The sequence below is a fragment of the Pempheris klunzingeri genome, chromosome 12, assembly GCF_042242105.1.
Source record: "Pempheris klunzingeri isolate RE-2024b chromosome 12, fPemKlu1.hap1, whole genome shotgun sequence".
NCBI lineage: Eukaryota > Metazoa > Chordata > Actinopteri > Acropomatiformes > Pempheridae > Pempheris > Pempheris klunzingeri.
Genome location: NC_092023.1, coordinates 17,845,846 through 17,987,922, shown reverse-complemented (window position 1 = coordinate 17,987,922; position 142,077 = coordinate 17,845,846). Strand labels below are relative to the sequence as shown.

Here is a 142,077-nt window from a genome sequence, read left to right as displayed (position 1 = left end):
ATATATATATATATATATATACACACACACTCAACTTCCTTCCTTATTGAACTGGTCCTTCAGTCATCATTTCAAATGTGCCAGTGAATGGCTAATGCTTTAAGTTGTACGTGCTGCACACACTTGGAACATTTTACAACACAATCAACCTTAAAACAGTTGTACCTATCGGTCAGTTTAAAATCATGATCATTCACGACTGCACTCCTTAACTGTGTTCTGTTGTTGTTTGCCCATTTGTTTTCACGTTAATTATTTTTGTATGTATTCATTCTGTTTTAAAACTTCTCGACATCATTGAAAATGATGATGACAGTGATTCCTCAAGATTTTAATACATTTTGAATGAATGAATGGAGGAATGAATGAACAAACGGCAGCCTCTCAGGAGCAGCTCCGTCGAACTGCAGGTTTTATCTGTTTATATCTGTTATCGTTTATATCTGTTAATAAAAAGTGTTTGGACATGACAACAGTTTCCAGAAGAGCAGCAGGATGTTTGTTCAACTGTTCTCCATCAGCAGGATGACTGCTGACCTACACAACCCTCTGTCACCATGGCAACAAGAGAGGAAGAGCAGCATCATAAACAACACAACGTGAGAGCAGTTTGTTTCCTACAGAGGAAAATGCAGGTCACATGGTGGAAACAAAATACTGACGTGGAAACTCATGAACTGGAACTCTTGTGCTTTTTATACAAATTTAACACTTCTTCACTTTACTTGAACACTTTGAATTCCTTGCTTTGATTCCACATATACATTGAATATATAGATACAGATACAGACACTCTAGAGGCCTGTACTACAAAGCAGGATGTGTGATGTTGGCGAGGTAAGTTTAGGTTCAACCCTGAGTTTTCTGGGCTACGATGGAGGTTTTCTTTTTACGGGGTTATAGCATCATGGTAACTTATGCTGCTCTGGAGGAAGACAAGTTCAAGATAAGAGATCAACTCTTGGCCTGCCTGATCCTGTCGGCATGTCTGGAGATTTAAAGGCATGATATGTAACTTATTTCATAAACATTTTTGTTATATTACTTGAAATTCTCCTAACAGCCCGACAGAAGCTGTTTCATTGTGTGTGTATAGATATCCTTTGAAAACAGAGACTGACTGAAGCACTGCAGCCTGGTACTTGTACAATATGGAATGACAGTAAGCTGCTGTGAATTATGTTTTTACATACATCTTTTATTTGCTCCCTGGTCCATTTGACCCCACCAGAGCTGCAGCTGAAAGAATAAGTGTCAAACCAGCCATAAGAATACCATTGAGGCCAAGAACAGCTGTGCTTACAATTGTTTTAATGCCGTTATCTGAAGATCACAATTCAATTATTTTATCTTCAAACAATAAAGCTCATTCTGTTTATGATAAAGGGTTAATTTATCTCATTATCTCATGAGAACAAAAGGCAGATTTCTTGAGATAAGAGGTAATTCATTATGAGGAAAACAACTTCAGTTTTATCAAGCTAACAAGCTTATTAGGCTCCATTTAAACACACCTGATTTCAACTGTTAAGATCGCAGTCATGAATTTTAATCTGAAATGACGAGGACTGATCTGAATCTTGTCTCCAACAGAGAGACACAGTGCAGCTTCTGCCTTTCAGACCTTGAATGAAGTACCATCTGATGTGTTGATCAATGGGTGGGTACTCTTTGATCTGACATTTTCATATTTTCATTGAATCAGGTGCTACAGTTGTCTATATGTGACATTGTTATTGTGTATTTATCTTACACTGATGCCAAATTGACTGTTTGGGGGGTAATATTCTGTTTGTCCATTGTAAATGGATCAGTGTTGGATCCTATCCAGACCAGTGGGGGGCAGTAGCAGAGCGTTTGTGCCTCGGTGAACGCTTTTACCCACAGACTGCTAGCTGCTCTTCCTTCTGCGGAACAGTAACAGTGGTCCTTCCTCATGTTAATTATTATCTGGCTGATTGTCCCTTCATCCAGGACATGCACCATACAAGTGGGTTGATTATCAAAGCTTGTTTGTTTGTTTTTTTTTATCAAAATAAAGAAATAGTTAACTTGAAATCTTGAGATAACAGCATCAAAATAATTGTATTCAAATTGCATTCCACTTAGAGGAAAATAGACCTGGAAGCAGGACAGGCCTTAGAGCGGGGCTACCTGCTGACCAACCAATCAGAGGGGGGGGGTACAGTCTCAGACTTTGAAAACCCCTAGATTATCAGTCTGTTCTCATTCCTAGGGCATCAATCAAATAGTTTTAACCACTTGTTTTTTATTGTTAAAAACGGTCTGGTATGCTTGCAGCAATATTAGGGTGAGTATTTGACAAACTAGGAATAAGAACCATTGGGAATGAAGGCCTTGTGCGTCGATATGAGATGTCATAGGACTCTACTAATGTGTTATGTTCAGTAATGATTGATGATGAGATATTTTTCTTAACTGTTGCTCCTGCTGTTACACCAGGCACATACCGCTTCTCAACTGATTGCACAGTCCCGGTGATGGTGATGAACATGGGTGTAGTGGTTTTGTACAATAGCCCTTTCTCCAGCCCGAGCTCTTGCTTCAGCCTCATGTATTTGTTTTCTCATTTTCTGTTGTAGCTCTAACAGCTCCCCATCGTATTTGGCTTTCAGATCGTCCATCTCTTTCTTCCGCTGTGCTTCAGACTCTTTCAGCAGTCGTTCTTTCTCCTTCGCAGTTTCTTCCTCTGCCTTCAGGAACATATCTGTGGTGTAGTGCGACCCACCGTTATCCTTCATCATCGTCTCTATCTTAACCAGAAGCTGACTGGTTTGTGACAGGTCATCTACCTCGTTGTTAAAGACATGGTGGCGGCCATTACATTTCTTAATGATGTCTTGCAGGTCTTCACTCTCTGAAATAAACTGCTCAATGGTTTTTTTCTTCTTCAGCTTGTCTCCATGAGTGAACAACACCATCGTGTACTTGGCTGCATCTTTACCAAAACGGTCTTGAATCATTTGTACTGTTTGTTTCTCCTCCTCTGTGAACCTGCCCACCTGAAGAACCACAAGGAAGGCATGCGGACCAGGAGATGACATGCCGATGCACATCTTGATCCTCCTCAACACCTCATCATGGTTTAAACTGGTGTCATACAGCCCAGGAGTGTCAACGACAGCCACCTTTCTCCCTCCAATCTCTCCTCTTTCTTTCTTGCATTCAGAAGTCTGAGATGTTGGAGATGCTTCGGAGTCAAAAGCTTCTCTGTTCAAGATGGTGTTTCCTGCTGAACTCTTACCTGCTCCTGTCTTCCCAATCAGGACAATCCTCCACTCACCAGAATCTGCAGACACAGCATACACAGTACTTTACACCAGACAGAGTGAGGACTGGTGCTGAAAAAACCCACAGATGTCATAATTACATGCAGCCAGGGTTAGTTTGTGCACTGAGCATGTCTGTGCCTTAAGGTTTCCGTTACCATTGAAAATAACTGGTTCGTATGACATGTTGTCTAATCTTGTTGCAATTAAAACTGTTTATAGTAGTTTTGAACATCCACGTTGGAAGTCAGACCTTATTGACAACACATAAAAACAGAAATCCAGACATTACAAACGGGAAGTCATCCAGGATTCAGACAACTGTAGATAGGTATGTATTTTGTTATGAATATGTGATTGTGCCTTTAATGTGGATGAGCTCTAAGAATCACTTTATTTCTGTGTCTGTTTATATATATATATATATAGCAACATATAGCAACAACTACAGTGTGTATTCTATCTTCTTCATGATTTATTGCAGCTATATAGTGACTGGACATAAAAGCTGGTGACAATCCTCCTCTTTAACAACTCAGATATTCATATTTTGTCTCAGTGGTTGATGCAACAAGCTCATGTTTGACCTTAAAACTGTCATACATTCACTCTCGGTTGTTCAAAACTATGTGCAAAACTACAGTGGATTTACATTATTAACATGGAGTAACAAAAAGTTCATGCAAGTTTTAAAAAAGCTTAAATAATAGTTTACAACACTAACATATTGTAAATAACCCAAGAGGAACTCTAAAATTGGGCAAAAACAACAGATCACTTTTAACGACTAACAGGGAAAGTTTTATCATTAGTATTTCATCAATCTAGAGCTGATCTGGGAGCAGATTTCAAGATGTCCTTTAAATCATTGGTTAATGTTTTGTCCTAATTATTTTCAGATGAAGGTGAAATAAAACAGATCAACATGCTTCACCTCAACTCAGGAGACATGTTAGCATGACAGGAATGTATTACCTGTGGATCCTTCTGATGCCATGTCTCTCAACTGGAACAGAGCGGAGCTGGAAAATAAAACGTAGGTTCAAAAAATGTTTCTAAAGGTTAGTGCCACTTAGACAGAAAGAGAGAGAGTAAAACAGTGTTGTAGCTTTCTAAATCAAATGAATACATTGTCACAAGAGACTATTAGATTAATAGATTAATGGCTTCAGTAACACTTCAGGACGTAAACTCCTCTGTAAAAACTTTGAGTTAAACTCAGTCTTACCTTCACAGACGGTAGCAGTCGATGGGAAGCCCAAACAGCTCCTGATGATGATGACGATGTCTCCTTAGAAAATGAAATCGTCCTTCCTTTAGATGTCTTATCTCTGTGTGGGCGTTCACTGTGGTCGACAGCATCATGTGATGGTGAAATAAAATGTTGTTCTTATCATGAGGACTGACCAGACCTGCACAACAGCAGACGTGGCTGCATGTACCTCTGTTAGACATTGATAAGATATAACTGTGTTTATCCTGAGTTGGGAAACAGGTGCAGTAATAAAATATCTATAAAGATTATACACTTTTGCTTTCTATTTTATTTTGTGAACCTGGAGCTTTTGGTTGTTCTTCTCCTTTTTGTTTATTAATGGTGATTGTTAGCGAACATTTAAGGAGCATAACCACCACTAAGTGACTGTACTTGGACCTTAATGGTTCATCCTTGACATTTTGTAGTTGTGTGCAGTTGCAGCCACCCAATAAAATCCATAAAGTTTAAGAGTCCTCCACAGATTGATCATGTGATTTCTGTAGACTCCAAATTGACAGTCTAAAACAAAAAAGGTTCGACCTTGACCTCCTGACAGTTGCCGTGCGTTTGATTTTATTTTTTTCTTCTTCATTTTCAAACATCAGCTCAAACCAATTCTGTCTCAAATGGCATGTTTTTAAAGTGTAACCAGACATTGCATATCTATTATTGCTAACTTTGCTTTGGAATGAGAACGTGCAGTTTTGATAGTTCGGCCACCACATTAAAACGAAAAGCTTAAAAAGCGTTGACGTGACGTGAAATGCCCTTCAAAGTGGACATCAACATACCATCCCAGGATATCACGGAGCCTGGAAACACAGAGGTGTAAAATCATTGGAGTTTAAATATCAAAGTGAGTATTTTAACCCTTTCCCTGCCACACACCACATACTGACAAAGAGAAGAAATCATGTATAAAATATACAAAATACAACTGCGGTCACACTTTACACTTTAATATGTATTTAATACTTCAACTACATGCGTAGTAGAGAAACCGTGTGAGGTGGATAGAACAGGTGAATACAGGTGTTGTAAAAATTTCAGGAAGTTAGTTATTATAGTAAGATAAAATATTCCTTTATTAGTCCCACAGCAGGGAAACGTACTAGTAGTAGTAGTAATAGTTTGTCAGCAGCTGGACCTGGTAAACAGACCCGATTAACTTGGAAACACACTAATGAACACACAGACATAATACAGATATTTTTAGATTCCATATCAATCACACTTTCAGAGGATACCATTATCTCCAATGCCTATTGTGAATCAATGTCCAGAATCTGCTTAGAAATCAAAGAAAAAACACAAAAAAAACTAAATGCAGATCCTGCCTGAGAATCTGACCGTTTTTAAATTTCCTTCTGTATCACAGATAGTTGTATGTACATATCCATGGGTCCACTGCAGACAAGAGCTCACTTTAATGCTATTTGACAAATACAGGCCAAAACACTACTACACACTCAAATCAAATAAACCATCAACTTTATTCTTATTACAGTCAGCTATTATTTCAGATTTTTTTCCAAATGTTGCTCTTGCTGTTAGATCAGGTGGCCACAGCTCCTCAACTGATTACACAGTCGTTATGGTAATGGTAGTGACTGGTATAGTGGTGATGTACAACATTCGCTTTTTCAGCCCGAGCTCTTGCTTCAGCCTCATGCATTTCTTTCAACATTTTTATCTGTAGCTCCAACTTCTCTCCTTCATATTTGGCCTTCAGATCGTCCATCTCTTTCTTCCGCTGTGCTTCAGACTCTTTCAGCAGTCGTTCTTTCTCCCTCTCTATTTCTTCCTCTGCCTTCAGGAACATATCTGTGGTGTAGTGCGACCCACCGTTATCCTCCATCATCGTCTCTATCTTAACCAGAAGCTGACTGGTTTGTGACAGGTCATCTACCTCGTTGTTAAAGACATGGTGGCGGCCATTACATTTCTTAATGATGTCTCGCAGGTCTTCACTCTCTGAAATAAACTGCTCAATGGTTTTTTTCTTGTTTTTCTTCTTCAGCTTGTCTCCATGAGTGAACAACACCATCGTGTACTTGGCTGCATCTTTACCAAAATGATCTTGAATCATTTGTACTGTTTGTTTCTCCTCCTCTGTGAACCTGCCCACCTGAAGAACCACAAGGAAGGCATGCGGACCAGGAGATGACATGCCGATGCACATCTTGATCCTCCTCAACACCTCATCATGGTTTAAACTGGTGTCATACAGCCCAGGAGTGTCAACGACAGCCACCTTTCTCCCTCCAATCTCTCCTCTTTCTTTCTTGCATTCAGAAGTCTGAGATGTTGGAGATGCTTCGGAGTCAAAAGCTTCTCTGTTCAAGATGGTGTTTCCTGCTGAACTCTTACCTGCTCCTGTCTTCCCAATCAGGACAATCCTCCACTCACCAGAATCTGCAGACACAGCATACACAGTACTTTACACCAGACAGAGTGAGGACTGGTGCTGAAAAAACCCACAGATGTCACAATTACATGCAGCCAGGGTTAGTTTGTGCACTGAGCATGTCTGTGCCTTAAGATTTCCGTTACCATTGAAAATAACTGGTTCGTATGACATGTTGTCTAATCTTGTTGCAATTAAAACTGTTTATAGAAGTTTTGAACATCCACGTTGGAAGTCAGACCTTATTGACAACACATAAAAACAGAAATCCAGACATTACAAACGGGAAGTCATCCAGGATTCAGACAACTGTAGATAAGTATGTATTTTGTTATGAATATGTGATTGTGCCTTTAATGTGGATGAGCTCTAACAATCAGTTTATTTCTGTGTCTGTTTATATATATATATATATAGCAACATATAGCAACAACTACAGTGTGTATTCTATCTTCTTCATGATTTATTGCAGCTATATAGTGACTGGACATAAAAGCTGGTGACAATCCTCCTCTTTAACAACTCAGATATTCATATTTTGTCTCAGTGGTTGATGCAACAAGCTCATGTTTGACCTTAAAACTGTCATACATTCACTCTCGGTTGTTCAAAACTATGTGCAAAACTACAGTGGATTTACATTATTAACACGGAGTAACAAAAAGTTCATGCAAGTTTTAAAAAAGCTTAAATAATAGTTTACAACACTAACATATTGTAAATAACCCAAGAGGAACTCTAAAATTGGGCAAAAACAACAGATCACTTTTAACGACTAACAGGGAAAGTTTTATCATTAGTATTTCATCAATCTAGAGCTGATCTGGGAGCAGATTTCAAGATGTCCTTTAAATCATTGGTTAATGTTTTGTCCTAATTATTTTCAGATGAAGGTGAAATAAAACAGATCAACATGCTTCACCTCAACTCAGGAGACATGTTAGCATGACAGGAATGTATTACCTGTGGATCCTTCTGATGCCATGTCTCTCAACTGGAACAGAGCGGAGCTGGAAAATAAAACGTAGGTTCAAAAAATGTTTCTAAAGGTTAGTGCCACTTAGACAGAAAGAGAGAGAGTAAAACAGTGTTGTAGCTTTCTAAATCAAATGAATACATTGTCACAAGAGACTATTAGATTAATAGATTAATGGCTTCAGTAACACTTCAGGACGTAAACTCCTCTGTAAAAACTTTGAGTTAAACTCAGTCTTACCTTCACAGACGGTAGCAGTCGATGGGAAGCCCAAACAGCTCCTGATGATGATGACGATGTCTCCTTAGAAAATGAAATCGTCCTTCCTTTAGATGTCTTATCTCTGTGTGGGCGTTCACTGTGGTCGACAGCATCATGTGATGGTGAAATAAAATGTTGTTCTTATCATGAGGACTGACCAGACCTGCACAACAGCAGACGTGGCTGCATGTACCGCTGTTAAACATTGATAAGATATAACTGTGTTTATCCTGAGTTGGGAAACAGGTGCAGTACAAAGAAGGAACAAGTGCAGATATAAAATATCAATAAAGATTATACACTTTTGCTTTCTATTTTATTTTGTGTACCTGGAACTTTTGGTTGTTCTTTTCCTTTATGTTCTTCATTGGTGATTGTTAGAGGGCGTTTCAGGAGCATAACCACCACGAAGTGACTCTACTCGGACTTTACTTCAATGTCTTAAGTCATCTCTTATGTGATCAGAATGAATTGTTTGCTTTTCGCATGTCATTTCCCGCCATTTAATCCATATACAAAGGAGGAAGTCAGGTGACATTGTATAAGTAAGCGTACAGTGAGCTGGTCATTATTGCAAAAAGAACCCCAACACACTGATGTAGGACAGGAATCATCCTGAAGGGGTTCGTTTTGCAACAATGAGCCACTCTCTGTACATTATTCTGCTTATTATATGGCTTCATACTAAAGAAATCAACAATTTCACATTATCGTTCTTTATACCATGGTCTGAATGAATACTCTTAACTTAACTAAAACTTAAAAAATGATAATGGGGTGGTCACGTGACCCGGAGCAAGATGACTGCTTAGGATTTTACTCCGCTCCAGGCTCAGGTTAAAATCTCAAGTTTCTCTACCTAATACTGGAACTGCCAGGTCTTTTACACCATAAAGATGCCTAACAAGCAACGCGACAAAGATTTCCCTATGTTTTTGTCTTCTGGTGCATCCATGGCACGGAAGAAAACTACTAAGGAGGATCAACATGTGGCTAGCCCCCACAGGCTAGCTAACTCAACAACTATGGAACAGATTTTAGCCGAGGTGAAATCTCGCCTGGATTCATTTGACAGAACTCTAGGTGAAATTAAAGCATCTGTCTCATCGGTTGAGGGCTCCCTATCTACTCTTTCTAACCAGGTGATCGACTTAGAGAAGCGTGTGGGGGAGGCTGAGTGCAGGAAGATGGATGCGGCAAGTTCAGTACCAACTTAGCCGCCACGGAAAAGACAGTGGAGCTGCTACAACTGAAAGTTGACGACCTAGAGAACCGCGGCAGACGTAAAAACCTGAAGGTTGTGAATCTTCCAGAGAAAGCTGAGGCTGGTGTTCCCCTCGCGACCTATCTTCAGACACTATTGCCGAAACTAGTTGGACTCCCCGCTGACTTCCCACCGCTAGAAATTGAGCGCGCCCACCGAGCACCTGCTTCCAACCCAGCCCCGGATAAACCCTGTTATGCCAGGAGGCGAACAAAACCAGAACCCACACGCACGACTCAAAAGTATCAAAATAAACTTTAATAAGAAAAGACAAAACAAACAAGCACGGTGGCAAAAGCTAATACTAAGGAAACAAAAACAACTCCATAAAAGCAGGAGCGAAAAACAAAACTAAATACAAAAAAACAGAAATACTCAGGCCAAAGGCAATCTGTACAATGTTGTGCTTTGACAAGTGGTAGTGTTCAATTTGGCTATCAGAAATAATTAATAATTATCAAATATAATTAATAAAATAAATGAACGTTGAATAAAGTCCACCTCGATTGGGGCACCACCTCGAAAAACGAGGAAAAGACAGCCGTTTTAATTGATTTAGTCTCATAAAAATACTAAACTATCAACTTTGGAATTATGTTTTATAATTAATTTAATAATTTCTACCAAAATTACCACATTGATAGCTAGCTGAAGGATTTTGGAGTTCTTGACAGTGTAGAGGTTGGCAGTGTTCACCCTTGTACAACATTAAAGGAGACAGCAAGTATTAAAACATAGCAAAATTCAGGGACATCATTTGTTACTCATTAAGGTGAAGGACTTGTACTTTGGTTGCAAGTACAGCTGAAGCAGAGTAGGTATTAAAGACATCTGCTGTTACAGAAACAAAATCAATCAAACAATCTAACTAAATCTCTATGACTAAACTAACAAATAATATGAAGAGTGTGTGTGTGTGTGTGTGTGAGATAAGGCTGAGGAATGTGAGATGGGCCCACAAAAGGTGGGGGGGGAGAGCCCAAATGGTGATGGCCAGACCCCCTGGGGTGTGGGGCAAAGGAGACAAAGGAAGCTAAGTGCTGTTAGCTTAGCTTTGTCCCTCTGTGGCCTGTTGCAGACTGTGTGTGTGAGAGAGATAAAGGTGCAGGTTAAGACAGGATGGTTAGTTTGTAGACTAACATCAACTAAACTTAATGGCTGCACAGTAATCTACAACACATCACAATAATCAAACTCAATGAACATTAAAGCAAGTCAATACATTAACAGGGGTAAACCATGTATGCAGTAATGCTATGCTAATTATGCCCAGTTAGAGTTTGTTACCAGTCCTTAAAGGGGTAGAAGAAGTGTCCTTGAGGGTGCTGCTTTCTCAGCTTGTTGCTGGAGGAAAGGTGTGGTTCTTGTCCGTTGCTGTGTGGTTGCAGGCTGGAGGAATCCGGTCGCTCCTTTGTTCCTGTTAGTTAGCAGCTCTGTGCTAACTTGCTGGTGTGCTCCTGTTGTTGGTTCTGGTTATCAGCTGGCAGACTCTGGGTCGTACCTGCTGGCGCTGATCTGCTTACTTCAGGCAGGACCTTGTGTCGCTACCATGGAGGAGGTGGCTGCTCTGGTACAGACCACACTGAGGCAGAGCTTAGCTGAATTGAGCTGGTCTCTCCTCTGCAGGAGGAGAGGGAGCAGGAAAGAGCTGGTCTCTCCACTTCAGGAGAGGCATCAGAAAAAGAGAAGTGGTCTCTCCACTTCAGGAGAGACGATGAGAAAGAGAAAAGTGGTCTCTCCACTTCAGGAGAGACGATGAGAAAGAAAAGTGGTCTCTCCACTTCAGGAGAGACGATGAGAAAGAGGGAGTTCAGTGGGGGTGAACTGGTTTTCTTGGGCTGAGGTCGTAAAATCATGTGTCCCCTCCGGCCAATGGCGACTGTGGAGCTGGGTGATTTCACACCTATCTGTGAAACTGGGGGCATTGGGGAAAGGAGCCCAATAGTTTTACAGACAAAGAAACGGTCTTCACCATGTGCTGTTCACCGTATAGTGAAGCCCAACAACAAGAATGAGAAACAAAGTGAACAAAGGAAAAATATCAGACTAATCTACGAACAAAGTAACAACGAAAAGAGCAAAGCTTGAGAAAAAGTTTCAACACAAAGACAAAACTCACAGACGAGGATTCAAGACGAGGACCAAGGGAACAAGAGAGCTGGTTGTCAAGACGAAGGTACGTGACGAACTGGCACAGGACAAGGGGAGACGGAGACTAAAATACACGAGGTAATGGGGAACAGGTGGAAACAATCAAGGTGGTGCCAGACAATCACAGAGGACAAGACACAGGAGGACAGGAAGTAAATATATCTGAAACGAGAGGAGGACAGAGAATTTCAAAATAAAACCGGAAGTGATAAGAGACGAGACAATAACTAAACTCAAGATCATAACAGAATCCCCCCCTCAAGGGACGGCTCCTGACGGCCCAGGAACTCCAGAATGGTTTCTATGAAACTCTGTAATGAGGGTCTTGTCCACAATAAATCCAGGACCTCTCCTCTGGGCCATATCCCTCCCAGTCAACCAAGTACTGACGGCCTCTACCTCTCTTACGAACCGCCAGGAGTTTCTTGACAGAGTATACAGGACCACCTTCCACCATCCGAGGCGGTGGTGGGGGAGCCGCTGCGGGGACCATGGAACTCTCCTTCACAGGTTTGATTCGGCTGACATGGAATGTAGGATGCACCCGTAGAGAGCGAGGCAGACGAAGACGAACAGCTGTTGGGTTGACAGCCTTGGCGATAGGAAAGGGACCCACGAAACGTGGCCCCAATTTCCTTGAGGGGACCTGAAGAGGTAAGTCTTTAGTTGACAGCCAGACCCTCTGGCCTGACCGGTACTCGGGAGCCGCCCTCCTGCGTCAATCAGCCACTGTCTTCATTCGAGCCTGACTGCGTAGAAGAACCTGACGGGTGGCGACCCAAACACGTCGACACCGGCGGATCAGGGCATGTGCCGACGGGACCACTACCTCCTTCTCATTGTCAGGAAAGAGAGGTGGCTGATAACCATAAACACAGTGAAAGGGTGAAATACCAGTAGATGCAGAAGGCTGAGAGTTATAAGCAAATTCCACCCAAGTCAACATTTTACTCCAGGAGGCCGGACTCTGAGCAACCAGACATCGAAGGCACGTCTCCAACACCTGATTCAGACGTTCTGTCTGTCCATTAGACTCTGGGTGGTATCCGGAGGAAAGACTGACCATGGCCCCAATGAGCTTCCTGAATTCCTTCCAAAACCTGGACACAAATTGGGGGCCACGGTCAGACACAATGTCCCTGGGGAACCCATGGATTCGAAAAACATGAGGAGACATGATTTCAGCAGTCTCTTTAGCTGATGGTAACTTAGGTAGTGCAATAAAGTGAGTCATTTTAGAGAAGCGATCCACCACCGTGAGCACGGTGGTGTTACCTTCAGACAAAGGAAGGCCAGTGACAAAGTCCATGGAAATTTCCGCCCATGGACGGCTAGGGATGGGAAGCGGTTGAAGAAGTCCAGTCTGTGGTCTGGAAGAGGACTTGCTGCGTGCGCAGACTGGACACGCCTCCACGTACTCCCTGACGTCCTTAATCATGCTGGGCCACCAGAATCTCTGTTTAATGAATTAAACAATGTTCGCTTGACACCAGGATGCCAGGTAAGTAGTGAGGTGTGAGCCCAATGAACCACCTGAGATCTTTTCTCATCTGGAACGAAGAGACGGTTTACTGGGCATCCCGCAGGTGGAGGGTTCTCACCATTAGCACTCTTTACCTCTGATTCTATTTGCCATGAAACTGCCCCAACCACACGGGTACGTGGAAGGATTGACTCAGGTTCCTTGGCTACAGGCTCGGGGTCAAACAGCTGGGAGAGGGCATCCGGCTTGGCGTTCTTGGAACCGGGCCTGTAAGAAAGGGTGAAATTGAAACGATTAAAAAACAAAGACCAGCGAGCTTGGCATGAATTCAACCTCTTAGCATTACGGATGTATTGTAGGTTTTTGTGTTCCGTCCAGACAATGAATGGCTGCTGGGCCCCCTCCAGCCAGTGGCGCCATTGCTCAAGCGCCACTTTGACTGCCAGCAGCTCACGGTTGCCTACATCATAGTTTCGTTCAGCTGAAGATAACTTCCGTGATAGGTATGCACAAGGATGAATCTTTCCATCGACTGCAGCTCGCTGGGACAGGACTGCCCCTAATCCAATATTAGACGCGTCCACCTCCACTACAAACTGGCGGGACGGATCTGGTACAGAAAGAATAGGGGCAGAAACAAACATGGTCTTGAGACGCTGAAATGCCTCTTCAGCCTGGAGAGACCACAGGAAAGGAACATGCGGTGAGGTCAGTGTATGCAGAGGCGCCGCAATGGCGCTGAAGTTCCGGATGAACCGACGGTAAAAGTTAGCGAATCCAAGAAATTGCTGAACCTTCTTGCGGTTATCCGGAACTGGCCACTCTGCCACAGCCCTTACTTTAGCCGGATCCATCTGCATCTTTCCAGGAGCTATGAGGAAGCCCAGGAACGACACTGATTTTAACGTACAAATTGTGTTTCAGTAGCTGAGAGAGAACCTGTCGGACATGGTCTTGGTGAGAGATCAGATCAGATGAATAAATAAGAATGTCATCTAAGTAGACATAGACAAATTTATCCAAGAATTCTCTGAGCACATCATTAACTAGGTTCTGGAAAACAGCAGGTGCATTAGTCAATCCGAATGGCATAACCAGATACTCATAATGGCCTGATGGAGTATTGAACCCAGTCTTCCACTCATCCCCCTCTCTGATTCGCACCAAATGGTATGCGTTTCTAAGATCCAATTTGGTGAACACCTTAGCATTTTGCAACTGCTCAAAGGCCGAGGACATGAGAGGAAGTGGATATCTGTTTTTGACCGTGATCTGGTTGAGAGGAGCATAGTCAATACAGGGTCTTAGTGAACCATCTTTCTTCCCCACGAAAAAAAATCCAGCACCCACCGGAGAGGAAGAGGGGCGAATGAGACCTGCCTTTAAGGAAGAGTCTATGTATTCTTCCATCGCTTTTTTCTCTGGACCAGATATGGAATACAGACGCCCTCTGGGTAATGAGGCACCTGGCTGCAGGTCAATGACGCAGTCATATGGCCGATGTGGGGGAAGAGAGGTGGCCTTAGTTTTACAGAAAACCTCCTTGAGGTCATGGTAGCAGGTAGGTACATTAGCTAAATCCAGATTCTGGAGTTCATCTAGACAAGACTGACCCTCAGATTCATGTCCAGCCACCCCACCCAATGTCATATCGGACCCTTCGGATAAACATGACTCCCTGCAACTCACCCCCCACCCTTTAATGAGACCCGAGTTCCAGTCAATGTGGGGATTGTGTTTGCATAGCCAAGGATAGCCTAACACCAGTGAGTGATGTTCAGAGTCGAATAAACAAAACTTCAAGGTTTCCTTATGTCCATCTATGACCAATTCAAGAGGTTCAGACATGTGGGTGACCTGAAAAAGAGTCATGCCATTAAGGGAACTAGCTTTTAGGGTTTGAGGTAACAGGTCCACCTGGAGATCAAGCTCCTTAGCTAGTCTCCAGCTAATAAAGCTCTCATCGGCTCCAGAGTCTATTAACACCTCCTTATCGAACGAAGCTCCCCAAATAACACATTTAACCTTCGTCAAAACTCTAGGTGACGAGTTGGCTTTAAGTGAGAAGTCCATTTCTCCCCACCTTGGCGTTGGGCGATTAGCCTCCTTAGCAGGACACTGGTTCCGAAGATGGCCTCTCTCTCCGCAATAGAAGCAGCGGCCCTCCTGAAGACGGCGCTGACGCTCCTCTGCCGACAATTTCGTCCGGCCCAACTGCATGGGCTCCTCTCCTGGAGATAGAGAAGAGACAGGTCTGCTGGGCTGGGGTTCCAGAGCATGAACCCTGCAGCAAGATGTCTCCTCACGAAGATGAACTGCTGCAGAAGAATTCCTTTGACGATGCCGGTCCCGAATGCGATTATCCACCTGGATGGCCAACGAAATCAGAGAGTCCAAATCCTCAGGTAAGTCCCGCGGAGCCAACTGGTCCTTAAGTGGGTCAGAAAGACCTTCGAAGAAGGCATCAAATAGAGCAGCAGCATTCCATCCGCTATCTGCAGAAATTGTCCTGAATTCAATGGCGTAATCAGATACAGTTCTGTTCCCTTAGACTAACCTTCGTAGTACCCGAGCGGCCTCCCTTCCAGGAGTCGTGTGGTCGAAAATGCTCTTAAGAGCTGCCATGAATGTCTCTGGTGATTGACATGTCGGAGAGTTACGTGACCATTCCGCCGTAGCCCATGCCGCCGCTCTTCCTGTGAGGTGAGATGTAATAAACGCCACTTGGGCGCGGGGTGAGTTGAAAGCAGAAGGATTCATCTCAAAATGTAATTTGCACTGTACCAGAAACGGGCGACATAGGTCAGAAGCTCCAGCAAATTTTTCAGGTGGGGCCAATTTCAGAGGAACGGGAGGCGGAGTCATGGGTGGATGAGTTCCACCAGCCGGGGAACCAGGAAATGCAGAAGCCGGTGGATGTCCTTTTAGCTGGGTCAGCATGTCCTGCATTTGTTCAGCTAGAAGATTAACTTGGGACACCACAGAAACCTTGAAATCATCCTGACTTGAAGCCAAGTCCCTGACTCCCTGTTCGATAGCCGACACCTTATCATGTTCTCGGATACGGACACTGTGGGAACTTAACAGTTCCTGGAACTGACTAGAGTCGGCTGGGTTCATGTTTGGCCAGTTCGTACTGTTATGCCAGGAGGCGAACAAAACCAGAACCCACACGCACGACTCAAAAGTATCAAAATAAACTTTAATAAGAAAAGACAAAACAAACAAGCACGGTAGCAAAAGCTAATACTAAGGAAACAAAAACAAAACTAAATACAAAAAAACAGAAATACTCAGGCCAAAGGCAATCTGTACAAGAATGAGAAACAAAGTGAACAAAGGAAAAATATCAGACTAATCTACGAACAAAGTAACAACGAAAAGAGCAAAGCTTGAGAAAAAGTTTCAACACAAAGACAAAACTCACAGACGAGGATTCGAGACGAGGACCAAGGGAACAAGAGAGCTGGTTGTCAAGACGAAGGTACGTGACGAACTGGCACAGGACAAGGGGAGACGGAGACTAAAATACACGAGGTAATGGGGAACAGGTGGAAACAATCAAGGTGGTGCCAGACAATCACAGAGGACAAGACACAGGAGGACAGGAAGTAAATATATCTGAAACGAGAGGAGGACAGGGAATTTCAAAATAAAACCGGAAGTGACAAGAGACGAGACAATAACTAAACTCAAGATCATAACACCCCAGAGGAGCATCCTGGTGCGGTTTTTACGATATCCACTAAGAGAGGCTGTACTCAGAGCTGCCCATAAGAAACGAGACATCCTCCATGAGGGCTCACAGCTGCGGTTCTACCCTGATTTGTCGCCGGAGGTTCTGCGGAGGCGACGGGAGTTCGACACCGTGGGTAAAGCGATGGCTCGCCGCCACATGTACCGTGGATTCGCTTACCCGGCTCGCCTGCGTTGTCTCTACTGTGGTGTAATGCATTTTCAGTAGTGTGTTTTATTGTGAAGGAGTCACAAGAGCTTCCGGAAATGCTGACAGAGAGCATTTTGGGTTTGTTGTCAATAAATTGAAATTGGCTACGCCAGAGAAATAAAGCCAGTTTGTTGCTCCACGATATGTCGCTTGATTCTTCACGTCCAATAACATCATCTACAATGACCGCATTCGTCTTTTTGACACCTGTGGGGAATTTTAATACTACTTTTAATCACTACTTATAAAAGGCTAATTATACAATACTGTGTGCCTTGTATTTGTACTAACAGCACTATATGTATAACTAATTACAGAACACTGGACTTGAATTAGCACTAATAACTGTATGACTAACATTATATTAACAATAAACTGTATAACCTATATTTGAACTAACTAAGTGACCTGTGAGTGAACTAATAATATTATATAACCAACCATTAGAGCCAATTGTTTTGCTAACACTGGAAGCTCAGTTCTTACTGACAATGTATGTACTGTGTTATATCAGCCGGGGAAAACATATTAATGCAATGCACCGCTACAGGGAAGAGCCATATCCCATAGTTGCTAAAGAGGGGAACAAGCACTGACCCCAGGTTCTGAAGGGTCAGACACATGATGTTCAGGTGGGACGTTTATGGCAAGAAAGCATAAGCACGCTTACATGCACTACATTACACACCCCATAAACTACATTTCACACCCAATACTGGGAGCTCCAAGGACGAGGCTGGTGGGAGGCTGTCACTGCAACGGGAGGGTGAGATAGCTGCAGGGAAGGATGCTCTCAGAATGACTCTATTGTAAGAAGCACGCACATGATAGGGAAAAGGTCACCGGGGAGGATACTTTGTTTACAGGTGCGGCTGCTGGATGGAAGGTCGTGATGCCAAGAGGCTGGGACCAGCCTGTGCACCAACGAAGGGAGGGCCAAGTCTAAACCGCGGTTACTCCCCAACTAGCCGACCAATCAAAAATAATTGTATTCTTGCTGGAATGTATATACTGTTACTGCATACGTGTTTCGGGGCTCACTCTGGGACCTGTTGGCTACAGACTAACAGCTTGCTGACTGTGGTTTTCAGAGCTCAGACTGTGTCCTTGGCCAAGATCAATACTTATTCACACAGAAAATAAAACACCTTAAATGAGAGAAGTTGCCTGTCCTTCATCGAAAAAAACGAACACGCGACACACCCCCGAGTCGGCTGCCACCTTTTTGGAATCTATTGACTGAGGTAACCTTTAATTGTTTCCAGTTTTGACGGAGATAATAGACTTAACCTGTGTGGACCCCCCGCCACTCATCATACTAAACTCTTCTTTTTCACAAAGACATTGAAATAATAGATACTGGACTTGAAAGCATCAGCACTTTAGATCCTCCTCTGCTAACATGCCGAACCCACGATCATCCAAACTTCTCAACAGTCTGTGCGCAGACACTGGGTTAAGAGATGTGTGGAGGGAAATTAATCCTAAAACGAGAGACTATACATTTTATTCACACCCTCGCAATTCATATTCCAGACTCTATTCCAGACTATTTTTTCATTCCTAAACAGCTCCTGCAGTCAGTCCAGGCCTGCCACATAGACTCTATTGTATTATCCGATCACGCCTCGATCCAACATTTAGCATCCCTAGAACCCCTATATGGAGATTCAATATGTCATTTTTGAATAACGACTCCTTTTGCTCCTTTGTCCATAATGCCTTGTCACAATTCTGGCTCGATAATAAAAACTCTCCAGTTTCTCCTGCTATGATATGGGATGTTGCTAAGGCTACCATACGCGGTCAACTTATCTCCTACACATCCCATCAGAAGAAAATATTGGAGAACAATAGGAAAATCCTTGAGAAGGAAGTCTCTAATTTAGAACAATTACATAAACAATCACCTACAGTCTCAAATCTAAAAGCATTGGTGGCCGCAAAAACTAAACTCAATATTGACCACACATGTCATATTCAGAAATGACTGCTTTTCTCAAAACAAAAGTATTACGAATTTGGTAACAAATCCAGTCGATTACTTGCCTATCATTTGAAAAACCAAAACAATGACCGTTCAATTAATATGATAAGGACACCTAGCGGCTGCGTTTCTTGTGACCCTCTTATCATTAATCAAACATTTCGAGATTTTTACTCTTCCCTTTATAGCTCCCAAAAGGCTGATTCTAATATCAATTCCTACCTCGATAACATCTCATTACCTGTTGCAGAGGAGGATCGTTCCAGCTTAAATTCTGAATTTACACCAGAGGAAGTCTGGGCTGCAATCCAAGCCATGCCAAATGGGAAATGCCCAGGCCCAGATGGGTTTCCATTAGAATTTTTCAAGAAATTCTGGCCCGAGATTCACCCAATTCTTATACCCGCCATTAATAACATCTGGAAAGGTGATATTCCACCATCTTGGAGATATGCCTCTATTAGCCTAATTTTAAAGAAAGACAAAAGCCCCTTGGACTGTTCATCCTATAGGCCTATCAGCTTACTTAATATAGACTATAAAATAGTTGCAAAGACTCGAAAAAATTCTCCCTAAAGTTATCAACCCAGACCAGGCAGGATTTGTGAAATCAAGGTATGATTAATGCACTGGCTGTAGTCACCATAGCAACAGTGACACAGTCAGAGCCTCCGTTCACAATTTGTTGCAGCCCCTGACCAAGCTAGCTTCTTATAGCCCATTAATAGTACATTCATTAATTCCTGATAATGGACACCTCGTTGAGCATTATCCCTCACTTATTAAACGGGTTTGTTGAATACTTGATTCTGATTGGTCAATTACAGCATTCTACGGTCTGTTGTTTCTGTCTAGCACACTGTTGTCTCAGTTCTGATAGCTGAAGCAATAAAATCATTTTTAGATAAATAAAATTAGTCTTAATAGTCATCTGTGGTCATTAAGTGGAAGTGAACTCAAACAGAAGGGCTCAGCATTATTTCATGCATTAACGCTCTGTCACACTCAGACTGCAGCTTCCACTCGCACGCATTCAGATTTTTCTGCTGACAAACTGTAGACGACAACAATGTGTGAAATCAATCTTGTGTGGCTCAAAGCGCCTGGTACATACATGTAGCATGTCTGTGCCCCAAGAGTCGGGTCATGCCCAAAAAGAACAGGTTTGTATGACATGTTGTCTGACCTTGTTGCAAATCAAAAATATTCATAGACCACTGAACGTGTTATGTGTACGTGAAGGTATTAATGGGGCACGTTCAAGCTAAAAAATGTTAAACTGCTCTTGAACAGATTTTGTTACTTGACTTCTGACCAGAGTGAGACTACATCTACCTTGTAAAATGTTTTTGTGAGAAAATGATTAACCTGACGCATTGTGGTTGATGTTGATGATCTTCTGGGGTGGAGCAGTGATCCAGGTACACATTTATATGAGCCGTGGAGGTTTGTCCTCATGTCTTTGTGAGGACCTGAATTTTAACCCTCAGGGTGAAGATGTTTTAAATTATCTTCTAACTTGACAAAGATCATATATGTAATTCATGGCACTCATTTAAATGTCTATTTGTCTCATACCATTAACGACCATATAGATTTTGTCTATCTGTAGTGGGATGTGTAAAATACAGCCTCTCACATTTGAGGGGTTGGTTACACGAAACAGAGGGAAAAGGGCCCAAACAGACAAAAGGCAGATCTTAAGAGTTAAATTACTTTAAAAAAAAAAATGTACAAATGTAGGCAGACGCTAATGAAAATCCAGAAATGGTTATCAAAAATCACAGAAATGAACTACAAGGGCATAAAAAAACAACAACCAGACACTGAAGACGAACTGAGCAGGAACAAAGAATCAGGGCAAGTATATGAAGTGAAGACAACTGAATAAACGAGAAATGCGTGCAGACAATCACAAGGACAGGAAGTAAAGCGAAACGACTACTACAAAATAAAACGGGAAACAAGTCCTCAAACTGAGCATAAGGGACAATTATTAGAGTCTCCATTGAAATAAATGAGCATTTTGTAACCAAAACACTGATGTGTTTATAATGTCTCATCATTCTGAGCCATTTGGACACTTGTGCAGTTCTCACTGCTGCAGGCTGCTGAGAACTGATGCCCACCTCTATTTAATATGCTGAGGATCCTCTTATTTCTTTTATTTATGAAAAGAATTTATTAAAATAGTTATTTGCACAGTTTTGTTGAATTCTTGATTCTTGATTCATTCTACGCTCTGTTATTTCTATAGCAAAAGAAATAAAATCATTTTTAAAACAATAAAATCATTATTACGTCAGTATTTTGTGTCAAACTGCTAATTTCTTTAGTACAAAGCTGTGTAATAAGTAAGATACTGTACAGCAGTCATGATTGCAAAACAAACCCCTTCAGAATGATTCAGTTGCAATAATGATTTGCTCGCTGTTCAATATCCTTTACTTACCAATACAATCCAAATATTTTATTTTTTATAGTTTACACGAAACAGGAAAAAATGGAAAAGGAAATTAGCATGTTAAAGTCAGCCACCCCTCATCTTAGAGAAATGGTTTCACCTAAGTCTTGGCAGCCAATGGGAACTTAAGACACTCACCTGTTCAACCTGTTTAGATGTTGATGTCTGAGATCACATTGTATCAGAGTGTCGAAGATCTGTTCTTAACTTCCTCCTCGTCCTCACTTTTTCTCACCTGTCCTCAGTGCTGACACGAGTAGGCGGAGCCTGAGTTACCTGATCACCATCAGCTGTGGCAGAGCTGAGCTGCAATGCATCATGCAAACACAGGAAGTGCTTCTCCTGACAGGAAGTGATGTCACCTATGTGAGTGACCCAGCTGGTTGAGCTGCTGAGAGAAGAAACAGAGATGAGAGTTAGTGCTTAACTGATCTGTGGTCAGGGTGTCGCCACCTCACAGGAAACACACACGGTCCTCACAGAGATGCTGCCACAGTGCATGATGGGACTGAAGCTGTTGCTGCTGCTCGCCTCTCTCCTCGGAGTTCTGGGTAAAAAAAGAAAGACTTCCCTTTGTTCTTATTTGATGTGTGTTCGTGTTATAAATGTTTGAGTGTCTGAAGTTGTTTCAGATTCCTTCTGTTGCAGGAAGACTCCTCTACCTCTACAGCTTCCTGGTCTGCTGCTGACTGTCAGCTTTCAGACCATTGTCTCTGACCGCAGCAGCAGGAAGTCTCTCTCTGAAAGTTTGAGACATTTTGGCCCAAAGGAGCTTCTGGTTATTCTTAGAGCTGTTTGACAGTTTGACTGTCAGCCACCACAAATGTCTGAAAGATGGTTTTTACAACACCTGCACATAAATAATTAAATAATTGTCCTGTTTTCAGACCTTAGTACTTTGCTGTTGGTGAAGATGAGCTCTTGAAAAGAACTCGCAGTGTGTGTAAATTCGCAGGAGACTTCCTGGACAGGACACTGATATTTACAGAGCAACTTACACTTGAACTTAAACTTCAGACGTGAATATCTCAGAGAGATTACCCAACATGTTAACATGGTGGTTTCATTAAACTTGTGTCCTGTTGTTTTATGTGAATCTGAAACTGAAAACTATATTCAGTCTCAACCCGGGTCTATTCTGCATTTAACTTGCTGATATGAACTGTGAACCTGAGCTTTTCAGCACCAAAAACCATTGTGTAAAGCCAAAACTTTAACTTGTCTTTTACACACAATAATCATCCATGAAACAGCAGACAAACAGAACAGGTTCATCTGTGAGTTTTTTCAGGAGTCAGGCTATTTGTTTCCACCTGTTTTCAGTCTTTATCTTAAGCTAAGCAAACAAGCTGCTGTCTGTTGCTTCATATTACTGTTTTTCAATGCTCTTTACCACTGACAGGCTCAGATTGTTATTGTAAGTGTCTGACAACATTATGGAAAGGATCCCTACAGAGACAGACCTGGAAGATCCTTTTGGTTTAACCACAAACAGCCGTTATATCGCTCTCTTCAGAGATACCACACACCAAAACTTTACCTCACAGAACAGGAGTTACTGTTCTAGTCCTGCCTCGATTGGTTAGTTTGTTTGTGTTACTGTGAAACCCAAAAGTCACACCAACTCCTGTGATCTGTGGGATAAAATTACATTTTTTTTTCGGGAAATTCAGTTGAAATTTGGCTAAATTTGGATGGAGACTTGACTGACGGGATTCAGTACAAAGTTTTGAAAGGAACAACAACAATAATACAAAATCTTTCAAAATAAAGACAATTTACAATTTTAAAAACTCAGTATATAAAACATACTAAAAGCCACAAAATGAACAAACTTTGCACACAATGAGAATATAACGAACTAAAATGTGATTAAGCATTAAAGGAATCATGGAAAACCTATTTTAAAATAGTGGTTAGTAATAGTTTTCCTATATATAAATCATCTTCCTATAAACGACGTAAAACCTGTTCTGCGCTGCGACATCAGAAAGGTTGAATGAAATTAGATAAAAAATAAAAGTTGCCAGATACTGTGACTTGTATCTACTATATGAAATATACCAGAGGTCAACTATTGATTAAGTAATTGATTAATCAACTGTGTAGTCCCTTAGTTTATAACAAAACATCAGATTTTATAAACTGTACATATGTTTTATGTAAAAATCTGAATCTGTACAGTAACTCAAGCTGTCAGATAAAAAGTACAATATTTGCTCTGAAGTTTGGTACGAGTACCAGTCCTGCAGATTAAAAATCGATTATAACAAACTTTATTGAAGCAAACATTGGTGACAGACACCAAAGACAAACACTTTAAGGTCCTCAGTGGTGACTGACTGCCTTCCTTTTTCTCTTGCAGACGTGTCGTTGGCAGCGGCAGGCGGCCATCTTGGCGGCTCCATGCCCGGCTCTCCATACAACATCAGCAGGAAGGACCGCGGCCTCCAGCGGGTCATCCTCACCGCTTCCTACTCCTTCAACAACAAATCAAATGACGCCTTTCTCTTCAAATCCTCCAAAATCCACAGAGCTCAGCGGCAGGTATCACACACTCACGTCTGTGGGTCAAAGGTCAAACACGGGCAAGTCAGCATTAACTCTCTGGTCCTCGTCTCCTTCAGAGGCTGGAATGATAATTAAGGATTTACCTTAAAATACCTTTAATTAACCGCTCACTAGTGAAAAGACCTGCATTCATCATTTTACTGGTACAAAAGTATCGGCATCCAAATCTACTTAAAGTACCAAAAGTAAAAGTACTAATAATCTATCTGCAGAATAATTTATCTTATTCTGATCCTAATTATTGATCATTCATGTGTTGCTCTTGAATATTTATTTTTCATTGAGATCTGATGTGATTTAAGTGTTCCCTTGATTTTTGAGCAGTGTAGATGGAGTGCAGTAAAAAGTACAAAATTTCCTCTGGGGTTTGATAGAGGAGAGTCGCAGAGAATGATTCATTTTCAAGTAGAGTAAAAGTACCAAAAATGTGTACTTCAGTACCGTACCTGAGTAGTTACTTGTGTGTATGTTTCAGATCGTTAAGGGGATTCGGTACAACGTAGATTTTGAGATTTCTAGAACCGTCTGCCGTAAACGAGACCACAACAACAACCTGTCTAACTGTAACTTTCAGCCTGAAGGCCGTCTGCACCAGGTGAGTGAGGTGACGAGAAATAAATTCTTTGTGACTAAAATATTGCCTTTATAATTTTCTAGCAGCCAATTAACTATTTATTTTTAATTAAAGACCGTTGACTCTTGTTATTCTGAGCTGCAGTGATGTAGTAGGTATGGAAGTATAGTAAATGGGAAAAAAAAGTGAAAAATCTTTCCTGTTGTGTTTTCAGACATTTCAGTGTCACCTGGAGGTCTGGGTGATTCCCTGGAAGAATGAGACCAAGACCCTGGTCTTTGTCTGTACCTGAACTCTGCCTTCGTCATCAATCATCCTCCCCATCTTCGTCCCTGATGATGCCTCCTTTGACCTGGAAATCTAAAACTTTCTCACATGATAAAAAATATCACAATAAAAGTAAAGGACAAACTCCTTTCAGTGTTTGGTCTCTGGTTGTGTTGAGCAGACAGGGCCCCCTGCTGGTCAGGAGGGTCGATAGCAGCCACAAAAACACTAAATTGGATGGATGGATGATGGGTGCTATATATATATATATATATATACACACATATATACACACACACACACACACACATACACATATATATATATATATATATATATATATATATATATACACATATACATATATATATATGCCTCCGTGTAGCACTGTAAGTATGAAGTAAAGCTGGAAACGTGATTAAACCAGCAGTGTGTACTTGAGGCCAAAATGCAGAGAAAGTATGACGTTTTCAAAAATATCTGGTTATGTGTGGAGGTTGCCTGAGCTAAGTCAGAGCCAAGGACTACAACTTCCTTACGTTACGTCGTATGACGCCACATTGAAAATAGAAAAAAAAAGTTTTAGGAACTTGTAATGTTTAGGAGCACATTAATTCCTTATCTTTTCGAATGCTCATTTTCAAGTTTAAGTATAAATCTTTAAAAAAAAAAAATAGTAGCCTGAAACTTGCTTTTTAATAAACTCCAAATTTAGGGCAAACCCACAAATTTGTGCCTTGACTGAGACTTTAATGTTTAAAGTGTATTAATTAAGGAGGAACCTCTAATAACCTCTAAACAGTCCATCGTACTTTAAGAACTTGTTCTATATTTTATTTTCAAAATCTTTGAGGGGCAGTTCAGTTTTTTGCTTCAGTGTGTTGTGAGAACAATGGAAAAGATAAGCAGAAGTACCAAAATAAGACAGAATAAAGTGGAATTGTTCTGTTGTAAAAAAATACTCGGATATCAGGTTCACTAAACTGCAGATTTATTCAGTTAGTCTTTGAAGGAAGCTGGAAAGCTACAGAACAGGTTCATCCAAACAAAAGGATTTTCATTCTGTCATCACAAATGTACAAGGAAGGAAAAATAAACATCAAAACTAATCTGCAGCGCCTTAACTGAAACCACTAAAAAAAGCTCTGAGTTAAACCTCTTAGTGCAAAAAAAGATCTTCACGAGACACGCTAAAACTAAATTTGGCACCTTGTCTCAAAAAGCACGTCATCATGAATCTACTCCTCTAAAAGTGCTGGGAACAGCTGTGGACTTCACTATCTTGTAATCTTGAGTTAGTCTTGACTATTTAAACTCTGGGTACCAGGTGTGGATGGTAACAATAAGTGGTTTTCCCCCTGTGGACCGGACAGGAAGTAGAGGCCTGTCGTCCAGAGATAATGACACAGGCAAGTCCAGGTCATTAAGTCCTGCATTGCTTCATTAATCGTGGCAGTTATAGACCAGCAACTCCCATGTTTAGCAAGGGAAAATTACTGTTTTCACTAAAGCTGGTGTTGATCTTTTTTTAGGCGAGCCTCTTTTTAGGAGGCTAAAATCAATTTTCCTGCTGCCCCCGTCCATAACACTACATTAATTAGCATCTGTGCCGGGACTCCTGCCTGTTTCTCCAAACTGGGGGCGTGCCAATCACCAACTGGACTACTTGTTCAATATCTCAAGATAACAGGATAATCAAGATGTGTTTTGAAGTCCACAGCTCTACAAAATAACACAATAATTAGTAAACCTGCTGATATTGACAACCATCATTTTGAAATTATCTTATTTAAATCAACACATTTTAAAGTGATGGAACTATCTGCGTAATCGAACAGCCATTTTGAAACTAGACTTGCGTTAATATCAGATGGGATGGATGGTAAGATGATGAGACAGGAAAAAACATATATATTAGCAGCTTTCTAGCGTGTTCGCATCGTCTGACAAAAGCAGACAGCCATGTGGTCACAGAGTTGGTCATGCAAGAATAAAAAATATGCATTAAATACCAAAAGACATAATCAAAGGTGAGGCATCCATGTTTGTTTGTTCCGTATTATAAATGCAGCATTCACATTGTTTAAACCATGATTAGAATAAGCTGAGAGGAAAAAAAAAATTTCACATTGGCCTCCAACTTGTTGAGTATCAGGAATTTCTGACGCAGACAAAATCTACAGATACATCAACACAATGTTGGCAGAGCGGCTGCAAACATACCATCAGAATAAAGTCCAATATTAACATGAACACAACTCAGCTCAGTTAAAAGGTGCCGTTTATTTGTATGTGGTTTCATTTTAGAACAAACTGCTACAAATATGCAACACAAAGCTAGAGGCTAATTTAGTTTGTTTATGTGATGTAGCTACAAGGTTAGCGTGAGGGCTAGCTACTCTGGAATAGTGCGTGAACACAAAGTCAGAATATTTGTCTGAAAGCAGCATTAACCCCAAATTGGGTTTCTTGGAGCTTAGTTTCCCCAGACAAAATTACGAGTAAGATGTTGAATGTTGATATGAATGCTGTTTATAAGTGGAAAACTTGTGATTTCAATAACTCCAACAATGTCAGCAAAGAGAGGGAAAAAACACATTTAAACAGCATAAATTATCTGTTTTGTTGAGTTACATATTGGTAGCAGTTTGACAAGTAAAACCAGATACAAACAAACAATAGAGCTCCTATTAAATTAGCTTGAATCCCTATAATTATGGCCTTAGCTTAGTTTAAATGTTAGCATGTGAATATTGCCATGTTACCATTCTTGCAGTACCATGCTAACATTATGTAATATTTAGCACTTCATCAAGCCAGCATGCTAAATACTAATGTTAAATTGTTTGCTTTCTATGTTGTTGAGATGCTAATCATTACAAATTTTCCAGTTTTTGGGTGTAAATACCTTTTACTTCAGCATCCCAGTTTTAATTATGACTGAAACATTCTGAAAGCTCTGATTTATCAGATTTGATGCTAAAAGATACAGTGTATGAAAAACAAACTTACATGAACACTTAACGTCAACTACAGATGTTGTTCAGATCAATAAAATTCACATTTGACAGATGGATTTCAGTTTTACAAACCACATAGGGAGGGGAGAAAAGTCTCAGCCACAATGGTTTGATAATAAATCTTGAAACTTACTTTTCTTTTTTAAACCACAGGCCACAATGTGACTTGCGTCACCCCAGGCTAGTTAACATATTAAAGTTAAAAAATGGCAGCTAGTAGCAGTAACAACGCTAACCCAGACAATACAAAGTTAGCTCTGGAGGTAGTGAGAGACAACCTGTGTGTCCCAAAACATCAAAGAAATTCTAAGAAGTAATGTTAGCATGTACGAAGTTCCTCCTGTTAGCCTGCTCAGGTTATATACTGTACATATAGGGCTATACTGACTGAGCAAGCTAGCAAGCTAACCCATTAAGTAAGTAAGCCAACCAGCTAGTGAGCGAGTTAATTAGCTTGAGCCAGCTAGCAAGCAATTTTTCAGCTGGTCAGTGTAAAATTGTTTCTTTTCACCGGTTAAGTGGGATTTTAGGACGTGGTATTGTGTTGATCTGAGCCTGAGTTCTGGTAACAAAACCCAATCGATTCTTTTGTTAAGAAATCATTTTGACTCCTCTCTCTGAAATATAGAAACGTGTTTTTCTACAAAAACCTTTTTTTAACTGAAGAAAAGATGCCAAACTTATCTAATGAGAAATTAGGATTTAAATCAGGAACTGTGATCAAAGAATAATTCAACAAGATTATCAATCTTAAAGTTGCAACCTTTCATCAATTAATTGCTCAGGCGATCAACAAATAACTAATCAGCGCCTATTGTGGTCATTTTTTTAAAATAAAATGTCAAATATTTCCTTGTTTCTGCGTCAGAGTGTTTGCTGCATTTATTCATCACATATCTTAGTAAACTGAATATGATGAGAATAGTTTCCTGACAAGTTGATAAATCACTAGTAATCAATCTTTCAGTACCTGACAGTTTTTGAGCTACAGACACATTTCAGTCAGTATCAAAGAAGTCCGGAGATTCGATACCAAGCCCCAGTTAGCTAACACAGTTAGCTAGTACCTGGTAATGGACTCAACTTACCGGAAGCTCCTGTTGGTGTCACTGGGATTTGTGAGTCTTTGACCCTAATTTTGTCTTCATTCCTTAAATAGTTGTTATAGTTGTTGATGAATTTCGTTCTGGAACAAAAAAAAAGTGTTGACTGACCTCCATTGAGTCTGACACACCACCTGTGATGCTTTTTATTTGACCTCCTGGTGCATCATGACATCACTGTAAAAGACGAACGTCGCATCACAGTTTCAGACTTCTTGTTAAGTCCCAAATGTCCGTCTGTATATTCATAGTTTTTTTTAGACATTGCGCAGGTCGAGTTTGGCGATGTAGGGCGAGCGGAAGGAGCCCAGGTACAGACTCCCATCATGCTCGTGGACCTCGCTGACGTAGGCCACCACCAGACCGTTGGGATCGTGGAAACTCCGAGTGCAGATGCCGCCATCATGTAGCTCCGCCACCAGACTGTACCGAGGGACGAACTTCATTAAGACATCCTGATTGAAGAGCTGCAGAGAAGGGAGGTGAGGGATGGAAGGAAGGAACGATGAAGGGTTAGGAACGAAATAAGAACTAAAGGGACATTGTATTTGGCATTTCAGTGTCTGGCCTTTTTTTTTTTTAGGATCTTAATATCAAATTTCAGACTTAACAATTTTTTTTATGACCTACTTAGTTTGTTCATATTTTCCAGTCTGAAAAGTATCTCTTGGTCAACAGACCAGCCAATCAGACAACAAAATCTCCACAAGTATTTCCTGTTATTACTCCATTCTGGTCTCTACATGGACACCTGGAAGTTGTGGACACATGGGAGGCATTAGCGTCCCTACTTGGACAGTTGGGGGTCCTTATCGTCTCTATGTGGATACCTGGGATTTCGTTATCGTCTCTACGACTGAGATCTCCAAACTTCCTTGAAAACATGTAGTTTCTGAAAGTTTCTAGAAAGCCCAGGATTGGCTGGAAGCCTGGACCTCGTCTCTCTTTGTCCTTTTTTACCTTGAAGATGAGTTTCTTGATCCAGGGTCTCTGAGACAGGAAGTCAAGCATAGAGAAGCCAGGGTTTGGTCTCACCGCAGACATTGCCACCCAGTAACCTCCGGTCGAGCTCGGACGTATGTTGTCGGGAAAGCCGGGCAGGTTATCCATGAATGTGTCCATTCCGCCTTTGTTTAGACCAGCAACATGAACTCTGATACAGAACCAGAGAGATGGTTCACAAAGACCGGTTACAGAACTGTTTTTGGTTATCTGGTTGTCAGGTTTTGACACCATTTCTATTGTTGAATTACACACATTGTTTGTCAGTTTAAAACACACATGTCAAACTCAAGGCCCGCGGGCCACATCCGGCCCGCGATACAATTATATACGGCCCGCGAGATAATTTCATGTGACTATTAAGAATGGCCCGTCGGTAAACAGCACTCCCACCTCTGATACTACAAATCCCACAATGCACTGAACAGCTGCCGCGCTAGTCAGGACCCGTGCAGCGCGTTTCCACTAGTACCTACTCAGCTCTACTCGGCGTAGGTACTAGTGGAAACGCGCCATTAAGCTAGCCCCCCCCAAATAAATGGCTAAACGAAAAGTGGACTTTGAAAACAGAGACTTTTAAAGCAGGTGGGGGGCAGAGTTTTACCTGTTTGTCTGTCGGAGGTGAACCTGTGTGTCTTGTTTGTGGAGCTGATGTGGCCATAATTAAAGAATATAAATATAAGACGACACTATGAGACAAAACATCAGGATAGTACAAAAAAGAAAAAAATTATTTAAAATTCTATTTATTTTATTGAGGAAAAGTTGTTGAAGTTTGGCTGTTTAAATTCATATTTCTGGATAATATATATATATATATTATTATTATATTATATTATATACTATAATAAAAGAGTCACTATTAGAGTCTTCACTAAATGTTGAGCCGTTTCGCCCGCGACTTAGACCGTGTTTTAAATTTTGGCCCTTTCTTTGATTGAGTTTGACACCCCTGGTTTAAAAGATAAGTTAACAGTCAAGAAAGTCTGACAGTTTTCCGAGAGTTTGTCGTAAAACTGTTTGAGTATCAAACTGAGAAAATGTGTCATTAGAAAGACAACACACGCAAAAATGGTGTCCCACTAGCCAGCGCTACTTAAGCTCTGTTGTGTGTGTGTTTGGCCCACTCTTAAGAACTTACTTTTCATATAATTTCATATGAATGAAAACATAGTAAAACACAGCTGTAATACTATATAACAAGGCTTCATTGGAGAAGTTTGAACTGTTGACAAATACTTTACATTAATATTTACAATGTCCTTTAATCTTCTTACACTTACATTACAGTGTGCGTTAAACCATCAAGTACATGTATACTGACTATATACTATATACTACTATATATACATATTATAAATGCTACAGAGGCCGAAGGTTAAAGTGATGTGTGTATCAATGTTAAAAATAATGCTTTTATATTTTACAGAGTTGAGTTCAGATCTCAGGGTGAATTCAGCTGTTTGAGCTTTAAAATAAACCAACAAGTCGACAACACTTCCCACTGCAACCACCGACCTGCCACGCACACACCTCTTCAAGCGGCTAAAATGAGGCCGGCAACTCGTTTCCATGGCAACGAGGAGAGCCAACATCCCTGACATCCTCCTCCTCATCACAGAGTTATATAACGTTCGTCATGTGGGTGTTGGTGAGCTGTAGGTTTATCAATATTTTTATAGATCATAGACTCAAACCTGATCATATGACAACATTTAATGATCTCTTTCCTTTTCCTCAGTTGTTCCACTATTGATCAGCTTGTATTGGATCAGTTTTATCTTATTTCATTTACTTATTTTTACTTTGTAAAGCATTTCAAATATAACTATAACTATAAATATAATACATTTTAGTTCGGGAAGCACGTTATAATGGAACTTATTATTTGATTTATAAAAGAACATAGTGGTAGAACTTTTCATTTTTTTATCAATTTATTTTATTTTATGTTTTGTAGCACCTCATGTTAGAAGTTTTTATTTTATTTTATATAATTTTATTGATTTTTATATCTTTGATTTGGTAATGACTTCATGTTAGAATACTACTTAAATAATTAATTACATTTTTCATATCCAATTTCATTTTATTCTAGTTGTGAAACACTTTTTCTTTCATTTTATTTTGTACGATAGTGACTGTAGTTCAGGACAAACCTGTTTATGTGGCAGGCCAGAAACCTGTTTCAGGTGTTTGTTTCAGCAAACTCCAGCAAACACACACAGGTTCTTTAAACTGGAACTGGAAGTTTACATGTGCAAACACACAACCAGTATCCTCCATAAACCTGATTATATTCAAGACACTGGTGTAAGCACACACATAGATCCTTGTCTTCGAACTGAGATCTCACAGGTTCCTAGTTCAAATTGATCATCGAGTTAAACAAACAGTCAAATTGTGAATAGTGAACAGTAAAAATAAAAAATAAAACTACAGCTTTGAGCTGTAGGCCGCTTAGGTTCAGGTGACTCAGGTGTGTTACCTGCGTATCCGTGCCATGGTGGTCTCGGCCACCAGCACCGACTCCTCATCAGGCAGCAGCTGGATGCCGTTCGGAAACCGAAGGTTCTCCATCACGACCGTCAGCTCTCTGCTCTCAGTGTCATACTCCAGCACTCTGACGGCACGCAACACACGAGCACAGCAAAGGTGAGTCGCTACAGGGCTTTTATTGTGAAACATCAGCAGGAAGTGTTGAGTGAACAGTAGTAAGAAAAGGTAACATAGAGCAGACTCAGCAAAGAAGAGAAGTGAAATACAACTGTAGCGGCCTTGAAGTGTCCCCCTTTTTGTTGTAAACAAAAGGAGAAGAAAAAAGAACTTATTTAACTTTATTTAATTTACATCTTATTTTTATTTTTTGATTTATCAATTAAAATAAGAAATTACATATTTACTTTAATACATTTTCAGTGTGAATGTTCAATTTCATAAGGTTTAAAGGGACAGTAAACAAAAAGGTGGGCTAAAATGAACTTCAATTGATAGAGTTAAAAGGTTTATTTCATTAACCAAGATTAATATTGAGTTAATCTGAGTTACTCACTGAGAAGGGATAAAGAACTCAGGGCCCCTTTCTACATAAATAGACGGGCTACACTACACAATGGATTCTGGACCATGTTTGATCTTTACAGTTTATGTTTAATGTTTATTTAAATTTAATATGACTCATTGCTGTATAACACATCAGTAAATGGATTATCAACAGTTATATTTAAAAGCTCGTTTAATTACTTGATTGGATTAAATCTTCCATATGTTGCTGTTGAAATGGAAATTAAACTAAATTTATCAAGACAAACGGCTAAACACGGAGGAAGTGTGAGTGGGTGTTATTGAAATATAATCAGAGCTTAAAACAAAAAGAAAAAAGGTAATTATAATTTCTTTCGTCGTACCGTCCATCAGCGGTGGCCTCCATAATGAGGCGCAGGTAGTCTCTGCGCTGCCACCTACTGCTGGAGTCAGTGAAGTACAGCTTCTTCCCATCCTGAGTCACCGCCAGGTCGTTGATGAACGATAGTTTCCTGCCAGCGACCGTCTGACCACCCGACACCAACCTGGTCGTGTCACCTGCACAGAAGAATAAAAACAAACAGACACACTGAAGTCTGAATTGGCATGCATCTGGTCTTTAGCTGAACTAACTCCAATATACAAGTGTTTTCTGGAGACAATGTGTTTTAAAGGATAACACTACACTGGTATTTTTAAACCTGGGCCCTATTTGTACATATTCTGGTGTCTAAATGACTGGTAGGTACAAAAAGTGGACCAAAAGGAATTGGTCCAGAACACTAAAAGTGTTTGTTTTTTCCACTGACACGCTCAGATTGTTATTCTAAATGTCTGACAACATTATGGAAAGGATCCCTACAGAGACAGACCTGGAAGATCCTTTTGGTTTAACCACAAACAGCCGTTATATCGCTCTGGAGTCTTTCATTCTTTGCTATTTATTATCTTTTCATATGTGGAGTCATTTTTCACTTATTTTCTGTTTTTTATATTTGGCTTGATTGGCCTTATCTTGTTTCATTCCTTTTGAGTGGAGAACAGGAAGACTAGACAAATAACAAATAAAAAATGTCAAATCAAATGGTGAATAAACACAGTCGTCAAAATCTTCTCGACATGTCAGAGATAGAACGCTACGGAAAAAGTCACAAAATACACAGAGGAAGAAGAAAGAGTGAAAATGGTCAGAGTCAAGAGAGATTGCTCAAATAAAGAGAAACAGCAGTGTGTGCAGTACACTGTCTGACCTGTGGTGGGGTTGACCTCGAACACACCCAGGTAAGCATCGGCTACAAACAAAGTCCCGTTGGGTCCGATTCTGATCCCCAACGGCCTCCCACAGCTGGACTCCTCCTCTCTGGAACCTGCAGGACACACATTCATTAAAACTTTTCCTGATTCAGACGTTCATACTCCCCTCAGGCTGAATTCTAATAACATTATCACAGACAGACCTCATTTAAATAAAATGAACTTCACACACAAGATGAAACTTAACTTGCCCAATATTTAAAACTTTCACAAATATCCTCTCCATCACAACAGGAACACACATTAAAGGGATTGTTTGGATTTTCTGAGCTGTGGTTGTATGAGGTCCTTCTCCGTAGTTGGCTTATCTACAGCATATGCTGATCGGCACGTCCCCAGTACACCCCGAAATACTGATGTGGACAGGCGCAGAAGTAAAATGGACTTTGGCCTCCTAAAAAAAAAAAAATTGTATCCTATATTGTGCACTACACTGCTACACTACACTGATTTAAAGTGCTGTCAGGCAGCCCTTTCTGACAAGGAGCTGAAGCCCCTGTATCCATCTAAGCTTTCTTCAAAGCCACCAGACTACACTGACAAAAATAGTCATTTTACTTCACAAAAGACAGGAAAGTAAGATTTTTGTCAATGGAGTCTGGTGGCTTCCTTCTTGTTTCACAATAAAAACCGTCTCTTGGCTGTTTGTACACGTCCACTGTTTCCTCCTTTTAAGTTCCCACTTTATGCTGTGTTTTATTTGGATGTATAGCGCAACAAGGTTTTACATATTACAAATAAATAAAGTTAAAGATGAATTCTAAAAAAAAAAAACCCAACAAACTGTGGAGAGGAATTTGGGATCAGAGTTTTAGCTTGTTTGTGGTTGACATGCTGAGGTCACATGGTTAATCTGTGTGTGTCATGTATAAATAAGCTGATGAGGTAACAGTAGCAGCCGTCAACACGTTGCTGCTTTAAACGGTCAAATAAACTGAGCAAGGAGGTGAAACTCCAGAGTGAAGCAACCAAAGACAAACAGACAGAAACCGCAGGCAGGAAACATCAGTGTGACTGCGACCAGGTTAAAGTTTAGAGCCCGAGTCAAATGCACAGCAAAATAAACTCAGAGGGTTTTGTCTCACATTTTACCCTAAACTAAACTCAACTTAAATCAAAATCAAACTAAAGGTAAAAGAAACATTAAAACTATCTCAGGGCTACTTAATACTAAACTAAATAAAAAAATAAAGTTAAAACTAAACTAAATTAAAATTTAAGCATGAACATGAACTTAAAACTTAAGTTGCTAGTTTTTCTCACCACACGGCAGTTTTCCAAGTCTCGTCACCGTGTGAATTCTTCGACCAGTCAGCTTCACAATCTTCCCGTCAGCTGTTCCAGTAAACAAAACATCTGTAGACAGTAGGGACAAACATCTGTCAGCTTTCATCTACATGGTCTTCATTGTGCAGTGGACGAGACTAATCTTAACTTAAAACTATATTTAAAACCATACTTAACTAATTTTATACCTAGTCCTAAGGTCCCACTGTCCCTTGGTGTTGGCGATGGATGCTCAACTAAACCAAACAAGACAAAACTAAAGTAAAGTGAAATCCAGTCTTAAGGTCTCACTGACCCCCAATGTTGGTGATGGATTCTGGTCCAATGATCTGGTCTTCAAACAGTCTCTGAGCCTCCCTGAGCTTCAGGTTCGGCTCCCAGCAGCCCCTCATGACTGGAGGGTCCTTCAGGCTGCAGGACACCAAACAACCAACAGGGGCAGCAAACACACCAACCATTACCATGGAAACAATAGACATCTTATCGCGCTTAGTGATGAGAACAATCAAGATTTAGAGAATAAACTCAAAACACATCGACAAGAAAACATTGAATAAGAAGATTCAATGATTTCTTCACTCAAAGATGAAAACTTTATCTATAATAACGTTATTCTCAACATATTACAGCTTTTGTACTCCAACAACTTTATCAAAATATGTGGTGTTACTCTCAAAATATTCATTAAACTGAATACGTTTTTAATCAATTTTTTAAAGAAATATTATATATTACAAAAAGAAGACAACTTTATTTTAGAAATAATGTAACTTTAATCTCAAAATATTACAACTTAAATTCTTGAAAAAACTTTAAAGTTGAAATCTCTGTTGTACACTGAAGTCCATTTTAATCTAGAAAAAAGAAGTTGATTTGTCCCAATTTCAACCCCCTGATTATCATCATCATTGTCATCATTAAAGATGATACTGCAGGTCTCCAAACCTTCTTGTCTCTCTGTCTGTGTTTCAGAGTGAGATCTCAGTGTCCCATTGAGATTTCTGCATTAGAAGCTTCTTCTCATGAATTATTGACTAGGAGAAGCTGCTGAGTCGACAGATATTCAGATATCTGCAACACAGAGTCCCAGCAGCTCTGTGCTCAGTCATCCCACAGATGAACGAACATTTGTATAAAGAACGACTCATCTGACTCATAGAAGCCAAACTGCGTAATTAAAACAATGGCATCCGTCACGTGATGTCATTGGGCCTACAGACTTACATTAAGAAAGAGATGTCTGTAAATCAGGTCTTTGTCATTGTCCGCCATTATCTGTAATGTTATTATTGCCGTCGTCTCTACTGCAGTGCATTGTGGAATATGTTACATGATATATTCGTCCAATCGCCCGCCCAGTAACCAACTCACAAACTGATTCAAACCAGACAAGTGGATGTGGAAAGACACTGGAGGTGGTGTGCCTCGCCTGGAGTAAAGAAAAGCAGAGGTGCTACCTGACACACCAAACTCCAGATATCTAATGACTAAATATGGTGTTTGTTGTTGTTCGTTAACTAACTAACTGATCTCCACATGACATGTATTAGGCCATGCTAACTAAACCATTTACTGGGGCAAGCCTGGACTCTCAAATCTTACATGTCAGGCTGTGCTGGAACTCATTGACAAGAATGAGTCACTAACACCATGATAACTCACAGAACAAATATTAACAGTGATGGGTTGTCTCTTTGTGGGTGAAAACAGGTTTTAACTGAAACAGAAGGTGCCGGTTCAGTAACATGAGGCAGACTGACGACATGGCTGCTATATTTAAATTTAACAAAAAATAAAGACAGACAGATACAACATCTGTCTTTTCCAACCTGTTAAAACCTCTGTGTACTTTTACTATTTGAAAATACTGCACTGAGCGGACTCACCTGAATACCTCTGGCTGGATAGGAGACTCCAGGATGAGGACGATGACCAGGAGAGGGAGAAGAAGAAAGCCCCCCAGAGAGAGCAGAGTCACCTGGAAAACCTTCCCACTGTAGGTGCTGAGAGAAGACACAATCACAGGAACATCTAAAATACTTCTACTGAACATGATCATCTCTGGGGTTCCTCATGGTTCTACCCTTGGTCCTCTTCTCTTTCCACTGTTCTCTCATTTTAACTATTAACCAATTATCATTATTTACAGCCCACATCTCATTGGAGTTTAGCAGTACTTTCTGTAACAGTAAACTAATATGACTTAACAAGACACACTTTATATAAAATTAACATTGACTACATAGAAGAAGTGGACATAGCTTTCATGCCTGAAAGGTGAAGAGGATGCTGAAGAGCCTAAACCCTACATTGTTTCTAATGTCCAGCAATGACATTGGCTCCAAACAGAAGTTACCTTTATACTGAGCTAGATACCTTCATGTTAAGCTAGTTACCTTTTTGCTAAACTAGCTACTTCTGTGGTGGCTACGTTTAGCATTTTTCTTTTCTTCCTCTTAATGATGACCAGATTCAGCTGCTGCAAGATTAACTAACGTGGAAAAACACACTGAAGAATCAAAATGGATGTGTTTCATTTGCAGATAGGCAAGGGATATCAATAAATTAGCCCTAGCCGCGGCTGACTGACGTGCTAGTTTCCACACTCCGACTTTTGCTGTCTACGTAGCTAACATGCTAAGTGGTTATTCTAAACAGCTTTTCCCTGTAAATTACACCCTTTAATGGATTAGTGCTGCTTTATTTAGTAGACCAGGAAGTCAGAGGGGGGCAATAGCTGCTTCAGCACATCAATAGATTAAGTGAAGCTCAGCGTTAACGACGTTGCAACCACTACGTCACGGTTCCGGTGTTTCTGTTTCAGTGTCCGCTCCGGGATATGGGTCTGCAAGAGTTCCCGGTTCCGGCTCTTACCCGGTTCCCTTGTGACGGTGCTCCGGCAGCTCGTCGGTGATGACCTGCGGTCTGTGGACCCGCCGGAACCGGAGGCCCTCCGTCTCATTCATGCTGGATTCGGAGTGGTAACCTGGCTCGGCTCGGTTCCGTTGTCGGCCTCGAGCTGGAACGGCTCGCCGTGTTGACGTTTAACCCGGGTTAAGGAGGAGTGAGCCCGGAGGGACCCGCCGACCATCCTACCGTACCTACCGGATACCGGGACTGTTTACACCGATAGCTTCCGGTCCGTGCCTTCAAAATAAAAGTCCAATCACGACGCATCTGAATTTATGTTTTCTTTTAGAAGTTTCCAAAAACACAAACAAAGAACAAGAAAGAGTATAAGTATATATTAAACGTGATATTCTGATTGTACAAGTGAAAAATTACTTATTTATTTTAAAATAAAACGTTAAAAAGGGTTTAAAGGAAAAAAAAAAGATTAAATAAACTGATATAAAAGCAGAAGGAAACTATTTGGATAAAAGGGAATAAAATAAATGTTAAGTGTTTCTGGTCACTACACATGGTTACAAACATTTAGAGATCTAGATAGATAGATACAATGTTTTCAGGGTGAATAATGACACATACCAAAATAAGACACAGGTTGTAGAAATAAATTAATACATTTGGCACATTTTCACAGTTTGGGACCACATAGTTAAAGTGCAGAACTGGTCCAAACTACGCAGGAAAGAACAAAGCCATCATTTTTATGTTTCTGTACAGCGAAGTGTGTAAAGAAACACTTTTATTTTACCAAGTACACAGTTTGACAGTTTTGACCAGTAAGTCACAACTACATCAGAAATCAGAAATCAAATCACTTCAAACCAAAACAGGTTCAGATGTCAGCTGGTTTTGGGATCCCCTCTGCTTTTTTGTTATAGACTCAAGTATCCAAAGATCCTGATGTTGTTATGTTGTTCATCCACAAAACCAAAATGTCCTCTCAGCTCTCAGGGAGTGTCATCGCGACCCATTTTTGTCATCTGTCCACTTTCAAGGCTCGCTGACATCTCCCTTCCCTCAGTGTACTGTGTGTCCGCGGTCACTGAGCGGAGACACACCTGTGCTGTCGGAGGCTCCGGGCAGAGCTGAAGCTGCGGCTACAGGAGGTGCAGCTGAAGTCTTTGCGTCCCGTGTGGACGAGCTGGTGAGTCTTCAGATTGTTGTTCTGACTGAACCTCTTCCCGCACACGCCACACTCAAACGGCTTTTCTCCACTGTGAACACGTTTGTGTCGGACGAGGTTCTGCGACACGCTGAAGTTCCTTCCACAGACCTCGCAAACGAAGGGTTTCTCGCCGCTGTGTGTGCGCTCGTGCAGCTTGGCACTGGCCTGCGTGGAGAAGGTTTTCTGGCACTGAGCACAGCTGAAGGGCTTCCCCTCTGAGTGGCTGCGGCGGTGCGTCTTCAGGTAGCTCAGTGAGCTGTAGCCACGCCCGCACACATCGCAAGAGAATTCTTTGCCACTAGCGTGCAGCCGCCGGTGAGTCTTCAGGATCTGGGCGCTGGTGAAGCTCTTTCCGCAGTCTTGGCAGGAGTGAACACTCTGCCCACCGTGGGCCAGCTGGTGGCGCCTCAGTGATGTGGACGAGGAGAAGCTCTTCCCGCACTCGCTGCAGCCATATGGTTTGACACCAGCATGGCTGCGCTCGTGTACCAGCAGCGCACTGCGTTGTCTAAAACCCTTCCCGCAGGCATTGCAGATGAACGCCCACTCGCCGCTGTGCACGGAGCGGTGCACCTTCAGGTGTCCGGCCTGCGTGAAGCTGCGGCCACATTCGTCGCAGCTGAACGCCCGGCAGCCCGAGTGGACAAGCCGGTGGCGCCGCAGGTTGGCCGACACGCTGAAGCTCTTCCCACAGGTGTCACAGCTGAAGGCCTTCTCTCCGGTGTGGACACGGCGATGCACCGACAGGCTGCTGCGGCTGGAGAACGCCTTCCCACACTGTTCACAGGAGTGCGGCCGCTCACCTGTGTGCGTCCTCAGGTGGGCCCTCAGGCCACTCTGCTGGCTGAATGTCTTTCTGCAAATGCTGCAAGTGAACGGCCTCAGGCCTCTGTGAATACTCAGCTGGTGGACATGGGCGCTGCGGCGCGTTGTGAATCCTTTCTGACACGTGGGACATTTGAAGGGTTTTTCCCTCAGGTGGACTCTCTGATGAGTGGACAGGTAGCTGTGTTTGGTGAACTCCTTCCCGCACTTTGCACACCTGAACCTGTCCTGTGTCCTCTGACATGTCCGCCTGTGCTCTCGAAGGCAGCACCTTGCTGCCAGCGTCTCGCCGCAGGCTGAACACGTGAGTGGCAGGCCACAGCGCTGCAGAGAGGCCTGGTGAGTCCTCAGGTGGCTGCGGGTGCCGAAAAGCTTCCCACAATGACGGCACCTGTGGGGTCGCTGCTTGCGGTGGACGGTGAGCTGGTGGACTCTGACGCTGCTGCGGGCGGAGAACGCCCTCCCACAGGTAGGACAGGTGAAGGGCCGCTCCCCACTGTGGACCCGCAGGTGAGCCCTCAGGTTGGCCCGTCTGGAGAAGCTGCGGCTGCAGACACTGCAGCTGAAGGCCCACCTGCCACCCGCCACTTGAGTCTGCTTCAATTGTCTGCTTTCATCTGTCGGAGCATCTGATTGGAGCTTCACCTCCACCTGAGAGTCTCCTGCAGCTGTAGGCGGAGCCGAGTCCTGCTGGGGCCCGACTGCAGAGAGACAAGTCGTCACTGACAAACATGGCTGCTCTGACGTCGTCCTGATGGCACCTTGGCAGTTCATTACGTCCTTACTTTGCTCCGGCTGCCTTACTCTCAGCTCCTGGTCCTCTTCCAGCAGCTTTCTCAGCTCCTGCAGCAGAGACTCACAGCGCCTCCTCATCACAGCCTGCAGCTCCTCCTGCGCACACACAAACACACACATAACTTTAGTACTACTTCAGTAATACTCCAGTATAACTTAAGTACTACAGTATTTCACAGTGTTTAGTATGTTGCTCTTTGGGCTGTTGAGGAATAAATATATCTAGTAATAATAACTAAGTTAGAAGATTTCTGACCGTGTCCGCAGGTTTGAGTCTCTGACAGATTTCTGTCTCCGTCGTCATCATGAACTGTTCCAACATGGCGGACACGAGCCGCAGCACAGAGGAGGAGAAAGAGGACATTTCATTCAAACTCCGTATAAACTTTAACAACAAGTGAAAACTGAAAATCGGAGGGTAGAAACTTCAGAGAGGATCCGTGCGATGTGCGGTGGTCACCGGGGAGCCATTGTTAAGAGTTTTACGACACATGCTGCTCACTGACGGCATTTTTACGACAGCATTAGTGAAGGAGCGTCGACATGTGGCCCCCTGTTGGCCGGAGGTCACAAACACAACAACAACAAACATTAAATACACATAAAAACTAACCATATACAACTATATGTAATCATACAAATACTGATTCTAATTAACGGAATTATGAGTTAATTTAACAGATAAACAAATAGTCAGGACGAGTTGAATACCTCAAATTATATATAAACGACATTGTCCAGTTTTATTTTTCTGTAATTAAATTCTTTTAAATTTAAGATATCTGGAATATATTAATCCTTATGTATTTGAAGGGATATAAAGAATATGTAATTTACATGAATACTAAAATGAAAATAAATCAAATAAAAAGCATAATAAAAAATATAGTAAAAAAGTAATTAGATTTGCTGTGATAGGTTTGTCTTTTTTGTAATCAAATTCAAACATGTATAAAAAAATAAATAGATTGTTTGTTTGTTTAACAATAAAAGAAAAAAAGATTAAAAACCATAGACAATGCATACGTAAATAAATGTAAAAATAGCAGAAAATCGTAAATATTGCATTTTTCTTAAAGATTTTAGTGTTTTTAAGTGTCAGTTTCTACATTATCTGACTTAATAAGTTCTATTGTTTTATTTGGACTTTGATATTTTAATAAGATGAAAAACAGACAGCAGAGTTCATGTATATAAGTGAAAGTTTATTTCTGCACATTTATGATAAACAAAGTGTCTTTCAGATCAATAAATGATTTCAGCTGTGAATCTAGAAAATCTGTTCATGTTCACTAAATATTCATCAAAATATTCATCTGTTAAATAAAAATCTAGAGACAAAAACAACAGATATAATAGAAAAATAAAAAAAGACTTCAGACTTGATTCAGATTCTGAACATCAACTCTTCTTTATACTTGATTCTAAAATATTTAATTTAATTTCATTTCAAATCTGAAATTATTACATATTTACTTCACACCCACATTCACTAGTTCAGATTTTATTAAGAAAACCAGTCAAAATTAAGTCACAGTTTAGTTCAGATTTTAGTCTCTAAAACTAAAACACAGATTTTCCTTAAAAAGGCAGTTTAAAAGTTTTCTCTCTCACACAAACACACACACACAGGCTATATTTATAATCAATACATTAATTTGATGATGTGTCACTCCCCCCATCCTACTTTCTGTCGCCCCCCTCTCCTCCTCCAACTCCTCCTCTCCGCTTCCTGTACAGCTTGTGCGCCTCGATGATCTCCTTGACGACAGACGGGTCGTCCAGAGTCGACACATCACCGAGATCACTGGTCGCGTCCATGGCAACCTTCCTGAGGATCCGCCTCATGATCTTCCCAGAACGGGTCTTTGGTAGCCGCTTCACCACCTGAGAGACAGAGTGACATCACTGCACTGCAAAAGGAAATACTGGCTCCTGATTGGCTGACAGGTGGCTCCATGTTAGAATTAACAGAAGAGGTACATAAAACACCTGGAGACGAGTTACTGAAGTAAAAGTACATAAAGTATTATCAGCTAAATGGACCTAAAGTACATCATGAACCCTTTAATGTCTCACCAGGAAGTGCTCTGGGACAGCGTATTTGGCGATCTTTGTGGCGATAAGTTCTCTGAGCTGCTGAAGGATGGCAGGGGGGTCGTCACTGAGTTCCTCCTTCAAAACCACAAAGGCAAACGGTACTAAAAACACACACACACACACACACACAAGTTAACTTCACATTTATTAAATAGCTGAAATCAAATAAATAACTTTAAATGTTTCACTTTTTCATTTGTCATTTTGTAAACTCTAATATTTAATATAATTAACAGAGCTGGAGTGGATTAACCTTTCATTTAAACCAAAGAACACTTCCTCTTTGGGTTTATTCAAATTATAATAATTTATAATAATTATAATTATAACAAAATTATAAATAATATTTATCCTTTTTATATATTAATACATATTAATCTATTAATTTACATTATCAATTTATATAGTATTTATCTATTACATATTATATTTTGTACACTATTTATATATTTTGATTTTATTCATAGTTTTTTATTTGAGATTAAGAAATTGAGAATTTAATTCTTATTTCTCAGACACAGGGGTTTGTAATACTGTGTTGTTTTCAATAAAGAGAGAGGAAGAAATTTATCTAAACTTCCTGCCTCTAATATGATTGGTGGATAAATTCCTTGCAGCTCTCTGATTGGTTCTTTATTATTTTGGCAGCAGGTCACTTGACGGACCAGCAGGAGGAAGCAGAGAGTCACAAATCAAACTAATTTCTTCCCATCTCACTTCAGTTCACCTAAGACTTAACAATAAACCAAAAGACAAAATTGTGACATTTCTGTATAAATAAAAACACAAATATGAAGTAAAAGTAAATATGTAACTTTAGAAGAAAGAAAATAAATTCAAGTTTGAATACATTTAAAAATGTAGGAAATGTGTATGCATTCTGATCTAATGTATCGATCAATTTTAAAAAAATAATTAAGAATCAAATTTTGTAATAAATCCAGCAAATTATTTTCCTTCATTTCTTTTCTACAGCAAAAGTTTTTCGTATTTCTGGTGGCATAACTGGCTAAATAGGGTTAGGGTTAGGGATAGGGTTAAGGAAATAAAAAAAATAATAACATAAAATCAAATCAAATTTCTTGCATAAACTATCAATTTATGCACTCATTTCATACATATATTCTCTTTTCTGCAGTAAAAGTTGCAGTGAATTCTGAGGTAAATTCAAAATTTGGTTACCTTTATACCTTTAGTTTGAAAGTGCCACCTGACACAGACTGGACAGCAGTGCTTTGACACTCACCTTCCCCTTTGATGTCATGTGGGAATCCAATCACAGCTGTCTCTGGAACAGCTGGATGTTCATCCTGCAAAACAGCACAAACACAAACGTGATTCATAGAAAGGAACAAACTTTTTAGGTTCAGATTGTTTGTGTCTGACAACATTATGTAAAGGATCCCTACAGAGACAGACCTGTAAGATCCTTTTAGTTTAACCATAAACAGTCGTTATATCGCTCTCTTCAGAGACACCGGACTCCATTGACAAAAAAAATGTCACTTTACCTAACAGAACGTAGGAGCTGCTGGTTACTGCTGCCTTCTGTGAGGTAAAGTGGCATTTTTGTCAATGGAGTCTGGTGTCTTTAAAGACAGTGATATAACGGCTGTTTGTGGTTAAAAACAAACACTTTTAGTGGACGTACTTTGATCAGGCACAGTTGTCCCAAAGGATTACACTACAGCCATTGCAACCTGTTTGGCGGCTGCTGGCTGACGTGATCTACTGGACCAATTCCAACACTTTTTGCACCTACCAGTGATTTAGACACCAGGATATATACAAATAAGGCCCAGGTTTAAACATAGCAGAGTTCTCCTTTAAGATTCTCTTAAGTTGAAGAAATGTTAAAGGTATCACGATGCCAAATCTCTGATTCTCATAATTCAGTTTGGTTAATATGTTGTGATAGTAAGAGCATAATGAAGATAATATGATCAGAGTAATACTCTGTATAATCAGTGTATATTTCGATGTCTCACCAGAGCATCCTCTATCTCCGCCGTACCGAGGCGATGGCCACTGACATTGATGACATCATCCATCCGGCCCGTTATCTGGTAGTAACCGTCTTCTGACCGGTATGCTCCATCACCACTAAAATAACAGCCTGACAGACAGAAACCCATCAGCTCACAGGACTGGGATCATTAAGTGAACAATTGTGGTGTGTTTCAGCTTCACTGACCAGGAAACGGTTTGAAATATGCATCGACGAATCTCTGGTGGTCACCATAGATGCTCCGAGCCATTCCGGGCCACGGCTGGCTGATACATAGGGCGCCACTGACAGAGTCACCAGACAGACATTCACCCTGAGGATCACACAACAACGAGGGTCATTAATGTTTTGTAGCTGTAGAAATATTTTGTGCATGTGTAAAAAAGTTCTGTGCCAGCACGTATATAAAACTTTCTACACATGTGCAAATTATATCTGTGTGCGCAGAGATGTTTCTACAGTTGCTACATATTAATTTATTCTTATTTCCTTCCATAATACAGGACAGTGGAGGTACACTCCCCACGCAGAGCTCCATCAAAGAATCAAGCTATCAACCAAACTCTGTGCAATGTAGCTAACAAGTAGTAAAACGTCATAGTTTCATAGCAGGACCAGTTAGCTTTAGCCTCAGTATTCATGTGACAGCTGTAGCTACTTTGCAGATTTTATGCAGTAAAACAATTGGAATTCTAGATTAAACTACCAATACAATGTACAATTATAATGTCATATACTGTATGTGAAAATAATAATATTATTGAAGAGGTAATTCTGCTGCATATCCAGTATTTTGAGTTTTAATACTACGGTATGGTTTGCTAATAATGTTGTAATCTAAAAGTAAAATGATGATTGCAGAACTATTTCTTGTAATTGGTATTGCTACTGTCACTCTAATAAAAGGAAAAATACAAGACAGTTCAGGTTCACTCGTTACAGTTTTATAAAATATGGGACACAACAGAACAGGAACAAGCTCATTGTTATTGTGTAAATACAGACATTTTCCACACCGAGAATGAGGCCACAGTTAAGTGGTGTAAATTAAATCCAGCAGAAACTGTCTATTAAAACACATAAGGGCTGTCCTCATCAGCATTACAGTGCAGTTAGTGTTAATTCTGAGAGGATTGGAGTGAAAGTGAAGTGAACTCAACCGCCTCTGAGGATGACATGTGAAACTGAAGGAGGCCTAATCTAATCTAATCTACACTCAGTAACCAGTGATGATGAAAAACCCTCGAGCGCCTGCAGATTACACTTCTTCAACAGAGGGAGGGAAATGGGGAAACTAGCGGATAATTAATTTGGGGGAGCTGCGATCATCCCAACAGATCCCGAAAGTCTGTTAATCAAAGCAAACAGATGCTGCTGGTCCTGTTTTAATTGAAAGATTAAACTGAGAAAGAGGGACAGGGGTGTCATTCGAAGGTTTATTTGACCTCTTACATCTAAAAGTCAAGTGGAGCTAACGAGACGCAGAGATTGATGGGGGATCAGATCTGAAGCTGATTGGAGCTCAATGGAAACCACTCACTCAGAGATCCTCGAAGTCTTTCAAATCAATCAACAGAGGACACTTTCCTCAACAGAATCTACATATTTTATGTTCTGATTTCAAATTTTTTTATTTCTTTATTATATCTTTATATCTTTTATTTTGTTGTTCTCAGCAAATCACATGTGCAGAGACAAACAATGACTTGATCATAAGTCAACACATCAAGTGTTGTCTGTGCATCCAAAGTCAGATACACATCGATGAATTACGAAACAGGCCTACTTTAAAGTGACTATAAAGCTTAAACTACAGAGACATGTAAAACAACGACAAAGAGACTCAAACTGAACACAAATAGAAACCAAACGACTATAAAGAGAGCAAAAACAACCACAAAGAGATCCAAAATTACTACAAAGAGACAAAAAAACAACCTCAAAGGAACCTGAAACGACTGCAAAGGCACACAAAACAAACTCAAAGAGATGCCAAATGTCTACAAAGAGACGCAAAATGACCACAAGCAGGCACAAAACAACCTCAAGGGGACCCAAAGGATCTCAAGGTGACCTCAAAGAGACACAAAATGACTACAAACAGACAGAAAATAACTACAAAGAAACCCATAGTGACTTTAAAGAGATGCAAAACTACTACAAAAGGATGCAAAACAACATTGAAGGGATAAAAATGTCTAAAAAAGAGACCCAAAGCGACTACAAAAGGAACACAATGCAACCTGAAAGAGATGCAAAACGTCTTCAAAGAAATGCAAAATGACTACATTCACAACCAACCCTAAAGTATGGGTTCAACCTGTAGTAAATAAATCTCTTATATCCTTCTCTCATGCCAGTGCAATAAACATGAAGCTACAGCAATTTATCTTAGTTTAGCATAAAGGCTGGAAACAGAAGGAAGCGGCTAGCTCAGCTCTGTTCTAAGGTAACACAACCCACCTCTCAGCTCTGCCACAGCTCATTGGTTAACACGTGACATCTTATTTGTTTCATCTGCACGGTAACTGAAGGTAAAAAACAACCGTTTGTGGTTTTATGTGCTGAACTTTGTGATGATTTGTGGTGGTGCAGCTCTGTTTTCAAGTCACCTTCTCTCCCATAAGAACAGGTTGGATGCCGAAGAATGGCCTCATCGCCATCGCTGGGATGATGGGAGCTCCTTCTTCTGCAGGACGAGGGGCGATACAGACTCCACCTGTCTCTATAGGGAGAGCAGCAAGGACAAAAACCATCATTTCATATCTCAAAGAGGGAGGGTTTCACTCCTGTGTGCAGCTGGGTTTGTTCTTTAAATATTTGATGATAAATATTTACCCAGGTATTAATGCACCTGACTGACCTGCAGGCTGAAAGATGTGTTTGAAACACTGAGTTAGAAGCTAGGAGGACCCAGACTGAGGTACATCTGCAGATCTTTGTTTTATAGTAGATGATGAAAGTATTTCAACCTATGGAAACCTATATAAATACATTAATTTATAACATAAACAGTGAATACATTTGTAAATTGTAAATACATTTTTATAAATTTGATTAAAATACATGAATAACCTTCACTTCTAAAGCTTAAAATAAATGTAACAGTTGCCTCTGGCTGCCACTAGAGGGCCTCAGATGTTGCCTCTATGTGCAGTTTTAATTTCCTTTAATTTCTTAATTTATTGGGGATTTTTCTCCTTTTAAGAGACAGAAGCAGCTGGCAGACAGTTTAAAGTCTGATTTAAAAACAACACACACACACACACTGTGTAGTGATTGTCGAGGAATTAGGTCACACTCTCACACTGCTGTCAGTGATCCTCGACTGACTTGTCCTGGGGGGTTGTGAGGGGTCATTGTCAGGGGGTGTTTGTGTGGAGGGGGGTGTAAGTGTATTGAGGATTTGATCTTAATTCATTTTCTGCAGAGCTGCAGATGTTCTGCTGCTAATCGTTCAAATTAGGGTTAAAGCTTCGGTAAAGAGAGAATCAGACAGACTTACAGTCAGATCAGCAGTCAGAACCACAAACAAACTGATAAACAAGAAGAGTGACGAGGAGGAGACCTTGTTCTGCAGCGTTCAGGACCTGAGCACCGGTGGAGATGGTCCTCCTGCATCATCAGGTATGTAACATCTTACGAGATCCACACTGACACATCTCAACAACTGTTGGCTGGACGGTGTAGTTTGTAGCACAGGGCGACCAACAGAGGATTTTTAAAGGCTGATATAATGCAGATAGTTTAAAGTACAAAAAAGCCAATAGCCAATTAATCAGTACATATCACCCCCCAGCCACCAACAGCAGGGCACACCCTGCCACACACAGGCAGCATCTGAAAATCACCACCTATTGACATTTAAAATGAGATATATAAAAAATATTGTGATTTTGTCCCAAAAATACCTACAAAATGTAGGGATGCCTCTTGCTGCAATAAATAACCATAGCGAAGCTCTGTGAATACCAGAGTTTCCTCCATAATCTAGACAGCGTGCTGCAGTCGGCTCCAGGGATGGACGGCTTGGGAGCTGGGTGGTTTGCTGCTGGATTAACAGAGCGGAGGATGAAGCTGTTGGAAGGTGAAACCATGACAGACTTTTTGGATTGTTGGCAGGGGTTGGCAAGCTAACAGCTAACACAGACTGCCCTTCTTCTTCTCACCATGCACACTATCAGAGCCAAGTTCCTCCAATAACAACAGTTCATAAAACATTCTGCCTGAGCCAATTAATACATCAGTCAATCCCTTGTATGTGGTTAAATGTCTTGCTAATTATTGGATGGACTTCCATGACACCTGGTTCAGATATTCATGCCCCCCAGAGGATGAATCCCCCTGACTTTGGTGGTTTCAATCTGGCTGCTGGTGGCCTGTTAATCATCTGAACACCTACTCCATAAATCAGCACAAAGTTTGGTTCAGACATTTGTGGCTCCCAGATGATGCATCCTACTGACTTTCATCCAGCATCACCGTGAGGTTCACATTTATAGTCCAGACTGAAACATGTCAACAACTGGACAATCCCACAATGCACTGATTTATAGACTTGTAAATTACAGTTGTCCGACTTTTAATTAAATAAAATAATTTTAAATCAATACTTTATGTCAAATTATTGATTTCTTTTGTACGAAGGAATGTAATAAGGAGGATAATGTACAGCGAGCAGTAGGCATTATTGCAAAATGAACAGGGTGGTACAAGACCCAGGTTAGGTCTGGGTTATAGGCCCCAATAAATATACGTTGTAGTGTTCATCCCATCGTGCCTCCAGCCCAGCCACACTGCTGATTGGCTCACCATGGATTAAAAACATGAAGAGTAACAACAACAACTGGCTACGATTATAGCTGACAGGTTTACAGACATCTCTTTTACAGAGGTGCTCTGTGGAAAAAATGCTTTTGGGGCTGCAGGGAATATTTAGCTGTAATACTGCCAGTGGCCGCTGGGAAAAACTGGAAGTGATGCTGTGTGACCATCCAGTATCTAGTTCTTATAATACATCCATGACACTACCCTCTTTAGGAGCTGCTACAGCTCTAATAGTGGCTGAGTGATTTTGGACTCATTAGGTACATGGCTTTGATGTTAGGCAGTGTCCCTGTTGGATGTCACTGTATCTCACCATTAGACTCTCCATATGGTGTATATCTACCAACAAGCGGAGCTGTTGTTGGTAGCTGAGTGCTTCAGATTGAATAGATCGACGGGTGGATGGTTTCCTCTTGTGTCAATTTGTTGCTGTTGTGTAAAAGCTGCTAAATGGACACATGTCGTCTCCTCTCGTCTGACCTCATTGTGTTTTATATACCGTGAGGCATTTATGAGCCATCCAGGAGAAGCAGATCACATGACAACAACCTGACACTCTGACACTGAAGGGGCGTTAACCTCGCTAGGATTTCTGATACCTTAAATGAGCTTGATAAGTAGAGTGGCCTGACCTTTATTCGGTAAATGGAAATAAGTGAGTAATAAGGCGACGTTATTAGTGCGGTACCTTTCCAACAACAAGTCAATTCAAAGTGCTTCAAATGAGGCTAAAAACCATTGAGACAAGAAACACAAAGCGACAAAAAATACAAACTAAAGAGATTAAACAGAGAACTGCAGTGCAGTGAATAGAGTAAAGAATAAACAGTCCCAAATGTGACAGCTTAAAGCCCCGATTTTAAAGCACTGAGAGTTGGAGTGTAAATAGATGTTAACCTGTGTGAGTGTGTGTGTGTGTGAGTGTGTGTGTGTGTGTGTGTGTATGTGTGCTGTGTCCTAGCCACGAGTTTGCATAGTTATGAGAACAAATTTTAGTTTTAAACCATTGTGAGGACAGTTCGCCTGGGCCCAACTACAAAGAGCCATTTGAGGGTTAAGACTTGGTTTTAAGGTTAAGGGTAAAATTAGTTTTAGATTAGTGTGTGTGTGTGTGTGTGTGTGTGTGTTCCTGTTCACATAGGTCTCACCCGTCTGCCACCAGGTGTCCACTAAAGGACACCGTCCATCTCCAACCACACTGTGGAACCAGTGCCAGGCCTCGTGGTTGATGGGCTCTCCCACTGTGCGCGCACACACACACACACACACACACACACACACACTTTATATGGTTTCATAAAACTTCTATCAGCTTCCAGTCTTTAAATGTTATATGACTGTGAGTGTTTAATCAGTAGAAAGGAGTATTTACTCTACTCTACTGTATAAAAGGAAAAGTCACTATATCAAAAGACCAAAGACAGGTTACACAGACTTTCACATTCACTCACTAATCCCACTTTGGTAGGTACAGTATAAAGTTTGTGAATAAATATCCCAGTGGAGTTAAATCTCGAGGATTTGTTCTGCCTACAGCTCACGCTTCAGTCTTTGGGTCCACTGGTCCAACATAGGTGGGCAAGGCTCACCCCAGTTTATTGTCATCACTTTATACAAGAGTGCGGAGAATATATTACAATCTATTATCCCAAACCACCTCAGAGATACATTACCTGTGGTTCAAATGTCCGTCACCCAGCAGTGGTTTGAGTGTAAACTGTTACTGTTGCCGACAAACAAAGAAAAGATCGACGACTACAGGCGATGAAACTTCAAAAATGGAGAAAGAAGCAAATTCAAAACAGTCACAACTGTCAGCGAGGACGCTGTCTGATTCTGTGTTAGGGTGAGGGGCCACAGGGGCCACCACAGATCTTAAAAAAAGCTACTTTAAAGTCATAGATTAACTACAGAGTCCAACCTAAGGCAACAGGCTGTTAGTAGGACAACAAGCATCAACATGAAAACACAATTATCATGTCCGACCTGATCCGAGCGTCCTCAGAGACGAGCGGTCGTACTTCTTCACCCAGCTCTCATCATACTTCAGCAGCAGACGCAGAGCCGTCGGAGCTCCGTAAAACTGAGTGATCTTTAGACGCTGAACTGTCTCCCAGTACCTGCCTGAGGAACAACACACACACACACACGAAAACACATGCACATGCTGTCATAAACGATTTGAACTGTAATTCTATGAGTATTCTGACACAGAAAAAATGTTGTCTCCCTGTGACTGAGTTTTTGAAACTGACTCAATTTATACAGCAGCAATGTGCAGGCATGCAGGTATGAAGTGTCCCAAGTGGATTGTTGCGTTAACAAGCAATTTGAGAGCAAGATTTAAGTAATTTAAAAGCATTATTTAAGTAGTTGGAGAACATGCAAAACTGAAGTAATTCAAGAGCAAGATTTAATTATTTGAGAGCATTACTAAAGATATTCAAGAGCATTATTTCACTGATTGGAGAACAAGATATTTCAAGAGCAGGATTTAATAATGTGAGAGCAAGATTAAAGTAATTTGAGAGCACGACTAATTCTCTTCAGACAGACTCTTAATTATCGATGCACTATTTGTCACATCTCGGTGACATGACTTTGTGGAGACTTCCTGTTAGGTCAGGGTGATTAGGTCGTTGAGGTCAGTGAGCGCCAACCGACAGTTAAACGATAGAGGTGAGATAAAGTGGCCTTGCTCTACAGCTGAAGGAAATAAACCAACATTAACAACATTAATGAGTAACCACACACAGGAGAGAGGCCAGTAAAAGTCCCTCCGTTCATTCATCACTCCGCTTGTACCTCAGGAACTTTTACCTCAACCTAAGCTGACTTTAAAAGAAGAAGACGATGAATCTTGATGGCTAATTATATTATCACTTTAAAAAGGACACCAGCAGGCAGAACCGTGCCATTATCAACCATGCAAAAGCATTATGTCAATTGTAACTTGTGAGCCAACAAATACAGCTCAGCTCATGTTAAAACTGCAAACAAAATAACTTGTTCTCCGTTTGTTACACTGGCAGGATGTTCAGATTTCACTGTCTACAACAGGAGGAGAAACAATTTATCTCAAGGACAGAAAAGTGAGAGATGAAAGAAACCCTCTGACAGCTTGTTTCCACTACAGGAACTTTTGTTTTCAGAAACTTCACCCACATTTTGTTCAGAGGAATCAGGGTCTGAATTTAGTTCTTGGCTCCAGAAAAGTCCCATTCTAGTGGCCCAGGATGTATCCGTGTGGAGCTTTCAGCTTTTTCTGATCGCCACTGATTGGTCCAGTCAGACCTTTTCCACAGCATTTCTGAGGTGTAGAACAATAGAAACACAGGCGGTAACTGAAACCGCTTTGAGGTCTTGAGACCTTAACTGTGTCTCTAGTTCTAGATCTTACCTGGGTTTGGGTAGACAGGTGTGCTCTCAAATAGGACGGTGGTGGCGCCGTTACACAGCGGGCCGTACACCACATAGCTGTGCCCTGTTATCCAGCCAACATCCGCCACGCAGCCGAACACGTCACCGTCCCGGTAGTCAAACACGTACTGAAGACAAACCACATGACAACATGATGATTAATGATGGGGAGGTCTGAGAACCTCTAAACATCTTTTATAGCCTCCAACAAAGGACCCGTTACGATAAACACACCTTATGGTTGACACCAGAGCTAATTAGTCTCCACTAAAACATGTGACATGATCATTTTTGTAACATGTCAAATGCAAATGTCAAATACAGTTCAGTACAAGTCAAAGCACAATACGTGAATAAATAATAAACCATAATGCTTTATTGCTTACTTTCACATTTCCCCCCTTTTTTCAGTTTTTCATCATGGGCCAACTTAAAGGGACACTTTAAATATCAGATATATCAAAATATGTCAATAATAATATCAAATATTAGCTTGTGAGCTAACACCAGAAGCGCCTCAGATACGTCCCGTCAAGATGAACGCTGCCTGAAACAGAATACTCGGCTCTAAATGCGATCATAACTTACATGAATAAACTGAAGTATTATTGTTATTTTGGAGTTATCAGAGTACCACTATGGATACTGTCATCAACAAAGGATTTCTAAGATGAACTCCACTAACCTTCAGTCACTTCTGAACTACAAAATATTAATGTCACACAATAATGTTAACAAATACAGGTAAAACGATTTGAATGCACAAAGGCTTACAGATATATGCAGTGAATAATAGAAGTATATTATTAGCATCAGGTCATGTAATGGTGCTAATCTATCTATCTAATCTGAATAATGTGCTACATTGCTACAGAGTGTTGCTCAAGTGCTCGCTGACAAGGCTGTCGTAAGTGGCTTTTGCTCCCATTAATTTATGATCATCTTCAATAGCTACTAAGTGCCACTTTCTGCTGAGCTGCGTTTTTTTTTGTGTTAGTGTCAGTAAATAAAATGTTCGGGTTACACAGCACAGGAAATAGTAAAACAGAGTTAAGATTATAAAATGATGTAAAATGGGGGATGTACGCTAGTTCAGGAAAATAATGAGGTGAACAAACTGTGAATAACTGTCTGATGAGTGAACGTCTTGTTTAGTGTTCAGTGAGCTGAAGGAGTTGTTTTGATCACAAACAAAATGTCTGAGGAGCCAACATGAGGCACCTAGCAACGCCACCTCTCTCCAACCCTCTCGTGTGGTGGTGTCTCTTGCCCTGGCGTGGACTCAGCAGTCCTCCTCTTTTTCAGAAAAAGCAGCTTTTGTTCCGTTTCATCCAAACAAGCAGCGAGCCAAACCCCCCCCGAACACTGAGCTGCTAAGCTGCTTTAGAAATTAGCACTGATAAATATTTGGCAGTGATGGGTAGGAAGGGGGGGGGGTTGTTATGGTTTATGCTTTTATTCAATTATCATCATAAACATCATGTCAATCCCTGCAAACACACAAACAAACACACACATGCAGAAGAAGCAGATGTTTCTGCTTGTCAATCAGAAAAAAAGCTAATTTAAAGCTTTTGGAGGCAGATTTGGCCGCAGGGCTGCGTCCTCTTTGTCCTCCTCTTCGTCCTCTGAGGACAAACAGCAGTGTTTTTGTTCGGCCTGTTGTGTAACTGTTCTCCTTTGTCTTCACTTCCTCATTAAAACACGACCCAAATTAGACACCCACAGAGAAACGAACTCAGCTCCACTCTGGTGTTACAGAACAGACCTCTGACCAGTTTAAAATTCAACACTTTACGAAAGAAATTCAAATATTGCTTATCTGCTACATGTCCTCTCTGTCTGAGGGTCAGCCCATAAACATATACTGACATTTTGGATACAAAGCTGGAGTGTGAGTGCAAAGATGGATTGGTGGTGTGTGTGGTTTTACACTATCTTTGTGAGAACAATCTGCCTGGTCCTCAAAACGTCAAAGGGCTGGTGGACACGGCCCAACTGAGTAAACCAGCACAGAGCAGACGAGGCAGGCAGGAAGTCAGAGAAATAAACGGCAAAGAGAACCCCATCAGTTTTCAAAATTAAAAGCCCCGGACTTTCAATCATATATTCCACCACCACATCAATATTATTTCATAATCAGTGGCACCAGGACACACATCAACCGGTCAGTTTTTAGCACCATGTTCAACAAAAGGTTTGCCTTGGATGAGGGAAAAAATACTTTCACTGTAGCTGCTGTCTGTAGACTACAGCACAACAAAGCAGGCGAAATATGAAATGTAGCTTGTCTGGACATGTTACAAGCATGAAAATCACCCAAATGACCAAATCAACTAAATCTGAGCAAATCAACTAATCAGCCAGGCAAAATGCTCCACGTCTGAAACGCTCCTGAGACGCCCTGAGACAACCACACTAAGGACGGAGCACAAACAGACCGCAGCTGGAACGCGATGCAGACATCTACTGTGGGTTTTCAGGGCAAGTGTCCTCAAAAATACAGAAGACAATAATGTAAATGTGTGCGTGTGTGTGTGTGTACCTGGTGTGTGAGTGACGTGTACAGCAGGTATCCAGCCTGTGTGTGGACAATGCCTTTAGGTTTCCCCGTACTTCCCGACGTGTAGAGAAGAAACAGAAGATCTTCACTGTCCAGAGGCTCCGCGGGACAGACAGGAGACTGAGAGGACATCACCTGGAAGACACCACAGGTACTAACTACCTGTACTACTACTGATACTACTGATAGTACTACTACTGATACCATTGATACCACTACTACTACTGATACTACTACAACACGGCATACAGGTGACTAAGAAGACATCACCTTGAAGACACCAATTGGTAACTGTACTACTGCTGATACTACTACTGCTGTCACCACCACTGCTAAAACATGGACTAACTGATTGTGATCTCTGTCAGTGTGCGTTTCACAAGCAGAACTCTAATCAGTCGTCTTGTGTATCAATAAGTCCATTGATCTGCTGATCTATTGTCTCACCTCCTCCAGGGGGACGTCCAACTGTCCCATCACTGTCGGGTTTTCTGTTCTCTGAGAGACAAACACATGTCGGACGGTCGGGCAGCTCTTCACCGCTGCATCCACTGTAGCCTTCAGGGGGATGAGTCGTCCACCTCTCACACCTTCATTACAGGTGAGGACGGCTTTACACTGAGCTGTGGATACAACACACACCTGGATCAGATCTACACAGCACACACACACACACACACACACCTGGATCAGGTCCACACATTCCTGGATCAGGTCTAGAGATAAACACCTGGATCAGGTCTATAGCCAAAAGTATTTTCTATTTGTAATTTTCTATTTAAAAATGGTTCTAGATTTTTTAAACTTCATTTGATTTCCAATAAAAATAAAAGATACAACAATACAAACAATGTTTGAAAGAAGAAGTTTGTGTTTATATTCATGCTCCCCTGAGGATGATCCCTCATCATTTTAATGACCATGATCTTCCCTCTAGTGCCGCCCTCAGGACAAACATGTTCGCCTGCACTACAGCTGAGACTATGGGAGCTGATAAGTCATCAAGATGTTGGTTCATATTGTGTCTGTAACAAACACTGCAGCCCCCAGCAGCACTGGTCCACTTATTCTTGCACACAGACTCACTCTACAGCTACTAATGGGAGCTACATTCCCGTCATACTTTGCTTCTCTTGCTGCTCAGCTGGCCATGGAAACACCATGTTTTGGTTTGAAGGCAGTGAGTGTTTCCAAAACACTGAAGTCCTTGAGCAGCAAGTCTGACCTCCAGATTTCTGGTGAAACCAACAATTGCTGAGATCTGTAGCTCAGTTTTTATTTGTGGGGGCTGGAATGAGTGGAGGGTGGAGCAGGGTTTAGTCTGATACTGTACAAAGGAACATTGAGGAAATCAAATATGAATGAAAGTAAACAGATACCGATTTGACCTTCATGCTGTTGCAGCAGAGAGAGTGAAAACAGCAACATGAGGCTTATTCCGAATTCAAACTGCCACTGCTGGAAAAAGACAGTATAAACTATTTCAGAAACACATTTCTGAGCAGTGCTTACACACAGATCGCAAATGTTGGCAGTGTCATGACCATCACAAACTGCAGATAAATCTGCCTGAGTCGCAAGTGTGCTGTTTCATTAGATGTCAAAATTCTCCCATGGGGCCAAACAGCTACATGAGTAAAAACTACATGAAACTACTCTTTGCAGCTTAATATTTAAAGCTATATCTATTAATTCCCCCCCATTTTATTAACAAGCTGTAAACACAACATCAGACTCATCATCTTACTCAGTAGTTGTTTCTAACATGTGAGCAACCAGCCGCTTGCTTACTGACACATGATTCAGATCAGAGCGTGGAAGACTCACCATCCTGGATCCTCCCTGCCAGAGCCTCAGAGCTGAAACCTGCAAACACCACAGTGTGCACTGCACCAATTCTGGCGCATGCCAACATGGCTGCCACCGCCAGCGGTGACACCGGCATGTATATGGCCACCCTGTCACCCTTTTGGATCCCATTGCTCTTAAGGGTGTTGGCAAGACGGCAGGTTGTCTCCAGCAGCTCTCTGTTGGACAGACAGCAAGACACTGAGGTTGATGTTGATGATGATGATGTTGATGATGATGATGATGATGATGGTGATGATGATGATGATGATGATGATGATGATGACATGATATCTTCATTGTGGTAATTAGTCACTTTTTAAAATTTACCTCTGTTTTCATTTACTTGTATTTCATTGTGTTTTCGTTCTTCATGAGTCTGTATTTATGACAGTTATGTCAACTTATTCCTTTCGAGAAGCAAGAAATAAAGTTACTATCTTATTCTTTATTTGTAATTTCCCTAGTTTTATATTTGAACACATCTAAGTAAGAATCTTCCCTGTCTTCTAATTTATTCCTGTTTTAATTTGCTCTTGATCCAAATGCTTTCTCCATGTTTACCTGTTGTCTTAATAAATTCCACTGAGTTTGTCCCATCATACTTAGGTATACCATGCTCTTATTTACAGTGTTGAATGTCATTGTAGATAAAATGATAACCATAAAAAAGTAAGTAGAAGCCAGAGGTTATTTGAATAATAGCCTTTGTTTGAGAACTTACAGCACTCTTTTTTGTGTAGTTTTCCTTTTTTTAGGTAAACCTAATTGAGGGAGCAAAATACATAATCAGACAGTACAAGATACAAGCTACGTATTGCTGATATGAAAACAATAAATAATTTAAGTGAAAGAAAAAAGACAGATAGATTCAATTTGCAGTTCATACCAAAAGCATTCAGGTGCTTAATACGTAAATTGGCATTTGATACATTTAAGTTTTGCTGTTGGCTTGAAAATTCACATGAGACATTTCCCATAAATGAAAAGCACATTAACAGTCAACAAGATAAATTAAATCATCAAACACGCACCTTTAGAAGGCAACTTTGCAATATTACCCGTATTCAAGTACATGATGTAATATAACTTATACCACAGTGAATTAGATTTTTGTTTGCCCCGATTCCTAACTGCAATTTGTAGCTTTTCAGTGCCCAATATTCGACTATTAAACTACCAGCTCAACATACGTCGTTTGCATATACTGTTGTACAATCTTTTACATTTATGGTACTGTACATGTATGGTGCTGAGATAACTTCAGGACAGCACACTATGTTGATAAGATAAAGATCAGTATCATCTGCATAGAGGACAGCTAACTATAGGACAACATAGTTATCAAGGTAAAGATCAGTATCGTCTGCATAGAGGGAGGATACAGCTAACTATAGAACAACACAGTAATAAAGATAAAGGTAATTATTGTCTGCATAGTGGGAGGATATCCCAAGAAGATTTCTGTCTGTAGTGCAAATTACATGTTTTCAGATGGTCATACCTGTAGGTGACCTTCACCTCAGTGCCTGGTTCATCTCGCTCCCAGATCAGAGCCACTCGATCTGGATGTTTCTCAACATGGACATCCAGACAGTTCTCTAACAGAAAGACAGACAGATACAGCAGTGCATCAACAGCAAGCCCTTCAAAGTGTCCAAGAAGACAGTGTTATTTAGAGTGCAATATAAATATATTTTCACAGACTTTTTTCTGAGTCCTTTTGGTGACTCCACAGAAAACAAATGGAGGCTGTTAGTCATTGTCATAGGGTCATTGTAGGTGAGAAAAATCTTAAAAAATAGGGAGCCAAGGGAGGGGGGTAATATTCAGAGAAAAGAACTCCAATATTAAAATGATGAATTTATGAGAAAAAAACTCACAATTTTAAATTTTTTGATTATAAAGTCATACATTTCTGTGAATACATCTCATAAAATGAATGGGATTTTAATTTTGGTCAGTGAATCACAATCACTTTATGAGGTTGGATCAACCTCATCACACAGAGCCACTGCTCTCCATGTGATTATGCTTGCAGTGGACAACCTCATTAAATGTTTGCAATCAGATTTAGCAGTAAGGGAAAATTTGTGATTTTATCCCACAAACAAAACAATTCAAAACAATTTTTCTCGCAGAGAAGGGTTGAGGTACAGTTTTTTCTAATAAATTTACCACTCGAATCTCTGAGAACATCAGATCTTTTTCCTCAGAATTTTACCTCCCTCCCCTACTACTCTGTAGTATATATATTTTTTATTTTATTTACAATTGCCCTAATATGCCATATTATGCCAGAGAAAAGATTGAGCTTTTAGTGTAAAAAGATATTTTTGTACACATGACAATGGAAATGTTATTGTATATTGTGCATTAATTATCCCCTGTATCCTATAATTATCGATACCATGTATGCTGTGTCGAGTATACCACCATGAACACACGTCATCGTCTCAGTCGTGTTGAAACTGACACATGATCCTGATAGAAACTGTCTCCAGTTATTCTGTGATTGAAAATTAATCCTAAAATGGATTAAAGACCGAAGATCCTGTTTGTGTCACGCAGATTTACAAAATAATTTATGTAACAAGTGAAAAAAACAGAGCAGATCAAATACAATTCAAATAATCCAGCTGTGGTTATTGAAATATTATTGGATTATTATCAGAGACAGAAAAACAACAGAGAGAACCACAAAGACACAAAACACTGCAGAAACACGCAGTTTCTTTATGCAGTGTACAGTTTCTACATATATGGACTGCCCACTTCATTATGGAGGCCTAGACCTTGTTAGTACCAGGTTGGACCCCTTTTTGCCTCAGAACTGCGATAATTCTTTGTGGCACATATTCAACAAGCTGCTGGAAACATTCCTCAGAGGTTTTGCTCGATGTTGCCATGACAGCATCACAATGCAGTTGCTGCAGATTAGACAGCTGGACATCCCTAAACATCTCTACTGGACCGAGAACTGGATACTGTGAAGTCTAGTGAACTCATCGTCATGTTCAAACCGGAGATGACTTAAGATGTTTCATGGCACGCTTTCCTGCAGGACGTAGCCATCAGGGAACAGGTCCAGTGTGGTCATAATGGGGTGGACATGGTCAGCAAAAGTCCTCAGGCAGGCGCGACATTTAAACAATGCTTGGTTGGTTCTACGGGGCCCCAAAGTGTGCCAAGAAAACATCCTTACACCATCACACCAGCTGCAGCAGCCCAAACTGTTGATGTGACCCAGGGACCCAAGTGTGCAATTATCTATTTGTTATTTACTTTTATTAATTAATTTCTCTATTTATTTATTTGTTCCTGTTCCCAATTGACACTTTAGTGATTTGTTTTGTCCTACATAACAACTGAACAAATGATAAAAATGGTTAAACACATGTGGTTTGTGACACGTTGTTGTAGTTAAACGTTCAGACTGAATGTCTGACTGGGAATGAATTATACTGGGATACTGGGAATATCAGCAGGAGGCAGTGTAGTATAGTAAAAGTATACAAGTATTATTAGCTTCACTGCTGTATTAGCCACAGTATCAGTACTATGTGTACTGTAGTATATCAGTACTACCTGTACTAAAGTATATCAGTAGTTTCTGTACTGCAGTATCAGAAGAATCAGTACTATGTGTAGGACTACTGTATACTATTCACTATATCAGTACTGGTTGTACTGCAGTATCAGCACTACATGTACTGCAGTAACAGCAGTATTGGTACTAAATGGGTGTGTGGTGGAAGTGAGTAGTGGAGACAGGTCTGATCCAGACCTCTGATGTCAGTTTCTGAACTTTTTTCTAATATTTAGGGAATTATTCATCATATTCGCTTGATCCATCCATTGTCTTTACCATTTGTCCTTAAAGGTCACAGAGCGGCTGGAGCCAATGGGCGAGAGGCAGGGTACACCCTGGACAATCGTAGGGCTGACACATAGAGACAGACAACCACTCACATTCACACCGACGGGCAATTTAGAGTCACTAATTAACCTGTGACTGTGTAGCTGTGGGAGGAAGCCAGAGGGAATCCACATACCCAGAGCATGCAAACTCCACGGAGAAAGGCCCCATGCTCAAACGGCAAACTAGTCGACCAGCATATTCATACCTGCAACCCTCTTGCTGAGAGGCATCAGTGCTGCCTCATATACATTTAATCTGTGACCCAAAACATTGGAGACATTTCTTTGTTTTTAGTTTGTTACTTTATGTTGCTTGAAACGAAGAATACTCTTTATTTTATTGTATATGTGTGTATTATTAAAATACTGGAATAACAATAATATAAAATACTGTGACTGCAAAAAATACTAGATCATTACTTATTTGAGATGTGAAGCTGATTACGGAGTACATCTTAGCTGTGATACAAGTACTTTTACAGCAGAACACGGTCAGAGTACTTCTTGGCTGTGGAACAGGATCTTTTACTGCAGAGAATTCTTATTGATCAGCCTATCGGAGGTCATCGATAATCTCTCACCGGACACGTTGAGTTTCCCTCCCAGGAACCAGCGGATCCTCCCGGTACGGAGCTCGCAGTCCCGGACCTGTTGGAACGGTTCCACCCAGCGGAGCCTGTCACTGGCGGCGGATCCCCAGAACTGATCCGGATCAGTGACCGAGAGCCGGTACAGATCCCGGTGGGACAACCGGGACAGCTGGGAGCTCCAGATGCCCGGAGGTGGAGGCGGGGAGGACAGACACCTGGACTGCCCCGGCCCGGACCTGGTCCCGATCCTGGTCCCGGTCTGTGCCGGTCCCGGGGCCGTGCAGCGGCTCAGGAGGGTCCTTAAGAGCCCGGTCCCTCTGCTGCTGTGGGCGGCCATGTTGATCCTCTGCATCCAGAACTGTGAGTGACTCACCTGAGCACGAACACGCGCTCAATCGGTCTCAGGTGCTCTCAGGTGTCCGCAGGTATGGAGGAACTTTAGTGCCAACATCCTGCACACAGTCACGTGACTTTTAAAATAAACAACACTCAGGTATGTTTCTGGCAAATTCCAATTCTTTCTTACCAAATTGTGTTTTATTGTATGTAATTTTATTTCTATTCACATAATTTAATGATATTTTAGTATTTTTATTCTAAAACATAATTTTTTATTATTTCATTTCATTTCGTTTATTTTAAAGATATAATGATTTTCGATAAATACGAATATTAATTTTTTATTGTATAATTGTTATTCTCCTCTCATCCTTCCCTTTTTTGTTATTCATATTATTTATTTTTTATTGATTTAATTTTCCTTTACTTTGATAACTATACATATATATTTACTTTTTATCTCTCTTTCATCCTTCCCTTTCACTTTCATTATTCATTTTTTAATTAAATATCAATCATTTTTTACATGTAATTTTATTGTTTTTTTAAATATATTTTTCAATTTCGTTTCTTCCTTTCCTTTTACTTATTTATTTATTTATTTATCTTTTTTTTTTTTTTTTTTTATTGTAGGCCTTTTACGTTTGCTATCTCATGAATCTTCCTCTGTTGATTTTCTGACTTTATTTTGGTGTTTGGGAGCATTAAAAGTGGTTTAAACAGATGAACCCTGTTTGTCCTGTGGTCAGCAACGAGCTTCATGCTGCCTCTATAAAAACAACACTTGTGTCTATGTCTATGCACACATTTTTACTGATTTCATCTCACACTTGGAGCTTAAAAAGAACAAACTGAACGTCACATAAATGTGGTAAAGTAAAAAATACCAAGTCTGCAGCAAAAAAAAGTGAAAACGTACTTATTTTTCACTTCTATGCACAAATAACGTGTGCCAGTATCTGTGTTTTAGACTCAAATCAAACTCACATAATTTTTTCACTTTATTTATTGTCCACATGTCCATATACAAAAATCCAACAGATACAGATGACAGACTAGCATAGCCTTTTTCAAATTGGTCCGTTACCCTCTCACCTCAAGATACTCAGTGTAATAGTCTATAGTGTATGTGTGCTAGTTAGCTGGTGTGTTAGTGTGTAATGGAGGCCTGTGTAGGGGATAATGATAACAATAAGCAAAAATATATGTCTGTTTTATCTCTGATGTTATGTTGTAAATGATTGTCTGCCATGAAATATCCATAAAAATCACATTTTTTAAAGATGACATTCTTTCCTCAGGTCTTTGGATTATCCCTTTTCTGTTAGGAGGTAAATACATGTTGTTATTCCTTCTGAAATCCAGGAAATTAATCTATGATTTAATTTATTATTAGGGATGAACTCAGGATCATCAGCACACCTCTAAATATTTGTGTAAATGTTCACTTTCAATCAGTCCAGATTACTTTGACAGAGAGATGAGCAGCTCCTCCAGTAATAAATAATACATGATTGAACATGAAGGCTGCTGACTCCTGCAGGTCGGCTCAGGAACTGCAACTCACCTGGATCAATCAGTTTGATAAATTTCATGTTAATTCAGACTTCAGATTTAACTGTGTTCACATTGAACGTGAGGAAAAAAAGAGAAAAATGAATAAAGTTAACGATAATCAAGACTAACCGAACAGTCTCCGCTGAAGCTCACCTTACTTGTTCATCAACTGAGGCTGAGGAGGACTGCATGACGTGGTTGAAAGCTCCAGGACAGTCACATTGTTTTGTTAAGTGTTGGTGAAAATGAAATAAGCTTTTAGAGTCGGAGTAGAGAGGATCACACAGACAGTAATCAGAAAAAAAAAAAAACCTTTGTTGTGTTGAAGCTGTTTGTCTCAGGTTGAATCTGAGCAGATTAAGAGGAGCTGGACTCAGATTAGTTTGTCTGTCGGACATTAATGATGATGATGATGATAATGATGATGTTACAGCTGTAGCTCAAACAGCTGCAAACACGTAAGGTCAGCACACACATAATCATATAAATATATATCTAACACGACATCCAGGATTAATGTTATCATTATCATTATTATTGTTGTTGTCACCATTGTCATTATCATTTTATTATACTCAGTGTTTTACTATCCCTTCTTATTTCTGCTCTTACTGACCTCCGTAGCTCTGCTGTTTTATCTTTTGTTCTTTTACCCTTCGTTAACTGATTAGATTTACTAGTTTACTACTTGACTGAGTGATTTATCAACTACGCAGCCATGTGTGGCTCCAGTTATTGTTTTATTGCGTTACATTTTGTTTGTATGAGAAGTGCTGAACAAATAAGGTCTGATCGATCAGTCGACTGACTAATTGATCCAGAGGGCTGGAGAATGAGGCAGGTCAGTTGGTTAACTAGCTCTGCTGTGCCTAAAGAGTTTTCAGTGTCATGGAGGCGCTCTCTTAAATCTGATAGGTCACCATGGTAACTGACGCTTTCTTTAACCTGATTGGTCACCACGGTAACTGATACAACCTGGTAGATCAAGGTGGAAGTCGATGCTCTTTAACCTGCTAGATCCCTATGGTAACTGGTGCTGTAGACCAAGTTCTGTTCACAGATTCGGCTCAAACTGTCTGTAAAAAGTGTCACCCTCTTCCCCGATGATGTTCTCTCTAAACGATGAAGATCCGCAGCTGAGGAAGATGTTGAGATGCTGAGCTGAGAGGCTGCTGGTGGACCCGTTCTCAGTGACCTCTGACCTCAGCTCCTTGTAACCCTGAGATCACAAGTCACAGGTTGTTGCTCTCTGTAATCCTGCTGCCGTTGTCCTGTGTACCAGAGGTCAGATTAAAGGACGTATACACCAGTTAATCCCACCTTTGTGTTTGTACAATAGATTTAATCACCTTTATGACTTTAATGATCCTCTGTTAATCTGTTGATAGAAACTAGAGCCGATCATCTGATCCAGATGACCAAAACACTCCATTTTATCCTGTTTGTTTCCCTGTTAAAGGCACAATCCGCTCAATTCACTCGTGCTGATAATCAACTGCTCAACTGCTTTTTAATTCTTTTCAAATAAAAATATCCAAATATGTGACAGTTCAGGCTGTTTTTCTTGGTTTTACATTCAAATTAACGGAATAGTTTGGGTTTTGGATGATTTGAGGGGAAAACATCTGGCTCATAAAATGATGCTCATTGACCTCAAAGTTGCGCTTTAACAATAACAACAAAAATCTATTTTCGCCATCTCATCAGAAACCACTGGGCCAATCGTCCCAGAACTGAGACATCATTTACTGACTTCTCTGATCTGACTGTAAGTTCGTCGACTTGTTTCGGTTGTATTTTTACCAAAATAGCTACAAATGTGGTTTTCAAACAGCCGTCACTGAAGGTCATGAGCTGCATCAAATGTTTTATATCCTCAGTAGAGCATCAGCGTAGAGTGACGACTGATTTTAAGGAAAATCAAAAGTTTTTCTTCTTGACAATTAAATAAGAAACAAACATCCAGATGTTGCCAGCGCCGTTCTCACCCTGATGATTAATCTACCCAATGGTTACTGAGAAGTGAAGCAGCGGTTTATTGGCTGGTGCGTGAGTGGTGAGGCGTTTCCATGATGACCAGCATGAAGACTTCACGCTCAGCTGTCAATAATTCATCTCCAACGCTCGCATGTGTTTATCGTCCATCTGTCCTCCTGAGATGGTGAACCTGGTCAGATGCAGTCTCATATCAGGTCTAAGTCCAGACTCCAAGTCCAGACTATTCCACTAATGTTCCTGTTCATATGCAGCTTGAGCGTGTTGTCAGGATCTGTCAGGATCAAATGAGGACAACCAACTGGGTTTTATTGGTTTCAATTTCACACCAAAGCAGGAAGGTGTTGGAGACAGTGTGGACTTCACTGCCCGCAGCTCTCCACAATATTTTAAGGATGTGTTGATTTCTCAGGCGACCTGATGAATCTCTGTATGGCATTTTAGCTTCTCTCACAGGGCGCTGGTTATGTCCTGATCCTGCACAGCACAGTCTCCAGAAATATGTCTTCATTAAAGTCTGGTCCAAGTGGCTCACATATGTGAGGATTTTGTAGGAGATTTTAAATGAATAACTTTGTAATGTTGCATTATTCTAGTAAACCTCGTTGGTTTTTATTTTATTATTACCCCGAAATACTGTTTTATTGCTCTTGTGTTCACTTCACCTCTCCCAAAATCTATTAAGTTTTTACAATGTGAAAAAGTCATTGGACAGCATTAAAACTGCTTTTATGATGCTTACTGCTGTCTCAAAATAAAGACTTTCCAAAAAATATCAAGAAATGGAGCTTCTTCTGCAGTTTTGCTTCTTTGTGTCTAAATAGGATGTTTTCAGTTTTCCTCCGGTGACGTTCCACTGAACGAATGCAGCCTTCTTCCTTCAACCTCCTCCTGGTAAAAGTTGGCGTAGCAACACAGCAAAAACCCTGCTGATATCCAAGTGTCTCTGATTGTCTAGCAGTTGGTGTGTTTCTCCTCCTGAGCAGAAATGTGGGCTTTTCTTTAAGACAGTGTCTCTACCTGCAGCCCTGCTGACTAAGAACCCAGACTGAGACTCGTGAACATGCTGTACACATGTCCACAAAATGCTCTTAAAGCCTGAATAATATCAGCAGATCACACAAGATATAGAATAGCATGGTCTGCTTCTGAATATCTGTTTACATTCTGGATAGAGGTGAAATATTAATGTGCAGGTAAACAATATCCTGCTCTGTGGTCAGAGATTGGTGGCGTGTGTCTGTTGTGTCTGCTTCAGGTGAGCTTTGGTCTGCAGGTGAGCCTTGAGGAAGGTGAGCAGGCGGAAGTGTTTCCCACAGTCCAGGCAGCTGTACGGTGTCTCTCCGCTGTGGATGCTGCGGTGCCTCATGAAGCTGGTGGCCAGGTTGAAGGTTTTGGAGCACAGTGTACAGCTGTAGGGTTTCTCCCCAGTGTGGGTGTACCTGTGGTCCCTCAGCAGCTCCTTCAGACGGTAGCTCTTCCCGCAGATGTCGCAGTGGAATGGTTTCTCCCCTGTGTGGCTCCTCTGGTGAACCTTAAACTGTGACAGGTTGGGGAACTTCTTGCCGCACACCTCACAGGTGATAATGGAGTCTGCAGCTGGCAGCTCATCGGCGGGAAGTTCGTGTGAGTGTTTGCTGATGACGTGGTTCTTCAGGCAGCGGTAGCTCTTGCCGCAGACGGAGCACAGCTGCCTCTCTCCAGTGTGGATGGCCTGGTGGCTGCGCAGGTTGGCGGCCTGGGTGAAGCCCTTCCCGCAGGTGGAACACTGGTAAGGCCGGACGTCCTGGTGCACCAGCTTGTGGCGTGTCAGGTGGCAGGCGTGGTAGAAGCTCTTCCCACAGATGTCGCAGATGAATGTCTTCTCGAAGTGCGTCATCCTGTGCGTCTTCAGCACGCTGATGCAGGAGTAGCCTTTCCCGCAGATGTCGCAGTGGCAGCTCTTCTCCCCGGTGTGCCGCGCCTTCACATGCAGGTTGCGGTGAGTTTTGTGGTTGAACCTCTTGGGACAGTAGTCACAGGGGTACGGCAGCAGCCCGTGCTCTTTAATCTCATGTTCGCGAAGCTTCAGGATGCCAGTGAATGGTGTCCTGCACACCGAGCACACTGGGTGAGACTTCCTAAAGTGGTCGGAGAGTCGCTCTGAGTTTGGAAACAGCATCCCGCACTGCAAACACTGAAGGTGAGTCTCTGCTGCATCTGCAGTATCACACGTGTTGCTGTCTTGTTTCCGCCTCCTGTGCCGACCTTTCCTGCTGTGCGCTGCAGAGGCTCTGCCCTCAGCTGCTGAGGTGGCACTGGGTGAGAGTGAGGATGGCCGGGCGTACTCGTGGTCTGGGACATCTGCCTGCAGAGGAGGGGAAGGGAGGTGCCCTCTGCACAGAGTCGTGGTTTCACCTGTCGTATCCATGGAGACGATTTTATCTTTACCTGCAACGAAAGAACAAGGAGGTTATTCAGAGTCAACTGTTAACAACACTGAAGTGTAGTCAGCTTACCTGTGTATGGATGTTTATGATTCATCCATGTTTCTAGGCCACTGACTCGATTGGTTTGTTTGTTTGTTAAATACATATTTTGCTGGATCCAAACTAACCCTTTAAAAAAACACAAAATAACAAATAAACTAACCAATCAAGGCAGCAGTAAATCACCAACTCCCATGTTAAATCACTGTTTTTGTAAATGGAGTCTGGTGTCTTTGAAGGGAGCAATATAACGGCTGTTTGTGGTTAAACTAATAGGATCTTACAGGTCTGTCTCTGTAGGGATCCTTTCCGTAATGTTGTCAGACACTTAGAATAATAATCTGAGTCTGTCAGACAAACACTTTTAGTGGACGTACTTTGATCAGGTGCAGTTGTCCCAAAGGATTATGTTGCAGCTATTGCAGCCCATTTAGCAGTGGCCAACTGAGGTGATCTACTAGACAAATTACAACACTTTTTATTCCTACCAGTCATTTAGACACCAGAATAGAGTTAGCATAGACTTAGAGTTCGCAGTTAACGGTAGAACCATCTTCTCATTTGAGATCTGGTTATTGTCTGAATGAAAGGTGTTTTCTCAGTCAGATAAACTCACTGTTAGTGTAAGCTTTAGCATCATTCTCCAGTGACACCAGCAGGCACTTGGAGTCGACAGCGGCGCTCTATAAGACAGACAACAGTAACCAGTTTTCAGTTTGTTCAGAGCTCGGAGGATCCTCAACCTGCTTGTCTGACTTTTGGTCTGGACTCAGTGACTGACCCCATAAACCAGGATGTAGCTCTGCTCTGTGGGGGGACTTTCAGCTCCATTGTCCTCACCTGAAACACACAGGAAATACTGAAACTCTGCTTTAATCCTTTCAGCTGAACTTTAAAAGTCTAAAAGGTAGACTGGAGTAAAAGTAGAAAGTGGCACCGCAGGAAAAGACACGAAACTCCTGTATGAAAGCAGCTCTGTGGTCTGAGCTCACCCTCCGTGGTCTTCATTAAAGAGTTGCAGCTCTCTTCAGACTCTAGTGGATCCTTATGGTCTCCTTCCCCCACCTGCTGCTTCACAGTGGAGACCTGAACCATCCTCAGGATTCTCTCAACAGCTTCAACACACAGTCTGCCCACCAGGCCACTCAGCTTTTCCTAAAGCAACAAAAACAAAAGACACTGAGACATACAACACATGACCATCACCAGATTTATCATTTCATTTTTCACAAAATGTCAAGCAGTTGAATTTTTTTTTTTAAATCCATCAGGATTTCAGAGAGTCCAGTGAGGAGACTTCAGAAGTTTTGTTTAGTGCGATAAACCATCCAAAGCCCAGAGATATTCTGTGATAATGACGTGAAAATGACAAATCCTTGCATCCAACAAACAAACCATCTCTTGCTCTCATGGACTTGATGTCTGTTCACCTGAGACCACAGATAGTCAGGTGCGGGTTTGTTCACCGACTGGCTGACAGTCTGGAAAAATATAATGCCTTTCATGTGACAAACCTACGCAATTAATACTGAGACAAAGCATGCCGAACTGTAGCAGGATAGTTACTGTTGTTTACGACGTATTGTCGGATTCACCAAACAATGTTTAACACTCGTTTTTTACACGTTCAATTCTAAATTGCTTGTTGAAACACTGAATCATGTTTAACAGTGTGAATATGCTTAGGATCGAAGATTTTTCAATGGAGTTTGGTGAAACTATGTGAGAACTTTTAGAGTAAAGTAAAGCTCTTGTCTAATTTTGTAAGAGTTAACCCTAAAGTGTCTGACTCCACCAATAACACACTTCCTGTTGTTACACCGGGAGCCCCTGGAACCGAAAGGGTTAACATAGGGGCAGCTGTTAGCTAGCAACTTACAGTTAGCCGCGGTAGCAAGTTTACCTCGATTTCGGGATTTTGCTTATTCAAAGAGACCAAAGAGACTGTATCCGCTGCGGTTAATATCTCCGTCATCACCGCCTTGGCCAGGTTATTGACGATGAGCGTGAGCTCATTTTTGAAAGTGATTAAATCGACCATATTTATGAATTTCTACACTAAGCAGCCGGCTAGCTTAGCAAAAGCACGGGTAAAGTGGCCAATGCGGAAAAAGGAAGTGACGTAGCTGTCTTCTCCAACGGCTAATGGCATCTAATGTAAAAGAACCTGCTGCGCGCGCACACACACACACACACACACACACACACACACACACACACACATACATACATACATACATATATATGAATATAACCAAATGTGGTTAAATAGCTAAATACAGCAAAAAATAGCAATGCATGTACTAAACATGTAAAACATGTGTATTACCTTCGTAAATGTTATAACATTTTACTGTATGTATATGGCTGCCAAACTTTAAAACAGTTAATGACTGATGAAGTTGAAATGTTAAATCTTATTTGACCACAAAAAAAATAGAATAGATAAATAAAAATACTAATTTGAAAGTCCAGCTTGTGGATACATTCAAGTTTAGTACATTTCACACGCAATTTCCTTGCTATTATAGTATGGTTCTACTTAATTTAGATTAAAAATGATCTGTCAGTTTTGTTTTTATTTTAATTTTGGCAGTAATTTTGCATTGTTTGTGCTTTCTGACTCCAAATTAAATCAAAGTCTTAACCTGAATTTTTGGGATATGCATACGATTTAATTAATTCACTCTAGTTAATAATATAAATATTCTGCAGTGTTTGTGTTGTGTTGAATGATCAAAATAAAAGTCCCAGTGATTCCAAAAATACTTTTTATTTGCAATCCTGCTGAAATTGTTGCTGTACATACATATGATAATAATAAACAGACTTTTTTAAATATTACATTTAAATTACATTCATTCACTGAGCTACAGTCAGCTCATCAGTGCTTGACAGTCAAACTATAAAACACACAGAAACCAACAGGAATAAAACATTAAATAGCTTCTTATTTTCAAAAAAACAGGGATATAAAACATACTCTCAATACAATACAATAATAAACACACAGACAGAGACTTCATCATCACTTACATCCTCCTGAAACAGTTCACATGTCTTTTAGAAAAAGACTTGACTCTCAGTCTAATTCCTCTGGGTCTTTATGACTGTTGCAGTGGTGGCGGTGGCGGTGGCGGTGGCATAGTTTTGTTAGCGTGTTTCCATCCTGGGGGCTGGAGAAGTCTTGAAAGTCTCTGGCTAAGTGACTCAAAAAGTTCTCTAAACTTCACAGGTTTCAACATTAAGATCATTAATTAACATGTTAGCTAAAGATGAATTATTGTTAGCATAAAAAATGTTAGCATGTATTAGCATGTTAAAATAGTAATACTGTAATGTTACATTTTATATCACCAGAAAACTTTGTTAGCATAATAAAATATCATCCAATGGATAATATTTTAATATGCTAACATTTATCAGTGGGCTAAAATGATATTACTGTAATGCTACAGTTAACACAGATACAGATAATATTTTAGCATGCTAACAGACAGTAGCATTTATTTAACGCTTTACGTGATAACTTGCATAGTAACAAATGGCTGTTCACTGATTGGCTGTTCTTGTGATCCCTGAAAGAAGAGCCAATCAAACCCCAGTGCTCAAATCGGCATCATTAAACAGTCACCACAGCCTCAGTCCGACCCACTTCGACGTGTCCAACCTTCAGCTGTGTTCGTCCAACTCGCCACTGCTCTGCCGCCGCGGCGAAGAGGTGGACTTTATCGAGCCTCCGGCCTCCTGCTGCTGCTGCTGCTGTTTGGAGGAGTTGGACAGGTCGATGGCCACCTCCTCCTCCATCTCATCTTCCTCCATCTCCAGGAGCTCCTCTTCCTCCTCTTCCCCTGGTGCCATGTGAACCACCTGCCGAACCTCGCCACCATTGCCGCCCCGTCGCTCAGAGGAGTCGCAGAATGAGTCCGAGCGGGTCGAGTCTGATGGAGGACTGGAGCACTTTTTGGACATTTCTAGAGACTTCTTGTGCATTCCTGCGATGACAGACACAGAGACAGAAATTCAGTTTAGTCTGCCAAATTAAGATTCATCATTATTTTTTTAATGACAATTATGACAATTTCAGCTCCTCTTCTGTCTTCCCACTATACTATGCTGTTTAGCTAGTGCTAGCTAACATGACACAAGCCCATGACAACATAATCACGTCAACAAGCGCTCAAGCAACGCTTAAACAGCGGCTTTGTGTCGAAGTCAAGGGCTACGCTTGCCAGTGTTGTAGTGTTGGCATAAACGGCATAAACATAGTATAAGTCTGAACACAGAGTACTTCCTACATTTTTTGAAACGATTAACTCACTTCAAATTTACGAAATATGGTTGCGGCATTAAAAACAAAGAGATGTCTCAGCTAGTAGAGTGTTAATCTGAAACAACTGTAGCGCCGTCCAATCAGTAGTAAACATCTACATAAACAGGAAGACACTGTAGCATCATTAGCTAGCATTCCAAAAATTACATTATTAGAGGCTAAATGTAGGTGTTTTATTTTTCATTTCTGTCTACAAACATAGTGAAGTCTGTGTGTTTCAGCTAGTGCTCATACAGTTTATAATAAGGGGGAAATATCTGACGATGCTAAGCTAACTCATGTTATTTGCTCATTTAGCTCTGATTCAAACATGATTACTTTATTTCTTATAAATGTTTAAACTAATTTGCATGCGTTCATACTTATGTAAGCAATGTGTTTATAGACTACAGTGTGTGCAGGAACTATGTTGGAAAATACATGAAATCTACAATGCAAAAGTAAACACCATGGTGAGGACTGTGTGGACTCAACCAGGCTAGTTTTTGACATTGAGTTGAAATCTGAAAAATCTAATTATTCTCTGTCACAACAGCTTTGCTGTTTTGACAAAAAAAAGAAGAAATTAAAGGTTTTATAGTTATATGAAACAATAATAAAGATTAACCACCTATAGACTTGGACCAGGTGCAACCTAAACGTGCCAAGTAAAGTCCTACATGCGATTGTTGTTGTATTGAAATCATCTTTTTAAAAATGTTTCAGTGTGTGTGAGCCCCTGTGTATTGATGCATGGTGTGGTGCATGTGCGTGGCACTGACGTGCATGCGGCTCACCGAGCAGCCAGGGGGCGCAGGATCCCATCATGCCGTTCTTGGCGGAGTTGAGGATGGACTCTGGCAGTGGGATGGAATGACGCACCATTGCCCCGTACAGGCCGTACTCCGCCATGACGCTGCTGCGACCCCAACACTTCTCGCGCTTTCGCCACTTTGCCCGCCGGTTCTGGAACCAAACCTGGAAAACAATATGAGGAAATAAACAAACTTTCAAAACCACATCTGGAAAACAAAGCGATTAAACCTAATTTTCAGGCAAACTGACAGATATTTAAAGGAGAACTCTGGTGTTTTTAAACCTGGGCCCTTTACTTTGGCATCTAAATGACTGATAGGAACAAAATGCTTTAAATCAGATGTTTTTTTGTTTTTTTTTATCAGTCTGTGTGTTGTGATCACATCTGTTGTCCACAGACTGAAGAGTTCACCTCTGATCTCTCAGATCATTTCATCGGAATCATTTTAGTCAACAATAAAAAGTCAAACTATCCACCAATGTTTTCATACCAGCAAGTTTGAAAGTCAGAAAACATGGATAGAAAGTTATTTTCTAAAAACTATACTTTCTTGAATTGACTTTGGGAACAGAATTCAAAGGTTCTTATCAAACTCCATCCACTGATGAAGACCATGAGATGTGGGTGAAAGGTGCAAAGAGAGCAAGCAAGTGGACCTTGAGTTGAGATGTTTTTCTTTTGGAGGAACTGGAGGGAACCTGAGCCCCAAAACCATTTAAACATCTATAATTACCTGTTTATTAGCAATCACCTTTATTTCAATTAAAATCTGTTTTCCTTCATCTGTTCTGACTCTGCCTGTTTCTAACGGAACGTTTCATGATGATCCACCTTCTGACTTGTGGTTCCACCTTTTTGTTTATTTAAACATTTAAATTCAAAGAAACTCTGAGCTCCATGAGAAGAATTAAGAAGATAAATATGTGTTTTATTCTGTTGTTTTCATGTTGTTTTAATCTTCTAACAAACTCGACAGTTTCATTAATCAGCAGCGTGTTGATCAGTGATCGATCAGTGGTGGATCGATGGGGTCCTACCTGTATCCTGTCCTCGGGTAGCTCTGTCTTCATGGCGAGCATCTCTCTGGCGTAGACATCAGGGTAATGGGCCTCGTGGAACGCCTTCTCCAGCTCCTCCAGCTGGTGGGACGTGAACACCGTCCTGCACACACAGGCACACAGATACACAAGATTAATCAATAATCAATACCACAGTAGTGTCAGCACATTTATGACTTTCATTTGTGTTTCTCAACATTTTTCTTTCATCCAAATTTTCCAAACATGAAATTTAGCTGCAGAATGTGTTTAAATTTCATTTCATTTCTTCAACTTCTAAAACAAATTCAAACTAATTTATTCTGTTTATTTCTATTTGTGTATTTATTTCTATTCATGCGTATTTGTTTGTCTTTATTTCTATTTATGTGTAGGCCTATTTCATTCTATCTATTTGTTTTCAGTGTTGTCACTTGTGTTGTTCCTGTTGTTTCCTGCTGAGGGATTTAAGTTAGTTTTCTTGTTAACTGTTTACATGTTTACATGTTATATGTTCATTAATACAATAAAACATGTAACTAACATAACAAATAAAAAGTCAAATAAACTCTTTCAGCAGCAGAATTCTTTCTTTGATTTTCAACCAAACTTCTTGTATAGTTTTAAAACGTTTATTATTATTTTATCTTGTGTTTGTCACTTTCAAAGTCTTTGATATTTTCTCATGAAATCAGACATGTTTTAACTTCCGTTCATTTTTTTGTCTTTTTAATAAGAGAAAAAAAACAGGTCTGATCAGACACAATTGACTGACAATAAAACATATATATAAAATAATATAAATATATAAATATGTTAGTGCATCTGTTAATTATATGGATGCAGAATGAGAACATGTAATTGCTTTGTTATTCAAGAAGATTCAATTATCTAATATTTAAATGATTTAACACACATTTTGTGTTATTTTATACTCAATGTTTCACCTAAGCAGATGAACCGAGATGTGTTTTCTTCCTCACCTGTGTCGCCTCTTCTTCCTCTTCTGAGAGTTTGAGGAGCTTTTGGAGTCGTTGCGGTCAGAGAGACAATCTTCATCTGCGGGAGAGACCAAAACTTCGTCAATGACCAATATCATCGATTATTATTATTATTATTATTATTATTATTATTATCACATCAGCCGTCACTGTTTCTGCGTGATGGACACAGAAAAATCTGTTGGTCAATCGACAAAGATTATCGACAAACGAGGAAACACGAGGAGGAGATTGAAAATCGACAATAATTCAAGTTAATCAATTAAGGAACGATGGTTCCTCTTGAATTATCATTATAATTATAATTATTATTACTAATAATTACTACTATGACTCACTACTATACAATTATAACAACAACTACTAATAATAATAATAATGATAGTGGGGTCTGGTGCAGGAGAAGTAATTTCGCTTTATAAGGAGTTTCTATAATTGTGATAAGTGAAGCGGACTTTTCTGAATTAAAAGCCCATTTTTGCGAAAACGAGTCGAGCCGAGCAGAACTAAAAACAATCCCGTAGAGTGGGGTCAGTTTTATAGACGAGGAGAAAAGAGAAACATAAAAGAAACCTACAAAAGTAAACTGTTCTCCATAAGAAAATATTTTAAAAAAGGGGTTTCAAAAACTGAGGCGAACGAAAAGACACGTCAAAAGATATTACACAAATAAAATTAGAACAGATTAAAACAGAAACAACAACACAGTTTGGAGAAATAGAGAAAAAGGCGCAGCAAAAAAAGGTTCCAACAGTAAGACAGGGAAGAAAGGGTTTAGAAACACAGGCTACTTTTCTTTTTAGAGAAAAAGAAAATGTGTCTAAAAATCAAGAAAATGTTCTTTAGTTTAATTTACTCTTTAAAAGGGGAAAACGCTTTAAAAACCCGAGTTGGCCCGGGTTGGCAGTTTTAGCACCTGATCAGATGCCACTCCACATTAAAACACCTCGGAGGATTTAAAGAGTAAGAAAAGGTTCGAGCCGAGCAGAGCCGTACCGGAGTAGGCGTCCCTCTGGGCCTCCAGGTTCTGCAGGTAGTGGCTGTCGGCCCGGGCCTGCAGCAGCGGCAGGTGTCCCGGCAGGAAGCAGGGCGCTCCGGCGGGCTGCTGCGCCGCCAGGCTGCACAGGAAGCCGAGTCCGAGAGGCAGTGACCCTCCCGGGAAGGAAAACCCGCCGAGGCCGCCGCCGGGTCCGTGCGGCTCCGCTGCTGGCCCGGAGCCCGCTGCCGACAGGCCTGAAACTGGGGTACCACCGGGCTGCTGGCGCACCTGCTGCAGGTCCGACTCCAGGCCCAGCAGGTCGGTGATGGCAAAGCCTTTGGACCGGAACCCGGTGCCGTGCAGTCGGGATTTCTCAATCCCAAACCCGGGAGTTAACATCTTGACTTTGGGCTTCTCTTCGCTGAGTTCCTCCCGACCAGTCATGGTGCTCATCAGCAGGGAGGCTGGACTCTGGTCCTGCTAGTCTGGTCTAGATCAGGCGGATGATGAATGGGCAGACCGGGACGGTCCGGGTGGCGGGCTCCCTTTATGTGGCCCGGGTGTCCGAGGGTCACAGCAGCGTCCAATCAGGAGTGAGAGCTGTGGCGGGGGGCGTGGCCCTCTCTCCTCTCAATCCCAGAGGATTAATTGCCACCAATTTTCCCTCAATCCGATCAGGATTTTCTCCGCGAGAGTTTTTAATTTATGTTGTTTATCTTTGATCAGAGAGTCTGACAGCACCGTGACACGTGACATGTGCACCAATCAATACTTTATACAGCAATGGATATTTTATACACCAACCAATGACAGGGTCAGGAGACGCTCCAATTTTTAAAAATCAAATTAATTCTATAATTCCACAACTAAACATTTACTTGTTTTTATTATTATTATTATCATTATTATTATTATTACATTGAATTTCCCCAAGATGAAAAATCTTGTGAACCGTGTTTCAAAGCGTTTATAAATCAAATGTTGATGTTTATTGATTTTAAACATATCACAGTGAAAGGAGAGGTATTTCATTTTAGGGCTATTCGTGTTATTCAATTCATTTAAGCTCCTGATTTATTTTATGTTCAATGTGTTTAATGTTAGTTTAAATCTTGTGGATAAAAGAGGCATTTAAATGCAGGGTTAGGACTGTAGCGTTTCTTTTTCTTTTCTTTTTCTTTTTTTTGTACAAATTGCAGTATATCCACACAACAAATACATAAATACACAATAAATACAGGAGCAAAAACAGGATAAAATCAGGCTCCTAACCAGACTCCATTAAAAAAATTATTAATTTTAAAGAGACCTGAAGAAATGAGGCCAACAGCATCAACTACTAACATAGTACAGTAATATTTATAGAGAAATGCAGAAGTACTCAGGTCTCAAGTAAAAGAACAAAAGTATCATCTTCAAAATACAAAGTACCAAAAGTAAAAGTCCTTCTCTTGCAGAATGATACGTTATCATTGATTATTGATCAGATTCGGCTTTAAAGATCTGAATCTGTAAAGGCTGTCAGATAAATGCAGTGCAGTAAAAAGCACAATATTCCCTAGTAGTAGCAGGTAGTAGTAGGTAGTTGCAGAAAATAGAAAAACTAAAGTAAAAGACCTCGTAACTGTAGTGGTATATATAATGATATAGAATAAAATACAAACCGAAACAAGCTAAAAGATAAACTCAAAATTCTGTTTATATAATGATGTAATAAATAAGCTTTGGTTTTGTTTTGGTTGTTTGTTTTTATAAACTACCGCAGATATATTAAAGGCTTCTAGACGTGATGAATATTTTTACGAGCAGCATCAGAGGAAACCATCCGAATCACTTGTTGCATCTTAATTCCTGTTTTCAAGAGAAATAATAATTATTTACATTTATATAATATTTATTACCATTTAATGCAGTATTTTCTTGTCGTTTTGTGCTGTTCGTCGTTTTTTTACTGTTTTTTTGGAGTGAACACAAAGAGTTCATGAAGCAGCTTCATTTAACATTAAAAAGATCAAATGAAGAGCCCTAATATTAATAACAGTAATGGTGTCCCATGATTTCTAGCTGTGAGTTTTAATCTCCATTTTATTTGATTTGGACCCGCAGTGAAATGCTGACGTCACATTTGGATTCACAATGAAAAACAAACAAAAATAAAAACATTAGAGAGATTAAAGAGGAGTTTAAAAACAGCCTTAAATTTGCTTTAATTATCTCTGATAAGCAGATTCCTCTAATTGCTTTTTAAAACCAGTTGACCATTTTTTACCTTCTTACACACACACACACTCTGCTTGCCAGCCTGCAGTCAATCCCGAGGGATTAAACACAATTTGGCCCTAATTTTACAAACTGACTTTCATCATGAGGAGCTTCATTTTCTGTAACAGCTGATTTTCACTCAGCGGCAGTTCTGTCAGTACAACATGTACTTTAGTATAATAATAATAATTATTATTATTATTACTATTATACACTGTTTATATACAAATCTGTGTGCAGCTATATTTTTGTATACATTATAAAAAACTGACAAAAAGTTCAGTAAATTAAGTTATTGTACATTAAGACTGCAGCTGCTCAGAAAATGGCAGCAGTGGAAAATTCAGACCCTTTACTTGAAGGATCACTTTGGTGTATGCTTTTAAATCTTTGCCCTATTTGTACATATTCTGGTGTCCAAATGACTGGTAGGTACAAAAAGTGTTGGAATTGGTCCTGTAGATCACCTCAGCCAGCAGCCACTAAATAGGCTGCAACATGATCCTTTGGGGAAACTGCACCTTATCAAAGTACATCCACTAAAAGTGCTTGTTTTAGCCACTCTCTTCAAAGACACCAGACTCCATTGACAAAACGGCAATTTTACTTCTCTCTCTTAATCAAAGAGTTTGGTCTAGACCTGTTCTTCATGGAAAGTGTCTTGAGATAACATTTGTTATGCATTGCTACTGTATAAATAAAGATTAATTGATTGATTGAACTCTCATATTAAATAGCTTTTATATGAATGGAGTCTGGTGTCTTTGAACTGTTTCTGGTTAAACAAAAAGCATCTTACAGGTCTGTCTCTGTAGGTCTATCTCTTTATCTGCTGTGTGAACATCTGCAGCTGATTACTGAGAAGACGCTGGGGAAACCCTTCATGGAGAGCTGAAACATCTGGAGCAGAGACCCCATCTGTCTAGGAAACGCTGTGAACCAGCCCCGTCTTAACACGTCAGGCCGACAGAGAAAAAAATGTTGAACTGTTCCTTTAATAAGAATGCATTACAACCACCAGAGAACAAATTAAGCAAACTACGGAGCACTTGTTCTTGTTTTTTATGTTGCAAAATATTCCTGTTTTTTACAGTGTAATTGTGTAATTATTCCTCCAGTGCTACCTTCAGGACAAAAGGTTGACTCAGGAGCGCCTGAGTGACCTGATCCAATGAACAAGATACTGTCTTTGTCTCACACGAAAAATGTCTAGTTTGAATGGACGCAAGATGTCTTTATAAATGTCTCACAAGATTCAAATCGTGTTCCTTCCGTCCACGAACGAATTATTCTTTTCTTTGCACAAGATCCTGATTTTGTGGAGATATAAGATCCAAATCTCGCACGAACAAGATATCTTCCATAAATATCTTGTTCATACATGCACACATACGTTAATATCATGTTCATACAAGATCCAGACCATGTGTCAACAAGATCTTTAGCCAAGACATGAATCTGATGTCCTGCTCACATCATGTGAAATCAGGATCTCAGCGAGTTATCATCTCACTCCAATTCAATGTCCTCTAAACAGGGCAGATCTGATATCTTGCTCATATGGATCTTGTTCTTGTACACAAACGTTATCCTCCTGTTCTCAGGAGATTCAAATCTTCTTCTCGCTGTACGTGAACAAATGATTCTTTTCTTTGCACAAAATCCGTCTCCTGTGACTCAACTGGTACCCACAAGATATTTAGTCCATGTCTGTGGCTCAGAGGTAGAGTGGGTCGTCCATTAATTGGCAGTTCCATCCCTGGCTTCTCTAAGTCAGCATGTCAACCCCCAACTTGTGAATGTGTGTGAAAGATGTTATGGATGTTGGATCTAATATCTCGATCACACAGGGTATTGATCTTGCGCTCTTGTGATCTCTTGTTTGTCCAAAATATCAGATCACTTTCTTCATGTGTACGCAAATTATCTTCTAATTCAAACATCTCTTCTGATTTTGTTGAGTGTGCGCACATAAAATATGGATCTTGCTGGTTTTGTACCAGATTTAAAAATCAAACCAAGTGTTGTTTCTTCTTCTTCTTCTTCTGTGGCTTTTATCTGTAGTTGTAATAAAATGCTGACACAGCTCCACTCCTCTCAGATTATAAAAAGGTTTTCACAAAATCACAACATCAGTTTGATTCATGTAAGCTGAAAAGAAGGCGCTGAGGTTGGATTAAACCCTGTGTGTGAGTGTGTGCGTGTGTGTGTGTGTTTGTGTGTGTGTGTGTGAGTGTGTGTGTGTGTGTGTGTGCGTGTGTGTGTGTGTGTGTGTGTGTGTGTGCTCCACAGAAACTTATGTTCATTTTTAAAACAATGTGGATTACCATTATATGACGAAGGAGATTGATTGATTATGTGGGTTTGAATAATCTTCAGATTAAGGTCTTTTATTCTTGTGGTTCCTCTGAGCCTTTTATCCTCATCCAAAGTTTTATCTCTGTCCTTCATGTCTTTATCGTTTTATTTCTGCCTTTTGTAATTAATTTGCCACCGTCTGCATGCAGCCTGCAGCGACTGACCGTTGCATGTAGAAGGACTGTGATCGTCACTAATCAGAGATCAGGTTTAAAGGTTTAAAGCTCACTGGGTGACTCTCCCACATCTAAATGTAAAGCGGAGCTCTGTCAGGTGACGCCCTCTGTGGCGGCCATGTTGGATCTCCTCAGCTTGATCATAAACCCATAAATATCAAAACTACTTTTTGAAATTGATCGAAAAATGTAAACATTACAGAGGGTTTTATTCATAAAAATCACAGCTCCTTTGTTTACTTGATATGTTTAAAGATTGAATATGGCGGTCACGTTGACACATCACAGCAACAGGCTGCAGCAGTGATGTGTCACCGTGTAGGTATATGTCTGTGGTAGAATGGGGGAGACCGGGGTTGGTTGGCACACTATTATTCTCACCCGTAGTCCTCTATCATCATTTATGTTAGAATTCTCTAACCAGCAGCAAATGAAAAGATGAAGTCTCAGCTATGAATAAATATGCCTTCATAAATATGTACACAAATGTTTTCTAAAATTTTGGGAAATTTCATGACTACAGTCTGGTCAAACCAGCCCCATCATGGGGTTAAGTGGCGCAATGTTAAAATGCTGTAGTTGCAAAAAAATTAAGCAGCCAATAGAAACAATTGAAACATTTAAAATTCAAACAAGAACCAGAAAATATGAACATTTAATAGAATATCTGCACATTTTTAAGACCAAACAATACAATTACTGGGAATTTCTAATTACTTTTGCCACTGACTATTAAAAACAATAACAATTCACATCAGCATTTTTTTCAATCTTTCAAAATTTTGATTTCTCAAAATATCCCAACAAAATATATATTTAACACTTAATATCTGGAATTAAAATCATCACTATACAAGAGAAAAAACACACATACACACTATTCACACACTATAAATGCATGTCTTACCATATTTTTTAATAAATGTCTGTACCAGGGTACATGTGCCAACCTACCCCAACTTGGCTAGCAAGCTACCATCACTCATCACAGACTTTCACATCTAATATCAGCATATAGCTGATTCCTGTGTCTGTTAAGTAAGGAAAAATGTGCAGCAAGCCTCTGCTTTGATGCGGGGTCCTGCATCAAGATCAATCAGGATTCAATCAGAATCGAGTATTCAACAAAGCCGTGTAATAACAGGAGTAATGCATTTCCATTATCTTTGTCTAACACAGTTTTATAACATGTCTATTTCACAGAAAACTATTTTACTTGAAATACCCTCAACAAACAGTTAGAGACTGAATGGATGTTTAAACATAGTGACTGAGTGTGGGTCAAGAAAGCAATTTTAACATTTTAATATTACTTTTTTGTCTCTGTGACCTTCAAAGGACCAGAAAATAGCCACGAGACCCCGGTCTCCACTACTTTATGACGTTTCAAAAAACAGCTTCTTTTCCTTTCTGGACACATTTAATTACATTTTCATGACTTCCTCCCTTTTCCCTCCCTTTTCCCTCCCGCTCCTTGTGCGGATTCAAACCAGAAACGTGTTAAAAGAAACTAGAACGGTTCATTGATTATGTTGGCGTGGAGGGTCAGCCCGCGCAGATCCAGAGGCTGCTCGGTGAAAAGAGGAGGCGGGTTTCCCCTGAGAGCTGTTTGTCTCTGTGAGGACGTTTCACATAAAGAGCAGCAGCTTTTCCAACAGTCTGCTCATCACAGGCAGTTGGACTGTTGTAAGGAAAACAGTCTGACAGAGAGCACACTGTAAAAACATCTCTTTTGATCAGTAACACTGAGATCAATAAACACCTCGGACCTCCTGATTTTACAGGGTCTCGGGTATTAAAGGGTAACTCCAGTGTTTTTAAACCTGGAGAAAAAAAATTCACCTCGCAGAACACTGTAGTTTCTGGTCTATTGCCGCCTCGATCAATTGAATTGTTTGTATTATTGTGTGCTACAGAAATATTGTGTTGGTTCTGAACTAACCTTTTAAAACACCAAAGTCCCAAAATAACACAAATAAACTGATGAAGGTAGAAGTAGACCAGCTACTCCTGTCTAAAATGATCGATTTTGTCAATGGAGTCTGGTGCCTTTGAAGAGAGCAACATACGGCTGTAGGGATCCTTTTAATAATGTTGTCAGACACTTAGAATAACAATCTGAGCCTGTCAGTGGAAAAAACAAGCAGTGTTAGTGGACATACTTTGATCAGGTGCAGTTGCCCCAAAGGATGATATTGCGGCCTGTTTGGCGGCTGCTGACTGAGTTGATCTACTGGACCATTTCCTTTTTTTTTTTAATTTTGTTTTTATTGAAGGATGAGACATTAACAGAGCTTATTTTCCATACATTGTTAGAACAGACAAATCTTTTGTCTCCTACTGGACCATTTCCAACACTATTTGTACCCACCAGTCATTTAGACACCAGAATATGTACAAATAGGATCCATAGCACCCACTCAACACTGGAATTGCCCATAAATTCAAAACTAGCTGCAGCAATTAAGCTGATTTTATAACAATTTCTTGCTTTAGAAAAAATACTTATTACTGATTTGCTGATTTGATTACTGATTTCTACATATAAATCATTTACAGTCTCTGGGCTAAAATAGTCCGTGTGCTCCTTAAAAGGCGGTTTTAACAGTTTCCAGCTGCTGAGTGGGTCAAACTGAGTGTTAATGAGACCAATTAAAGCAGTGGCGGCAGCTGTAATTAAATTAACGGCATGTTGCCGGTGCGTGCAGCAGGTCAGGCCGGCTGTAAGCGATAGCAGTAATTCAGCTGGCAGACGGCTGCAGCTCCCCAGGGTTTGTGTTGTTCATTGTTTTCGCCGCTCTATTGTTTACTGCCGTCAACGGCAACAATAGTCTGGCCACGCGTCCGAACACCCCACCCCTCCCCTTCCACCACCAGTCCCCCCACCAATCCCACCTACAGCCCTCTGTGGCCCACTAATTATTCATAAATGCACATTTATGCAAATAGCTTGGATAGATTAACCTAATTCAGTGCTGTAAACAACTCCTGGGTCGGGATTACAGTTTTTAAATTAGACTGCGTCTGGAAGTCTGGACCATATACTCTTATATGAGGTCTGAACCCCCCCCCCAGGCCCTCCTACCCCAAACCCTCATTTACATTTTGTAATCTCAGTCCTTAAAGTGCAGGAGGCCAAGCCAGACAAACAACAGCACCCAGAAAAAGCTACAGTCTGTCTGCTGCCATTAGCACTAATGGCTAATGATTAAAAAATTTAATACAGTACGGAGACCAAGTGTGTCTGGACCTGCAGCCGGGTGCCACCGGGCCATCAGGCGTCATGCTGCCTGCGACACATGATGCCGACGCGTGCAGCTCGCTGCATTATGCTAATTTAAAAGCTCAACCCAAATGGACAATTACATGTCAGACTGGGATTGTTTTGTTTTCTGTATGAATTCAATTAGCCACTTCCTGTTTCCTTCAAGAGCGTGACGAGCCAGAGGAGGTAATGGCAGTGGTGGCAAGAGGAAGGAAAGGACATTTCAATCTGCGTCCTACTTTCTCACCCGTCCACAGATTCAGATGAACACACTTTCCCAAGCTGATAGCTACGACCTTTGACCCCAACCCTAAACCTTCCTGACCCTGCATCCATCTTTCTGGCCCTAATCCTACAGCTGCTGCTCACACAGACAGAACTGACGCCATTTTGAGAAAAGTCGAGCAAACGAAAGGAACTTGTTGTGTAAGTTTTGAGTGTGGTGACCTAATGGTGTGCATGGACGTCTCCAGGGTCAGAAGTCAAACAACGAGATGACAACGGGGGGGGGGGGCTGGGTTGAGCTGGCAAACACCCAACGATGCACCGGCGTAGCATGCTGTTGCTAATATTAGCTAACCAACTGATGAATCTTGGCTCTGTGCCATTAAAAGACGAGAAAATGTATTTTAGAAAAGGTTTTTGAGAGTAACCAGCCAGAAGCTCAGACCCACTGAGGCAAAGAATGAGAGAGAAAGAGAGAGAGCAGCGAACAATACAGCCGTTTTTGCTTGTGTTTGTATGATAATGACACTGAACATCATTGTGGCTGTGGCTCAGGTAGAGCAGATCGTCCACTATTTGGAATATCCCTTTTTTGATCCCCATGTTTGGCAACCAGCGATTTGTCTATGAATGGTTGTATGTGCAACCATGTGTGAGTGGTCAAAAAGGCCTGAAAGGAGCTTTACAAGCTCTATTTGTTAGACTGTAAGGCTGAGAGGTTCTTAATCAGCAGTAGTCAGGCAGTCCATATTCATGTGTTATGGGGGTGGGGCATTGGGTGGATATTTTAGGTTTGATACTGGTCTCTCTGATGTTACAGACCCTGTCTTTAACTGTACAGATCTCATAAAGTTTTCTCAAAGTCCCATCATTGTCTGTCTGTCATTTCCCCACCCCCCGCCCGTCCTTTCCATCTCTCTTCGTCCCTCTCTCCTCCATCTGTCACTCCTTTTTCTTTCAGTCCCCCCCCCCCACCTCCTCCTCCTCCATTCATACTGTGATAATTACGCTGAAATCAGTCAGAGGAGGGAGGGGCTTCATTCCTGGACTGGACCCCAGAATCAGTGACTCCAGCACACAAACTGATCAGCGTGACACCAAAGGACATTAATGGGACAACCTGAGGATGGGGACTCTCCAGGTCCTGCTATGATCATTTTCTCAGTCTCAGTGTTTCGGTATCTCCCCTCTGTGGGCAGGTGCAGGGCTTAGTTGGGTTGTGGTCAGGCATCATCAAGCATAACAACAATGATGTCAGACTATGGTTCCCCTGTTCATGTGTTGCTCTTGGCTTTGAGAGAATACATTTGCTTTTGTCTCCTCCACAGACCATTTTACATCTATGATGTTATTCTAAAAATGGTGGTTAGAAAAAAAGTTTGTCTTGGTTGGTCACGATAAACCCGCCCCTGATGTAAACGTTTCTTGGTTCTATAATTGCAAAGTGATGGTGCCCTCCTGAACCAGTTCTCCTGACCAAGAGCCAGATCTTTGGCTGTCAAAACGTGAAAAACCGGTTTGAGATTAGACACCAGCTATGACCTGACCATCATTGCTCTGGTGGAAAAGGGATAACAGAGGTAACTGGTTCAGGTTTGGTTCAGGGCTGACCCCCCCCATCCCTACTTACTGTCAAACTGCTGATGGAGACTAATGAGAGCTCATCAGTGATATATGACACACTTATAGCAGGAGGACGTGGTTGTGTGTGTGCGTGTGTGTGTGTAAGTGTGTGAGTGTGAGTGTGTGTGTCAGGATTAGCACAAACAAGGCTAAGAACAGATTGGATGAGAGTCGAGGAGAGAATAAGAACACAATCGGTTTATAAATCCCAAATATGAAATTAAATCAGAATTGAAGACAAAGACTTTCAATGAACAGACGAGTCAGAGAGAAGCTGGTGGTCCATTAACAAGTTTAACCTTGACACACACACACACGCACATCACAACTTTACTACTGAACTGTTCAAACTGGACGTAGTTGAACATTTCATATTTTAGGGGAAATTACCAGACCAGACTAATACTTAAGTTAGTATCATGGATCACGATCAAGTCCATTCAGACTTGTATTTTGTTAGCGGTAGCGTTAACGAGCAGCTAAGCAAAGGTGGCTCTGTGAATTGAACAACCTGCCAATGTTGACCCTAATTTTCCCCCGACATTGGTCACATTCCTGTTTTGTGCTGAGGTGGTCTTTGTGTCGGATTCTGTGTTGTAGTCGCCGTTACACTAAGTTAATGTTAGCTCATATTGCACTTTGGGTGCTGCTGGCAAGCTGACGAAAGGTGAAGGAGCACAGTAACATCACATATTTTGTATTTTCACAGAAAAAGTGAGTCCTGCAGATTGAAATCGGTCCACAAACTGTTAGAGGCAACGATGACGGTCTCAGTTTTTACGTTACATTACAGTCTGTTCACATGTTAGCAACACATTGAGATTAATACATGGAAACTGTTACAAAAACAGATGAGGAGGGGCTGTCATGACAACCTGCTCCTCCTCTTCTTCCTCCTCCTCCTCCTCCTCCTCATCATCATTATCATCATCATCACACCCTGCAGGATTCTGCTTCCTCGAGGTTCGGTCTTGCAAATAGTCCTGACAAACCTCCAACAGACAACAGAGCAGCCGAGTGTGAGCGCTTCATTTTATTTAAGGGTGGAGGAGGAGGGGACGGGGGGGGGGGGGGGGGGGGGGGGACATTTTGTTGACCACTCATGTTAAGTTAAAGCCATATGTCTCAGCATTTGCATGCTTCAGTCCACACAAACCACAGTGAGGAGAAAATTAAATAATCCACCAATGTTGAAGGTTTATCTGCAGAATTGCACTTTTGTAGTCTTCCTCTCTCCCAACATGCACCAGCTGTCCTCCTCCATATGTGACCACTCACAGATTTATTTCCAGCCCACAATAACAAAGATAATAATAATAATAATAATAATAATAATAATCCTTTGTGTTTTAATGTCGTACTTTTTGCTTCAATCAAAGGTTGGATTTGGCTCCTGTGACCTCACTGCTCATCTTCATTGCTTATCCTCATCACTTTCATCTTAATCACTTTCATTTTCATTACTTTCACTCTACATCTGTGTGTTGGTCTGATTATGTTTTACTGTGTTCAATGCTGTGGAATATTTAGATTGAATACTGTGAGTAGAAGTACCAATACAACAATATAAAAATACTCTACTACTAGTAAAAGTACCGTATTTAGAATCCTACAACAGTAAAAGTGAATTAATATCATTTTCATGTCTTCAAAGCATCAACCAATAAACCCCTGTGAGGCTGAGGGTCGAGACCCTCCAAAGGGCTCCACATCAATGTGAGGGGTTGTCATAGAGAGAGAAATTGATGGCAGAGAAGAAGAAACTGATGTTGATCTGAGATGTGATTGTAATCCTGCTCTGAGGGACTTGAACACATAATTTCAATAAATGGCGTTAATCAAAAGTTTTTCTTCTCCAAATAAAATATGTTTCCTTTCTGTGGTGTCTTTTCTTTGTATCTTTGTAATTTTATGATTTGTGAACCAAATTTTTTATGCCTTTATTTATTGGACAAAGACAGAAAAAGAGAAATGTAAGATATGAACAAAGGTCACCAGCTGGAATCAAACAAGCAACCTTTGTGACTTGACGTAGACCGATTAATTCACATCAATAGGACACAGTGTTTAAGAAGCTCTAGCAGGCTCAGTTTCAAAGCTAGAGTAAAGTTAATGCAGGTCTATAGTGTATAATAGTGTACAATCTCGCACTGTGCTCATAAAAGTGAGCAAAGCTAAAAAAAAAAAAAAAATCAGTTGACCTTTGGTTGCGACCATGAGGTCATGTAGAACGCCTGATAACCACTCAGCTACCACATGATTATTTAGTAGAAAGTATGACGTTTTCAAAGTCAGTTTTCTACTGAGCAAATTTATATATTACTGGAGAAACCCAAACATTTGACTGATTATGAATCAGTCACGAGTGAGGTTTCAGGATTATCTCAGAAGAGATTTTATCTGTGTTGTTTAAGTAATCAATTGTCTGTCTGTCTGTGCTGCCTTCAGGGTCTGTGACACACTGCCGATCAAGTCCACATAAAGTAACCTGCAGCCAACAGAAGAGCAGTCAGACAGTCTGACAGAGGGAAGCCGTGCCTGTTGGGTCAGGGTTTTGGGAGTTTTTAGGGGGTTGCTGGAGCTCTGGGATCAGATCAGACAGGTTCTCCTTCATCTCTTCATACTCCTGCTGATCTCATTGTAGCCACCAATCCAAGTTAGCAGGGATTATCTCCATGGAAAGGGCATTAAGAGGCGGATAACCTCAGCTTGGAGGCAGTTAATCTAGCAGCATGTTAATGAGTCTTGTCGTGGATTGCTTAAATTAAAAGCAAATATCAACAGTCATTTGGCTAAAGGAGGCGAGTGCCCGGCCTCAATCATAATGCATTAAGTGATTTGAGTCGCCGGGTCATTGCAGTAATCATGTAATGTGAGTGAAAAACAATAAAATTAACAGGTTATCAGGAAATGAAGGCGCTGAGGGGAAGGAGAGGGGGAGACGAATTTTTGCCAGGATACAAACAGATTTTTGTGTCTGAACGCTTCCATTTATCAACAGGAAACCATGTGAAAAAACTGTCAAATCTGATCCTCATCTACCTTTTAAACGAAGACGCCACAAGGACACAAACATTAAACAGACCAATTTGTAATCAGGTGACATTATAAAGCATTTATTGTGTGTAGTTACTGGCTTCTTTAATGGTTAATAAACCTTATTAAACATGAAAAGAAACAACAGTTGGGTTGTAGTTAGATCAGGACTGTTGTCACCAGTCCAAAGTCCATTTATTAAATTGAATGAATTGAATGCATTGTGTATTCTATTTTATTCAGCAACATAATAACACCAGCTCTTTCTCATGGTTTATTTAACTGATTTTATTTTGAAAAGATAAACATTTTATCCTCCTCTGACTAAGACACTTCCTGGTATGGTCTGTTTTTCCCAGAATCCTTTGTGTAACTCGACCTTTAAGTGATGTGAAATGAAAGTTTAGCTTTGATTTGATTAAGTTTGTGTTGAATCAGCTTTGCAGTCACTTCAATTGCTGTGTAGCAGATTGACTGAAGGTTTTAACGTTTCACTGCGCTGATATTAAAGGTCGGGAGGCTGGAAGACAATATGTCATCTAACAGTATGTCATCTAACAACGTGTAATCTAACTGTAGGTACAGTAATATAACAATATTAATCTAACTTGACAGCCATGTTCTCTCTGCAGCTAAATGATTAAACTCAGAGGATTTAATTCTGAAGCTGAAGCTGCAGTTTCATTTCCAGACTGCTGGAATATACAATATAAGAAATAGAAAAGTGCTTGATCACATAAATATGGCAGCTTAGTAATTCCAATGTGATTTGAAATGTGAAAAAAGAACATTATCCTGAGAAACTTTTTCATAATAATGATTTTGTATCTCAAAATACTTTTTTTTTTTTTTTTACCTTTTATGTGTGGTATGATCCAGAACACAAACACCAGAATGAACTTTTTTCAGGACATGATCAATGTTCAGGGTCAATTCACACACAGATTTAACTTTTCTACTTTCTCAGAGATGGCAGTCATTAAAAACACAAACAACAGCTCGCAATGGAAAAAATGGAGGAAAACATACCAAAATGTAAATGTACCAACAGTGAGGTCCAGACTTTACACAGCATGTATGTCGTGCAGAGGTGACGTTGCTATGCCAACCGCTGGCCGGTTATGTCCCTTCAGAGCTAATGTTGGTGTGGACACAAACAGAAGGAAAGCACCTGAAGATATGTGAGCTGAAGGAAGCTCCTCTTAGGGAGTTTCTATAACTGTTTGGTGATGAAGTCTGTAATCCTTTTTCACAGCAGTCATTTTCACCTGTTAAAGGCAAGGGTGACATTAATAACATTAAAGAAGGCTGAATCTCATTTAGGGGAGACACTTCCAGAAACAGCCATTATAATGGTCTTTTCAAAGATACCAGGCTCCATTGACAAAAAAAACCTCATAGAACTCAGGAGTTGTCTTTGTCAGTAGATCTGGTGTGTTTGAAGAAAGCAATAATACGTCTGTTTGTGGTTAAACCAACCAGAATAACAATCTGAGCCTGTCAGTGGCAACACCTTTTGTACCTACCAGTCATTTAGACACCAGAATATCGACAATTAAGACCCAGGTTTACAAAAAACTGGAGCTGCCCCATCAATGCAATTAAAATGAATGAAAGTAAATGAATGACCTGTGTGTGTGTGTGTGTGTGTGTGTGTGTGTGTGTTGAGACTCTGTGGGCTGTATATTATGAAATCTGCCTCTATAGGATCCATTAATGTGTTGGGAGCTTAATGCTGCTCCATGAATTGTTTTGTGTCTCTTATATGAGCTTATTGAGGAGAAACTGCAGCTGTCAACATCTGGACTGATGCTAAACTCACGCAACATGTGCATTAACACTGAGTCGCTGTGGTTTTTATAACTTGCTGCTCTTGGATCAGATCAGGTCACAGATTCAACAAGGACACGTGTTCTCAGCTTCATTAAAACAGGGTTCTCAGCAGCTGCGTGTTTCCTGCTGAAACTTCCCTGTTTTTTTGTTCATTTGGACAAACTGAACCCTTACAGGTCTGGCTTCACTACTCTTGCGGAGATCAGTAACTTTTAATTTATGCTCTAATATCTATTTCCTTTATAACCATCTCTTTATCTGTGATATAAACAGATATCAGTTCACCGGCACAAACTTTGATAACCTAACAAGCCACTTGTCTATAAAGGATCAAAAAGGCAATTAGGTATGCAATTAACAGTATAATTGTGTGTTACATCTGTAGCAGCCAGATTTTTAAGTGCCAGCGCCACTTAAAAAATCAAAATTTGTTTGGAAGTATAGTCAGAAAATTAACACAATATGTGATATAGCACTTCACCATTTCTGTAGGAGCACTGGCGAAGCTGATGGAGCTGTGACCAGTTTGGTGGAGCGATGGTAAGGCTGGTGGAGTTTTTGTGTTAGGCTAGTATGGTTGGTTTGGGACTTACACAGTTAGGTCCATAAAAATTTGGAAAAGGACACAACTTTTGGCTTTGCCCTTTAAGCACATTTCAAATGAAACAGCGATTAGAAATTTAAAGTGCAGACATTGAGCTTTAGTAAGAGGGTTTTTAAGTTAAATATTCAGGAAATGTGCGTGTGTTTTTATGCACAAAGCCCCAGATTTAGGGAACCAAAAGTATTTGGATGAGTGGCTATGAAGCTGTTGTTAGGGTGGCACGTATCAGACTATCAATATTTTATTCCAAAATGAGTTGTTCTAGAGATTATTTAAACTTTTCCATTTTTGCAATTTCAATAGTATGGCAGTGCCTCTCACAACACACTGGTGTTAGATATGATGCCGTGGCATTTATGGATGTAATTGGAAATGACTCAGTTGTCTTTCTACAACAGCAGTAGTATGACTTCTGAAGTGTACAAAAACATTCAATAAACCATTAGACAACCACTGAAACAAACAGGGATCGACCAGTGTTGAAAGCTAGCATCTAATGAAACATAACAACTTTCAGGTGGTCATCAAATTCAAGTACTAAATATGGCCAACGTAGTAACTACTGATTGAATAAAAGATGTGACCACTTACATTACTATCTTTACAGTATTGCCGTGTAGTTATATAAATACATGCAAATAAAGTAGTGGACACATTAATGGTGGATCACAACAGTAATCAATGCACATTATGCATTAATATTTATTGAAAATATCTGTAAATGCAGTCACTGCTGCTGTCTGTCCAGCTGAAAACCATTGAAGCAGGTTGACAGCACAGCACTGTTAAGAACTACTGAGGGCTACATGAGCCATGTGACCGTGTGGCGGCAAGAGTGTCGCAGCCCTCTTTTTCTACAGCGCTGGTTCAAGGCCTGTCAGCTTGTTAACGTGTGGCTGCTGCCTGTCTCTGTGTCATTTCTTATCTCTGCTGCTATCATGATCCAACCAACATATATAGAAACAGACAAAGATAGATTTTTGTTCATTTACTGTAAAAAATAACACACATGTAGCATCATCACAGTAAGTGACGTAAAACACTTAGCAGCTTCATGTTTTGAGATGATGAAGCATTGTATTCAGTACCTGCTCATCATGTTAGTGTATCTGCACTGCAATACCGAATGGCGGAATACTTGAAAGACTTTCAGTACTTTCTAATTTAGAGTTCCAGACCTGCGTGTACTGAGGCAACACAATTGGTTTTTAGGATCAGATTTACTACAGTTGATGTCTGAAGCCACTTTATCATTTGTACTGTATGCTTTTTCTTTGTAAGAAAGATCCCTGTTCATGTACTCTGTGTCTTTAGTGAGCAAAGTGAATAAACAGTGGGATGATGATTGAGTCTCAGCAGGATAAAAACATGATTTCCTGCTCGTCCTCTCTGCAGTTTTTCATTTGGATGCGGCTGCATTATAACAGGCCAATCCAATTTTCATTTACTAGCATGGCTCCTTCCTAGATGAGGGCTGAGGGGGATAAGTGAGTAAAACCACTTTGTTTCATTATATAATGTTGGAGCAGAGCCTGTCGCAGCAGCAAATATAATAATATTAATGGGATAATTTAATGCAATTTTCTTTATTTGATGCACTCTGACTCTGACGGCTAATCTGAAGGCATTGTTTAAAATAGATTGAAAAATGAAAGAAGTTCAAACAGCTAATCCTTCACTGAGGTCAGCCAGACTGATTCCAACAATGCATTTACTCAACTACCGGCCCTGAGTACAAATACCTCAATATTTGTATATAAATCCTCCACAACATTAGTAACTGGCACTTTTTTAAAAAACAGAGTCTGAACACTGAATTAATCAACTAATTAATTAATGAATGCTCCCAAGCAGATGTCTGCTCAGCATTTAACCAACAACATTTAAATCAGTTAACCTGTTAATGTACCTGTTGATGTACCTGATAATGTGGCCCAGGGATAGTGGCTCAGAGGTGGTTCGATCCCTGGCTCCTCCAGTGCATGTGAAAGTGTCCTTGTGCAAGACACTGAACCCCAGTGTGCAAGGACAACATAGCTTCAGTGTGTGAATGTGTGTAAAAGAATAGTTTCCTCCAACTTACCTTCCTCCTGTATGAATGATGTGTGAATGAGGATGTAATATAAAAGCAATTTAAGTGGTCAAAAAGACTAGAAAGGCTCTAGACAAGTCCATTTATCATTTACCTGTTGATGTACCTGATAATGTACCTGGTGATGTACCCAATTATGTACTTGATAATGTACCTGTATGGCACCCGTTAAGGTGTTTTCACACCTGTGTTTTTTATGTGGCTAAACTGGACTCTGGGCAGGTGTGAACACAAAAATCTCACTCAGGTGAGAACCAAAACAACTTTTCAGTCCAGTCCAAAATGACCTGTGTGGTGTGTTTGTGCTATTGTGTGTTACACTGATATTGTGTTGGATCCGAACTAACCCTTTAAAACACAAAAGTCACAAAATGACACAAATAAAAATAATTGATCAAGGCAGCAGTAAACCAGCAACTCCTGTGTTCTGCAAATTAAAATGGCTGTTGTGGTCAATGGAATTCTGGTGTCTTTGAAGAGAGCGATATAACGGCTGTTTGTGGTTAAACTAAAAGGATCTTCCAGGTCTGTACCTGTAGGGATCCTTTCCATAATTTTGTCAAACACTTAATAATAATCTTCAAGGTGATCTACTGGAACAATTCCAGCACTGTTTGCACCTGCCTGTCAATTAGACACCAGAATATGTACAAATAGGGCCCAAGTTTGAAAATACTGGGGTTACCATACAAGGTCAGATAACTAGAAAAGTTAAAACAGTTAAATTCTGAGGTCCCTCAGGGAAGCCTCCTCTGGCCACTAATGTTTTATGATCTTTTATTATTAGTGTTTTATAATCAGCCTGCTCAGCCCTTGATGGTCCTGGATCAGCTTTACTTTCTGCTTCTAAACTGAGTTGACTTTGTTTCATGCAGATGATGTGAATATCTCACTGAAACTAGAGGGGAAAAAATTTGATTGTTATTTAATTCTGTTTTTTTTTTTTTAGACAATTTGTTCAAACTGTTAAAGAATCTGAATCAAGAAAATAATCCTCCTTCAGTCCTGAGAGTGTCCTGCAGTTGTGTTCTCAGATATGATCATTTCTGTGTCTAATGGCTTGTTTTCTGGACTAACCAGCAGAGTTAAGCCCTCAGAACAAGAACACACTGAATAATAATGAAAATAATGGATGAAAAACACTTTAATCTGCCTCTTAATGTAGCCACAGTTGTCTAATCCAGATCTTATTTGTTCTGTGGCCTGCAGTATATTTTCCTGCGGGATGAGATGGTGTTTAATCGACTTTGGGAGAATTAGTCATTCCTTATTACCGTCGTGGTTTTTACAGGACTTTCCTGGAAAATCCCATTCAACACACATTTTAATTTCATTTCTGTGGCTCAATCATGTTGAGGGCAATGTAAATAATCCAATAACATTAATCATCATTTCTTTTCGTTTTTTTCTCTCCAAAAATAGCTCAGCAGCGGGTGGATTGGACGGACAGAGATGCTGGCATTCACTCTCCTTTACTGTTTTTTTTAGAAGCTCTGTTGGTTTTATAAAATGTCATCATGACCCCAATTACTCAGCAGGAGGAGAATATTTCTTCTCTTAATCTGAAAAACATCAGAGCTTTTGATTTCATCCACTTTCTTCTTCCTGGATGTCAAAAATCTGTTTGATCAGCAGGTTTTAGAGGCTGAAGCTAAATATTTTTATTGTCCAGAATCAGGAACTTATTCTCTTTATGTATTAATCTGCTTCCTGTTTCTTAAAGTTTTAATTTTAAAATCCTTAAAATTGTCATATTTTACCTTGTCTTTTGGTCTTCTTTGTTTCTACATTTTAAGTCGTCCTCCATGTCTGTTCTTTATTCAGATATCTTTTTCATACTTACTGTTCATACTTCATACTGTTTATTATATGCTCACAAAATCAGTGAACACTGAAATTTCAGACTTTAGCATTTTACATATAAAGCAGAGAGAAGACAGAAATAAAGTACAATATTAAATATTGATGGTGATCTTCAAAGGGTTTGAATATATTTCTATTCATACAGAATAAATGGTCATATATGAAATATATTGCAAAGAAATGTCAAAGAAAATCATGGATTTTAATTAAATAAGCAAGATTTTCAAACTTTTTCTGGTGAAATATGCATATCATTAATGCCAAGAAAAGAAAAATACACAAAATGTCAGGATTAACAAAAATAAAAATACTCATGAGAAAGTGTTTAACTTTTTAAAGGTACTTAAAGGTAGTTTTGGTATACTAGTACCACTGTGCCATGCGAAATGTTTTTTATGACAAATCATGAGAATAGGCAGCGAAGAAGAATCAAGTAAACATCAATGAAAACAAAATCAAAATTTTGACTAAATACAAATAATGACTGATTGACGAAATGGAGATTAGGGTCTTGTCAGATATCAGATGACTGAAGGTCGACATTATGAGATATGTACTTATCAGCTTTATATGATATTGAAATGAATCTTTCCATTCTCACTGATGCAACTTAACAAGTGTAACATTAAAAATCATGAATACCTAATTAAGGACAAATTATCATGACAATTCATTTATTTATTTTTTTACTTTTCCCGGCACAGTTGGGTTTCCGTAGAGCAAGCTGTGGCTTCACACATCTTTTTCTTTTAAATATAGTTCAAAGAGTGAGTTTTTGGGACAATGTTTTTCCTTCAGAAAGCCTCCGTGACAGTATGGAGAGTGTGTCGTCTGTGCAGCTGCTGCAGATTGTAGATGATAATCAGAGCTGATAAGATGCAGAGATGATAAGAAATAAATAAGTTGCAGCCTAATAAGGCTCAGAAAATAAGGCAGCTCGGTCCAGATGTCCCTGCAGCGTCTTCTAATCCACACTGAGGCTGCAGCATCTTCCAAGATGAAAGTGGAATCTTCTATCAATTATTATCCTAACATGCTGAATTATATCCCCAGAAATCCTTCAAATTATTCCCTAATAATCCTCCTGATGGGATCACATGACCCAGATAGAGCAGATACATGACCACAGTCACATGACCTGGACCCTCCTGCTCAGCTCAAGCTCCTGGACCTTCAGAAATACAAAAAAACATAAACGTCATCTGGTTTTAAACTTTCAGCGGATTTACTTTCAAACCATTTTACACCAGCACTAATCTACTCAAGTGGCTATTCAAGAAGAAATTTCTCTTTTCTCATTCTGAAGACTTCTTTGTGTAGCAGCTTTTAAACTCTTTATGTCACATTTATTTCAGACTGTTTTTCTCTTATTTACTTCATTATTCATCATCATTTGTATCAGAATTTTTTACTCCCTTAAGAATATCAATTATATGTGATGCTTACGTTATTATGCTGTCTGTTCTGTGTTATCGATGACAAAATGAGCTTGGAGAACACAGCACACACGTGAAATGAGCTAAAAAAATAAAGTCTAAAGAAAAAAAAAACAAGTCTGACTATCATCTGGTTTAGAGTAAATACATCCACCAGGATCGCGAAATACGAGAAAATGACAAATACATCTGTAAAACTCACTCAACATATGACTTTATAAATCATGGCTTTAAAAATCTTCTTTCAAAACCTACATAAACAGCCTGTCTCCACATAAAATATAAATAAAGTTATTATAAATAAAACATGTCACTTTTTGTTGCATCATATTTATTATATTCACATTATTATTGTTATTATTATTATTAGTAGTAGTAGTAGTAGTGGTAGCAGTAGTAGTAATATTTTATCTGTTGTGACTCAGCAGAGTTTGAAGAAAGACATTTTACATTCAGTAATTTCCATATTTCTATGTTGCATTCAAGTGTTCTAGTGTGTCTTTGTGTGTCGATTAACAACTTAGTTGGATTAGTGTCTCAAACTGACGTAATTGTCTCTAAATGTCATTTGTATGTAAATCTGAGGGCCGATTAGGATCCACTCAGCTCTACTTTTGTTCTGTCGACCATCAGTGTGATGAAAATAAAAAGGCAGCAGAAAGATTACAGAACCATTAACGTCCCTGCGACCCATTAACTGATAAAAAGCTATTAGAGGCTTATAGATTAAATCACATATATGGAGCAGAGTGATGATGAAGGCTCAGCAAGAAGAGGAGGAGGGGGTGAGGTGGAGGGTGGGGGGTAATCGTGAAGGTCACAGGTTTGGCCCCCACTGAGTTATTATAAAGATGGAAACGCTGATAAAGGAGGAGATAGCTGAGGATACTCAGATCAGTTACTTAAGAGAAGGGATCAATAAACTGATCATTAAGATCACTCTGATCACTCTCTGATCACTCGGATTATTAAGATCACTCTGATCACTCAAGTGACCCTGGTCACTTTCTGATCACACTCTAAGCATTCCCATCACTCTATGATCACTCTCTGATCACTGTGATCACTACGATCACTCTTTGGTCACTCTGATCACTCTCTAAACTCTCTGATCACTCTGATCAGGTGTGTGTTTATCTGAGTTTACATGAGGTCACATTTTCTCTATTTGCAAACTTTTAAAAATCACTCCGATGACTCCCTGATCTTTCTAAAGGTGTCGGTGTGAAACGGAGTTAAAGTATCCATCAATGTTGACTTTTTGTTTCACATGGGACACAAACAGGTGTCTCCTATGTGAAATTTAGGGCAAGCAAAAAGTACCACATATTCTCACTTTTCATACTATATTTGCTAAAATAATGCTGTAAGAAGTGGCCTTCATACTGTCAGGATGTGGCTGCTTTTACTGTGCACTATGAAAACCCACCAAAAATGCCACTTACACACTCTGTTTCATAGAACAATGAGCTTTCTGTAGTTTCTGTAAACAATCAGTCACGTTTTTGGTGAGCTTTATGGTGTATAAAACGGTGTTTTAATGTTAATCACTGGATCGCTGTAAAATGTGGTAGGTTTTAGAGACATAAAAAGCAACGTTTAACATTACAGCGCCATTTTAATGTTAATCACTAGAGCGCTATTTAAAACGTCAAAAGTTGTGCTTAAAATTATGCACTGTAAAAAACAGCATTCTGACAGTTGAACACCGCTTTTGTAGCCTTTTGTTGTTTTAGCAAACAGAGTACGAAAAGTGAGGATATTTGGTGCTTTCCACTTGCCGTAACTTACACACAGGACACCAGTGTTCATGTGAAGCCACTTCTTCACACGTGTATAAACAGAGACGCAGAGGTTTTGTTCTTGTGCAACAGTTTGTTTTTCTTCCACGCTGATAACCACACACACACACACACACACACTTTAACCATATGGTGCATTCACTGCCACTCTCTGCAGTGAATGAAACACCATTTTCCCCACTGACCCTCCTCACACACCACTGCAGGTTAATGAGGTAATGAATGGCGGTGACCTCACACCAGCTGCTGCTGACAGACACTCAGAGGAGGGAAATGATTATTCTTACTTTTACTGATCAGTCTATGGTCCTGCCTACGCCACCTACAGGCTGCAGAGTACACTACAGCCTGAGTGGAGACCAACATGCACAGTTTGTCCTCATGGTGCCCTGGATCAAAGATTAGGGGGTCTTTATCATCTGAGGGGCTCATCCTCTGGGGAGCAGGAAGAGATCTAATTACACTCAATATAATACAATATCTTATTTTCAAACAAATCAAGGAAAAAATACAAAGAGATGAAATGAGTTTTTTATTTGTTTGCATGAATTAATGTCTATGGTTGTGGTTAGCCTGCTGGGAAGGATACGTCCGAGAATAGAACATGTCACTTCCTGTCACCATGACTGTGGTTCAAAACTGTACGTGTCTTCAGACCCAGACTGTCATCAAATATATTGAATTTGGTAGATTCGAGTTACAGCACTTTGAATTTTCATGGCGAAGGATCAAAATTCGTATAAGACACTGTTCCCTATTACCATTAGGTGGCGCTATGACTATAACTGAATTTTAACATGTAAACGTCTTCAGGGCGGGACTCTTATCAAACATGTTAAGTTTGGTGCTGATTGGATCATGTGGAGCCCATTTATTAACCACTTCCTGTTTCATGGTGAAACACTGAATTTTGAGGCCATGACGTTTGGTGAAAACTGGATTGGATTAACCCCGTCAGACTAGTTTGCAATTTTCCAATTCCACTTTACGACCCCTACGAGTAGGTCATGGTCATGGTACATCAGTGTACCAGTGTCGCCAGTATAGCACATCGGTGAAAGTGGAACTGGGGCTTAATTTTTGAAATGTTGTGGGGGGCGCTGTGGAGCCATTTTGCGACCCCATTTTCAGGACCCATAAAACACGTAATTTTTTATCACAAGTGCCGCATGCGCAAAGTTTCATGAGTTTTCAAGTATGTTTAAGCCCACAACATTGCAATTTATTAGGGATAATAATAATAATAACAATAATAATAATGATTAACCTTGCATTTGAATAGGGTCCTCGCTAGGTGCTCGGGCCCTAATTAGTCCAACGAGTAAAATAATTAAATGTATAAACGTGTGTATGTAAATAAATGCTTCATTGTTCTCGCGTATTTTCCGCCACGTTACCACCTCCGTTCGGTCTGACGTCATCAAACAGCGCCGTGTTGACAGTAGAGTGAGTCAAAGTAGAGTTCAGCATGAAGACAAAAGTCAACAAAGTGTTTATTTAACGGAGCAGCTGCTCGCGGTTCCGGCTCGGTATGTAAACACACATGTTCCGGTTTGTCCTGTAACAAACGGCGGGTCGCTGTTAGCATGTTGCTAGTTTGTCATCTACACGGTACCGGCTAAATGCTGGCAGTTTTCAGGTTGGAGCTAATGGCTAGCAAACTATTAGCATCTGGAAATCTGCTGCTAAGACAAACAATAAGTTGTTCCTTCTTCGGCGATATCTAATGGACGTTTGAAACAACTTGATGTCCTGTTGCCTCAGCAGCTACTCACTAAACAACTTATATCATACCACACCAAACTCCATTCACAGGTCTTCCAATTTAATAATCAGTTTATATGTTGGCAAACACTGATGAGAAATATAGATAAATTATCTTTTATTTCTTCAGCAGGCTAAGTGGAGCCCAAGATTCAACTGTTTAAATTAAAATATTTGAGTCATGCTGCTATAGTAGAAGCAATTCACTTTAATAATTAACGTGATACCACCACACCAAACTCTATTCGTATATTTAAATATATATATACATTTGATATCAGTTTATATGTAGTCAAACAGCCCTAGATGCAGCTATTTTCGCATGGATTGAAATGATTCAAGTGAATTCATAAATGTCCTGTTGCTGTAGTAAAAGCTATTTACTACAGCAACATGCATGATACCACACCAAACTCAATTCAAATGTTTAGCAATGTAATACTGGGTTGAAGCTTGTATGCATCCAAACTTAAGAATCAGTAATATCAACAGATCATGATCGCTGGGCATTCTTATTTTAACTGGTTTTGTACTGTGACATTTTTCAGCAGAAAGAGATTTCCAACAAAAAGAACTAAGTTCTGTGAGTTGAGTCAGTAGCTGCAACTAACACCTGGAAATCTCCCACAAGGAAACTACTGAGTGCTACTTCTTCCTTTGCCACATCTAATGCATGTGTTATGTGGAATTATGAATGGTCCGCTGCAGTAGTAGAAGCTACTCAAAGTCCAATTCAAATATCTGTCAATTTATTGTTGGTTTGTATGTAGGCAAACAGTAATGATTAACATTGGTGCATTTTCTTTAATTCCACAAGCAGTCAGTGCAGATCAGATGCAGCAACTGAGATATGTCCACACCAAATTCCATTCAAACATCTATAAATTTAATCTTGATTTGCTAATAAATACAAACCTTTTCACATATCACTAGGTGTCAATGGTAAAAATACCATTAGAGTCCAAGCCAAATTCCATTCACATCTCTATCCGTTTAATGTCACACTTATGTTGTAAGTAGGACATAACACGTGTTTTTGTTTCTCTGAAAATACTTTCACCAAGCCTCAAATAATGGCAAATATTTTTGAGATAGATTTGTGGATATCTTCTTACAAGTCAGTATTTTCTTTGGTTCTTCAGCAGACTCCCAGGATGCAGCTGTGTTAGCCCTGCACAGAATGAGTCGTGATGAAGAAACCAAAGCTGGCCGCAGTGTTCCTCTTCGTGGGCTGCCTGCTTGCCTACCTGATGTTTGTAAAGCGTCACTACACCGCCACAAAGCCTGAAGCCTACAAACTACCTCCCCACCTCCGGCCCGACTCAGACCGGCTCGCAGACAATAGGCCCGCATCCTCCGCTGGGCCGAGCTACCAGTATGGTATCATGTTCGATGCTGGGAGCACTGGGACCAGAATCCACATCTTCAAGTTCCAGATAGAGAACAATGGTACAGCAAATGACACATGATGTTAATGTCCTGTTGTAGTTTCAGAGCAGCAAAGATGATTCCACAATATTTAATCTGCAACACTGGCTAGCTGTTGTGTGTGGTTACTTAGCCACTTCTCACATTAATGCCTGGATGTTAACAAAGTGGAATAAACAGTTTGGCAGTATTTTGATCTAGAAAATGCATGTGTGTCAGAATATCAGAATTACTTTATTTATCCCTGAGGGGAAATTCAGGAAGAATAAACTGGTGTGTGCGAACCCTCGACCGGTGCAATGTGTAACCACAGGCATGTGGACATTAGCCTGCAGCTGCTAGCAATTTTAGTTTTACTTTTAGAATAAATTCAAATTTCTGTTTAATCGACACTGAAGTTAGTTGCTGGCTAAAACCATGCTGCATTCGTTCATACCAAAAATTTCAGCTACGTATACAGTGCTTAACAAATTTATTAGACCACCACCCAGTGTAAGGTGTTTGCCTCCCCTGCCCTAAATTAACAGTATTGCTGATTACCAAAATATTTTTTTAATCTCTGTAATGGTTAATCCACCAGTATGTGCAAGCTCTTTAATCAAAATGATGTATTTGAAATGATGTAAAAGGAATCTGGAGTAGTGGAACTGATGGACTGGCCAAGTCAAAGTCCAGACTTGAATCCTATCGAACAGATCTGGGAGTTATTGAATTAGAAAATAGATCATGCACAAATTTAATCCAAAGCAAGTCTCTGGGAACAGCTAGGAACTATTTGGAGCTCAATAACAAAAGAGACGGTCGAAAAGTCCATGAAAACAATCAGGGCCAAAGGAGGTCAAACAAAATATTAAGATTTTTGGTTAAACTATGTGAATAAGGACTATTTAGTTGTTCCAGTTTGTTATTTGCCTAATAAATAATAATACAATGTTTAATTTGAAACAAGTTTTTGACAGATTTCTAAAATATTTGTGTTTTCTCGTTTTTATGACAGGTGGTCTGATGAATTTGTTAAGCACTGTACATGAACCGTCACACTCCAAGGGTTTAGTGTTAATACTTTGCTGATCAGTGTGATGTGTGTTCAGAGTTAAGCTCTCTCAAGCTATAGACTTTAAGATTTGTTGAGCTTATAATTGTTTAGAGAAAAACATCAATTATGGTCACATCAGCTGACCAGAGCTGATTACTGTCGATGGTGGTGGGTGATAAAAGATAAAAGGGTTTGGAAAGGCCAGGTTTTATTGACCTTTAGAGGAGACATATTCAGTCTATTCATGTACAGGTCCACTCTTGTATTTGCAGTCCTAAGAGAATCTGTTTACATGCTGTGATGTTCAAATATTTTATTTTCCTCATCCTGTCATACTGCATACTGCTCTGTATGACCTCTGTCTGAACCCTCTGTCTCTTTAAGACCCACCAACTATCTAATGAGGAGCTACCACAGACCGTATAAAAGAAGTGCATTTAGCCACCGTGATGTCACCCATCAGTTTATGGACCATCATTTTGGGCGTCACCATCTTGGCTTTGGAACATGAACCGATGTTCAATCCGCAAAGACCTCTGCATCTGATTGCGTAGGTTCAGACACGCCTCTAATCGGCTAGTCAACAGGTAGCCCCACCCCAAAGCCTCTCCTGCTTCCTGGTCTATTTTCCTCTAAATGGGACCGTAATTTACTAAATGAACATCCTGCTGTGTTGAAGAAGACTGAATTTAAATGAAATTAGTAGATACTTGGACCATATCTCATTAGGAAAATGTTTACTGAGGAAATAAATCAAGTGAGAAGTTGGCTAATTTTCTCATAGACTTCCATCCAATCAGACTTCCGTTTGGAGTCAGTGGAGTTGCCCCTGCTGGACATGATGACACGAACACTTTGTTTATGTGGTCTATGTGGCGCCACATTAGCCGTGTGACATGCTAACACCAAGTTCAATAGACTAACTTGCTACTAACTGAGGTCAGTCTTAGATCACTGGTATTGATTCACCCTGCAGCTTGGACTGTTACCAGCCCTCGTTAAGGAAGCACACCCACGGACTCTTCTAGTCTTCACCTTCTCAGATGGGGGGAGTAGACTGTTGTTTGGTTTTTGCAGCTGACAGCAGAACAGCCAGGTGGATTCAGGTTTTCAGTGGGCCGGTCGGTCAGTGTGCTGAAAGCCTTGATGAGGTCACATGATCAACAGATTCCCTGCGTGTGATGTCACAAGAGGGGCCAGATCTAAAAGGAGCGTTTTCACACACATTTACTGAAAGATGCTGCAGAAACAGAAAGAGGACGGTCCGTAGTCAGAGTCTGAGAGTCTCTGACATGTTTATGTTTGAAAGGTATTAAAAAGACATTTAACAGAACATGTCTCCTTTAAATGGTAATTATACTAGTTTCCAGAAAGTCTTAGGAGTCTTAGAGTCTTAGGATGACGGTGTGAGTTTTCTGCTCATGTCTGCACACGTCTTTGATCTTTTGTAAAAGGGAAACTGGTCCATAGAGACAGGCCTCCGATACTGAAGGCTGGTATTTATTTCAGAAATGGACCAGGATATTTGGGAGTTAAACCCCTGCAGTCAATGCTAAGTGGATTCATATGGATCCTTTCAGATTAAATGGTAAAGGTTTATAAAGCAGACCTCACTGAATTGCTTTTAGTGTATTTAAAAGCCACACATGTTGGCCCCAAACATTAATTACCAGATGTGAATCCCAGCAGACAAGAGGAGCTTTCGGCCTGTAAGTCCGGCTCTGCTGCCAGAGTCAGAGGGCCAGGACACAAACTCATTAGTGTGTTTCAGAGGTTTTCGGTTTATTAGGCTTAAAGAAAGTTTCCTGCAGAGCTCGGCCAAATGCCTTCGTTATCGCATTTAGCTGCTAAGCTAAATCACACAGGCTGAGTGCTGTTTTGGCTCCTTTGTTAGCATCAGAGCTAACCGGACTTATGGCAGCACCTGTTAGTTATACAGACTGGGATTGTCATTAAGAGCTTAATGACAGCTCAAATGTAGGCACAGGTCCAGGGTCAGTTAGAAAGATAGAATTAGATTAAATGTGGTTGTAAAACAGTGAGGACTTATTGCCTTTATAATTTCAGACAAGTGGGGGAAAAAAATCCTGATTTGTTTAAAGGGTAACTCTGGTGTTTTTAACGCTGGGCCATAATTGTAGATATTGCCACTGACAGGCTCAGATTGTTATTCTAACTATCTGACGACATTATGGAAAGGATCCCTACAGAGACAGGCGTACTTTAATCAGGTGCAGTTGTCCCAAAGGATTACATTGCAGCCATTGCAGCCTGTTTAGCGGCTACCCGCTGAGGCGATCCACTGGACCAATTCCAACACTTTTTGTACCTACCTGTCATTTAGATATGAATATGTACAAAGGGTCCAGAGTTGGACAAAAAAGGAGAATCCTTTGAGCTAAATGTTTTATATGTCTGTCGTTTTTCCTGCAGATGCTCCCAAACTGGCCCACGAGACGTTCAGGGCCATCAAACCTGGACTGTCTGCATACGCTGATGAACCAGAGAAGGTAAAGCTGCTGCTTTCACTGCTCACTAATATTTCTGCACTTTATCAACCTGCTAAAGAAAATCAAATATTATTCATGATAATACAACAAAAGATTCATTCCACTTTTAAACAACTCAAATAACTCAAAATGGATATTTTAAATCTTAAATTAGAAACTTAGAGCTGAAAGGATTAGTCCAGTAAATAGTTAGTTGATTGCCTTAAAATTAATCTTATCAATTTTTAATAATCAATTTATTGTTTAGATAATAATCAATAATAAAATAAATCAGATATTACCTGAAAATATCCAGAAACGGACAGGCTGTGTGACATGCGGTGTGCGTTGTGTTCAGTGTACGTCAGGAGTCCTGGAGCTGCTGGAGGTGGCCAAGACCAGTGTCCCCCCCTCCCTCTGGACCGTCACCCCTGTGGTCCTGAAGGCCACCGCTGGCCTCCGTCTGCTGCCCGGAGAGAAGGCCCAACACCTGCTGGACAGGGTGAGACACACACACACACACACACACACACACACATATTGATTTAACTTTGTCAAACTAAATGTAAGAAATAAACACACCCTGTAGTCTGTCTGTAGTGCTGCGTTCACATCCTCTAGTAGACATTCAGGGGGTACCTTGTTACTTAGTCTTGGTAAATGGCTGCGGGGTGTCAAGCTGAGTCATGATCTTCAATCTCAGGTCAGCCGCCCTTGTGTTAATGGTATCTCTCTCAAAAGGGCTTGAAGTGTGGGGATGATGATGATGATGATGATTATTATGATGATATCTGCCCTCTGACATATCGTTCGTTGTACCTCACTGATCTCTAGTTGTGATAGTTAGAACACTGAATTAGTAGTTGTTTCTTGGTTAGTTTATATGTTAGCATAGATGGATGTATGAACGCTGAAGCATCCATAAAGTAACAGGTCCATATTCTCAGCTCTCATCCACCTATGTTTTGTTCCTGATGAGGATTTTGCCATCAGGTTGCCCCTGTTCCCCAACACCTGACCCAGGCAAGCTAAGTTATTTCAGTGAGTGTCAGGTCCTCATCCTGTAACACACAAGCCGGAGGAAGCAGACTGTCGCTCTGAACTTACTGAGACTTCACTTTTTTATTGTGTCTTTGAACCATTCACACATGGTGATTACCCCTAACGAGAGCGGGCCTATGATCTGGGACTTTCGTCTGCGATCTTTGTCATGCCATTGTGGTAAATCAATTTGTGTCACATCCTCACTCTCTGATCACATCTTTGAACAGTTCACAAAACTGATTGCTGCTCTCCGGAGCCTGTCCTGTGCACCCGGCACACTAATAACGAATAATCTGCTGTGACTTCCTCTGACTGCTGCATCACATTCAGCTGCTCTGCATTATGCAAGGGAACTAATGCCTCCTCCTCCTCCTCCTCCTCTTCATTATCATCATCAGCATCATCATCATCGTGTCCAAAAAATAAAAAGTCTATTAAATCTTTTAAGTAATCAGTAATAACAGGACTACAGCAGGCAGCCAAAATGTGATTTAATCTGCTGCTTTGCTCTTATTATCAAACTGTCCCTGATGCAGCCAAACACAGAGCTGATTACATGGGTGGGGGTTATTATATGAAAATATTATTATATTGAAATGTAATAGAACGAAAATTTACACGACCCTCCCTCTCCACTGTCTGCACCTTACACACACAATATCTTTTTTCTTTACTTTTTATTTTATATAATACTAGATCCCGTATTTTCTTTTGATATGAAAAAGTGATTGTTTTTTCCACTGACAGACTCAGCTTGTTATTCTAAGTGTCTGACATCATTATAGAAAGGATCCCTACAGAGACAGACCTGTAAGAGCCTTTTGGTTTAACCACAAACAGCCTTTATATCGCTCTCTTCAAAGTCACCAGACTCCATTGACAAAAACTGTAATTTTAGCTTAAGCGGCTCAGCTTGTATTTTGTATTTCGGTTCTTACTTTTATTTCATATACTTTCATTTTTTCTATCACCGTCCAGAATTTATTTCAGGCTTCTTCAGTGCCCTCCACATGTTGGGGCCGTTGGGAGTTAGTTCGCACCACGTCTTTGTGTCACTTCATATCCAGCCTCAAAAGTCCTCCACAAGGACATAACATACAGGGAGGAGATGTTCAGGTGCATTGATTAACGGGCAAATAAATCAGCGCTTGCGAAACACTCTGTGCTTCCCTTTGTGTCCAGGTGAGTGCGCTGTTTGTGGAGTCTCCGTTTCTTTCAAGAGACGACAGCGTGTCCATCATGGATGGCACTGATGAAGGTATGAAGCAGTTATAATTTATATTTTTTATATCAAAGAAGAACTCTGATGTTTTTACACCTTGCTCCTCTTTTTATATAGCATATGTATATGTTTTAGTGTCTAAATGATTGGTAGGTTCAAAAAATGTTCAGATCAGTAGATCACAGATCTCAGGCTCAGATTGTTATTCTAGGTGTCTGATAACATTATGGATCCTTACAGAGACAGACCTGTAAGATGCTTTTTGTGTAACCACAGACAGCCGTTACGTTAGTCTCTTCAAGGACACCAGACTCCATTGACAAAAGCAGTCATGTTACCTCACAGAACACAGGACTTGCTGGCCTACTGCTGCCTCGCCTGGTTAGTGTGTTTGTGTTATTGTGTCACAAAGTCCTGTGTTCTGCCAATTAAAATGACATTTGAGGCTTTGAAGAGAACATATTGGAGCATTTAGCAGCTAAAGAGGCAGACATTTTTATCTCATAAAGGATCATGTTGTTCTGGGACTTTTGCGTGTGGAAATAAGCAACTGTTTGATCATAATTTCAACATGTCAACTTAAAAGGTGATGAAATGTGAATGTAGTGGAGTTAAACCACCTCATAAAACCAGCGGATAACTCCTTCAGCAGTTTTCGGAGGTTTGGTGACCCCTCATAAGGTCTCACATTGAGCATGATCCTCATCTCTTTATAAATTTATTAGATTACAGCAGTTCATCATTTCATTTGTTTAATCTGTGGAGCAGCTCAGATGTTTCCCTTCCTTGTTTTTGGGAAAAAAACCCCAGAGGTCCAGCTCTGATTTCCCCAACGAACACCGCCAATATGGAGGATTACACAATATAGAGGATTACACAATATGGAGGATTACACAATATGTAGGATTAGAAATTAGATGAAACAGGAGACAAACCAACTCATGTAGCAGCCACACTGATGATTTACCTGTAAAAAACACAATGGTGCAGCCGAAGTACATGCGTATATATATATGTATACAGCTGAGTATAATTGATACTTCTGTGGACTACAGTATTTATTCACTGACGCGGAATTAAAGGGTGATTCTAGTGTTTTTAAAACCGGGACCTATTTTTTCATATTCTGGTGTCTAAATGACTGGTAGGAACAAAAGTGTTGGAACTGGTCCAGTAGATCACCTCAGCCAGCAGCAGCTAGACGGGCTGCAATGGCTGCAACATCATCCTTTGGGACAACTGCACCTGATCAAAGTACATCCACCAAAAGTGTTTGTTTTTTCCACTGACATGCTCAGATTGTTATTCTAAGTGTCTATATCACTCTTTTCAAAGCCACCACACTCAAATGATGAAAACAGTCATTTTACCTTGCAGAACACAGGAATTGAGATTGTTACTCTACGTATCTGATAACATTAGTGCAGCAGTAAGCCAGCAATACTTTTCTCTGAGGTAAAATTAATATTTTGGCAACATAATCCTTTGGGGCAGCTGTACTCGATCAAAACCACCAGACCTCATTGACAAAAACAGTGATTTTATCAGACCGTTGTGTGACTTTGGTGTTTTAAGGAGTTAAACACCAGTGTAACACCAAATTCACACAATAAAACTAACCAATCAAGGCAGCAGTAGACCAGCAACTACTATGTTTTGTGAGGTAAAACTATTTTTGTCAATGGAGTCTGGTGTCTTTGAAGAGAGTGATATAACGGCTGTTTGTGGTTAAACCAAAAGGATCTTCCAGGTCTGTCTCTGTAGGGATCCTTTCTATAATGTTATCAGACACTTAGAATAACAATCTGAGCCTGTCAGTGGAAAAAACAATCACTTTTAGTGAACGTACTTTGATCAGGTGCAGTTTTCCCAAAGGATTATGTTGCAACCACTGTAGCCCGTCTAGCTGCTGCTGGCTGACGTGATCTACTGGACCAATTCCAACACTTTGTGTACCTACCGGTGATTTAGACACTAAAATATGTACAAATTGGACCCAGGTTTGAAAATACTGGAGTTACCCTTTCATAGTCCTACGTTCTGTATGACTGGAGTTTCCTCACTGACTTGATCCCTTCTGGATCCAGATGCGGACGCCTCAGCTCCAGAGTGCTGCCAGATGTTTATCCATAGTTTTGGCCGTGCTGTGAACTTTCTTTTTGTCTGCCATCACAATGAGCCATGTTGCACTAATACCTCTGTTGTTGGGTATATACAGGAATCACATGTAGGTCCAGTGTTTTAAATGCTCCACGCTCTCCCTCATATAATCCAATCCTTTTAAAGTAGTTCATACAAGCAATTATGGCCATGTGGATAATGTCCCACTTAATCTTGGAGGGGGAGGGCGATTATCCCCCCCCCCCCCCCTTTCTGAGGCTGAAATGTTTTCTCCTTTCCTCTGAGTGGGATCAGCTCGTTACTCCGCTCACCCACAAATGTCTTTTGATGATTAGTGAATTAACTTCTTACCCTGGCGCTCCACTTTCCCCCCCCCCGTCAGCGAGCCGCTAATGGACACATCTTCCATCGGCCTTGTTATCGCGCAGATATTCTGCCGTTCTTGGCCTGGATGCTTATCCCAGGCTGAGATTACCCTCCAAGCGTCCTGAATGGAGGCGACTTATTGTTAATGCAGACCTTTGAGTGGTCAGTGGGGGGGCAGCAGGGTGCTAAGTGCCGGTGTTTAGCCTGCCGACCTAAAGCCGAGTCTCTCTCTCCGCACTTGTTTGTTTTGTTTGAAAATTGCTTCTTAACGTCTGTGCGTAAGAGTTTTATAGTAAAGCTCCTATGATACAGTTTCTATCAAGCCCTGTAATCACCCAGTCCTGATGTAGACAAAGGTCAGAGGTCACTGGTAAAAGGCTCTAATGCAGCAGCTGAGTGGATAATATTCTGCCACAGACACTAATGTCGTCTTTGAGTTGACCTGAATGAGCTGGCCCTCGGTGAGCTCCAGCATGTCACTTTTTATGTCTTGGACACTTCCTCTTTAATTTACTCATTTTCTGTGTTGAGCAGCTTTAATCAAACTTCTCCTACATCAGTGTGATCCTGTCGCCATCAATCACTCCATCAGTCAACACAGGGAGCATCAGTCTGAAGGAAGTCATTAGCCATCCGATCTTAGCTAGCATTCACCATTCACTGTGTGATGGACTGTGGTTCAGACATTCATGGTCCCCTCAGGATGAACTGTAATCACTTTTTGATCCTCTGACTTTTCCTCTAGCGCCACCATCAGGTCTACATATTAATTTGTCCAACATTCAGGTGGACTGGAAATAATTGAAATAAATAAAGATAAACAAAAAACTTGAATAATCAAACAACACTACTTAGTACTAGTTAAACAACTACATACAAACAAATGGCTTCTTTAGTGAGCATCAGACCTGCTAAACGTCACTTTCAACACAATAACATCTGGACAAGGTCTCATATTTTTCTTTTTGTATAAATCACTCCAAATGTTTCTCGTGCACTCCACCACATCACCTGCTACCTCCAGAAATCTTACAAACATGTAATGTGTATTTATACACACACTACAGCTAGATGCACAGTACATGTCCTGTATATGTACAGTATGTAAAGTGTGTGTGCAAAATATGTACTGGATATATACTTAATATTGAATATATACACTACTCACAAAAAGTTAGGGATATTCGGCTTTCAGGTGAAATTTCAGGATGAACCTAAAATGCATTCTAACCTTTCCAGGTGAACTTAATGTGACCTTCTCTAAACCTTTGAATGCACATGTCCAGCTGTTCAGTGTTTCAGTACTTTTTGCACCAGCTGCTGTTCTCTAACAAGAAGCTTAACAGCAACATTCACAACAGGTTTGATCCATGAATCACCAATACATTTCCTGCTTCAGTTAGAATTGGTATTTAAACAGTCCTCCTCATCATGCTGTTCACATTCTGACATCATGAGACCAAGACGACACCTAACTATTGATCAGCAGCACCTCAACACTGGAGGCTTCAAACAGGAAGTCCTCAGACGGAGGTGTTCACTGAGCTTAGAGGGTCACAGAGTGTCATCAGGAGGTTGTAACAGTGATACAGAGAGACTGGAAGAGTCACAGAAAGGAGAGGAGTGGACGTCCTTTGGCCACATCCCAATTTATTGAGACACTGAAAATGTTTTGTTGTGGTATACCCACCACTGTTGTTAGATTTTCTTTCAATAAATTGTTTAAAATGAAGAAATGACCATTGCATGCTTCTACTTAAATGCCCTACTTTCATGATATAATATCACTGTAGCATTAACTTTTTACATTTTCCATATATTTCACCTGAAAGTTGAATATCCCTAACTTTTTGTGAGTAGTGTATATACTGTATATATAGTATATGTGGTGTATACACTGTATATATATTCTATATGTATTCTATAGAGTATTTATTATTGCAGAGGTGTTGATTCAACTCTGTTTCTTCTGTTCAGGGATTTCTGCCTGGATCACTGTCAACTTCCTCACTGGTGAGACTTCAACACACATACACACACACACACACACACTACCCCAAATGTTGTAGATGCCAACATGTTAGTATGAAAATGGGCACAAGCAGGAAATAAATTATTGGTGTGTTTTCGTGTGTGTGTTGAAGTCAGTGTGTGTGAGAGTTCAAAACCAGATTAATGGGGACAAGAAATAGTGATTACCTGTTATTGGATTATGCTGCAGCTCTCTCTCTATTTCTACTCTCTCTCTGCCCCCCTCCCCTCCCCCCAGGTGATCTTCACCGTGCTGACTTGCCCACGGTGGGGATGTTGGACCTGGGGGGCGGGTCAACTCAGATCACCTTCAGCCCTCAGGACGAGGTGAGGGCGAGCAACATAGATGACAGAAAGAGAGAGAGGGGGGAGAGTTAGAATAAGGATTGGTAGAGAGAGGAACACTCTTTTTTTTCTCTCTCTCTCTCTCTCTCTCTCTCTCTCTCCCTCTGTTGACTGTCAAAGTACCAGGATGGCTCCATCTTAGAGGCCCTAATCTGTAAATGCTGCACTAATCCAAACGCACACCCTCATATCGCTATGTAGGTCAGGCTTCATACATGAAGGATTGGAGAGCAGTTCACCATCTCATCGCTCTTCTCATCTCCTCCTGCTTCTTCTCTGTCCTCTTCTTCTCCTCTTTAGCCAATAATAATGTGGCAGATGGTGGCAGGTTCTTCTTGTCCTCTTCCTCACCTACTTGAACTTGAGTCAGATGTAAACTCACCAAATCGGGCGCAACTTCTCTGACCTCCACAGTTCCCACAGAACCAAAGACATTTCCTTGTAATGTGAGTAACCAGGCCTGGAAAAGTCCTGGAAATAGTAAAATCCTTGACAGTTCTGGAAGAATCATTGAATTTTGTTGATCTTACACGTGATGTAGCATCACTGAGGATTTTTCTCCTGTATGTGTTGGCGAAACGTTGCTCTGATCTGCATTGCTGCATGACGATGGTTTGTTTATTTTATCGCTTACATTTTTTTCCACTTCCTGTTGCCATGGCAGTGGTATGGCTTTAAGTTAGTTTTCAGCTGGATGTCAGACCCGACGGCAGCGTTGTCTTTGGCTAGGTCATGTCTCAAAACCTCAGCTAAGTCTTGGCTGAATGCTAGAGGCTGACTGACAGACCGTCAACAAATTACTGTTTAACTGACACAAAGACATAATTTTAAGTACCTTGATGGTGCCTTGATTAGTGAAAATTCTGATTAAAAAATGAACTAAATTGATTTAATGTGGCACACAGATTCTGAATACTAATGTATCATTTACTTATTTTACAGAAATATTTGAATGCAAAATAATGGCTTTTATTCATGCAGCTTTCATGTGATTTGCTCTTAGTATAGAATTTTAGTGCTTCTTGCATTTTTTTAATAAATATTATTCTTATGTAAATTTCAGGTTTTATTTCAGTAGCTTTATGTGATGTGATCCAGTGACTGTAAAGCATTAATTAGATCCAGTGTAAAGAGCTGTGTCTAGTTTGAACAGGGAAGTAATGACTTCTTGTTCTGTCACCACCTCACGTTACATGGAAATGTCATCATGGGTCCTTGAAAAGTCATGGAAAGGTTTCAAATTTTGACTTTGACTTTTGACTTTTGAGTAGGTGTGGCAAGTCTGGACCTCCAGGGTTCGTACACCAAGATCTACTCCAAAATCCAAACACTTCTCATTGTTTGAAATCTGACTGAATAGTTTGTTCTTTCGATAAAGAAATGAAATGAGTCGGAGATAGCCAGCCTGATTGATTTGAGTATATTTAGTTTAATACAGCCATAAGGTGCTGGAAAAACTTAAAAATGTCTGAGTCACTGTGGACCAGTTAGCATGAGGTTGCTCAGGGAGCTAACTGTGAGTGTTTGTGTGCAGAAGACCATCCAGACCTCACCAATCGACTACATCAGGTCCTTCCAGATGTTCAACCACACACACACAGTCTACTCGCACAGGTACACACACACACATTGTTCTGTCGATGGACTCATTGATTACCAGCTGATCGGCTCAGCTCTGTTCTGCTCTGTGTGCAGTTATCTGGGTCTGGGTCTGATGTCGGCTCGACTCGCCGTCCTGGGAGGTGTCGACGCTTCACCCTGTACGTACCGACTGTCACTCCTCCTGTTTTTATCTCTTGTTTTTCAGTTTGCTTTCATCTCTGCCCCTCCCATCCTCTCAGATAAATAAGCCATTATCTAATCTTTTAATAACACACAGCAAGATTAATTCCTTGCTGCCAGCTGTTGCTGCGATTTAGCTGCTGGAAGAAGCTGCAGCACAGATCCACCCTGTATGTCTCAGTCTGTCTGTCTGTCTGTTTTTTTGCATGTGTCTTTGAATCTTGAATTTTTCCCATTTATCTCTATAATAATCTACTAACGATAATAATAATGATAATTTTATCTAGACAGTTTTATTTAAAGCAGACTGTTTTCAGCCTAAAACAGCTACAGAACAGGCTGATTAGCTGAGCTGATGGAGCCTGTAGTTCTTCTTGTCACTTGACGGCACCAGTGACCAGGAAGTACAACAGATTGTGATGCCAGAGAAGTCAACGTGAGCGAAATGTCAGTGAGACTGAAGTGTGTGTGTGTGTGTGTGTGTGTGTGTGTGTGTGTGTGTGTGTGTGTGTGTGTGTGTGTGTGTGTGTGTGTGTGTGTGTGTGTGTGTGTGTGTGTGTGTGTGTGTGTGTGTGTGTGTGTGTGTGTGTGTGTGTGTGTGTGTGTGTGGTAGGGGGCACTAGCACTGAGCTGGTCAGCCCCTGTCTTGCTCCAGAGTACTTGGGCAGGTGGGAGCATGCTGACGTCGTCTACACTGTGAAGGGACAGAAGGCAGGTGAGTTCCATCACAGCCATTTGATTGGCTACTTAGTTATTCATCATGCACTGGGAGCCTGAAGGAACATTGTAGCGGCAAGCGTGTGTGTTTGTGTGTATTTCAGGGGAGCCTGTTTACGAGGCGTGTCTGACCAAAGTGGAGAAGGTTTTGTACAGGAAGGTGATGAAGGCGTCGGAGGCAGCGGACATGAACTTCTACGCCTTCTCCTACTACTACGACCGGGCCGTTGACCTTGGAGTCATTGGTAGGAAGCTAATGCTAATGATAAACCTTGCTTCTCGTCTGCAGGCTACAGATCTCTGTCTTCAAGTCTCTGAAGCCTGTGGACCTTAAAAATGGAGGACAGAAGCCAACTACGATACTAAGGGTGCATTTCACCAACAAACAGCCATCACAGAGCCTCTCCTGTCGTGTTTTTAATGCTAAAAGTGACCTGAAGCTCCTGGTTTCAGAATCCTGGTTTCTGCACGCAGGGGATCCCACTTCGAGATCCTTTGCATGTATAATGTAAACATCAGATCTAGAAGAAACAGTGCTTTCAGTGGTTTAAGCGAGATGTGAGAGAAGTTAGCTAGATAAGAGCGAGACGTGAGACATAACCAAGATGTTAGTGAGACTTAACAGAGACGTGGAATAATATAGCTTAATATATTCACTCAAGTACTGTACTGAAGTACAGCTCTGACTCACCTGTACTTTATTTAAGTATTTAAGTGAAGTAAATCAGACTGACTCATTTAATAAAATGGAAGTCTTTCTGTTCTGTGAGACACTTTCTAAAAACACTCCCTACGGTGATCGCCTGTTTGTTGCTAGTTTTCACCCAATAAAACATATGATATGCTTATATGACATGATGCAGTACTGCAGTACTGCTCTACTAACCTCCACAGTGGTACATATGTATGAACATAAGCCCATTAACAAATAAATAAAAGCATCCTTTTCGGTTATTAGAATGAGAAACTATCCCTAAATAATGATTTGAGTGTCTCAAGGTGAATATACTAAGTCATCATTTGGAGATAGTTTTTCATTATCATTTGGCATTAATGGACTCCATAGGACACAAAAGTTGGTCCATATTCAACACTAAAATGCTATTTGTTAGTGATTAAAAACCAATCAAAACTAATACAATCAAAATTAATTTTTTTGTGTGTGTTGTGTGTTCAGCAGAGAAGGAGGGAGGAACCATTCGTGTATCTGATTACATTGATGCAGCTAAAAGAGGTGAGATGGCGCCACCCAGCTTTAACACTCTGAACTGCACCTTTATGTTCAAGTTTTTGACACTTGAATTATAGAATAGAATTATAATAATGAGCGGTAATAATTAAAATACCATTTTAGAGTCTGACTTGTCCAACAATAGCTTGATTATTGTAATAATTCAGACTGATTTTATTCTGTTCTGCCTCAAACTGCTGACCTGATATATTTTTGTTGTTTCTTTGCTGATTTTAAATGCTGTTTTCTCACCATAGAGTTATTTAGCTCTGAAGTAAAAGTACCAATTCAATAATGTAAATGTACTCCGCTATAAGTTCTGCAGTTCTGCATTCAGCATCCTACTAAAGTCAAAGTACAGAAGTATTATCCGCTAAATGGACTTAGAGTATCAGCAGTAAAAGTACTTGCTGTATAAAGTATATGTATGTGTATGTACAAAGTAAGTAAGAAGTCAAATTGTACTTAAACTCTGGTATTTTTAAGCCTGGCATTTTAAGCCATTGACAAAACCAGTAATTTTACCTCACAGAGCACAGGAGTTGCTTGCTTGCTTGTTGATCTTTGATGTTCTCTGTAATCTGATGTGTTGCAGTGTGCAGCGGTCTGTCTGTCAGTTCTCAGCAGAGTCCCTTCCTCTGTCTGGACCTGGTCTACATCTCAGTCCTGCTGCAGGAGCTTGGATTCCCACCACACAAACAGTTCAAGGTGAGGACCACCAGAGTCTGCGTCAGAGTCTGGACCAGAGGGTGTTAAACCAGGATCTCACCTGTCCTCTGTATGTGTTACAGCTGGCAAGGACGATCAACCAGGTGGAGACCAGTTGGGCTCTGGGAGCAACTTTCCATTACATCGAGTCACTGAAGAGACACTGATGCTTTTATTGTGAAAACCTTCACAGGACAAACATCCTGAATGTTCTGAGGAGATCCTGGATCTCTTTTCACTGTGACCTCGTACATTACCCAGACCCCAAACGTCTGTGAAGCCTCATGCAATGACAAAAGCAAAAAGCAGTGTCTAGGTTGCCACTCCTATTGGCTGGTCCCAGATGATGTCACTTTGGGCAGAAATTAAGACAATTTAACATCCGCAGCTACAGAGGTCATGTGGAACATTCAGGACCGCACCTGAATGCTTTGTATGTAGGAGCTCTGACATTTTACTGCACAAGGAATAGTTTTACTTTGGATACTTTAGGTACATTTTACTGATAATACTTCCATACTTGCTGCCCCACTGATATCAGTGTCTAACACCAGCCAACATCAGACAGACACATCAGTATCTGATCTTTACCTGTCAGGTGTGTGACATCACATCTGGCGTCTAATCAGATGCTCTGCTGCTTCAGAAATTCTTCAGGTGGAAGCAGCTGCATTTTGGTTCATATTTAAAGCACAACTGCTGTGTTTTTTAACCTGCCCCCTATTTGTACATATTCTGGTGTCTAAATGACTGATATGGACAAAAAGTGTTGGAATTGGTCCAGCAGATCGCCTCAAACTCAGGCTCAGATTGTTATTCTAAGTGTGAAACCAGCAACATTCTTCTGTGACAGAAAAACTAATTTTACCCTTTCTGAGACTTTGGTGTCTTTAAGAGTCAGTAAAGCACTTAAGTCACACAGTAACACAAACAAACAAACTAACTGATCAAGGCAGCAGTAGACCAGCAACTCCTGTGTTCTGTAATGACTTTGAGGAGAGCGATATAACGTCTGTTTGTGGTTAAACCAAAAGGATCGTACAGGTTTGTCTCAATAGGAATCCTTTCCATAATGTTGTCAGACACTTAGAATAACAATCTGAGCCTGTCAGTGGCAAAAACAAACACTTTTAGTGGACGTCCAAATCCACTATGGTATGTACAGGTAGGGCCCAAATTTTGAAATACTAGAGTCTCTTTAAAGCTTTGAAGGACAAGTTGTTGACAGCAACTCACAGATTTCTTCTTTTTCTGAACAAAGTGACCTCATGGAAACACTCCACACCACAAACACTCAGCCGACTGACAGCTGCACATATCAGTTAATAAGAGTTTATTCTTCAGCAGCAATAAGTCCCTCAGGAGCTTTGAGTTTTCAACTCCTTTAATCTATAAATCCTCACTTCAGCATCTAAATTCCTCTTATATACGGAGTGTATGAGTATTTATTAAGTGTTATAAATGTATTGAATCTGTTGATAGTTTGTACTGATATTGAATGTTTTAAACTGCCATGTTTGTGCCAAAATTATTCAGTTTTTTGTTTGTTTGTTTTTTTTTTGTGGCCAAAATCCTCTGAAACTTCCAGAGAAACTGACTTTTATAACTCATTCATTCAGTATCACTGAGTTCAGCTTTGGTCAGTAAATGAGTGCCATTTACCAACAGCAGGACTGTAACGTTCACCTCCACACAGATATTTTCCCTGGCCATCAAAAAATAATAACTTTTTCACATTTAATTTATCAACAGTTTTTCTGTTAGTACTGTCTTGTCCTTTTTCCCCCTAAAAACTGCTAAAAATCTGATGCTGACATGGTTCCAAAGTCAAAAGTCCTACATTAACGGAGCACGCAGCTATGCTTAAACATGGGCCCTATTTTTCCCTATTCTAGGTACAAAAAGTGTTGGAATTGGTCCAGTAGATCACCTCAGCCAGCAGCCACCAAACAGGCTGCAAACATAATCCTTTGGGACAGCTGCACCTGATCAAAGTATGTCCACTAAAAGTGTTTGTTTTTGCCACTGACAGACTCAGATTGTTATTCTAAGTGACAACATTATGGAAAGGATCCCTACAGAGACAGAACTGTAAGATCCTTTTGGTTTGACCACAAAAACAGCCGGACACCAGACTCCATTGACAAAAACAGTTATTTTGACTTGCAGAACACAGGAGTTTCTGGTCTACTGCTGCCTCAATCTGTTAGTATGTGTTATTTTGGTGTTTTAAAGGGTCTACAAAGATCCACACATATTTGTGTAACACAAAATAACAAACCAACTAACTGAGTCAGTGGTGGTCCAATAACTTGTGTGTTCTGAGAGGTGAAATTACTGTTTTTGTCAATGGAGTCTGGTGACTTTGATCAGGTGCAGTTGTCCCAAAGGATCACGTTGCGACCATTGCAGCCTTTTTGGTGGCTGCTGGCTGAGGTGATCTACTGGACACTTTGTACCTGCCAGTCACTTAGACACTAGAATATGTACAAATAGGACCCAGGTTTAAAACACTGGAGTTCCTGGAACTTGTCAACTAAACAGCTCCAAGCCAAATAAAGCCGAAGGACCTGTCCTGGAAGACGTTCATAGTTTTGTTCACATGACAAAAGACATGACATCAATCACATTCTGAAGCCTCAAACGTTTGTCTGGGGTCATTTGGAGGAAAGTTTTTTAAATGTTCCCTTTCTCCTCCTCTGACCCAGTCAAACCAGTGAACCAAGACACTGGGTTCTCGTCTTTGACCTCATGGTGTGAAACTTGTTCTGTTTCTATCGACAGCGACTCTGATTGTTTTCTACTCTGAAGGAGTTCCTGTTTTTACATGTTTGTGTGTTCGGTACAAAATTTGCAATAAACTGAAGTGAATGTGTTTGAACAGCTCAAAGTCTGCCGTTAATCCAAAAATCCTCAAAGTGAACGCTGTTGGGGTTTAACAAGTGGTAAAGTTCAATTTGGCTATCAGAAATAATTAATAATTATCAAAGATAATAATTATTAAAATTAATGGAACTTTGAATAAAGTCCACCTCAATTGGGGCACCACCTCGGAAAATGAGGAAAAGACAGACGTTTTAATTGATTTAGTCTCATAAAAATACTAAACTATCAATTTGGAATTATGTTTTATAATTAATTTAATAATTACTACCAAAATTACCACATTGATAGCTAGCTGAAGGATTTTGGAGATTTTGGACTTGACAGTGTAGAGGTTGGCAGTATTCATCCTTGTACAACATTAAAGAAGTAGGTAGAGGTATTAAAACATTTATTAAACAGAACAAAAATCAAACAAACAATCTAACTAAGTGTCTATGACTAACTAACAAACAATAGAGAGTGTGTGTGTGTGTGTGTGTGTGTGTGTGTGTGTGTGTGTGTGTGTGTGTGTGTGATTAGGCTGAGGAATGTGAGATAGGAGGCCACAAAGGTGGGGGAGAGCCCAAATGGTGATGGCCAGACCCCCTGGGGTGTGGGGCTGAGGAAACAAAGGAGAGCTAAGTGCTGTAGCTGTTAGCTTAGCTTTGTCCCTCAGTCTAGGCCTGTTGTAAACTGTGTGTGTGAGTGCGTAGATAAAGGTGCCAGGTTAAGAAAGGATGGTTAGTTGCATGTAGACCCTGTGTCTATGTGAACAAACAAACATTAACTAAACTTAATGGCTGCACAGTAAACTACAACACATCACAATAACCAAACTCAATGAACATTAAAGCAAGTCAATACATTAACAAGGGTAAACCATGTATGCAGTAATGCTATGCTAATTATGCCCAGTTAGAGTTTGTTACCAGTCCTTAGAGGGGAGAAGAAGAGTCCTTGAGGTGAGCTGCTTTCTCAGCTCGTTGCTGGAGGAAAGGGTTTCTGTGTCCTTTGCTGTGTGGCTACAGGCTGGAGGATCCGGTCGCTCCTTTGTTCCTGGCTAGTTAGCAGCTTGATGCTAACTTGCTGGTGTGCTCCTGTTGCTCTGGTTATCAGCTGGCAGACTCTGGGTCGTACCTGCTGGCGCTGATCTGCTTAGTTCAGGCAGGACTTTGTGTCGCTACCATGAAGGAGGTGGCTGCTCCTGTACAGGCCACACTGAGGCAGAGCTTAGCTCAGTTGAGAGCTGGTCTCTCCTCTTCAGGAGAGAGGAGGGGAAAGAGGTCTCTCCTCCTCGGGAGAGATGTAGAAAGAGCTGGCCTCTCCTCCAGGAGAGACATCCGAAAAGAGAGGGTCTTGGTTTTGTTGGCCTGAGGTCAAATCATCTCTGGCCAATGGTGGCTGTGGAGCTGGGTCCAGGGGTGATTTCACACCTATCTGTGAAACTTGGGGACACTGGGGAACGGAGTCCATAGTCCCACAGACAAAGAAACATGTGGTCTTCACCATGTGGTCTTCACCGTGTGGTGAGGCCCAACAACGTGGATCTGAGTCTTGGTTAAATTCCTCTGATGATAATAAAAATAATAATATTTACAGAAAAAGCTGAAGATGTAAAGTCTTCAGGTTGGACATTGTTTGAGAAAATACACTTTATTTTGATTATTTACAGTCGATATATTTGCTATTGATATTAAAACTGAAATCAATAATAATTTTAATTAGAATGAAATACATGTAAATATGTGATTTAAGAGCAGTATCAAGTGTGCATGAATCCCACAGGCTGAGATCTAAGCTCGTTAGCTTTGGCAAGCATTTAGCTGATTTTGGTTGTTTGTTTTTTAATTCTCCATGATTTAACTGCTGCCTCGTTTAGTTTTGTAGAGAAGTCTCAGTTCATCAAAATCACTATTTTTAATTTTTAATTCTCAAAGACTCCTTTGACAAAAACTAATTTTACATCACAGACCACAGGAGTTGATCTACTGCTGCCTCGATCAGTTTGTTATCGTGTGACTTTCAGGGTTAGTTTGGATTCAACACAATATTTATTTAATATTTATGGACTTTATTAAAAATCTGCACGGTCGTCAAGGGCAAGAGACAAACAAAGTTTTGATCCCGTTTGAATTGTGCCATGAATTACAAACATTTGTCAGTTTAAAAGATAACGTTAAAGTCAGTAAAGTCCCAGTTTAAAAAAAAAAAAAAAAAAAACTTAATTCGTCAGATGGACAGATTTTTTTTCTGAAACAAGGTCTCATGGTGGTCTGCCGGGGCTGCCATTTTGTGAACACAGTGGACAAATGATTCAGATACAAAGCTTTTATTCATGTAAACTTTCTCCAAATAAACAAGCTCATAAAACTGGCTGAAGATTCAGCTGAACACATTTTACAGCAGCAGAGAGGATGAAGATGAAAATACAGTTATCAGCTCTGATTGGAGACCAAGAGGAAGAACGGGAAGAGGTGGGGTCTCAGGTGAGGAGGCGGGGTCTCAGAGGAAGAGGCGGGGTTTCAGAGGAAGGCGTCACACCACTCCCTCAGACACTGAGCGCAGGATCCGGCCTGACGGGAGTTTGCTCCGCTGGCGTCTTTCAGCCACTCTGTGAACATCTCTGTGTCTTTCCTAAGCAGCAGGAACTGACCGAGAACCACATAGGCCTGAAAAACAGACAAAAAACATGTTAAAGAAACATGAAAAAAAACATGAAAACACGAGAAAAAAACACAAAAAACAAGAACCAAGAAAAACTTGAGACAAATTTAAAAAAAAAAAAAAAAAACACGGAACATGAAAGAAAATCAATGAAAAAAACAAAAAACAAACAGTTTGGAGGTGATTAAGTGCAGTGAATGTATTTTCTTGTTAGTTCCTGTGTGTTCAAGTATTTTCATCAGTGTTTTGCTATGTTTTTTCTCATCCATGTGTTCGATCTACCCTGTCGAAGCCCTGCTGCTCCAGGTTCCTCCCCAGAGTCTCTCCAATCCCCGACAGAGCGGTGACCGATTTATCTCCCATTGGCTCGCCCACAAAGTCCCGGTGCTTCTGTGACGTGGTCGACATCCTGCTGGAACACGGACCAGAGTCAGAGAACTGTGACATCCTGATCAGTTCCTGTCACGGTTAATAATAATAATAATAATAATAATAATAATAACTTTATTTGTATAGCACCTTTAAAAACAAAGTTCACACAGTGCTTTGACAGACAAAGCAAAACAGGATACTCAAGGAGCAATAGGACAATAGAGAGCCGCACAGTGAGGCCAAACAAAAGCAGGGACTGCAATGAATTTAGAACAAGAAGAAAAAAAAGACAAAAGCATAATATAAATATAAAACATGGGATTAAAATCAGGATTTGCAGGTTGTTTCTGTTTCACTTTTTATTTTATTGTTTTTTATCTTATAATTTCCTCAGTTTTCTGCCATTTTAGTTTCTATTTTACTGCAACACTCAACTTCGCTGTGATTTTTTTTTTTTTTTTTATTATAACTTTTATTCAGAACAGTGGGGTATGACATCCAGATGTACACAAGGCAATAATCAGCAACATCCTTGTACAAATATAAATAAAAGTATTTTGGTACAATAATAGAAAAAAAATAATATACAAATGCACATTCAATAATCTTAAATGGACATTACTCTAAATATATATTTGACTATAATGACAAATTGTATTTTGACACAAACAAAAATAGTACCATATAATTCCTAACCTCAAGATGGCGCATTATAAGCTCTGGAAGCGCCCACCTAAACCCGGACGGACGGACGGATAGACAGACAGACAGACACTCTGTGCCTCACTGTGAAGGGGCAGATGCCATTAGGTACAGGGTAAAACCTTAACTATCTACTCTGTTAGTGCTCTGATTAGTCGGAAGGTAAGCGGTGCATGGCATTGAAGTGGGATATGAAGGGTTGCCATGTATGAAAAAAATCCCCCCTGAAGCCCCTGACAGTGTACTTTATTTTCTCCAATTTAAGGAAAAACATGACCTCCCTAAGCCATTGGGAAAAGGACGGACTCTTGGGAGAGTTCCAATGTAACAGTATTGTACGTCGAGCTATAAGAGATGTAAATGCAATTATTTGTTTCTGCTTAGCATTTAGAGCATTTAGAACTGTTTCAGTAGGGACACCAAAGATGGCAACATGAGAACATGGTTGCAAATCGAAGCCTAGCACTGTGGACATAGTTTTGAAGTATCCATTCCAATAGCCATGCAACTCTGGACATAGGAAGAACATATGGCTAAGATTGCAGGGAGTATTATGGCATCTGCTACAAATGTCTGAAACATGTGAATATATGACTGAAAGCCTCGATTTGGAGAGATGAGCCCTGTGCAATACTTTAAGTTGTATCAGGCTAAGCCTAGCACACGTAGTGGTAGTTTGTACTCTATCAATGGCTGCCTCCCAGCATCCCTCACTTATCTCTGTTCCCAGCTCCTGTTCCCACTTAGCTTTGGCTTTGATAGTTCCAGCATCTTTGAATGAGACAAGATAGTTATAAATTTTGGAAATTAATGTCTTTTGATGTAGATTCAAAGAAAGCACATCAGTCCATGGAGGTTTAGGAGGAAGTGAAGGGAAATTAGGAAAAGTGGTAGAAGTATAATGCCTAATTTGAAAGTATCTGAAAAGATGTGATTGAGGTAGCCCATATGAAGATGACAAAGAAGAAAAAGTAGAGAATACCCCATCTACATATAAATCTTGAAAATTCTTAATACCTTTTCTGTACCACTGTAAGAAAGTTGAATCCAACAGTGAAGGGGGAAATAAATGATTATTGTATATTGGGGCCATAATTGAAGCAGATGAAAACTTAAAGTGACATCTAAATTGCTGCCAAATTTTTAGCGTGTTAAAGACAACAGGATTATCTGTATAATAGCTAATTTTTAGTGGCATGGAGGATAACAGCAGAGCAGAGAGGGAAGATGAAGTGCAAGAAAGCACCTCCAGTTTACACCAAGGAGTATTAGGGGATTCGAGCCAGTAAAGAGCCTTGTGAATATGAGCAGCCCAATAATAAAACCGAAAGTCGGGCAATGCTATGCCACCGCTAATTTTGCACCTTTGAAGCAGAGTTTTAGAAATTCTTGGAGCTTTCCCTCCCCATATAAAGGAATTTATTAACTGGTCAAGTATTTTGAAAAACTTTTGGGAGAGTAAAAGTGGAATATTTTGAAACAAGACAAGAAATTTGGGTAAAACATTCATTTTTATTATATTTACTCTGCCAATCAGTGAAAGGGATAAGTGATAAGGGGCTCAAAGTTAGCTGTAAAGAGGCTGGGTAGTGTGCGGGTGACGTTAATGCCAAGATATTTAAAGCCGGTTATACTGAATTTAAAGTGCATATCTCTGTATCGAAGGTGGAGAGCAGGAGTATTAATAGGGTAACATATACTTTTTTGAAGATTTAATTTATAACCTGAAAAGGAGCTAAAATTGTCCTGAATAGATAAAATAGATGGCATACAAGACGCAGGATCAGTTATAAACAATAACATGTCATCAGCATACAAAAGAAGTTTATGTTCAACGCCCTTACGTACAACCCCAGTGAACAAAAGAGAAGACCTTAACTTAATAGAAAGTGGTTCCATCGCCAGGGCGAATAAGAGGGGAGAGAGTGGACATCCTTGACGCGTTCCACGTGCTAGAGGAAAATAGTCTGACCGTTTATCGTTTGTGTGTACGCTGGCTTGTGGAGCTGTGTATAAAAGGCGAATCCACAACACAACACAAAGTTGTTCCCAAACCCAAATTTTCCTAACACGGCAAAAAGATACTCCCATTCCACCCTGTCAAACGCTTTCTGAGGGAATCTCAGGGAGTTCAGTATGATTTTTCGAGTAAATCAAGTCAAAGAGCGTGCAAGTGTTGAAGAAAAGGTGCCTTCCCTTTATAAATCCATTCTGCTCCTCTGATATTATATTTGGAAGTACCTTTTCCAAACGAGTAGCGAGTAATTTTGCCAACACTTTAACATCCACATTTAAAAGTGATAAGGGTCTGTAGGAGCTACAAGATGTAGGATCCCTATCCTTTTTCAGAAGCAAAATTATTGATGCTTGTGTTAAAGTAGGAGGCAATGTGCCATCTACAAGAGACTCATTGAATACAGACAGAAGAATTGGAGCCAGCTTGTCATGAAATTTTCTATAGAATTCGACAGAAAATCCGTCTGGGCCAGGAGCTTTGTTTGTCTGCATTGCCTTAATTGCACAGTCTATTTCCACGACTGTAAGAGGAGACTCGAGATCCTGTAGACATAAGGGGTCAACCTTTGGAGTCTCAATCTCGTCCATAAATTGTAGCATATTTGAAATGTCTGAGGGAAACTCAGATTTGTATAAACGAATGTAAAGACGAATAAAAAGCTTGAAAAATATCATTGATTTGTGAGGGATCAGAGACTAGATTCGCAGAAGGATCTGTAACTTGTGGGATCAAGCGAGATGCTGCACCTCTTTTTAATTGGTGGGCTAATAATCGCCCTGGCTTGTCACCATGTTCATAATAGGAGCTACGTAATTTTAGTAGTGTCTGCTCTGCATCATGAGTAGATATTAGGTCAAACTCAGACTGCAGATCAAGTCGCTGCTTAAATAATTCAGGGGAGGGATCCAAAGAATATTTTTGATCAAGTTGGAGTATCTTAGATGTTAACTCAGCAAGCTTAGCATTGTGTATTTTGTTTGAGTGTGCTGAGTAAGAGATTATTTGCCCTCTCAGATAAGCCTTCAGTGACTCCCACAGTAAGGAAGAAGAGGTAGAATCATTTTGATTTAAAACAAGGAAGTCATCAATAGATTCAGAGATACATTTACAGAACTCACTATCAGACAGGAGAAGCTGGTTGAATCTCCATAGTGGAGGTTTTCTGATATTGGAGGCAAATTTGATATCTAATGATAGAGGGGTATGATCTGATATAACAATGCAAAAGGTGCAAACGTCTTGAGACCAAGGTGAGCTAGTGGAGTCCCACAGATCGCCATTTATGAAATAGACTTGCACATAAATTCACGTAACCAGCTTGAGAATAACATAATATGTCTAGTATAGAGTTAAGAAAAATAGTAACTATAGTGGGATAGTTATGAGTTTTTTTTGTTTTTTTTTTAAATTAAGATGTTAAGAAAACCCTTCTCTAACATCCTCTTCAAAGATATCCCTGGTTCCTGTGGATCCTGGTCCTGGTCCCGCTGATTTGGTTCTCCATCAGCCAATGGATGTGCGTCTGTCCAAGGCTACAGCCTGTCCGTCCTTGGGAGCTGGATCTCTCCTTCATTGTGGTGCTCCCGGAGGTTTCTCTTTTCCCACTGGGTTTTTTGAGTTTTTCCTTCCCAAAGAAGGAGGGTCATAAAGGGCAGGTGATGCCTCGCACTGATCCATCGGACTGATCCATTGGCCTCTTAAAGTGTACTTGAATACAGTACTAGATCTTTATAAGTGCAGTAGGCCACAATTAAGTTGTTTAAAGCTGCAAAGGGCCTACGTGAAAGAAACTGAAGATTCAAGCCTTATCATTTACAGTGCAGCCAGTGAAAAAAGAACAGAAACAGCCTGCACAATATAGGTGATTTAAGGATTAGTGAATAATTAAACAAGTTCTGTAGTGCAAATGCACATAGTAAAGTCTTTCTCAGGCATTACCAGCATTTGCCCCGTTGTGTATCTTCTTGATGAAGACCTGTGCCTCTTCAGGGGTCTGGAGCACCTTCTCCACAGACGAGCCGGGTGGATCAGTCCGTATCTCACGCCTTCCATGCCTCGTAACTGACGTCGTACATCGTTGAACATGGCTCGTGCCCGCGCTATCTTTGCAGTATGGTCTGGGAAGATGGAGGTAGCCATATTCCTGATCGATCCTGCCGTGTTCTCTCGCTCGCCGCAGAATGTCAATACAGTCAGAGTGATAATGAAGTCGTGCTACGACAGCGCGCGGTCGCTCACCGGCTCTTGGTCTGGGCTGGAGGGTCCTGTGGCACCTGTACAGCAGTGGCTCCTTGTCCAGGTTGAGCGCTTCTTTAAGTAATGCCGCTACAAAGGCGGTAGAGTTGTTACCCCCTTCCTCGGGCACCGGCGTATTGTATTCGGTTATGAAGATATCCGCTATTTCCTTAGACATCTCGGCGAGGAGCTCAGGTTTCAGGGCTGAGGTATCCGCAGGTGCATGAGGCCGGGCGGAGGTGCACTCTGAGAGTGGAGGGGTATCACACGGTGGCGAGGCCGCAGGCTGGGGACAAGGCCTCTGCTTCTGTTTGTCATTCTTAAATGTAACCAGGTGATAAAGTTGTAAATTTTCGTCATTTCTGGTCAAAAACCACAGTTTGGCGCACAAGATATGCAAATAAAATAGTATTTAATGCGAAGTCTGTGGGAGCCCTGTGGGGGTCTTACTCCATGCCTAGCTCAACCGGAAGTTCGCTGTGATTTTTTTTTTTTTTTACCACTGATGGTACACAAACAAATTTCTACAAATTGTGATTTCATTAGAAATTTAATTATATTAATATTAATATTAATATTAATAACTGTGATAACAACTCAGATTAATGAATGGGGCTTTAAATTAGTAGTGAACTGATCATTTATGTGTGGCCACTTTTTTTGTTTATTTCTTTATTCAAAGTTAAAAATAAATTAAACAAAGACAACAAACTGGATCCGTGAGCAGCTGTTACAGTGACTCAGTGAAACCAGCTGCTCTGGTGGAACCAGACTTCGGGCTCCTGCTGGACTCTGATGGTCCACAAGCGAACTGGTTCGGAAACGGTCTTTAAGTGCATGTCTGGACCTGCTGAAGGTGGACCCGGCTCACGTGCTGGGGGGGACAGACTTGGCAGACTGTGCACTTTAAACTTCACCACAGCTCTGACAAACTGAACTCAAACCGCACTTTAAGCGCACACAGAACCCATTAAAGTAGAAGTAAAGGTTACCTGCAGCGGCAGGCAGCGCTCTGACTCACCTGAGCTCAGGAAGCACCTCAAATTTCACGAGGAACCCGCGAGGGAAAGTTACTTTCTCTCTGACTGTAGGTGTTTCAATGTGAAACCAGGAAATACGTGCCAAACAAGCTGACGCTCTGAGCCTGACGTCAGGACGCAAACAGTCAAAGATGAATTGTGTTAAAGATGAGTCACTCGGGAAACAATAAACATTTAGTGTTGAAAACATCTCCGCTCAGTGTGAGGGGCAAAGGTTTACATTTGTAGTTTATTTTATCTGTGTACTAATTTCGTTTTTTGTACTTTGATTTGTTTTTAATTATGGTCTACTTACTTATTCATTTAATTAACTCCGCTATTAGCTTTCTGTTTGTCTTTTTTTATATCTGTTATTCATTTTATCCAGTTTCTCACCTTGTAAATATGTTATCCATGTTTTCAATACCCAGGTTTTGCCCCCCTTGCATTCATTGTTTCTCACTAAAATCTCTGTGAGATTTGTCCTCTGACTGTCCTGCCACGGTTCAGATATGAGAAGAGACAAGTTCATAAACCTGTTGATTTGTCTGTCACCTTCAGTTATTAACTTTTCCCTCAAAGCAATAAACTTAAACGTCCAATGTGCATCAGTTTGTATGTATTAATTTCTTTTTGCTGCTAATGAATGAACAGATTGTTGACTGATTTTTATGGGACAGTTCTTCCCCAAAGGATTCGAGATTTCTGTCCTCCGTCGCCTTTGTTCAGTTCCTCTACAGCACTAATAGTGTGCAACACTACCTACTGTTAGCTTTGTAACACTGACCCCAACGCAAAGTCCATTTAAACACAACATTTATGTAGTGACACCCGCCAACAACTGGGGGAAACCAGGGTCAACAGGGTCAACAGGGCATTCAAATTGTGGAGAGACCTTTGTTTTTGGCTGCTTGCTATTGTTGTTACTAATAAAACAATATCTGAATGGAAATGTTAGCTGGCTAGCTCATCAAATGACTTCACCAGCTAATGGGATCCATGATGCTAAGTTATGTATGATGACAAACGCTCTTGATTTGAGCCAACAATAAATTATGTGACGGTACAAAGAGCACTGCAAGGCAGGGGTGGCCAGCTAGCTAACTGTAAGCTAAGCTAAGCCAAGGTTAGCAAGCTGGCTGTAACTTTGTTGTTCAGATCTAGTATTTGTTGCTCTGTAACCGTTTGAAAACGGTGAGCCGATTAGCATCGTGGAGCCAATGGTCCACACAAAAATTTAAATAAAAAACACTTTGATAGATAGATAGATACTTGATTGATCCCCAAGGGAAATTTAGGTATCCAGTAGCTCTCACGGTCAATGTATTTACTTCTTATTATTCAATTATTACTCTAAAATATACAAACATAACCAATACCCCATCAATACAACGGATCATCTTTCATTTTTGTTCATTGGTCACTGATCAAGTCATTTTCAGCTGCCATCTGTATAGGAGTCTTTGACAAACTGGGACTGATCTAGATGTTGGTGAATCGGGAAGCAGTATCAGAGTGAGACATCTTCCGCACTTTAAGATCTCTGACAGACATTCCTCTGAAACCTCCCAGCTGTCAAAGTTTTCAGAGGGGGCGGGGCCTGCAGCCTGGGTGCTCTTCCTGCTTCACCTGCCAGGTGAGCCTCACTCTCCCCGGATCATCCTCACCGTCTAGTCCCACGCTCTGTCCTTCTCCTCCGGTTGTTTTTGGGGAAACGTGGCGATGCCGCTGACCGACCAGGAGAAGCGGAAGCAGATCAGTGTCCGGGGCATCGCCGGGCTCGGGGACGTCGCGGAGATCAAGCGGAGTTTTAACCGACACCTTCACTTCACTCTGGTGAAGGACCGGAACGTCGCTACACCCCGAGACTACTACTTCGCCCTGGCCCACGCCATACGGGACCACCTGGTGGGCCGCTGGATCCGCACCCAGCAGTACTACTACGAGAAGGACCCCAAGGTAGGAGCAGAGGGAGCCCGCGGACAGCCTGCTCTCCGTCTCTGTCCCGTATTATCTCCAAATGCAGAAGCGATGAGAAACATGAATCGTTTCCCTATTGGATGATTAGGTTGCTGCCATAAATTCGGCATAAATGTAACCTCCGAACGCTTTCTAATTCAAAGAGAAATTAAGTTTGAAAACTTTCTTTCAATTGAAAACCCCTGCAGTACTTCGTCAAACTATAGTCATGTTTGGTGTATTATTCATATGCCGATATCCTTATAGGATAGGATCAATCTAAAAAATATCGTAAGAAATTTAAATTTAAACGTGTCTGACCCTTTGTATGCAACATTAAGTATTTGGTCTTGTATAGGGAGAAAGTGTACTACAATCCATTCAAATACATGATGCATGAACAGAGCTCTAACTGTGATTATTTGCTGAATCACTTAATCAGTTCAGCTTAAGAACCACAATTATTTGGTTTCTTATTTGGTTTATTTGGTTTGGTACTAGTGTTTGTATGAAGGTGTACATATCCATTGTGAGAATAATTGAAATGCTCCAAATCGGAAGGATTCAAAGAACATTTAGCAACAAAAGTCAGTTGCTCACACAGAACCAGAATCAGAGAACTTTGGTGTGTTTGATTTGCAGCCTCTCAGTGATCCTGTCAGGATGCACGATAGAGGATGACTCCCTAAAGTACATTTAAACACCCTGGAAGCAGACGGAGTAACACATCTGCACCATGTGCACCACACACAGATGTTAGTGTGACTGTGAAGGATGAAACCAAGCATTAACATCAAACAACTGGGCGTCGACCTGCGAGGAGGAAAAGGTTCTTGGGTTGTTTTAAGTCAGATTTAGTTGTTTTTGTGACTGACACCTCCTGATCGTCCACATCCTGTTTCCTCTTTATTTTTCTTAAAATAACTTCCTGCTCTGCAACTTCTGTTTGTCTGTGGAGACAAAACTTACCTGATACCTGATATCAGAGCGGAAACAAGACTTTAATGACTAAATATGACTTAAATATTCTGTTTAACTATAAATACACTGTTTTGAGCTGTTTTTTTGTAATGTTTAGGGTCCAAACTTTTCATCTAAATGTGGTTTAACATGAGCAGCCACACAGGAAAATAAATAGTCTAAAATTTTTAAGGTTCTGGTCAGAGGAGAGGATGACGACTGTCGGCATGTTGGTTCATTTTGTAAATAAATGAATAAAAGTTTAATAAAATCTTATGTTAAGAGTTAAAACTACAGTTACAAGTTTATTCAGGAATCAGTTTGAACAGTTTCTGAGCTGCAACGTGTTTAGACTGTGTTAAACTGGTTCAGACGATAGTCCCAGTTTGTCTGATGAGGAATAGATCTGTCGATCTGGTCCTGGTCATAGAGGGCTGACCTGAGGTCTGCTGTGTGTCCTCAGAGGGTTTATTATCTGTCTCTGGAGTTCTACATGGGCAGAACGCTGCAGAACACCATGATCAACCTGAGCCTGCAGAGCGCTGTGGACGAGGCCATCTACCAGGTAGGGAGACACCTGTCTGTGTCTGTCTGTCTGTCTGTCTGTCTGTCTGTCTGTCAGTCACATCAAATATAACAGCAGAGTGGTTTGATCAATTGATAGCAGCGGCTATTGATGATCAATTTAAAAATTACTCAAACAGATCAAAGCACACTGATAGCGGCTCTCTCTCTCTCTCTCTCTCTCTCTCTGTCTGTGTGTGTGTGTGTGTGTGTGTGTGTGTGTGTGTGTGTGTGTGTGTGTGTGTGTGTGTGTGTGTGTGTGTGTAGTTGGGTTTGGACTTGGAGGAGCTGGAGGACATCGAGGAGGACGCTGGTCTTGGTAACGGAGGACTGGGACGACTGGCCGGTAAACTCTCACATTTTATGTTTCTGTACTTTTCTGTACTCTCCTCCTAACGGCGTCCCCACTTATTTAATTGTTGATTTCCGCTGCAGCGTGCTTCCTGGACTCCATGGCAACCCTTGGCCTGGCGGCGTACGGTTATGGAATCCGCTATGAGTTTGGTATCTTCAACCAGAAGATCAGCAATGGATGGCAGGTACACACACACACACACACAGAAACAGCAGCCGTTCAGGAGGTGTGTGGTTGGCTGATGTGTTGCTCCGCCCCCCTCAGGTGGAGGAGGCAGATGATTGGCTGCGGTACGGGAACCCCTGGGAGAAGGCGAGGCCTGAGTACATGCTACCGGTTCATTTCTACGGCCGAGTCGAGACTACGGAGAGCGGAGCAGCGTGGGTCGATACACAGGTCAGAGACACGATCAATATGATCAGTATGATCAGTACAATCGGCTGATTTATCACACACACACACACACACACACACACACACACACACAGACTTTGAGTTAAAGTACTCCATAAAGGTTTGTGTGTGTGTGTGTGTGTGTAGGTGGTGTTGGCGATGCCCTATGACACTCCTGTTCCTGGTTACCGTAACAACACCGTGAACACGATGAGACTGTGGTCGGCTAAAGCTCCGAATGACTTCAAACTGCAGAACTGTGCGTGTTCTTCATCTTCATCAACATCATCATCATCATCACCACCATCACCTGACCATGACTGACATGTTTGTTTGTTATTTAAATCCAGCTGAAATGTGTCTGTGTGAGTCACACTGGTGCGTTCAGCAGAACCATGCTCACTGTACTTAAAGGGACAGTTCATATTACCTGGATTGTGGTTGTATGAGATCCTTCTCCACAGTCAGTGTATCACCTACAGTAGATGACGGTCAGCAGGAGTCCCTGCACAGACACTACGTGATGTACTGCTGTGGACGGGGACAAGAGGAAAACAGACTGTCGCCTCCTGAAAAAGGTCCACTTAAAAAAAAGAAAAAAGTGGTTGCTGTATTTAGAATATTTCCTCACCAGGAAGGACTGTCTGGATGGAGAATCAAAGCTGTTATGTTGCTCGCTTCAAGTCGCCAGATTCCTTTGACAAAACCAGCAATTTTATCTCACAGAACACACAAGTTGCTGTGTCTGTTTGTGTCATTGTGTGATGTTGGTGTTTTAAAGGGTTAATTCACATTCAAACCTACATGTTGGTTCATTGATTAAGGCAGCGGAAGACCAGCACTTTCCATGTTGTGCAAAGTAAAATGACTGGTTTTGTCAATTGAGTCTGGTGCCTTGGGAAAAAAAATCAGTTTTCCTGTTGCCCCCGTCCACAGCAGTACATCGCTTAGTGTCTGTGCAGGGACTCCTGCCTGCTTCTCCAAACTGGGTCCGTGCTGCCCGTCATCTACTGTAGGTGATACACTGACTGTGGAGAAGGACCTCATACGACCACACTTCAGATAACCTGAACTGTCCCTTAAACGGCATTTTGTTTTTTTGTTTTTATGAGAAACTCAACATTCCTACAGGATCCTGAGTTCACAGTCAAGTTGTTATTTCACAAAACAGACAGACTGAGTCGGCCAGCTGTGATATTAATGTTGGAAATAGAAAAGATGTTTTCACAGCACAGAACCGAACATGTTGAAATACCAGCAATATTTAAAAAGACTCGTGCATGTTAACAGATGGATTTTATGATCAGTGGCTCACTGTTGGTTCTCTGTCTCTGCTTCACAGTTAATGTTGGAGATTATGTCGAAGCTGTTCTGGACAGAAACCTGGCCGAGAACATCTCCAGAGTCCTCTACCCCAACGACAACGTCAGTACACGTTTCATATACTTCCCCTCCACCACATCTCGTAGCAAATATACTTTTTACTACACTATCTCTATCTGACAGCTTTAGTTATTCACAGATTCAGGAAATAATAAAAACTTGAACCTTAAAATTCAGATTTCCCTCTGATGGTTATTTCCTTCCTGTTTCCATTATAAACATCTGAGGTTTTTCTCATTTTATAGAAAACTGATCACTGTTTGTAACGTATAAAGAAGAATGCAGTGAATGTGTATGTGTGTGTGTAGTTTTTTGAGGGGAAGGAGCTGCGTCTGAAGCAGGAGTACTTTGTGGTCGCTGCCACACTGCAGGATATCATCCGCAGGTTCAAGTCCTCCACGTTTGGCTGCAGAGACCCAGTGAGGACGTCCTTTGACACGTTTCCCGACAAGGTGAGATAAACAATCAATCTTTATTTATGTAGCGCAGATTCATAACCTCACCTGAAGGCTCTTTTCATTTAGACCAGGTCCAGATCAACTCTTTAGTTAAGAGAGACCCAATGATTCAAGGAATCGAAGTTAAGGATTCAAGAATTCCCACGTCCCCAAAAAACACTCCCCTTTAACACCCCCGAAACGTCACTGACTGTTTAAAATTGTCTCTTCTTCTTCTGTGGTGGTGCTTCTGGCTTCCTGTCCTGTAGGTGGCTATCCAGCTGAACGACACCCATCCAGCTCTGGCCATCCCCGAACTGATGCGCATCCTGGTGGACGTCGAGAAGCTGGACTGGGACAAGGTCTGACCGCAGTTCACAGACACATTTCTGGAGACCTCAAAACATCTGATATTATATTTATATATATATCTATATATCTGTGTGTGTGTGTGTGTGTGTGTGTGTGTGTGTGTGTGTAGGCATGGGACATCACCCGTCGTACCTGTGCGTACACCAACCATACGGTGCTACCCGAGGCGTTGGAGCGATGGCCAGTTTTCATGTTCGAACGGCTGCTGCCGCGACACCTGCTGATCATCTATGAAATCAACCAGAGACACCTGGACGTAAGACAACTGGACTCTACTTCTATACACTGAAACAATCTGAACACACGTGTGACGTGTTTTCCCTCCGTGTCTCCCAGAGGGTGGCGGCCATGTTTCCTGGGGACACGGAGCGTCTGCGGCGGATGTCTCTGATCGAGGAGAGCGAGCCAAAGAGGATCAACATGGCTCACCTGAGCGTGGTTGGGTCGCATGCTGTCAACGGGGTCGCTCAGATCCACTCAGACATCGTCAAGAATACTGTGTGAGTCCAGGGGATGACCAATCAGAGCACAGACTGTGTGCCATAAGCGACCAATCAGAGCGTAGACTATCTGTAGGCCACCAATCAGAGCACAGACTGACCGCTGTAGGTGACCAATCAGAGCACAGTAATCAGAGTATTCTGAGAGTACTCTGTGTCTCTCTGCAGGTTTAAAGACTTCCATGAAGTGGATCCAGAGAAGTTTCAGAATAAAACCAACGGCATCACTCCTCGCCGCTGGCTGCTGCTGTGTAACCCTGGCCTGGCTGACATCATCGCTGAGGTACAGACACACCTTAGACTCACCTGTGGAGGCTCATTGGTCTACAGGGAACTGGAGCACCAACATGAACAAACCTTCTCATGTCTTCAGATGAGAACATGAAGGTTCCCCAGTCAGAAAGTCCAGTACTCAGTTAACTGACATGATCAATGATAGTATTGATTGGTTATCAGCTGACTGACTGATTAACCAGCTGTTGTCCTGCAGAGGATTGGAGATGGTTTCCTCACTGACCTCCAACAGCTGAAGAACCTGCTGCAGTTTGTGGACAACGAAGAATTCATCAGAGACGTGGCCAAAGTCAAACAGGTACCTGTCTCACTGTCTGCCTGTCTGAGTCTCTCTGTCTGCCTGTCTGTCTGTCTCTCTGTCTGCCTGTCTGACTCTCTCTCTCTTTTCCATAACAGGAGAACAAACTGAAGTTCGCGTCCTTCCTGCAGCACCAGAACCAGGTGCAGGTGAACCCCGACTCCATCTTTGACATCCAGGTGAAGCGGATCCACGAGTACAAGAGGCAGCTGCTCAACTGTCTGCACGTCATCACACTCTACAACCGTAAGGCTGCCGGGCCACCGCCACCAGGCTCAGAGGGCTTTATTAAAACGGGGAGGGCGGGAGGACCACAGAAGAAGAAATGAAATTGACATCGAGTTAAATTCGATAAACACTAAATCCTCTTTTAAAGTGTTGGCGTGCCGCCCCCTGCTGTTGAAGCTGTGACCTGCAGTTTAATTTAACGTGTTTCATAGTTTAGATTTTTGCTTTGTATTTGTTTGTTTTCAGGAATCAAACTACAGCCCAACAGAGAGTTTGTTCCCAGGACGGTGATGATTGGAGGAAAGGTTTGATGTCTTTACCAAACAATCTGTCTGTTGGTATATGAGGGTTGGGTCAGTGACAACAGTAACTGGTAACAGTCTGCTGCCCCTGCAGGCGGCTCCTGGGTACCACATGGCCAAGCTGATCATCAAACTGATCACTTCAGTGGGTCAGGTGATCAATAACGACCCGGTGGTGGGAGACAAACTGAAGCTGATCTACCTGGAGAACTACAGAGTGTCTCTGGCTGAGAGAGGTGAGGGGAGGTGGGGCGACCTGCTGGCAACCTGTTTTCTTCTGTAACTGTGATTAAGAATCAGAGAGTCTGTCAGGGATCAATATAGCTTCTGAAAGTTGAGTGTGTGTGTGTGTGTGTGTGTGTGTGTGTGTGCCCAGTGATCCCGGCTGCAGACCTGTCAGAGCAGATCTCCACAGCAGGAACCGAAGCCTCAGGAACAGGAAACATGAAGTTCATGCTGAATGGAGCTCTGACCATCGGCACCATGGACGGAGCCACGGTGGAGATGGCCGAGGAGGCCGGGGAGGACAACCTCTTCATCTTCGGCATGAGGGTGGCCGACGTGGAGGAAGTGGACCGGAAAGGGTGAGGAGGTTTCACATAAAGGACACTTTAGGTCTCTGGATCAGGATTTTAGCCTCCTAAAAAAATCAGCATCAGTTTTAGTGTATGCTGTATTTAGAATATTTTTAAGTCGGGATCAGGATTTTCCAGTTCTGTCTCTGTAGGGATCCTTTCCATAATGTTGTCAGATACTTAGAATAACAATCTGAGCCTGTCAGTGGAAAACACTTTTAATGGACCTACTTTGATCAGGTGCAGTTGTCCCAAAGGATTACTATGCTCAGTTGATCTACTGGACCAATTCCAACACTTTTGTACTTACCAGTCATTTAGACACCAGAATATGTACAAATCGAGCCCAGGTTTAAAAATACTGGAGTTATCCTTTAATGTGTTCAGTATCAGTCTGTTTTTAAAGAACAGTGACAAACGATGACAAAATGCTTCACAAGAGTAAAAAATGAAAATAAAAACAAGAAAATATAGAAAGAAAATAAAAACTGAAAAGACAAACAGTGAAATTATAAAAAATAAGAAAAGAAACAGGAAACATCAGCAAACGGGGAGGCACTCTCAAACACACTCCTGGCCAGCAGCTGACTCTCAGATGTCAGTGTCCTTGAATGCAACAGCATGGAGACTCTTGTCTTTGAAAGGTCAGAGGTCATCCAGGGGTCCTCCTCAAAGACCCTCAGCAGGTTTCAGTCATCAAGTCATCACACTCTGACCCAAAGCGTGGGACTGACAGACTTTAAACAGCCGCAGTGGATGACACCACTTCCTGTTTACCTGTGCGGTATCTCCTGCAGCTACAACGCCTCTGAGTACTACGAGCGCCTGCCCGAGCTCAAACTGGCCATGGATCAGATCCAGAGTGGCTTCTTCAGTCCCACAGAACCTGAACTCTTCAAAGACCTGGTCAGCATGCTGATGAACCATGACAGGTAGAAACCAGTGTGTCAGTGTGTGTGTGTTAGCCTAGCTTAGCACAAAGATGGGAACCTTACAGGAATATGTGTTAGCGTTGTGTTGGATGAATATTTGATCTTCAGTTAATATTTTCATTTATTTCACTGATTCTTGACAAAACATTCATTTGAAATGGAAATATATTTCTAGATGGAGCTCTCGGTTCATGATCATGTGAATAACCAGGTTTTTGGCACATTTCTTCTGAAAATTAACATTTATGAACTTCACAACTTGATTTGTGTCAAATTTGTCAGACAGACTAAAGCATTTCATTTAAGTTATTATTTATTACTTCAATTATTATTTTTCCTAAAATGATATGTATGAATGAATAAATATCTCTTTTCTGCATTCCTCAATTTTCCACCATAATTTTTAAGTGTAATCATATAAAGCCAATGTTTCCAAACAATTCCTTTGCATGTAACTTTTAATGTATTTTTATTATTAATCATGTATTAATAACATAAATCGGACTTTTCTGTGTAGGACATGATTTGTCTCTTATCTGAAGAATCAGAGATTAATGTGTGTAATACATCTCCATTTCCCTTCAGGTTTAAGGTGTTTGTGGACTTTGAAGCCTATCTCAGGTGTCAGGAGAGAGTCAGTCAGCTCTACAAGGTAAAAGTCCTCCCTTTTAAAGGAACAGTCCGTTAAATAGTCTCTGTCTTTCTGAGAGAGAAGGAGCCTTGTGCAAGAAGCAGATTCATTCTTTTGTGTTCGAGCGGTTTCCTCAGATTTTTCTCTGAGGTAAATTCCTGACCGTAACTGTGGCAGCAAACTGCCATTTTACAGTTGAGTATTATACATTACTGTTTATATTTCACTTTGACTATTTGCCTCAATATTCTGTTATATCAATATTTATATTATAATTATTTGGGTTCACATTCCCTTTCCTTTGACTAACAAGGACCAAATTCATTTGTATTGATATGTGATATTTTTATATTTGCACTGTGTCCTACTTTGTTCTGCAAAATAGTTAGTTACTGTTGTGTGTACGGTTTCCAACCAACAATAATAATAATACTTATACTATTACTGCTAGTACTACTACTATTACTAACTATAATAATAACTACTTAAATAGGAAAGAGCTTCACAGTAAAAATGAAATAATTAAAGTATATGAAATGTAAAATATGAAAAATATCAAACTGAATCTAAAGAACAAATTTGTGAAGGTCTCCAATATGCAACAGCTGTTGTCACTGAACTAATCCTAAACTCATCCAGAATCAGAGTGCGAACTGATTTGATACAATTTAACTTCAGAGTGCAACATGAAGCTCTGTGATTGGCTCTTTGTTGGTAAAATGCACCGTGGGACTGGTACGTGACTTCTCTTCTTCACTACATTACAACCAACAGCCCTGCTTCCTGTTTCCTGCTTCCCTTTAGAACCCCAAAGAGTGGACCAAGATGGTGATCTGCAACATTGCTGCCTCTGGAAAGTTCTCCAGCGACCGGACCATCTCCGAGTACGCCCGTGAGATCTGGGGGGTGGAACCCTCCGACGTGAAGATCCCAGCACCCAATGAGCCGCCGGCCGCGTCCTGTACCTGAGGGTCTGATCCAGTATCTGGTCCAGCTGCAAAGCTGAGATGGAGCCTGGAAGTCTGAAAGCCTGAGCACCCACTGGAGGGAATAATTCGCCCAAAAAATGTAACTTCACTTGTTTTTCTCTCTTGGCCTCATGTCACTTTGGCTGGAGGTTAGCCAGCGGCTACATGCTTGCCTTTGAAACAACAAAACTAATATGTGGAAGATAAAACTCCAAAAAAACTTCTGGCAACAAAGTTCAGTAGTTATTAAATTGAACGGTTATAAAGACAAAAATTTACACCAGGATTCAGTCCTTAGTGGACGTAGCATGACGATCCTGGATCACAGCTAATTAAGCAGCTGACCACCGTTAAATTCTAGATGAGGCTCTTTGTGTCGAAGGTTTTAACAGAGGTGTGCTGAACAAATTCCATATCAATAAGAGCTCTGGAAATAGGATGCTGACGTTTGACCTAATATGCTTATAGATACGCTAACTTGGCTTAAGTGGAAAACATGAGCTTCATCTAAAGGCAGCTTACATGGTAATTCTGGTATTTCTTTTCGCCTTGGTCCTAGTCGTACATATTCTGGAGTCTAGATGACTGGTCGGTACAGAAGGTGTTGTGATTGGTTCAGTAGATCGCATCAGCCAGCAGCCGCCAAAGCTGCAAACATCCGTTCTATCACTCTCTTGAAAGACACCAGACATCATTTTACCTCACAGAACACAGGTTAGTTTAGACTGAACTAACCCTTTAAAACACCAAAGTCACACAATAACACAAACTAAGTGATCGAGGCAGCAGTAGACCAGCAACTCCTGTGATCTGTGAGGTAAAATGCCTGGTTTTGTCAATGGAGTCTGGTATCCATCCTTTCCATAATCTTGTCAGACACTTAGAATAACAATCTGAGCCTGTCGTGGAAAACACTTTTAGTGGACGTACTTTGATCAGGTGCAGTTGCCCCAAATGATTTACTTTGCAGCCATTGCGGCTGCTGGCTGAGGTGATCTACTGGACAAATTCCAACACTTTTTGTACCTACCAGTTATTTAGACACCAAAATATGTTCAAATAGGATC

General features: G+C 40.8%; 10 protein-coding genes across 15 annotated transcripts; 3 read left to right on the top strand and 7 right to left on the bottom strand.

The window, feature by feature from the left end:
* Window positions 1–2,245: 2,245 nt before the first annotated feature.
* LOC139211315 (GTPase IMAP family member 8-like) lies at window positions 2,246–7,975 on the bottom strand. Its single transcript, XM_070841604.1, has 4 exons — window positions 7,919–7,975; window positions 6,134–6,963; window positions 4,266–4,320; window positions 2,246–3,310 (listed from the first exon to the last, which is right to left on the bottom strand). Exons 1-4 carry the CDS (start codon window positions 7,938–7,940, stop codon window positions 2,478–2,480), a joined length of 1,740 nt encoding a protein of 579 aa, XP_070697705.1. The 5' UTR covers window positions 7,941–7,975; the 3' UTR covers window positions 2,246–2,477.
* A 13,774-nt stretch (window positions 7,976–21,749) lies between these two features.
* Window positions 21,750–25,047, top strand: LOC139211075 (cystatin-F). Of its 2 annotated transcripts, none has more exons than XM_070841331.1 (4): window positions 21,750–22,038; window positions 23,853–24,034; window positions 24,534–24,662; window positions 24,847–25,047. In XM_070841331.1, the coding sequence occupies exons 1-4, from the start codon at window positions 21,972–21,974 to the stop codon at window positions 24,922–24,924; spliced, it is 456 nt and encodes a 151-aa protein (XP_070697432.1). In that variant the 5' UTR covers window positions 21,750–21,971; the 3' UTR covers window positions 24,925–25,047. The 2 variants fall into 2 exon arrangements, with proteins under 2 accessions (XP_070697432.1, XP_070697433.1); XM_070841332.1 differs by having other exon boundaries at window positions 21,760–22,038; window positions 24,534–24,653.
* A 3,704-nt stretch (window positions 25,048–28,751) lies between these two features.
* On the bottom strand, window positions 28,752–38,629 carry apmap (adipocyte plasma membrane associated protein). Its single transcript, XM_070840497.1, has 9 exons — window positions 38,524–38,629; window positions 37,536–37,652; window positions 35,945–36,060; window positions 35,626–35,718; window positions 34,299–34,415; window positions 33,432–33,606; window positions 32,513–32,647; window positions 29,983–30,175; window positions 28,752–29,489 (listed from the first exon to the last, which is right to left on the bottom strand). Exons 1-9 carry the CDS (start codon window positions 38,613–38,615, stop codon window positions 29,280–29,282), a joined length of 1,248 nt encoding a protein of 415 aa, XP_070696598.1. The 5' UTR covers window positions 38,616–38,629; the 3' UTR covers window positions 28,752–29,279.
* entpd6 (ectonucleoside triphosphate diphosphohydrolase 6) lies at window positions 38,448–118,826 on the top strand. Of its 4 annotated transcripts, none has more exons than XM_070840495.1 (14): window positions 38,448–38,460; window positions 102,608–102,914; window positions 106,363–106,439; window positions 106,777–106,920; window positions 108,645–108,720; window positions 113,149–113,184; window positions 113,441–113,529; window positions 115,082–115,161; window positions 115,243–115,307; window positions 115,943–116,044; window positions 116,151–116,291; window positions 117,224–117,280; window positions 117,873–117,985; window positions 118,069–118,826. In XM_070840495.1, exons 2-14 carry the CDS (start codon window positions 102,656–102,658, stop codon window positions 118,150–118,152), a joined length of 1,323 nt encoding a protein of 440 aa, XP_070696596.1. In that variant the 5' UTR covers window positions 38,448–38,460; window positions 102,608–102,655; the 3' UTR covers window positions 118,153–118,826. The 4 variants fall into 4 exon arrangements, with proteins under 4 accessions (XP_070696596.1, XP_070696597.1, XP_070696594.1 ...); XM_070840496.1 differs by lacking the exon at window positions 38,448–38,460 and adding an exon at window positions 101,144–101,230 and having other exon boundaries at window positions 102,611–102,914; window positions 117,227–117,280; XM_070840493.1 differs by lacking the exon at window positions 38,448–38,460 and adding an exon at window positions 101,144–101,230 and having other exon boundaries at window positions 102,611–102,914.
* LOC139210846 (zinc finger protein 658B-like) lies at window positions 39,314–41,794 on the bottom strand. Its single transcript, XM_070841024.1, has 2 exons — window positions 41,601–41,794; window positions 39,314–41,440 (listed from the first exon to the last, which is right to left on the bottom strand). The coding sequence occupies exons 1-2, from the start codon at window positions 41,706–41,708 to the stop codon at window positions 39,599–39,601; spliced, it is 1,950 nt and encodes a 649-aa protein (XP_070697125.1). The 5' UTR covers window positions 41,709–41,794; the 3' UTR covers window positions 39,314–39,598.
* On the bottom strand, window positions 43,028–63,101 carry acss1 (acyl-CoA synthetase short chain family member 1). Its single transcript, XM_070841603.1, has 14 exons — window positions 62,613–63,101; window positions 59,615–59,711; window positions 58,090–58,289; window positions 56,710–56,885; window positions 56,245–56,397; window positions 53,680–53,827; window positions 52,266–52,403; window positions 51,428–51,520; window positions 48,065–48,177; window positions 45,639–45,765; window positions 45,433–45,560; window positions 44,691–44,754; window positions 43,424–43,545; window positions 43,028–43,231 (listed from the first exon to the last, which is right to left on the bottom strand). The coding sequence occupies exons 1-14, from the start codon at window positions 62,971–62,973 to the stop codon at window positions 43,028–43,030; spliced, it is 2,124 nt and encodes a 707-aa protein (XP_070697704.1). The 5' UTR covers window positions 62,974–63,101.
* On the bottom strand, window positions 67,334–71,064 carry LOC139211065 (oocyte zinc finger protein XlCOF6-like). Its single transcript, XM_070841320.1, has 5 exons — window positions 70,884–71,064; window positions 69,973–70,135; window positions 69,762–69,820; window positions 69,597–69,663; window positions 67,334–68,942 (listed from the first exon to the last, which is right to left on the bottom strand). Exons 1-5 carry the CDS (start codon window positions 71,019–71,021, stop codon window positions 67,732–67,734), a joined length of 1,638 nt encoding a protein of 545 aa, XP_070697421.1. The 5' UTR covers window positions 71,022–71,064; the 3' UTR covers window positions 67,334–67,731.
* vsx1 (visual system homeobox 1 homolog, chx10-like) lies at window positions 72,653–77,579 on the bottom strand. Its single transcript, XM_070841450.1, has 5 exons — window positions 77,144–77,579; window positions 76,130–76,205; window positions 75,147–75,270; window positions 74,075–74,270; window positions 72,653–72,975 (listed from the first exon to the last, which is right to left on the bottom strand). The coding sequence occupies exons 1-5, from the start codon at window positions 77,577–77,579 to the stop codon at window positions 72,653–72,655; spliced, it is 1,155 nt and encodes a 384-aa protein (XP_070697551.1).
* Window positions 118,827–123,163: 4,337 nt separating the features above from the next.
* LOC139211008 (barrier-to-autointegration factor-like) lies at window positions 123,164–129,935 on the bottom strand. Of its 2 annotated transcripts, none has more exons than XM_070841246.1 (3): window positions 129,862–129,935; window positions 123,797–123,923; window positions 123,164–123,519 (listed from the first exon to the last, which is right to left on the bottom strand). In XM_070841246.1, exons 2-3 carry the CDS (start codon window positions 123,920–123,922, stop codon window positions 123,373–123,375), a joined length of 273 nt encoding a protein of 90 aa, XP_070697347.1. In that variant the 5' UTR covers window position 123,923; window positions 129,862–129,935; the 3' UTR covers window positions 123,164–123,372. The 2 variants fall into 2 exon arrangements, with proteins under 2 accessions (XP_070697347.1, XP_070697348.1); XM_070841247.1 differs by having other exon boundaries at window positions 123,797–123,926; window positions 129,862–129,920.
* A 1,799-nt stretch (window positions 129,936–131,734) lies between these two features.
* LOC139211359 (glycogen phosphorylase, brain form-like) lies at window positions 131,735–141,179 on the top strand. Its single transcript, XM_070841656.1, has 20 exons — window positions 131,735–131,818; window positions 133,242–133,343; window positions 133,610–133,688; window positions 133,778–133,881; window positions 133,962–134,093; window positions 134,238–134,349; window positions 135,433–135,515; window positions 135,782–135,925; window positions 136,180–136,272; window positions 136,392–136,538; window positions 136,619–136,782; window positions 136,951–137,065; window positions 137,273–137,374; window positions 137,473–137,620; window positions 137,849–137,907; window positions 137,999–138,140; window positions 138,281–138,488; window positions 139,277–139,411; window positions 139,997–140,063; window positions 140,847–141,179. The coding sequence occupies exons 2-20, from the start codon at window positions 133,272–133,274 to the stop codon at window positions 141,009–141,011; spliced, it is 2,271 nt and encodes a 756-aa protein (XP_070697757.1). The 5' UTR covers window positions 131,735–131,818; window positions 133,242–133,271; the 3' UTR covers window positions 141,012–141,179.
* The last annotated feature ends 898 nt before the right edge of the window (window positions 141,180–142,077 follow it).

Excerpts from the sequence above, each read along its gene's own strand:
- LOC139211065 (XM_070841320.1), bottom strand. The coding sequence starts at position 71,021 with ATGGTCGATTTAATCACTTTCAAAAATGAGCTCACGCTCATCGTCAAT. Across the intron at positions 70,136-70,883 it reads AGCAAAATCCCGAAATCGAG|GAAAAGCTGAGTGGCCTGGT; the intron begins GTAAACTTGCTA and ends TTGTTGCTTTAG. Across the intron at positions 69,664-69,761 it reads GCTACATCCTGGTTTATGGG|AGCGCCGCTGTCGACTCCAA; the intron begins GTCAGTCACTGA and ends TCTGTCTTATAG.
- apmap (XM_070840497.1), bottom strand. The coding sequence starts at position 38,615 with ATGAATGAGACGGAGGGCCTCCGGTTCCGGCGGGTCCACAGACCGCAG. Across the intron at positions 32,648-33,431 it reads GAGGCCACCGCTGATGGACG|AGTGCTGGAGTATGACACTG; the intron begins GTACGACGAAAG and ends GCGTGCCGTCAG. Across the intron at positions 30,176-32,512 it reads ACCATGGCACGGATACGCAG|AGTTCATGTTGCTGGTCTAA; the intron begins GTAACACACCTG and ends GTTCTGTATCAG.
- LOC139211075 (XM_070841331.1), top strand. The coding sequence starts at position 21,972 with ATGCTGCCACAGTGCATGATGGGACTGAAGCTGTTGCTGCTGCTCGCC. Across the intron at positions 22,039-23,852 it reads CTCTCTCCTCGGAGTTCTGG|ACGTGTCGTTGGCAGCGGCA; the intron begins GTAAAAAAAGAA and ends TTTCTCTTGCAG. Across the intron at positions 24,663-24,846 it reads GTCTGCACCAGGTGAGTGAG|ACATTTCAGTGTCACCTGGA; the intron begins GTGACGAGAAAT and ends TTGTGTTTTCAG.
- acss1 (XM_070841603.1), bottom strand. The coding sequence starts at position 62,973 with ATGCAGAGGATCAACATGGCCGCCCACAGCAGCAGAGGGACCGGGCTC. Across the intron at positions 56,398-56,709 it reads TGGACGTCCCCCTGGAGGAG|GTGATGTCCTCTCAGTCTCC; the intron begins GTGAGACAATAG and ends GGTGTCTTCCAG. Across the intron at positions 45,561-45,638 it reads ATATTTCAAACCGTTTCCTG|GCTGTTATTTTAGTGGTGAT; the intron begins GTCAGTGAAGCT and ends TCTGTCTGTCAG.
- LOC139211315 (XM_070841604.1), bottom strand. The coding sequence starts at position 7,940 with ATGGCATCAGAAGGATCCACAG. Across the intron at positions 6,964-7,918 it reads GGCATCAGAAGGATCCACAG|ATTCTGGTGAGTGGAGGATT; the intron begins GTAATACATTCC and ends CTGTGTCTGCAG. Across the intron at positions 3,311-4,265 it reads GGCATCAGAAGGATCCACAG|ATTCTGGTGAGTGGAGGATT; the intron begins GTAATACATTCC and ends CTGTGTCTGCAG.
- LOC139211359 (XM_070841656.1), top strand. The coding sequence starts at position 133,272 with ATGGGCAGAACGCTGCAGAACACCATGATCAACCTGAGCCTGCAGAGC. Across the intron at positions 133,344-133,609 it reads TGGACGAGGCCATCTACCAG|TTGGGTTTGGACTTGGAGGA; the intron begins GTAGGGAGACAC and ends GTGTGTGTGTAG. Across the intron at positions 138,141-138,280 it reads AGTGTCTCTGGCTGAGAGAG|TGATCCCGGCTGCAGACCTG; the intron begins GTGAGGGGAGGT and ends GTGTGTGCCCAG.
- LOC139210846 (XM_070841024.1), bottom strand. The coding sequence starts at position 41,708 with ATGTCCTCTTTCTCCTCCTCTGTGCTGCGGCTCGTGTCCGCCATGTTG. Across the intron at positions 41,441-41,600 it reads GACTCAAACCTGCGGACACG|GAGGAGCTGCAGGCTGTGAT; the intron begins GTCAGAAATCTT and ends GTGTGTGCGCAG.
- entpd6 (XM_070840495.1), top strand. The coding sequence starts at position 102,656 with ATGAAGAAACCAAAGCTGGCCGCAGTGTTCCTCTTCGTGGGCTGCCTG. Across the intron at positions 117,281-117,872 it reads CATTGATGCAGCTAAAAGAG|TGTGCAGCGGTCTGTCTGTC; the intron begins GTGAGATGGCGC and ends GATGTGTTGCAG. Across the intron at positions 117,986-118,068 it reads CACCACACAAACAGTTCAAG|CTGGCAAGGACGATCAACCA; the intron begins GTGAGGACCACC and ends TATGTGTTACAG.
- LOC139211008 (XM_070841246.1), bottom strand. The coding sequence starts at position 123,922 with ATGTCGACCACGTCACAGAAGCACCGGGACTTTGTGGGCGAGCCAATG. Across the intron at positions 123,520-123,796 it reads AGCAGCAGGGCTTCGACAGG|GCCTATGTGGTTCTCGGTCA; the intron begins GTAGATCGAACA and ends TCTGTTTTTCAG.
- vsx1 (XM_070841450.1), bottom strand. The coding sequence starts at position 77,579 with ATGAGCACCATGACTGGTCGGGAGGAACTCAGCGAAGAGAAGCCCAAA. Across the intron at positions 76,206-77,143 it reads CCAGAGGGACGCCTACTCCG|ATGAAGATTGTCTCTCTGAC; the intron begins GTACGGCTCTGC and ends TCTCTCCCGCAG. Across the intron at positions 74,271-75,146 it reads TACCCGAGGACAGGATACAG|GTTTGGTTCCAGAACCGGCG; the intron begins GTAGGACCCCAT and ends ATTGTTTTCCAG.